Source organism: Lagenorhynchus albirostris, chromosome 13 (assembly GCF_949774975.1).
Source record: "Lagenorhynchus albirostris chromosome 13, mLagAlb1.1, whole genome shotgun sequence".
NCBI classification, from domain to species: domain Eukaryota; kingdom Metazoa; phylum Chordata; class Mammalia; order Artiodactyla; family Delphinidae; genus Lagenorhynchus; species Lagenorhynchus albirostris.
In genome coordinates this window covers 31,590,381-31,734,559 of record NC_083107.1, presented here as the reverse complement: position 1 = coordinate 31,734,559, position 144,179 = coordinate 31,590,381, and the positions used below count along the sequence as shown (strand labels likewise).

Here is a 144,179-nt window from a genome sequence, read left to right as displayed (position 1 = left end):
GAATTGGGAAGAGTTCAGAAGGACAAAAGCAAGGAATTGATGGGAAGGTGGGAAAAGATGAACTGGGAAAGATAGACTGGGGCCAGATGGTCCAAACCCTCAGGGTCACACCAGAGTGGTATCTTTTCTTCTGCTAACACACATGCCAGCAAGACTGCTAAGAACTGATCAAAAGCCCCAGCAATGTGTCTCATCACTGCTACCAACATGTGAGGTCAATATTTATTCCTGGTAAGATTTTTAATTCATTATTCAGAAGTTCAACCTATCAACTGAAAAAAGATGCACAACTAAAAGTTGAGAATTATATTTTATTCAGCAGACTTGCTGAGGACTTAAGCTTGGGACACAGCCTCTCAGATAGCTCTGAGGGAATGTTCCAAAGAGGTAATGGCCAGGATATATTGGAGGTTTTGCAACAAAAAACGGGTGGTCAGAACATCAAAAATTAATTACTGTTAATTAAAGAGAAAGCAGATATCTCAAAGTAATGAACTTAGCACTTTTCTCTGTATGGAAAGATGCGAGAGTCTGGGCTTATTGAAATCATTCCTTTGATATGCACCTTAACTACCTAGGACCACTGTCCTGCTTTTCTCCATCCTGAATCCCCTCAGGGTGGGTGCACAGTCGGGGCAGCTGCAGTGGTGGATAGTTTGACGGTTGCACCATCCTTTGTTTACTGATATGGCAGGTGACATTTTTCGTCCACAAACCCCAGGGATTAAGGTTGGCTTAAGGGAGACAGGGGAACAGGCAAAGCTTGTCCCAGTTCTTCATTTTGTTAAGTCTTCCTGTCCCTCCTAACCTAGGTCCCCAAGGCCACCTGGAAGCCTCTGCCTGTACAGGACACCCAATGCTATACTGCCAGAGGTTTCAGGCTCTCGCTTGTGCTCCCAGCTCCATGTCCTGCCATTCTTCTTCCCCCACCACTCATCAGAGCCCCGATTTCTGTCCAGGACGAGACTGAGAATGGGCCAAACAGATAAACCAGCCTCCACGGCAGCCCTGGTCCATGGCCATTCTTAGTAACACATTGTGCTAATCGCACAGGTCTCCCCAGAAACACCATGAACAGTTCTCCAACCTCAATTTCTGTTTGCTCCTAGATGTACATTTTTCCCAACCTCTCTTCCGCCCACCCCTGCCACAGTTAGAACAGATGCTCTCATCAGATAGAAGAACTTCTATCCACCACAAAATAAGGGTGCTCAAAAGAGGATTGCTCCAGAAAGTCTAAAGAGAGTGGCTGCTTCTTCGTTTCTCCTCAGGAAATAGAAGCAGCTTTGGGCTGGGCCTAAATCTGCTCTTTCCTTCTGCACCTAGAGTTTGGTCTCAACTTCTGCAACCCTATGAACCAAGAGATCTGAGCCCAGGGGCTCCAGCCTCCGCAGGACTGGAAATGGAAGGGTTTGACCCCTTGCTATGAACTGGGGCTTCAGCACACCGATTGCAGAGCTGAGTGGGTTTCTTTCAGCTTTTGTTTTGGCTGCCAAGAGCCCGGGGGCTCATGACCTGGGAGAAGCTCAAGAATGTCAGGGAGGAGGGGTGAGCCCAGCAAAGGCAAGGAGGCCTGGGGCTGAGGGCCATCCGCAGAGCTCAGGCTGAGAGGCCTCTGTGCTGCGGGGCCAGCCTCTTTAGTAACCTATTCTGGTAAGACACGAGGGATGGATAAAAATGAGCCATTATACACGAGACAGATCCGTTCCTCTGGTGGCAATATATTTTCCTCACATGCTTTTCTCTTCACAGCAAGTAAATGCATGTGAAGCCAGTGACTCTGAAGTCGGTCATATTGAATTTACTCAGTTTTCCTCAAGTCTTCAAGCGTGAAGTGTTACAAACCCTCATATGTACACTGGGGAAAGAAAGGATGAAAAAAAGCTCCAAGGCAAGGCCTAAGGAAAAGCCTGTGAAAGAAAACGGTAAGATAAAGCAACACAATTTCAAATCTTAATCTCTTGAAATGGTGCCTTGAAAGCCACACTTTCCACATTTCTGAGTGGAGCCTTCAAAACTCCGTGTCAAATCACGTTATAACCTTGCTTCTTATCTGTTTGTGAGAGATTTCAAGGGCCAGTAATTCCCCCAGATGTGGCAGAAAAGTTCACGGTAGAGATTTGCACACTTGACTAAGCTTCCTGCATTGCTTTTTGTGAGGACTGGTGAAGGAGAGAGATTTGTTCTCCCTTTCAGAACTAAATCATGCCACCGCCAAGGACACAGTCTCGAAGCCAACTCCCTTGGTCAGATACTCTCCAGGACAATGACTTAATACTATATACTCCCTGCTTTGGTCCAGCAAAACACGTAGCCTGGGAGAATGTCCCTGCATTTTTTTCTACCTCATTTTTTTCTTCTCAAGTAAAAGCTAAGAGACAAGACCCCTCCTATGAGGGACGCCTTTGGGTGCCCTCTCCCCAGACACTCTCCTGTGATACCCCATCCCATAACCAGTGATGGCCTGGATATTTGGGTGCTGGCTGGAGGCTGCGGTGATGACAGTGCAGGGGGGCTTAGGAGAGAAGAGTCACGGAAACACTAATAGCTGTGGAGAGAGGGTGTCACCTGCCATAGGAAGGGCAGGAGACAACTTATTTTGTCTTCTTCTCTACCCGCCTGGTGGCACTCTGACCGGCCTGAGGCTTCCACAGGAAGAGGCAGGCGTGATGAGCTCTCAACAGCATCCTCAGGACCAGGGGTCCCAACACAAGCGTCAACTGGGGTCAGGCAGGTAATGTCAGTGAGTGACTCACCTCAGTTGGTGAAGTGTAAGGCTGTAAAGATGGCTGGAGTCTAGAAGAGAAAAGAAAAAAAAGAAACATCTACTGTGTTATTTGTTTGTTTGTTAAAATAAAGATAACTTTCTGAAACAAAACCAAAATTAGTGCTTCTTGGCAAACTAATATACTTTCTTGTAGGCATGACATTCATCATTCCCTTTTCCTCTTGACTGTCCAGAGGCTCAAAGCTATATTTTGTGCTTCTCTTTGATTTTTTGATTTTCCCTTTGATTTTTTTCCCTCTCCTTCCCATCCTCTCCCATACACACACACACACACACACAAACACATACACACCTGCTTGGTAGTCTGTAAAGATGTGACATAGATAACATAGGAGTAATACTGGTTAAGTATTTCAGAGTTCTTAATTCCTTTTTATTAAGCATTAATATATGCCAAGGTCCTGTTTTTTATTTTCTTCTGTTTTATGTATTTTCATGTAAAACTCTCTCCTGAATGTCCAGACTCAATAGAAAAGACTGTTAGGTTAATTCTAAATTCTGGCTCTGCCAGTGAACTCCAAGGGATTCTAATTTTAAAAACATCCTGTTATCTTCATTTTCAGGACTTAAAGTATCTCCCTTTGGAAGCTTTTTCATTTTGTTGTGGTTTTTGTTGTTGTTGTTTTCTTTCACGCACTATCATCTCTGTCTGCAAGCCAAGGTCATGAATAGAGATAATATATTTTAGGGAGGGGCCGTAGATCAAAAATTAATCTCTACCAAAGTTAATTCCTGCATAAATTAAGCTGAATGTGTTTTTCAACACCATAAATCCTGTGTAATAGGTATAAATAAAACATGAACGTGGGTTTCCTTATTTATAACTTCGTATCTATGACACTCCAGTGCAGAAAGGGCAAATTTGTTTTTTCTTTTTTAGAGCTGTGGGGCTAGCCATCTCAAAGGTGGTAGCAGACAGTGTAAAATTAGATTTCCTCTCTATGGCTGAAACAGCTAATAATCAGAAGCTCACAGAAAAATTTCCTCTGTGTACTTGTGCAATACCTCATGACCCTCCTCTCGGAACCAGCAAACCAGTAGAACTGCCAGGGAGGATTTGAGAATGAGGTGGGAGAGAAACCAACATCTCTGGGGACTGGGAAGTTTGTTCTGCTCCATGAAGTCGGTGGCCAGGTTGTTGGCTTCAGGTTATTCTGGGACTGTAATTCAGTTCTTAGAGAATCTGTGAGGTAGGATGAAAATAGGGCGTCAGGATGACCCAGTTGATCATCCTGTGACCTGCAGGGGGCGCGCTAGTGCCTCATCCGCTTTACTTGGCCAGAATGCACACCCCACACCCCTCGACTGTCTGAATGTCCACTGCTAACAGTTTTTTAAAAAAATTTTTATAGAAATAGAGTTGATTTACAATGTTGTGCTAGTTTCAGATGTACGGCAAAGTGATTCAGTTATACATATATAAAAATATATATATTCTTTTTTTACATTCTATTCCATTATAAATTATTACAAGATATTGAGTATAGTTCCCTGTGCTATACAGTAGCTCCTTGTTAGTTACCTATTTTATATATAGCAGTGTGTATATTTTAATCCCAAACTCCTAATATATCCCTCTTCCCTTTCCCCCTTGGTAACCATACATTTGTTTTCTATAACGTCTTTACAAAACATAAATAGACTCACAGACATAGAAAGGATCTGTTGATTAAGAAGAGAAATGTAGAGTGAAAAGCACTGCTAACAGTTTTGCCTGGGAAATTATGCTCTACCTACCCTCCCACCAAAGCCAGGGCAGCCCATAGCCAATGAGAGCATAAGACGCTCACCCCTTCTCCTCAATTCTGATTTGACGTTTATACTCCAGGACTGCGTTGTCCAACAGTAGCCATGACTCTTATGTAACTATTTACATTTTAATTTAATTTAATTAAAAATTGTATGTCAGTTACACCAGCCATATTTCAAATGCTCGATGGTCTTATGTAGATAGTGGTAACTGTACTGGATTGTACCAATTACATAGAACATTCCCCTCAGTGCAGTAACTTCTACTGGACAGCACTGCTCCAGAGTCTACCCCTGTGGATCACACAAAGGCCTGTCCTGCTTCCATATCTGACTTCCCTGCTTCCCTTGTATTTTTTTACTTATTTTCTTCTTTTTAATAGTTCACAGATTTTATTCTAACAGCTGTAATTATAGTGCTTGTTTGTCGAAATGAAAACTGAAAACAAGTATACAAAACAGTGGATTATTCATTGTGTATTGAAAGCCGTAAGAGGTTCCATGACGCCAAATAAACCAGTTGGGAGGTTTTCCCCAAGACAAAGTTTAACAGCTCCAGCTTCTTCGGTGTTTATCCAAATACAAAAGAAAAAAGTAGAGGTTATCGTTTTCGATGGCAAATCTGACGCTTGCAGGCTGAGGGAGTGAAAGCACATGTAGACAGGGGCTCCGAGGGGCTGGGGCTCAAGGATGACCACCCGCGCCCCTGCTGGTGAGACCCCAGAGCCTGGAGCAGGCAAGCAAGGGGACTGCAGGGCTCCCGCTCAAACCAGAGCGTTCCAACCAAAGTGCCCATGCTGACCCAAGAAAAGGCTGGGGTTCCTCCAAGGGGTCTGAGAGTGGTGGATGCAGCCTCCAGCCCATCTCCTGGGAGGCCATGTAAGCACAGATACAAACACAAATGCTGCAGTGTATGGGATGACCCGAGACAGAGCAAATCACAGGGACTCTACTGTGACCATGCAGAATGGATCATGGCTGGTTCTGCCCCGTTTCACGTTCCCAATGGGAAGCAGACCACTGGTGGACTGGACTCAGGCCATTACTGCAGAACCTACACTAGGCACATTTCTCCCTTCTGTGTGTTCAAGTCTTCTCCTTATCTTGTATTTGTAACTGTTTTTAAAAATGCACTGTGGGCTTCCCTGGTGGCGCAGTGGTTGAGAGTCCGTCTGACGATACAGGGGACACGGGTTCGTGCCCCGGTCCGTGAGGATCCCACATGCCGCGGAGCGGCTGGGCCCGTGAGCCATGGCCGCTGAGCCGGCGCGTCCAGAGCCTGTGCTCCGCAACGGGAGAGGCCACAGCAGTGAGAGGCCCGCGTACCACACACACACAAAAGGAATACAGTTCAATTCAGAGTAGCCGCATTTTTTTTTAATCAACGTGTAGTTGACTCACAATGTTGTGTTAGTTTCAGGTGTACAACAAAGTGATTCAGTTATACATATATATATATCTTTTCTTCTTCTTCAGATTTTTTTCCCTTACAGGTTATTACAAAACATTAAGTATAGCTCCCCAGACGAGCCACTTTTCAAGTGCTTGCTGTCACCGTATTGGGTATTGCAGTTCCAACCATGGCCTTAGCTTAAAATCTGTCCATCTGTCAGTATATCAGGAATGAGTTCCATGAACAAGGACAAATAAGTTTGTCTTCTGGGGCCTCATGTACAACTACTTGATCTCTAAAAACCCCTCAAGCTCTAAAATTCTTAAGCTCTGTGATGTCTGTTTCCAAAGTTTCCTCCAGCTGATTTAACCAGTGTGACCTACTGCCTATCAAACCAGCAAGATTTGAGGTAGTGAGCTATCCATTCGTGTGTGTGTTTGGGCCTGTGTGCAAAAGCCGGCCCGTTTTCAGATGGCATAGGCTGTCTGCAACTGGGAAAGGAGACTGGCCTGTGAAAAGAGTACAGTTTGGTTCATGGCTTTTAAAGATAATTAAATTAATTTTTAAATCATTTTTTAATTTAGTTTAAAAGCAGTGAGCTTTACCCATCTGTGTGTAAAATTTAACTGTATATCCACACAACTATTAAGTAAATATATACATACACACAGGGATATTCATTGCAATAGTTTTTAATATAGCAAAATATTGGAAATTAATTTTGTCTACCCAAAGGTAGCTATTAAAAAATAATAATAAGAGGCAGTTCTACAAACTAGTGGTTACCAGTGGGGAGGTGGGGAGGGGTAATATAGGAGTGGGGCAGTAGGAGGTACAAACTATTGGGTGTAAGATAAGCTATAAGGATGTATTGGACAACACAGACGATAGCCAATATTTTGTAATAACTGTAAATGGAGTGCAACCTTTAAAAATTGTATTAAAAATTGAACATGCATGAAAGTAAAGCCATAAATCAATTAAAAAAAATGAGGCAGTTCTAGACTGAAGTGGAAAGATCCCCAAGAAATTTTATAAAGTGAAAAAAACTAGATGCAGTACAATGTATACTCTCACGTATAAGGGGAAAAGAAAATACATGCACATGTTGCAAGTGCATAGAACAGTTCTGGAAAGTTGCAAAATCAACTGGTAACAGTGAACAGGTGGATGTCTGTGAGGAGGGCAACTATATAGTTTCCTAAGGAATAGAAGAGGGGAGAGATTAACTCTTACTCTTGCTGTATACTTTTTCATACACCTAAACTTTGTGCATATATTATCTACACAAAATAAAGTGCAAATGATTAATTTTAAGTGAGATTAGAAACAAAATAATTTAGAACAAGTGTTTCCAAACAATTAAACGTGTCCACCTTACAGAGGATTTTAAGGTCAAATAATATTGCTCACGTGGATGCCCTGCACAGACTGCCATGGAGTAGGTGTGAAATAGATCATCAATAAGCGTGAATTAAAACAAGAAAAATTACAGCTACCCTCATTTACATTAAATAGTGAATTCCTTTAAAACCTATGGCTTTCCAACTGTCATGACACTATTTCTTTGGAAGGAGCGTGATGGGCTGGAAAAAAAGAAGCCGGTGGGATTAGGTGGGCTAGACTGGAATCCCACTCAGCCACTTCCTAGATGGGTCACTTCTGACAAGGTGTTTCACTTCCTTTAAGCTCCACTCCACATTTGGGAGTGAGGTGGGGAGGGGGGTGGGAAGTCTGCCAATTTGTAGATTAACCAATTCTGTGCATGGGTTTAAAAAGACAGAGCCACATACAGAAAATCTCACCCTCTCTTAGGAAAGCCAAATGGGACACACTTTAAATGTTCTCAACGTTGCCCAGATATATGCTGCATTCACTTCTCCCTCTTGCTTTCCCTTACTCTTCTCCAGTGGAGCTCCTTTGCCATCAATCAGGCATCCAGCCTGGGGATTTGTATCAGAACAGGACACTCCATCTGTATGATAACGGCTAGGTTTGTCCGTGGAAAGAAGGAAGAAGTAGATAAAGCAAGTGGGGTGAGACAAGGAGGGCAGTGTAGAACCACCAGTTATCTGGACAAGAGACTTCCTAGTCACCAGCCCAGGAGAAAAGAAATCTGGATAGGTGGATAGGACAGTAATGAACTCTCCTCCTACAGAAAAGCGTAAAGGAAAGCCTCTGGATTCTCTTTTGCAAAAACATTTCATCTGGTTCCGGAGTATCTCCCCTGGGATTTACGATGGCCCTGGGTGTGGCCCCAGGTATGAGAAGCAACCTCACTGCAGAGGCTCTGCCTGTAGACTGGTCCATAAGGTCATGCAAATAAACATATTCTTCAAAGACTGTGGTCTGAGACCACACAAAATGCAAGGTGTTCGCAAACTGGAAATAACAGGATAAACTTTAAACAGTCATATTAGTTACTTTTTTAAGAATCAGCTCAGTATGTTTTCAGGTGAAATATCTCTAAATTTAAAGCAATGGGCCCAATTTTTAAAAATCCGGGGCCCAATTTTGAAAAAATTGCAGTAAGACCTCCATTTTTAATGTGTTTCTCAGACTTGTGAACACCCTTTGGAATTTCTGGAATGTATTCACAGTAGTCCCCCACCTTATCCATGGTTTCTCTTTTTGAGGTTTCAGTTACCTCGGTCACCTGAGGTCTGGAAACGTTAAATGGAAAATCCCAGAAATAAACAATTCCTAAGTTTTAAATTGCATGCCATTCTGAGTAGCATGATGAAATCTCACACCATCCCTCCCCATCCTGCCCAGGGGTCCCCAACCACCAACATCATCTGCTCCTGATATGTAACCATCAACATCATCATGTCTTAATGATCCAGGATCACCCAAAGTCGATGATCCTCCTTCATGTATTTTTAAGTTTTGTTTTGTTTTGTTTTGTTTTTTTGCGGTACGCGGGCCTCTCACTGTTGTGGTCTCTCCCGTTGCGGAGCACAGGCTCCGGACGCGCAGGCTCAGCGGCCATGGCTCACAGGCCCAGACGCTCCGCGGCATGTGGGATCCTCACGGACCGGGGCACGAACCCGTGTCCCCTGCATCGGCAGGCAGACTCTCAACCACTGTGCCACCAGGGAAGCCCCCGTGATGTATTTTTAGAAGGTCAATAGTAGCCTAACGCTCTGTCACAATGCCTACATCATTCACCTCACTTTATCTCATCAAGTAAGCATTTTGTCATCTCACAACATCATGAAGTACAGTGAGTCCAGTACAATAAGATATTTTGAGAGACCACATTCACATAACTTTTATTACAGTATATTGTTATAATTGTCCTATTTTATTATTCGTTACTGTTTTAATCTCTAACTGTGCCTAATTTATAAATTAAACTTTATCATAGGTAGGCGTGTATGGGAAAAAACATGGTATAATATATATAGGGTTTGGTACTATCCACGGTCTCAAGCATCCACTAGATAAGGGGGGACTACTATATTACTTTTTTTTTTTTTTTAGAATTGTGTTGAATTGTCAGGACACCCAGCTGGTGTCTGGAGCATTGCTTGGTGGTGTGGAGGAAACCTCTTCTCATGTTGGAATCGGTAACAATCCTTTTAGTAAATTAACAGTAAGTTTATCCTATAATTCCCAACTTTGCAGATATCCTACTGAACCACTTGGTTAAAAATGCAGACTCCTGTGTCGACTCCAGACCTACTGCAAGCGCGTTTCTGGGAGGGTAAAAATTTGCATCAGTAGCTGTCCTTCTCTCCCAGGTGATTCTTACATATACCCAGGTCTGAGAAAAGGACCACTCTGGACGGGCTGCACAGGCTACTGCATAGCTGTCAGCTAAGACAGATTCTGAGGGCCGACCGCAGTCCATCACCTTTGATGGGCCTCACAGCAGAACGGGCCAAGAGCACCAGCTCTGAAGTCAGATATGCTGGCCTGAATCTTGGCTCTACTGAAACCACACAACTCAGATGGCATTCGAACGCAGCCAGAACTCAGATTGGGACTCAAACCCACTGTCTTTTAATTCAGCCCCCAAACTTTTTGGCACCAGGGATTGGTTTCGTGGAAGACAATTTTTCCACAGATGGGGGGGGTGGGTGGGTTGGGAATAATGCGAGTGGTAATGCGAGTGATGGTTCAGGCGGTAATGCAAGCGATGGGGAGCAATGGGGGCAGGCAGATGAAGCTTCGCTTGCTCGTCTGCCGCTCACCTCCCGCTGGGCGGCGGGATCCCTAACAGGACTTGGACCAGCACCTGTCCTCGGCCCTGGGGTTGGGGACCCCAGGTGTGTAATTGAAATCACACACCTGGTCTTAGGACTTAAGAAGTTCAGGTTCTTTCTGTCTCAGCGCAGAAAGAATTCAGCAAGAGGCAAAGTGATAGGTAAGAAGTAGATGTATTGAGAGATAAACAATCCATAGACAGAGTGTGGACCATCTCAAAAGGAGAGAGCGGCCCTGAAATAGGGGGTGGTTAGTTGTTTTATGGGCTGGGTAATTTCATGGACTAATAAGTGGGAGGATTATTCCAACTATTTTGGAGAAGGGGCAGAGATTTCCAGGAATTGGGCCACCGCCCACTTTTAGGCCTTTTATGGTCGGCCTCGGAACGTTCATAGCACCTGTTGATGGGGCATTTAACTAAGGTATTACAATGAGCATATAATGAAGCCAAAGGTCTATTGGAAGTCGAATCTTCTGCATCTTGGGCCTAATCAGTTCTAACCAGATTTTGTCGTGTTGTCAATGGCTATGTCATCCTTTTCAAGGTTGTGCCCTGCCCCCTTCCCTCCTGTCTCACTACAGTTAGTCCATTACATAAGAACCTTCAAGTTGCAAACTTTCAAAGATGCTAATGTGCATTCTCACGTCCAATCATGTAATTTAGTTCACGTATCTGGCGTACATTGTCACTTGTGTGCATCCTCTACAAGTGGGGTTGTGTTTTTGTGTACTTTCCTGTGCAGTACTATATAGAGTACAGTAGTACAGTGTCTTTATTTCAAGCCCAGGATGTTGGGAAACAAGCATAAAAGCACAAGTGATGTAGCTGGTACTGCTAAGAAGTGCTAGGTGTTGTACCACACTACTGTACTTTTTAAGGTACTGTACTGTAAGATTAAAAATGTTTTCTTTACTTTTTGTGTTTGTTTTTTATGTAGTATTTGTGTGAAAAGTATTATAAACCTATTACAGTACAGTACTACATAGCCGATTGTGTTTGTTGGGTACCTAGGCTAACATTGTTGGACATACGAACAAATTGGACTTATGAACTCGCTCTCGGAACAGAACTCGTTCGTATGTAGGGGACTTACTGTACCACTTTATAGCTGGGTGACCAAGAGCAAGCTACTTAAACCCTTAACCTTTGTTTCCTCATCTACCAAGTAGGGTTAATGATTGCACCTAACTCGTAGGGTTGTAAGGATGCCATCAAGGGAAGTGATGGTTAATTCTATGTGTCAACTTGACTGGGTGACAGGATGTCCAAATAGCTGGTAAAACGTTATTTCTGGATGTGTCTGTGAGACTGTTTCTGGAAGAATTGGTAGGCTGAGTAAAAAAGGTCATCCTCACCAGTGCAGGTGGGCACCACCCAATCTGTTGACAGCCTGAATAGAACCAAAGGGTGGAGGGAAGGTCAACTTGCTTTTTCTGCTTGAGCTGGGATGTCCATCTTCTCCTGCCTTTAGACGTCAGTGCTCTTGGCTATTGGGCCTTTGGACTCAGACTGGGACTTTCACCATTGTCTCCCCCCTTTCTCAGGCCTTCGGGTTGGGACTGGAACTACCGCACCAGCTCTTCTGGGCTTCCAGCTTGCAGAGGGTAGATGGTGGGATTATTCAGTCTCCATAATCATGTGACCCAACCCCTCATTCTAAATCTCTCTCTATCTCTATAGATCCTATTAGTTCTGTTCCTCTGGAGAACTCTGACTAATACAGACTTCAACATATCTTTTTTAGGGGGGCACAGATCAATCATTTATTACATGACACATGGCGACAGCCAGAGAAGATCAAAATCTGAGGAAGAGTTAGGAGCTGGAAGCCATGGACAGAGGACCAAATCAGGCATCAGGCATCAGGCCGTGGATCGTACTTCCTGAAGTTAAGGGTTTGAAGGAGAGTGAAGGCGGTTAGATATGAGCTGCTATTTCTGTCTGTCTCCAGCCGAGGAAGCCAACTGCAATTCCAAAGAACACAAAGGGAAGCGCTCTAAAATGTGCCGCAAAATGCCCAGTTCCTGAGCCAGACGCTGTACTGGAGCTAAAAAAAGAAGAAAGTGGGGGCAGAGGGTGGCTTTGTACTTATTTTCCTCCAGTCCCAAGGAAACAGACAGTTTTAGCTGGAGACTTTTACTGCCGAGATTCTAGCAAGGTTTTTCAGAATGCCCCAGTCATCGGCACATCCATTATTGCTTGGGAATCCCAATTTCTTAGGCATTTTCCACAACCCATTCAGACTCCGTCAGCAACCAAATCCTCCTACAGGGATGTCTCTTGATTTAATTTCATCAGACCTGAAAGACTTGGCTGGAGCCCTCAGGATGCTTCACTTAGACATTACGCATTCAGAGTGAACATCCAAAAACATTCTGACGCACAAGCCACATCTGCTGGGCATTAACACAAAGATTCTGGCCCTTCATACTTAGAATTGGCATCCATATACGTGCTTCTTGGCATCCATATACGTGCTTTTAAATGCTTTGTCGGACAAGCCTTGGCTATCGCTCATGCTGATGCTTGTGAAGAGGGCGTGGAGAGGAGAGGGTCTGGATGCTAGCATTAAAGCTGAGATGCACTGGGGTCCTAGAGGTGAAAATGAGTGGATTACACCCTGACACATGACCATCGATGAACCTGATTGCACACAGTGACCAGAGGGAGGGAATATCCAGAAATAAAAGTAATAATAATAATTGCTCCTTACATTTTCTGAGCATTTACTAAGTGCTCTACAAGTATTATATAAGCCTCTCAGAGATAGGAACTTATTGCCCCCATTGTAAGGGTGAGAATACTGAGGCTTGAAGGAGCTAAGTGATTTACCCAAGGTCATACAACCAGTTAAGTAGCGGTGGCAGGACTGAAACACAGGCAATCTGACTTTGAAGCCAGCCCTACTCTCACTATTTTTTATTTTGTTCTATAATAATTGATACTTACACACACACACACATATATATGGCACATATGTTACAAAGTGTAGTAGTAACGTAAATACTCATAAACCCACCATGCAACTTAAAAGATGTGTCATTACCAATATCTTTGAAGTGAGCCACATGTTTCCATATCTCCCATCTCCTGCCTACCCCCAGCAGAAACCACCATTCTGGGATTTTGTGTTTATCGCTCTCTTTGTGTTGTAAAGCAGCTTTTATCTAATAGGTATATATCCTTAAAATTAAGTTTAGTTTGGTTTTGAGCTTCAAAAATGGGGTTATATTATATACAATCTTCTGTGACTTGCCTTTTTTTTTACTCAACATTATGTTTCTAAATTTCATCCACATTGTACTGGTTAGCTGCCCTTTCATCATTTCCACTGTTGGGCTCCGTTTGTTTAAATAGACCACAATTTTTTTTTGGATGAATAAGTGTTTTATTCACATTTTAAATTATAATTCACATTTCATTGCATGGAGAAACAAGGATCTTATATTGAGAAAGATAATTCAGGATAACCTGCTTGAAACTAATTTACCAAGTTCAACCTATAATCTCTATGCAATTTCTTTTTTTATTGAAGTATAGTTGATTTACAATGTTACTGCTATACAGCAAAGTGACTCAATTATACACATATATACGTTCTTTTTTATATTCTTTTCCATTATGGTTTATGCCAGGATATTGAATATAGTTACCTGTGCTATACAGTAGGCTCTTGTTGTTTAGACCACAATTTATTTATACATTCTTCTATTAAGGAACATTTGCATTGTTTCCAGTTTTTGCTGTTATGAACAATTTTGAACTTGTAATCAGGTACACATGTACAAGGATTTCTCTAGATATTGCAGGGCCAAATTATTTTCCAAAATATTTGCATCAAAATACACTCTTCAGATGTGTATAGGAGTCCTTGTTTGTCCACATTTTCACCAGCGCTAGGTATCGTCAGTCTTCTTCTTAGTGTTTGCTAAGTTGGTGGGTGTGTAAAATGGTGTCTCATTTGGTTTCAATTTGCATTTGTATCTTATTATTATTATAAATCATATTCAGACAATGTTTGTTTACATTTACCTCAATTTAGCCTTCAGGTTTACTAGGTATTTTTGCTCATCACTCCTGCTTATATTTCTGACCTTGCTACTGAGATAAATGTTGCTTCTTCTTGAATTATATCCTTTAGAAGTTCATGTTGTTAAGAGCCATTGGTTGTAAATCCTCTCATTCTTTGCTACTCTGAAGATGCCTCTACTTATTCCTTGTTCTTAAAAAAAAAAAATTTGGAACACAATCCTATTTTGACAGTATGTTAACCAACTTGAAGATATTCTTCTATTGCTGTCTGTTTTCCTTTGTTATAATTGAGAAGTTTGCCATCAGCCAATTTGTCTTTACTTTGTGGGTGATCCTTTTTCTCTGGTTATTTTTGAGATCTTCTCTTGGGCTTTGGTATTTGGTAGAATCATACGGATATGTGTCTAGGTGTGGAAATTTTTATCCTGCTTGATACATGTTGGTCTAAACTCCACTTGATCATGGTGTATGATCCATTTAATGTGCTTTTGGATTCTGTTTGCTAGTATTTTGTTGAGGATTTTTGCACCTATGTTCATCAATGATATTGGCCTGTAGTTTTCTTTCTTTTTGACATCTTTGTCTGGTTTTGGTATCAGGGTGATGGTGGCCTCATAGAATGAGTTTGGGAGTGTTCCTCCCTCTGCTATATTTTGGAAGAGTTTGAGGAGGATAGGTATTAGCTCTTCTCTAAATTCGCCTGTGAAGCCTTCTGGTCCTGGGCTTTTGATTGTTGGAAGATTTTTAATCACTGTTTCAATTTCAGTGCTTCTGATTAGTCTGTTTATAATTTCTCTTTCTTCCTGGTTCAGTCTCGGAAGGTTGTGCTTTTCTAAGAATTTGTCCATTTCTTACAGGTTTTCCATTTTATTGGCATATAGTTTCCTGTGGTAATCTCTCATGATTCCTTGTATTTCTGCAGGGTCAGTTGTTACTTCTCCTTTTTCATTTTTAATTCTGTTGGTTTGAGCCTTCTCCCTTTTTTTTCTTGATGAGTCTGGCTAATGGTTTATCAATTTTGTTTATCTTCTCAAAGAACCAGGTTTAAGTTTTATTCATCTTTGCTACTGTTTCCTTCACTTCTTTTTCATTTATTTCTGATCTGATCTTTATATCTCTTTCCTTCTGCTAACTTTGGGATGTTTCTGTTCTTATTTCTCTAATTGCTTTAGGTGTAAGGATAGTTGTTTATTTGAGATTTTTCTTGTTTCTTGAGGTAGAATTGTATTGCTATAAACTTCCCTCTTAGAACTACTTTTACTGCATCCCATAGGTTTTGGGTCATCGTGTTTTCATTGTCATTTGTTTCTAGGTATTTTTTGATTTCCTCTTTCATTTCTTTGGTAATCTCTTGGTTATTTAGTAGTGTATTGTTTAGCCTCCAAGTGTTTGTATTTTTTACAGATTTTTTTCCTCTAATTGATATCTAGTGTCATAGTGTTGTTATTGGAAAAGATACTTGATACAATTTCAATTTTCTCAAATTTACCAAGGCTTGATTTGTGACCCAAGATATGATCTATCCTGGAAAACGTTCCATGAGAACTTGAGAAGAAACTGTATTCTGTTGTTTTTGGATGGAATGTCCTATAAATATCAATTAAGTCCATCTCGTTTAATGTGTCATTTAAAGTTTGTGTTTCCTTATTTATTTTCATTTTGGATGATCTGTCCATTGGTGAAAGTGGGGTGTTAAAGTCCCCTACTATTACTGTGTTACTGTCGATTTCACCGTTTATGGCTGTTAGCATTTGCCTTATGTATTGAGGAGCTCCTGTGTTGGGTGCATAAATATTTACAATTGTTATATCTTCTTCTTGGATCGATCCCTTGATCATTATGTAGTGTCCTTCTTTGTCTCTTCTAATAGTCTTTATTTTAAAGTCTATTTTTTCTGATATGAGAATCGCTACTCCAGCTTTCTTTTGAGTTCCATTTGCATGGAGTATCTTTTTCCATCCCCTCACTTTCATTCTGTATGTGTCCCTAGGTCTGAAGTGGGTCTCTTGTCGACAGCATATATATGGGTCTTGTTTTTGTATCCATTCAGTCAGTCTATGTCTTTTGAATGGAGCATTTAATCCATTTACATTTAAGGTAATTATCGACATGTATGTTCCTATTACCATTTTCTTAATTGTTTTGGCTTTGTTTTTGTAGGTCTTTTCCTTCTCCTGTTCTTCCTGCCTAGAGAAGTTCCTTTAGCATTTGTTGTAAAGCTGGTTTGGTGGTGCTGAATTCTCTTAACTTTTGCTTATCTGTAAAGATTTTAATTTCTCTGTCGAATCTGAATGAGATCCTTGCTGGGTAGAGTCATCCTGGTTGTAGGATTTTCCCTTTCATCACTTTAAATATGTCCTGCCAGTCCCTTCTGGCTTGCAGAGTTTCTGCTGAAAGATCAGCTGTTAACCTTATGGGGATTCCCTTGTATGTTATTTGCTGCTTTTCCCTTGTTGCTTTTAATATTTTTTCTTTGTATTTAATTTTGGATAGTTTGATTAATATGTGTTTCTCCATGGATTTTTCCTGTATGGGACTCTCTGTTTTCTGGAATTGATCGACTATTTCCTTTCTCATGTTAGGGAAGTTTTCAACTATAATCTCTTCAAATATTTTCTCAGACCCTTTCTTTTTCTCTTCTTCTTCTGGGACCCCTATAATTCAAATGTTGGTGCATTTAATGGTGTCCTAGGGATCTTTGAGACTGTCCTCAATTCTTTTCATTCTTTTTTCTTTATTCTGCTCTGTGGTAGTTATTTCCACTATTATCTTCCAGGTCACTTATCCGTTTTCTGCCTCAGTTATTCTGCTATTGATTCCTTCTAGAGAATTTTTAATTTCATTTATTGTGTTATCATTGTTTGTTTGCTCTTTAGTTCTTCTAGGTCCTTGTTAAACATTTCTTGTATTTTCTCCATTCTATTTCCAAGATTTTGGATCATCTTTACTATCATTACTCTGAATTATTTTTCAGGTAGACTGCCTATTTCCTCTTCATTTGTTAGGTCTGGTGGGTTTTTACCTTGCTCCTTCATCTACTGCATATTTCTCTGTCTTCTCATTTTGCTTAACTTACTGTGTTTGGGGTCTCCTTTTCACAAGTTGCAGGTTCATAGTTCCTGTTGTTTTTTGTGTCTGCCTCCAGTGGGTGAGGTTGGTCCAGTGGCTTGTGTAGGCTTCCTGGTGGAGGGGAATGGTGCCTGTGTTCTGGTGGGTGGGGCTGGATCTTGTCTTTCTGGTGGGCAGGGCCACGTCCAGTGGTGTGTTTTGGGGTGTCTGTGAACTTAGTATGATTTTAGGCAGCCTCTCTGCTAATGGGTGGGGTTATGTTCCTGTCTTGCTAGTTGATGGGCAAGGGGAGTCCAGCACTGGAGCTTGCTGGCCGTTGGGTGGAGCTGGGTCTTAGTGCTGAGATGGAGATCTCTGGGAGATCCTTTGCAGTTTGATATTACATGGGGCCGGGAGCTCTCTGGTGGTCTAACGTGCTGAACTCAGCTCTCCCACTTCAGAGGCTCAGGCCTGACACCAGGCCGGAGCACCAAGACCCTGTCAGCCAGGCAGCTCAGAAGACAACGGAGAAAAAAAGAAAGGAAAAAAAAATTTTTTTAATTATTAAAATAAAATAATAATAAAAAGAAGAGAGCAACCAAACCAATAAACAAATCCACCAATGATAACAAGTGCTAAAATCTATACTAAGATAAACATAAAATTCATAAATAAATCAGTCACAGACAGCAAACCCCAAGTCTACAGTTGCTCCCAAAGTCCACCACTTCAATATTGGGATGATTCGTTGTCTATTCAGGTATTCCACAGATGCAGGGTACATCAAGTTGATTGCGGGGATTTAATCCACTGCTTCTGAGGCTGCTGGGAGAAATATCCCTTTCTCTTCTTTGTTCGCACAGCTCCCGGGTTCAGCTTTGCATTGGGCCCCGCCTCTGCGTGTAGGTCGCAGGAGGGCGTCTGTTCTTCGCTCAGACAGGACGGGGTTAAAGGAGCCGCTGACTCGGGAGCTCTGGCTCACTCAGGCTGGGGGAGGGAGGGTGCGGAGCGGGCCTTAGGCGGCAGAGGCCGACGTGTCGTTGCACCAGCCTGAGGCGCGCTGTGCGTTCTCCCAGGGAAGTTGTCCCTGGATCCCGGGACCCTGGCAGTGGCGGGCTGCACAGGCTCCCCGGAAGGGGAGGTGTGGATAGTGACCTGTGCTCGCACACAGGCTTCTTGGTGGCGGCAGCAGCAGCCTTAGCGTCTCATGCCCGTCTCTGGGGTCCGCGCTTTTAGCCGCGGCTCGCGCCCGTCTCTGGAGCTCCTTTAAGCAGCGCTCTTAATCCCCTCTCCTCGCGCACCAGGAAACAAAGAGGGAAGAAAAAGTCTCTTGCCTCTTCGGCAGCTCCAGACTTTTCCCGGACTCCCTCCCAGCCAGCCGTGGCGCACTAACCCCCTGCAGGCTGTGTTCACGCCGCCAACCCCAGTCCTCTCCCGGCGCTCCGACCGAAGCCCAAGCCTCAGCTCCCAGCCCCGCCCGCCCCGGCGGCTGAGCAGACAAGCCTCTCGGCCTGGTGAGTGCCGGTCGGCCCTGATCCTCTGTGCGGGAATCTCTCCGCTTTGCTCTCCGCTTTGCCCTCCGCACCCCTGTTGCTGTGCTCTCCTCCGCGTCTCTGAAGCTCCCCCCTCTGCCACCCGCAGTCTCCCCCCGCGAAGAGGCTGCCTAGTGTGTGGAAAGCTTTCCTCCTTCACAGCTCCCTCCCACTGGTGCAGGTCCCATCCCTATCCTTTTGTCTCGGTTTATTCTTTTTTCTTTTGCCCTACCCAGGTACGTGGGGAGTTTCTTGCCTTTTGGGAGGTCTGAGGTCTTCTGCCAGCGTTCAGTAGTTGTTCCACATGTAGTTGTATTTATGATGTGTTTGTGGGGAGGAAGGTAATCTCCGCGTCCTACTCCTCCGCCATCTTGAAGGTCCTCTCTCCCAGCAAATGTTTTTAAAGAGAACAGGCATGCTCTTCATGCCCTTCCTTCCACCGTGACCTGGAGTGTGCATATCTGGAGCCCTAGCAGTTCTTAGATCATAAGAACAAGGGCCCTAACTGAGATCTCAGAGGATGCACGGACCGGCAGGAAGCAGGTCCCTGACAAATTTGTGTTAAACCTGCTCTGGATACCTGCTTCCTGACTTCTTTTACATAAAAACAAATAAAACCATGTATGTTTAAGTCACTATGACTTTGGATTCTCTGCCAGGTGTGGCTAAATTTTGTCCTAAGTGACATAATCATTGCATCTTGTTTCCTTGTGTGTTTGGTAATTTCTTATTTTGATCTTTTTTTGGTTTTACATAATCTGTGGGAATCCTGAAAGCCTGAATTAATGACACCTTCCTCCAAAAAGGATTTGCATTTACTTTTTCCTGGAGTCATGTGTCCTACCAACAGGGATTGGCTTTAAACTTCTTAATGAGGGCATGGGCCCTGGCAGCAGGCTCAGGGCTTAGCTTCCAATCCCTACGTTTGGGGCTGACACTGGCATTGATCCTCCAAGCCTTGCAGTTTGCTTCCCTCTCTTGATTCTAGTTTTAGCTCATTATGCATGTATGTGTATGTTCTATTATTTTGTTTTGTTGTCATTGGAAATTTCCCGCTGTTTCTTGTGAGAGTTCAATGTATTACAAAGCATGTTTCATCTGGATCTAACGCCATTGTAGCAGAATATTACATCAGGGCATCATTCTGCCAGCAGCATCCCAGTTTCACCCTTAAGATGTGCTGCAAAGGCTTCACATCTGCTTGGCCCACCCAACATTTGGGTGCAAATTTGGTCCAAGCAGAACTCTTCTGGAAGCTAGGTTAGTACCACTTTCTCTGACCACAGACTTGACTCTTTTATTTGTATCAGGAGTTCAGCTCAGTCATTAATTATGTTTTTTAGCATTTCTGACAGCTCTTTCAAATTACACAGGCTCATTTCTCTGTCTGCTAAGACTCTGATACATCTCCAGGAACATGTATAATAAAATGTTACTAATGGGATCATATACTTATTACAATATGTATAATATCCTGCGGCTTGCTTCTTGGTTTAAGAACATATCCTAGTCCATCTCAATACTTACAGTCGCCTCATGCTTCTTTCATAGATGCAATACTATTCCATCATATTACCACAGTGTTTGAACAATTGGATAATCGATGGACATTTAGGTTGTTTCCAATTTTCTTATATTATAAATAGTGCTGTGCTGTAATAAAGGTGTGTGTGCGTACGTATGTGAGAGTCATCTGTAGAAAGGATTTCTAAGAATAAAATTTTTGGTTCAAAGAGTATGAATATTTCACATTTTGAGGGATGTCACCAATTTGTCTCCCTCCAAAACTGTGCTAATGTAATGGTGCTTGGGACAGAAACTACTAATGCCAACGCAGTGTCCATTTCCCCCTAATTCCTTAGTAAGAGATTCCCTTTTTCGTTTCAGAGTGGTGTTTTGCCTAACTAAAAGCTGCATTTCACAGCCGCACTTTCGTTTAAGTGTGACCACGTGACTACCTTCTGGCCACGGAACTGTGAGTGCAAGTGTTTGTGTGGAACATTCTGGAATACTGCTTACTGGAAGTAATGCCGCTTTTGGCCCTTCTGCCTTTATTCCTCCTTCCAACATGCATGGTGGTTGGATGGCTAGCATCCCCCTAGCCATCTTGGACCATGAAGTGATGAGAATAGAAACCATGCACTAGGCATTGTGGAGAAGAAAGAAAGGAGGCAGAATCATGGAGCACCACCCTACAACCCTAGACTGCCTACATCTTGACTTCCATTGTATTGAGAATAAACCCAGGATCTTCTGGGTCTTTGTTACGTGCAACTGAATGCAATTCCTAAATGACACCTTTCCTTCCAAACATTTAACCAATAAGCCAGTCTTTACTGAGTACTTGCTATGACGAGCCCAGTCATGTGCTGTGGATTACTATCACAGTGCCCTTGCCCATCCCCAAATTGGGCTGTCATTCTTGGAGGGGTAAGTGCCACCAGGTGTGTGGCCTTGTACATTGACTCCCCATCCTTTCTCCCTCAAAGGTTATCTCAATCCACAGGACTAACTGAGCAAACTTGACATTCTCATCTTTGGCTCAGATCACCTAAGGAAACCAGTCTATGGATGTGCACACACAGACACATACACACAGACACACACACACCAGTGCATACAGAAAACCAAACAGCTTCTCGCAGGATCCACAAAACTTCCTTATCTTCCAGTCTCAGGAGTTTTCCAGAATAACCCTTCAGCATTCTTTAAGACAGGGGTCCCCAAGCCCCAGTACCGGTCCACGGCCTGTTAGGAACAGGGCCGCACAGCAGGAGGTGAGTGGCGGGCGAGCGAAGCTTCATCTGCCGCTCCCCCATCGCTTGCGTTACCGTTACCGTCTGAACAAACCCTACCCTCCCACCACACACCCCAGCCCGGTCCGTGGAAAGACTGTCTTCCACGAACCTGGTCCCTGGTGCCAAAAAATGTCGGGGACCGCTGCTTTAAGAGACGTCCTGCCTGATGACTGATGTGACACGTCTACGGAATAAAAATGTGCAGAGTTAATAATTCAAAACTACTATTACATCAATGCAATTCTTGTTGGTTTGTCAATATGGACTTTTTCAATTAGACAGTTTTATTACAGTGATGAATCTCAACAGCACAATCAAGAGACTACTGTCCTAACTTAAGGTTGGCTTTGCCTAACAATCCGTATTTGCTATTGAATAAATGTGGTGTCTGTGGCCTTCCAAAGACTGAGGGGCCTTTATCAGCAGCGGAGCCTCTCCTGTCCCTGGTGAGGATCTGGCAGGAGTGACCTTGCCGCCAGGATCCTTCCTGACCGTTGTAGTGGCCCATCACCTCCCCTCCCTCCCCGGGGTCTTCTCTACTCTACGTCAGGAGCCCCACCCTGCTGGCGACAGGTGTCACAGAGAGCGCCTGACAAGTAAGCTCTGAGTCCCAAACCAAATCTCGCTTTTCCCGGTAAATAAAGACAGCAAATAAAATTCCTTTTCAATCTCCATGGGGTCCTGTAGAACTTGTCAAATGGGAATCATGCATGGCAAAAGCTCAGTCAAACCAAGGGGATCTCTGTTCTGAGTAATCATTCATCGCCACCTGAGTCATTTTGCCTGTTTGTAGGGGAAGGAACAGAAGTCTGGGGACCGAAGCTCACTGGCCTGGCTGGGCCTGGGCTCTCCTGAGCTAATCGGGATGGTCAGAGAGAAGGAGTGCTTCCATCTCATGACCCAGGCTGATAAAAGAAATGCTCACATACTGAGGTCTGGGGAAGTCATTCTGGCTTGGCCATGAGTTAACTTGAATTTTATGTCAACTAAAACAGCCTGTTTGGGGCCTGTCAAGCATATGGTGTACATGTGCTTTAATTATTAAAGAAAAGGGCACACTGACCAGAAGTAAAGATGGTCCATGTTAAAAATAAAGATTAAATGCCTCCCTTCTGGGACACCAATGCTGGTACTCCTTCCGTGATAAGACTTCCTTTCCAGGTGCCAAGGCCATATGGACCCACTGTGTACGTGCTGATGTGGTTTTTCTTTTTTTGTTTCTGTTTTGTTCTGTCTTTTTGAAACCTTGAAGGAATATATCCCTGACTTGTTCAATGTTCTTTGTTCTGACAACATAGAAAACTGTGCTGGAAACCATGCCTCTCCAGAGCACTTCCTCAGTCATCTGAGAGTTTGTCTCCCAGGCTATTGTCCTCAATTGGCTCAAATAAAACTTTCTATTCCTATTATAGATTGTTTATTGATTATTTTCATCAACAAGGCCCAATCATAGGCCCACAGATTCTAAGCAACGTGAAGTTTGGGGTGGTTCCCACAGCAAAGTCAGGCTGCACCCTCAGAGAAGCAGGCCTGCGGCCGGGACCGCAGATGTGTGTAGAAGGCTGGGTCACAGTCTGCCCTGTGGACACTGAGCTCCGGCATCAGACCTGGGGGCGGCAGCCTTACAGAGACTGCTTAACCAGCTTCCACAAGCTGTATGGTCACATCCCTGAAACAAGCCCTAGTGACTTCGCTTCTCTGATTGAACACCAACTGATACCCACCCCCAATCCTCCTAATAGAGTCCTCTTTAATATAAGTTATCTAGAGTCTATTTCTGTTGCTTGCAGCCCCCAAATCCCAAACCATACACATTGCATAATGCATGTGAAAATGTTTTCAAATTATAAAGCACTACATACATGCATGTTCCTATTCCTTTTGCTAGTATAGACTGTGCTAGAAAGATGAAAACTCTAGGGTCAGACGGACAGATGCACATCTGAACTCTGCCAGGTAATACTTGGATGACTTTGGATAAAGATACTTACTCTTTCTGAGCCTGAGTTCCCCTTTGTAAGATGTGGGTGAAAGTCAGTAGTTAGCACGAGTATCCACGCATACAAGAAATTCCCAAGCTGTCTCTGGCTTAAAAAAGAAACAAGTTCATTTGTCTTCAGGCAGCAGTGAAAGTAAACAGGCTGGGGCAGGCCGTCGGCAGAGGGGGGTCTCCCCGGCCATCAGGCCCCAGGCTCCCCACATTCTAGGCTCTACCGTCTTCCTCAGGGTGCCCCCCTCCCCATGGTAGCCACATCTACCTGAAAGGGAGGCCGACAAGTGTAATCTTCATTATGTGTTGTAATAAAGACTGGGCTCCTGTTATTGAGGAAGGGGGAAATCGTGGGCACGGGCTGTCGTTAGGTGTGGTGGAAACCGGTGCCGGTGTACCCGTGAAGGGTAGTTTTCCTTCTCCCCTCCTGCCCTTACAGTGCTCCCACCAGAATCCCTCCCAAAGTCTCCCTTCACTCTGATAACAGTTTTTTGTTTTTTGGTTTTTTTTGGCGGTACACGGGCCTCTCGCTGTTGTGGCCTCTCCCGTTGAGGAGCACAGGCTCCAGACGTGCAGGCTCAGTGGCCATGGCTCACGGGCCCAGCCCCTCCGCTGCATGTGGCATCTTCCCGGACCAGGGTCCGAACCCATGTCTCCTGCATCGGCAGGCAGACTCTCAACCACTGCGCCACCAGGGAAGCCCTGATAACACTTTTTAACAGGACTTATATCCTTAAGTTAAAGTGGCAAAATTGATGGGAAAAAAAAAATGCACCAACAGCTTCCACCAATGTATCAAAGAGGTGAGGTTCAGAGTTTGGGTTCTAGAGATGGACAAACCATGTTTCCACTTCCTGCTTCCTGGCCGTGGGGCTTTGGGCAAACCTCCTAGCCTCTTGAAGACCGTCCCTCAATTGCCAATGTCCACAACGACAGTGCTGACCTCAGAGTTCTGTGGTGAGGACTGAAGAATCTAATGCAGAAGGGGAGACACTTAGTATAGTGCACAGTAAATATCACCTGCTATGACTGTCAATATTACTATCTTTATATATGTTATCTCGGTCAAGTCTCTCTAGAAGCAAGCTAATGGTTTTCCCTCCTCGTTCACCCTTTACGGGCTTCTTCAGTTTCAGTAGCCTGAACAGTGAGAAAGAGAATGAGGCTTCTGACGTTTCTCCTAAGAAGCTTTACTGAGCAGATCTGGGAAATCCAGAGCAAGCCTGATGGCCCTTTGCAGATGAGTAGGGACTGTGGCCGCGAGCACTCCCGAGACTTCTGGGTAGTCCTCTTAGCCTGTGACCGCCCCCCACAGGAGCTCAGCACCCCCTGGGCGGGTGTTAACATTTCCCCCATCTGTTGTTCCCGAGTCCGTCTCAGAGCCATTCCTGTGGCTGTGAGGACCAGGCCAGCTCCACTCTTACTGCAGGCACGGGCTTCCTCGAGTGTGAATGTTATCTGTCACCAGCTAACGGATGTGCTCAGCCCAGGTCAAACACTTGCTTATCTGCAGGCTGCTGAGCGCCAAGTCTCTGCTTCTGTTCCTCCAGGTCGTTTATTTGCTACCCTTATCGCCTCTGACCATGGTGTGGTTTGCACACCGGATCTCAGATTCTGGTTTGTGGCCTGAGAGGTGCCCTGCTTCTAGGGAACTGGAGTGTGGAGCGGCCTCCTCGGGCAGCGCAGGGAGAAGAGCCCTGGGCCAGGGGTCAGGACACGCAGCACCCAGTCTGTCTCTAAATGATCGGATTGGGCTCAGCGGTCTCTGATGCTTCTTCCAGAGCCAATATCCTGATTTCCTACAAAAGGCCCAGCGTGAGCATTCTTAGGGCCTGTGGATGAGAAGTGTCGCCTGCCGTATCAGTAAACAACGGATGTTGCAGCCATCAAGCCCTCAGCCACCGCAGCTACCCAGACTGTGCACTCTGAGGGGATTCAGGATGGAGAAGGGCAGAATACTGGCCCTAGATACTTAAGGTGCGTGTCAAAGCAATGAGTTCAATAAGCCCAGACTCTTGCACCTTCCCATACAAAAAAAAAGTGCTAACTTCATTAATTTGAGATGTCTGGTTTTCTTGAATTAACAGTAGCCTTTTTTTTTTTTTTGCGGTACGCGGGCCTCTCACTGTTGTGGCCTCTCCCGTTGCGGAGCACAGGCTCCGGACGCGCAGGCTCAGCGGCCATGGCTCACGGGCCCAGCCGCTCCGCGGCATGTGGGACCTTCCCGGACCGGGGCACGAACCCGCGTCCCCTGCATCGGCAGGCGGACTCTCAACCACTGCGCCACCAGGAAAGCCCAACAGTAGCCTTTTGATGCTCCAACAACTGGTCTTTGTTGCAGAACTCCTGTGTATCCTGGCTACTTCCTTACCTCTCGGGGCAGAGTCCCTCAGAGCACGTGAGAGGCTGCCTCCTGGGCTTGAGTCCTCAGAAAGTCCGCCAAATAAAGCATCATTCTCCAATTTTAGGTGGTGGGCTTTCTTTCAGTCAACAGGCCAAAGAAGAAAAGTTGAAGAAGATTTAAAATGAGGAGCAGGAAGTGGGAGTGTCTTCAGCCTCCTAGTGAGGGAAAACCGTGAGTTCTTCTTGACCGCACTGTGGATTTGATGTTGCTTGTTTTAGCTCGTGTGGTCCACGGCGCCGAAAGTGGGCAGGTGGAGGCCTCCCGCTCATCGACTTGTTCATTCGGAAATAGCTTGCAGGGAAATTCCCTGGCGGTCCAGTGGTTAGGATTTGGCGCTTTCACTGCCGTGAGCCCGGGTTCAATCCCTGGTTGGGGAACTAAGATCCTGTAAGCCACAAGATGTGGCAAAAAAAAAAAAAGAAAAGAAAGAAATAGCTTGTAAAAACAATGACTATATCCCATGCAGATCCCAAACAAGGTGGGGGAAAATTCTAGAACGACTGCAGGAAGTTAAGTAATGGCATAAAGAACTCCTTACTTTAAGAAATACTTCACGTTACAAACAACTTACAGAATGAACTGGTGGGGGGGGGGTGGAGGCATATACTATTTATTTACTTTATAAGATGATTCCTCACTTTATAAAAAGCCAGATGTCTCCTCTTGGAAGTCAGCTCTCATGGTGCACTAAAAGTACGGTTGACACTATAATAAAGCTAATTAGACAACTTTTGAGTAATAAACCCATTGTGTAAAACAAACATAGCCATGTTATGCAGTGTTATACACGAAGTGTTTTGGGGTTTTTTGTAATAAACACACTCACATTTGGGGGATAAATTTTCTGTTAAGATAATATCTTTCTCAAGGTCCAATGTGACTTGTGTGCCTACTGTGAATTGAACAGTGAAGATTTTTCAGGTGCATGTGAAGGCAAAATCCATTTTCTTCTGTGATGAAAGGTCTGCAATGCCCACCTTTTTCCACAAGGCGGAAGCGTGCCACAGGGTAGTTAGTTACAGCAAAGGCCTGGGGTTGGGAATGCACAGCCTTGGGCGAGAGTGCCTCCTTCCCCGGGGAAGACAATTCACTAAAAGTTGAGCAGAGGCAGATCTGATGCTGCCTTGGCAAACCGAAAGCCCAAAGTACAATATTTGCCAGGAAACTTTTGGCTGTTCTCCTGCAGAGAAAGGATGAAATCATTTTGTGTGATGGACATTCCTTAGACAGAAACAAATTATTTTTCCTATATAAATACAAAATTTGTCCATCTAAGTCATCAACAAATGTGATTTTAGGTAGATACCAATACACACTGAATCATAAACATATTGTTTTCCCTTCAAGTTTCTTTTGTGAATTTATAGAAATGCATGAGTTAAAATAATTCATTCATGTTCTAGCGCTTATGTCTTTGGACAAGCCCTGGATGGAAAGAGCACTTAAGACTTGAAGTAAATTGTTAGTAAAAATAAATTCCCAAGAAAAGAAATTTAGGGTAGAAAATTAGAATTTGACTCTTTGGTTTTTTTTTAGGGGGAATTTCCCTTTCATATTTTTGTACTGGGCTGTACTTCCATCGAATGTATGTAAAGGATAATAAAATGATTCAACAGGTCAGGAAAACAAGTGATTCTACTGTATCTTGTCTATACCAGCTGAAGGAGAAACCAAAGGGCCTATTAGGTGCCAAGACCCAGATCTGGCCTAAAGCAACATGAATTGATCACTCCATAGTTTTCACTTCATGGGAGAACTTAGCCGGGGGGACTTTATGCTTGACTATGTGGCAGAATCCACTTATGTCTCCTAATGCCCATTTCCCTGTCTTCCTCGGTACCAGAGCTCCCAGCTGTCAGCTGAGTATATCACTGCAGAGAATAAAGTCTATGTTTCTCAGACTTACTCTGTAGGTGTAACCAAGCCGTGGCCAGTGGGATGAAAGCAGAAGTGGTTCTTTAAAGTGGCAGGGCATTACTTTCCTGATGGTTGAAATGTGGATGTGATGGTTGGAGCCGGAGCAGCCACACTGGGTGTTGAGGAGAAAGGTGGATCATGAGGAGGGTGGAAAAACAAGAAGGAGAAACCCAGGTCTCTCATCATTATGGAGCCATCATAGCAGCCTGGACTGCCTACCTAGATTTTTATAAAAAAGAAAAATACAAATATTTTGTGTTCTTAGTCACCTGTAGCTGAACCTCTACATCAATAGAGGTATTTTGAGAAAACAGGTCAGAGGTAAGATGGAATTTTTACTCATTTTGTCATTATTTCATAATTTTCATCACCAATCAATGCTTAATTGAACATTGTGTGAAGGACCACGCTGGGTGACCTGGTGTTATCCTTAAGGATGGAGGTGGATCAGGACACCATAAGCAAAGGTCAGTTGCTAAAAAAAAATCCTTCAAGAAAATTGCTCCAGCACTACTGTATAAATGCCGCTATATGTGGTCACAGCCATAGCTGTGTTTTCCCTGGGAGCAGAGGTTGTGTTTATCCTGACTTTCTCTTTGTGATTTAAGAACACGAAGTCAGAAGCCTGTTCCTCCCTTCAAGGCTGATGTTTGATGCAAAACATGCAAAACCCATGCATACTGCATTAATAGCTGTGGCACTGTGAGGCCAAGATGCATCTGCTCCCTCTGTGCTGCTCTGATTAAGAACCCTTTTCTGGTTCTAGGTTGAGGACGGGCAGGTTATTTTCCCTCTAGATCCCTAAACAGTGTCACAGATTCTAAATAAATGAGTTCTCGTGCTGTCCCTTGTCCACGCTAGCCCCACAGGGAAGATGGAGTGGGGAGTCCACGGGCCAAAGGATTTCTCACCACTCCAGGGGTGTGAGGTCAAGTGGGGCAGGGGACATCTTCTAGCAGCCTTGAGTCCTTAGCAGGCTGGGTGAGGGACAGGACTTCTGTCAGCAAGTCCCAACAGATCTGAGAGAGGCATGTGCCCAATGCCCAGGCGCTCTGAGGAGCAGGGTCAGGCCCTTATAGGGACTTATTATACGACTTAGAGGGCCTGCTGGGTCCAGCCTAGCTCTAAGGGAGAGCTCCGTGCAAACAGGGGCCTAGCAGCCGCATCTCATCCAGAGTAACACGGTGGGGCTGCACAACACGATGACATCCCAGGAGGAGGCTTCCTGGGCAGAAAGCAGCAACCAGTCCCTTTTAGACAGAGCTAAAAGCCAATGGCCCACTTATTTTCCAAACTAGCCATAGCATCTGGATGCAGATGGTGGTATTATACTCACGTTGCACAAGCCAGCTTTATAAAATCCAAAGCCTACACGCTTCACCTACTTCAGGGGACAATCTGGTGACCAAAGGAGAAACGTTTCTCCATGAAGCAGCCCTTGCCTGGAAGGGCCTAGGCCCCATGGTGAGAATTATTCCTGGGGTTCCTTACCAAAACATTCCATAATTTACCACCCCACCTAGCAAAGTGCCACATGTTAACACAAAAGAAGAGTGGAGACAAACTTGCAGTAAGAATATGCCCGATGTCCAAGGGACTCCCTGAAGACAACAGAGAAGCATGTTTTAAAGAAGTGTTCCATCACCAACAATTTGACAATATTATAAGAAAAAACACAAACATTAATGACTCAACTCAAAAATTTCTTCCTCTGAGTAGGAAGAAACTTGAGGAATACCATACGCAATTTATTTTGTATATATTTTCCTTTTAAAGGACGTACAATATAATGAAAAACACCCACATCTAAATAAGTTTAAAAGAACATTCAATGAATATTAAAGAAATGCTAAGCGATAAGAAAGCATTGTATCAGTTTCATTGGCAGTATTTTTCTCAGTGGTATAAGATAACCTCACAATCAATGACATCTTAGATTTAATGAAATTCAAGTGTTTATTGTTTTTGACTTAAGCTTCTCTACTTATATCACCAACTATAAGTGTTCTAAAAGAATTTCACAAATTTTTCATTTTTTATTTGAAAATTAAAAACAAAACCCATCAGGGATAGGCTTTTTTAAAGTTCAATTTAATTTTTACTTTCATAATTATGTCCATAGTATTGCTCTATAAACACTTTGGGAATTTCTTTTAAAGTTTAATTTTCTGAATTTAATATTCCAAACAAGTGACTTTCCAAGAATCCCCGAAATCACATGAATTTTATGAATGTTTTAGGTGATTCTGTCTCTTGAAAGGGGGGCGGTGCTTAATTAAAGGGTGATGAATTCAATTCCTCTGAGCTTAGCTACAGACATGGTGGGCACTGGAGAAACAAACTGACTTAAGAGGTACCAATTACGCATTTATAAAGCAAAAAAAGGGACTGTGTTGGCTTTATTATTCCTGTTAAAAGAATCAAAACTTCTAGGGCTTCCCTGGTGGCGCAGTGGTTAAGAATCCACCTGCCAATGCAGGGGACACAGGTTTAATCCCTAGTCCGGGAAGATCCCACACGCCACGGAGCCACTAAGCCCATGAGCCACAACGGCTGAGCCTGCGCTCTAGAGCCCATGCTCTACAACAAGAGAAGACACGGCAACGAGAAGCCTGTGCACTGCAACAAAGAGCAGCCCCCGCTCTCCGCAACTAGAGATAGCCCGCGTGTAGCAACGAAGACCCAACACAGCCAAAAATAAATAAATAAATTTATATATAAAAAAAAAGAATCAAAACTTCTACAGATTTCAAAAACAAAATTTATTCACAAAATATATTAGAAAGTTTGACAAAAAAACAAGGCTACAAAATCCCCACAGTCTTATACATCTCAAACAACATAACCACAATCAACAACCAGAAAGTCTCAGGAATTCAACTCCTGTTTTTTAAGTTAAAAAAGAGGTCTCTGTCAATCACAGTATTTCATTTTATGAGTTAAATGGTCGAAAACAATGGCCTAAATCTTGGCTGATCATGTCATTTTGGTATTTTATAAAGTAATGTTCTTTACAGAGATTTACTGACACTGAAATGTCTCAAAGTGTATTTATTTATGAAGGTTAATTCACAATAGTCTTACCAAGGCAAACTATTTTAAACCAAATTAAGTCACTGCTACAAAACTGTAAACTCTAAAATGCAACACAAGTATTATTATAGAATATGGAACTTTGGGGATGCAAAATGAATTTAAAATAATTAAATATAGAAAACTTTCAACTTTTTACTAGAAATAGAGGGGAGAGGAACAGAGTTGGTGCTGGAGACTCTGGTGCCCCCATGTGCAACAGCAAACCACCATCCAGTCCGGTCGCTGGACACACCATGTGGCCTTCACCCGGAGGGATGCTGGCCCAGAGGTTTGCATCTGGGTCCTTTTTTCATCAGTCAAATCCCACTTTGTTCAATGAGAATCAGAGGATCCCAGAACGTAGTCTAAATTCTCTGAGTGTTGCTTTGGAAGGTTTCAAGTCCAAAGTCTTCAGATCAAATTTTGTTGAGTTTTGTAACAATCAGTACTCTTACCATTTGATCAAATGAACTACAGATGCACAGACCCCTCTTATCTGGACTCCAGTCCAAACTTGAAATGGGCTGGGTAGACAATGTAACATTCTGCAGAAGGCTGACCGAACCTGCAACTCCCATCTCTACACCCTCGGAATCTTTCTTTGACCGCTGAATTGGGTATTCGCTGAAAACAAGATCAAAGTGTTAAGAGGAGATAAGTCTTAGCATTCGTCATTTTATTCTTATACATATACTCCAATAACTATTTTTATTTCTCACTTGACTACTGGAACTGATAAATACTTAAGGCATCTTTCTAATATTGAGTTGTATGGAAATAAGGAGACAATATTTCAACCTCAATCCCAACCCCCCAAAGTCTCATAAAGAAGCATTCGATCTACTAAAAACGTTTAAACATCATTTCTGTTCAGCATGAGTAGGTATCTTTTCTTTTACTATGAAAGTTCTAGGTTGATCTAGCATTCTTTAATAAATTGACTTGGTGCTCTAGACATCATTGCCTCAAAAAAGAAAACAGTGACTCCTAGAACATTTGATTTTCTATCAGCTGAAAATATAAATTTATAAAATGATAAGGGCTGAAGGTTAACAGCTCATAACTATGACTTGGTCTAGATTTGAGAGAGGGAAAAATGGAACACCCCTCCCTCATGGAGGGATACAGGGGTATTCCTCCTCAGAAGGTCTTTTAAAGCCTGTTAGGTATCAACTATGATACTACCTTTATTTCAAAAGTGCTAATAAAGACCAAGACTTTAAAAGGCATGAAGCAACTCAGAAGCAGAACAGAAACAGAAGTAGTGATAAGCAGATAACATTCTATTCTTTCTTCCTCACAGACCCTACACCTTCTTTTGATTTTTTTTTTTTTTTTTTTGCGGTACGCGGGCCTCTCACTGTTGTGGCCTCTCCCGTTGCGGAGCACAGGCTCCGGACGCGCAGGCTCAGCGGCCATGGCTCACGGGCCCAGCCGCTCCGCGGCATGTGGGATCTTCCCGGACCGGGGCACGAACCCGTGTCCCCTGCATCGGCAGGCGGACTCTCAACCACTGCGCCACCAGGGAAGCCCCTTTTGATTTTTTAAAAGGAATAAAACATTCAGATGGATAAACAGGTTACAGAACATTTTTCATGTCTCTTGGCAGAGGCTGCAGTTATTTAGTATTTAGAAGATAACATCAAGATTTTTTTTCTAATCCTCCATATCATCTATTAAAGTTTTAAGAGCTCACTGAAAACTAACTGGAAACTGGCAGAAGGGCTCCTGTACAACCAGGGCTGCAAGAGAGATACACAGGTAAGTGGGAAGGGAAGAAAAGCGATCAGGTCAGGACCTGTGCCCCTGGGAGGGGACTTAGGAAAAGGGAGAATACACAGGCGGACGCCCGCCCTGGGGAGTGACTGATGAGAGCTACAGATTGGGCGCCCCCAGTCCCCAGATCCTACGTTGGGGAGACCAGCCCCCTTGGCTGGTTGGAGGGCCGCTGGGACCAACAGGAAGGCTGTCAGAAGCCTAGGCTCTGTTCGTGAGGAGTGTCCACATGCTGGCTTGCCCCCAAGGCAGGGCGGAAAGGTCTGCCCTAGTGGCTGCTGGATTTCCCACAACTGCCTTGGCGTGTGCCCCAGCCCAAGACAAGCGAACACGCCAGCCCCACTGACTCCACGGCACAGCACGGCACAGGATCTGGGGCAGCTATGATCAGGGAAAAGACTCGATCTTGGAACTCAGAGGCGAGCGGCCCCAGGGCGGAGCCGGTGGGGCAGCAGTGCCTCTTGCTGGCTCTTCACTCAAGCAGCACACCAGAAGCGGCCTGTACCTCTGAAGGCGGCCGCTGCCCCACACAGCTCACCCCTCCCGACACAGGCCAAGAGTCTACACAGGCCCCTGCCGCCCTGCAGTGTGGCTCCACAACAGCGTGGGGCAGAGGGGGCTGGGGACAGTGCTCAGCTGTGAGGGACGAAGGGGACTTGCACCCGTGGATACATCTGAACAGAGCAAGGGAAAACAACTGTGGGCGCCTACACAGGCAGCGCATTAGAGACAGCTTGGACCTTGGTGCGTGGCCAACACAAGCCGAGAGCCCGCACGGGCCGCACCTGCTTCAGCACCTTCCCACTCCAGGGCAAGGGTGCCGGTGGAGGAAAAAACACACTAAGAGAATAAAGCTAGCTTGGGCCGACCCTCCTGGCTTCTGTTCCAGCAACTTGGGATCAGATCCCTACCCTGATAGGGCAATAATGGCCACTGAACAGAGGGGACATCCCACCTCATACGCGGCTCCAGCTCTAGCCCCTCCATCTCCAGCTACATCTCCGACCAGGGTGATAGCTGCCAGCACACCCCAAAGATGTAACTTGTGTCCACGTCAAATCCAGCTCTCTCACCAAAGAGCCTCCCATATGAGAACACCCCTTTAAGACTTAAATAAGTAACTATTTCAACTAAATTCATAGAGGCAGAGAAAGTTAAGCAAAATGAAAAGGCGGAGGAACTGCACTCAACTGAAAAGGCAAGAGAAAACCCCTGAAAAAATAAATAATGAAACAAATAATTTACCAGATAAAGAATTCAAAGCACTAGTAATAAAAATGTTAACTGAATTAGGGAAAAGAATAGATGTACACGTGAAAATTTTAACAAAGAACTAGAAAACATAAAAAGACCCAATCGGGGACTTCCCTGGTGGCCCAGTGGTTAAGAATCCACCTGCCAATGCAGGGGACACGGGTTTGATCCCTGGTCTAGGAAGATCCCACATGCCATGCAGCAACTAAGCCCGTGAGCCACAACTACTGAACCTGCACTCTAGAGCCCGTGCTCCGCAACAAGAGAAGCCATCGCAACGAGAAGCCTGTGCGCAGCAACAAAGGCACAATGCAGCAAAAAAAAAAAAAAAAAAAAAAGACCCAATCAGAAATTAAGAACTCAATAGGTAAAAAAAAAAAAATACAAAAAGGAATGAATAGCAGTAAGTGATACAAAAGAACACATAAATGATCTGGAAAATAGGATAATGAAAATCACCCAATTAGAAGAGCAAAAAGAAAAACAAATCTTAAAAAATGAAAACAGTGACTTCCCTGGTGGCACAGTGGTTAAGAATCCGCTTGCCAATGCAGGGGACACGGGTTCACGCCCTGGTCTGGGAAGATCCCACATGCCGCGGAGCAACTAAGCCCATGCGCCACAACTACTAAGCCTGTGCTCTAGAGCCCATGAGCCACAACTACTGAAGCCCGCATGCCTAGAGCCCATGCTCCGCAACAAGAGAAGCCACCGCAATGAGAAGCCCGCGCACCGCAACAAAGAGTAGCCCCCGCTCACCACAACTAGAGAAAGCCCACGTGCAGCAGTGAAGACCCAATGCAGCCAAAAATAAATAAATAAAATAAATAAATTTATTTAAAATAAATGAAAACAGTTTAAGAGATCTCTGGGATAACATTAAGTATACAAACATTCTAAAGGCAGCAAGAGAAAAACAAAAAGCCATATACAAGGGAATCCCCATAAGGCTATCAGCTAATTTTTCTGCAGAAACTTTGCAGGTCAGAAGGGAGTGGCATGATATATTCAAAGTTCTGCAAGGGAAAATTCTGCAACCTAGGATACTCTACCCAGCAAGATTATCATTTAGAATAGAAGGAGAGATAAAAAAACTTCTCACACAAGGAAAAACTAAAAGAGTTCAATACTAAATCTACCTTAAAAGAAATGTTAAAGGGTCTTTTCTAAGTGGAAAAGAAGAAAGAATCTACAGGAAAGAGAAAAGCCCACTGGAAAAGGCAAATATATAGTAAGGGCTGACGCTCAAACGCAATGACAAGGCTTTTCCTGGAGACCAATCAGGGTCCTCATGCTCTGTGTCCATTCTATCATAGTGATGTTACCTGAACTTGGGCAAGTCAATTATCAGGAACCGAAAATAAGAATTTCAACCCTCTTCCTTTCTTCTAGAGGTACTGCTCTAATGGCTGAATTATAATATTTCACAAAAGCCTTTGGTCAAAGTTTTCCTATTTTTTAAAAAAACTAGCAAAAAGCATGATTTCAAATCTATGAAAAGAATTGTTCATGAGCTACTCTAATATATGGGAGATGTCACTAAAATACATATTTGGTGTGTCAAAAGAATGTTAATATTTACAAAGTATAAAATAAGTATATGAGTAAAAAAAAGGCTTAGAGAGTAATGCTTATGTAATACCATGAAATTTAAAATCATATCAAAATGAACCAAGTCAAAGGAGGAAAAACAGACAAAAAGTTTAATCGAATCCTACTTTACACCCACAAGTAACTTAAAAAGGAGCACTGTGCACTGGTAGGAACTTACTACTTCCAGAGGTGCAGGCTGCCGGCGCCTCCCGCTGTCAGGAAGAGCTCTCTGTTCTGTGGTAGGTGCCGGACCTGCCACACAGTCGATTTATGAGCCTGAACAGAATGAGAGGCACACAAGTGGTTTATAAGTTTATATGATAAAGAAAGACTATCCTACACAGAGAACAGATTTGTGGTTGCCAAGGGAGAAGAGGGGTGAGGGGGGGATGGATTGGGAGTTTGGGATTAGCAGATGCAAACTATTATATACAGGATGGTAAACAACAAGGTCCTACTTGTATTGCGCAGGGAAATATATTCAATATCCTGTGATAAACCATAATGGAAAAGAATGTGAAAAATAATGTATACATGTTAACTGAATCACCTTGCTGTACAGCAGAAATTAACACAACATTGTAAATCAACCACACTTCAATAAAATAGAGGAAAAAAAGACCGTCCTAGAAGAGAAACCTGTAAAAAAAAAAGATTTTTACCTCTATCACTTCAACAACAATTTCAACAGCTTCTATCACCTCAATTATAGTTACTATTATAAAAGTTAACTATTTTCTGGCACTTCTCTTTATAATGGCTACAGAGAGTTACAGGGGCTCATCAGGAATTAGGAAAAGAACCATTCCTCTTTACTGCTTTACAAAACAAAGTTCTGCTGGATTAAAAAAAAAGATTATCAGATTAAAAGTCTTAACATTTAACCTTATAGTATCATAGAAATTACACAAATAATTTAAATATCTCTAGCTCACTCTAAGGAGGAAAAAAGCCTCAAAATACAAAGAAATACTTCTTCCTAAAGGGAAAGAAAGGATAGATTGAACTTCTTTTTAATAGACTTTATTTTTTTAGAGCAGTTTTATGTTCACAGCAAAACTGAGTGGAAAGTACTGAGAGTTCCCATAAACAGAATGAATTTTAATGTAAAGCTCTCAGAGTCTTATCTTCAATTTACACTATTTGACTTGTCTAGTCTTCAAAATAAGTACCGGGAGGACTTATAGACGGTGTTTATGGTTATAATAAGCCCAGGCCTTTATCAGTCATATTAAACAAAAGGATAGAAATGGCAACTGGATGAAGGTTAACAGCTTGTAAATCAATCCTAATAATGCTACATTCACTGTGGAGAATTTAACAAGACAGGCAGAGGGAGAGAGAGAGAGGGAGGGAGGGAGGAAGGAAAGACTTCTGCTTTACAGAAGCAATGAGACCAGCCAACTTGAGCTAAGCCACACATAAGACACTTTGCATTTTAGTTGATGATCAGTCTTGACATTTGATTTTAATAGTCTTTTAAGAGAATAACCATTAGCAGAGAAAAACACATATCTCAAAATGCACACTTTAAGTGTGTGAGAGTCCTCAAGTGATTAGGTTCAAGCTGTTAAACCTTAATTTGTTTTGTAGCTTAAACTTCTCTTTTTCTCCTGGAAGTTGACAAAAAGCAAAAAGAGGGGAAATGACTTGTTAAAATATACCAGTCATGTATTTGACAGATTTAGCAATTACTGGATTAACTAAACGTAACAAAAAAATTTTGGAGACACACTATAATTTCCCGTTAATGAGAAATGTGTTGCACTTGTATTTGGAACAATTTAGTAAGTGCTTTATGTTGCGGACAGATACTTCTGAAATGACAAAGGCAAACAATATTATAGTGTATAGTTAGTTATCTTAAGAATATAGTTCATCAGGCAGTAACAGTAACTTACATGCAATAATAATTATTTTAATAATGAAATAAGACAAAATAGGAAGGTCTGGGAAGTACTACTGACTCCACGACATAGGGAAAGGGAGCAAGGGAGTGAATTTTTATTTCCTGAGCAACTTACATATTTTAATATTATGGAAACTACAAATCTGTAACTGATTTTTCTTTATTTTTATATTCAAGAAAGCTCAGAGTGACATTTCCAACCCATCTCTTGCAAATGACAGGATGTTTCAGCACGAATTTTATGCAATGCCCTTACTCCAGACATCAACTTCAGTTTTTTAAACCAGTGTTTTCCATTTGTGCAGCTTTCTTCATCAATTTTTCTAATGTTGTAATACCACATGTTTCCCTCTAAGCTACCTAAAATACTATTGGGAACAAGGCAAAGTATGCATATATGTATGTATGAATAAATAAATTTATATTTACATTGCTACTATGTACCAATCACAGTGATTAGCACTTTAAATAATCTCATTTAATATATCAAACTGGAATATAAAAATAAAATGTGATGAAATGACATAATGTATATATGTTGATATACTTTGCAAAGTATATAATTAGTATTGAATACATATTGGCATATACCTAAAAGTATATAATTAGGTATTAATACAAATATATATTTATTAGGAAACACCAGGCTAGGTTTTGTTGACCAAATTCCTAAACCAGCTAGTTTTCTTGCGATTGCTCCTAAACTACAAAATAAGAGTCATTACCCACTGAGGCCTTTATTATAATCAAGAAGTCTAGCAGAGAGTGGCACAACACTGTAAATCAACTACACTTCAATAATAATAAAAAAAAAGTCTAAAATTGACAAACTTTAGAAAAGTACTCTTTGCACAGAAAAACTTGTCAAGATCCTGCAATATATTAAAAATAGCTCCCTTCATATAAAAACCTGGAAGGAACTTGGTGACGCATTCTATTTATCAGTCTAAAACAAGCTATAGCGAATATTCCTCTTCATAGAAAGACATTTCCCTCGTATTTACCTTTTCTGAAACAGAAGCAAAACCTTTGGTTGGATGCTGTGTTCTCATGTCAAAAACATGAAACTTTCCTTCCAGAGACGTAGCTACTAACTTATTCATACTTATGTCTTTTCTGTCAAACTCCAAGCTACATACCTGAAAATAGAGAATATTTATTAGTGATCATTCATTTAATAATGATTAATTCAAGAGGTTCTTTCAAACTAAGTAAAACAACTTTAACATTATCAGTTCATGTGAAAGCATTTTAAACAATCACTTTATCTTTGAATCCATATATCAAATACTTGTAACTATAAAAATTTCTTCTTGGTTAATAAGATCCACAAAATCATCTAGGGTACCCTGTTCTCGTGGGTACATTTGAAAAGCCATAATTTAGCTTTTTACTGTTATTATGTAATTATTTTATAAAGTTAAGTCAAGGCTGACTAGAGAAAACAGGAGGGAACCACATTCTTCACTAAAGATGTACAACCTGGGAACCAAAAACCTGAAAGTACTTGGGAGGCTATTACAAGTTCAAGCTTCCTGATGTTAGCAGAAGGCCTCTTACTAGGTCATTTTAACACCACACTGCATAGTCCACAGGAGTCCACAGATGGGCCACAGGCGTAGTGACTCACCTGGTACATCACACCACATCTGGGTGTGTGTTCACTTTCTGATGAGAGCATCCCTGATTTTTATCAGACCCTCCAAGGTTAAGCCCCAAAAGGTTAAAACCATACATGCACAGAGGGGTTTTACTGAAATGAGTTATTAGAGGAGCTTTCCTTTTGTAGTAGTTCAGGGTGGGTAAAAACACATTCAGAGAATCTGGAAAGAATCCAAATGTACATTACCCCATTTTTTATATTTGCCTCCCACCGTAAAGACATATTTCTGAGATCAAACAGCTTGATATCTCCGTTGTCATAGCCAGCACACACTACACGTTCCTCTTGATTGTAAGCACTGCCTGGAAATCAAAACACAACATTTCAGACCTTCATAAATGCTCATATGAAGACTGCTAAAAAAAAACTTACGAAACTACACAGATAACTTGTATCAAATCAGGTGAAGAAATCACATTAGGTAGAATCTCATTTTATTAACCCTGACAGGACATCAAGATTATTAATTTGGTATCTAATATTGTTTACAAGAAAAAGCTCATTCATTGAGATTGTATACTCAAGGGATATATAAAAGTGTTTATTGGATTTCAAATTCTCTCTATTCTCTATTTGCAAAGACTAACAGTTCAAATGGTAGTAGGATTTGGTAGAATAAATACAGCTAGGCTTCCATTGCTTTCTTTGGCAGTAACTATATTTGAATGCCAATAGAAACTACTTTAAACTTATTTATATTTTGCAAAATGTTGTTCTGGTGTTATCTCGTCTTTGCAAGGAAACCTCAGATAAGCTGTGGTGTACTGTGATGTATTTTTAGTTGTATGGATGACTGCACCCAAAGTAAATCTATAATCTGCAGTGAAACACATCCTGCTCAGATCCAGGGATTTTTTTTTCCAGAGTACCTCTTGCTGAGGAAAATGTGTTAGGTGAGAGGGAAGCCCCTGTTAACTGTGCCAGGCTCTGTGGGCATCTTAACCCAATGCCTTTGTTCTCTGCTGCTTGCAACTCCCTTTTTCTTATAAACTCCAGCCCTGCATTTCCACCGTAGGCTCCACCGAGATGACACGACAGCATCTGAAACTCATGATGTCTAAAACTGACCTCACCATCTTCCTTTACAAACCATCATATCCTCTGTGGCACTTCTTCAATTAATAACATCATTCACCCTACATTCAGCCTCAAAATTCAGTCACCTCGGAAATAATCCTTCCCCTTGTTCTTCATCTCAAAAAACCTGCCAAATTTTATTTCTTTTGCCACAATATTATCTTCTGAATCGACCCGCTCTGCTCCCTTCTTATTGCATCTAACCTACGCGTTTCCTGGAATATTGCAAAGAGCTTCGGAACTCATATTCCCTCTGCCACTCACCTCTCTCCCCTACATGACACCAATTCAGTTTTCCTAAAGCTCTGATCACATCTCATCCTTGCAAAAGCCTCCAAAGGTTTACCACTACCTCCATCCAGACCATCGAAACACCTCTGGCCATGGCCCTGTGCCATCTTTAAGGCTATTCCTATCACCATTCCTTCTCTGTACTTTCCTCCCAATGCTTGCAATCCCCTCCCAATTTCAGTGGTTCAAATGCTACATATCCTTGGTCTGAGGTTAGTATGTTCTTCCTCTCCAGTTATCACTCCCTTGGGATTCCTTCTGCATTTTTCCATGCTTCTGTGACCTTTTATCACTCCTACCTCATACTATAATTAATGTAGATAGCATGCCCTCTTTATTAAAATTACAAGCTTCTTGAGGCAAGAATATGAGTCTGTTTCACCTTTGTATGACCACAGCTATGCACATACTTGGCATTTACAAAAACAAACAAACAAAAAATGGTCAAATCAATGGATAAATGTTCTTTCTTTAAATTTAATGTCCTACATTTAAAATGGCACTTATGTCCCTTAGATCAATGATAAAAAGCCTTTAATGGACCCAAAGTTAATTACTTTTTAATTATTACATATATTTTTATATGATGATTCTAAACACTAACTCTGAAATTTCTGCACAAGTGTGCATGTCTTCAGTTTATATTATTGCTTGTAATATATATACACACAGAGTAATTTTAATATACACACACAATGAAATCTCCTCTCAATTTCAATGGTAATTTATTTTTAAAATCGGAAATCTAAAACTTTCCTCTGATTAAATAACAATTCAATTTAAAAATAACATAAAAAGCTAAACAGTTCACATATATAATTTAATCTCACTTTTATGTCTGTTAACTACACTGGATTATACAAGAAAATAAAGGTTTAAAATGAAATATGGCCCATATCCTTTCTTCCTTTTTTTTAATTTTTTTTTTTAAATCTTTGGTTGCACTGTGTGGCATGTAGGATCTTAGTTCATGGACCAGGGGATCAAACCTGTGCCCCCTGCACTGGGAGGGCAGAGTCTTAACCACGGGACCACCAGAGAAGTCCCGGCCCATATCCTTTAGTAGCAAAAATGATTGTAATTTTGGTGCTCAGTAAGAGATACAAGGGCAAACATCAATTAGTCCTACAAGATCAATATTCATTTTAAGTATATTACTAGAGGAACATGGTTAACAACTTTATAAGAAATAATTCTGTAATGGCATAACTATTTTCTAGAAAATAAACATACTCTGTACATAGCAAAATGTAGGATTTGTTAGGTTACCATTCGCATCTGAGGCTCTACTTAGTTTCACTAATGGCATTTGGTTCTAAACTAGGTCAATATTATCAAGTTAAACAGAAGTACACAATAACAGCAAATATTTTTGAGCACTTAATATCTAAGCACTTTACATGTACTAACTGAATCCTCACAACAACACTATTATTTGTTACTTCCATTTTATAAATGAAGCAAGCAAAAAACAGAGAAGCTTGATAACCTGCCCCAGGACACACAACCAATAAATAGCACAGTGAGGATTCAAACCTAGGCCCCAGAGGCTGCCATTAAACACCATGTCTATTTGCCTCAATAAACTGTCATATAATCCACAAAACAGACTATAAAGAGACTATTAGGACTTTCTTGAAGCACTGTCCTTTTTACCATCTGATACTTCAAATGCAAGGGTACTTTAGTAAGTTACCAAATGCCACCGTCCAACAGTCTCTCTTGTTTTCTCCTTGTACAGGTTCCATATTAGCAACAGGGTCATCTTTCTGCCTTGGGTCCCACACCTTCACGGTTCCTGACATTAAAAAAAGTGAGTTGGCAAAATTCAATAGTGAATGATGACATTTCCTTCTGCATTCTCTTCATACGGCTTCCTACGTACATGAAGATATTATAGATGTTATAGTATCTGAAAAATATTCACATTCTTCTGACTTCCAATTGGGCAAGTTGCACTTAATATCAGAGATATAACCCACATGTTACTGCCTGATTTGGTTTCCGATTACTAGATACACACAAAAGCCAACAACTGTTCCTAAGTCATCATCAACAAGATATGATTGACAAGGCAAACACAAATGTTATGTAATTCAAATCATGTCTTACTTTCTTGGTTTAAGACTAAAACAAATGTAGTATTTATTTAGAATAAAGCCGGCGTCATTTTAATGCTTTTTCCTTACTACTCATATAATCATTGCCATTTTTCTTATGCAGATGAATAAAGTAATTTTTACGTCTACGATTTCTTATTTGGAGTTTTAGAATACCATTTCATATACAATTAAGTTTAATTTCCCCGTGGCAATAAAGAAGAAAGAAGGAGTTAATAAAAGTAACAAATAATTCTTCTCAATTTAATTTCAACTCCCTCATTTTAATGCAAATTACACGATAACTAACTAGCTAGTGTCACTAACTTTGAGAAACACAAAGACATAATAAAGTGGCTAAAAGGCCTAAGTGAGAACAGGAAAAGGGTAAAAAAATTATTAAAAAAGGATACTAAATCCAGGAAAAGGGAAGATATTCCACTAGACTTATCAGGGATAAAATAAAGTTGGTCATTAAAAAGGCTGCTTCAAGGAGAAATAAATTTCCTACAAATGTGATGAGTTACATCATTTTACAGGGTTCATACAAATTGATAACATTTATATTAAGTCTGTAACAGTTAAATGAGAAAAGAACACAAATAGACAATTCACAAAGCAAAATTAACTAATAAACAAATATAGAAAGAAGTTAACACAAGTCGGAATGGAATACCATTTTATCTCTAAAATTAGGGGAGAAAAAAGGAAATCAATGCTGGTAGGGTAGACTGGAAATCTACCTCATCTACTGTAGCTGATAAGGTAAACAGGTACTTTGGAAAGTTTGACAATTTTTTTAAATCATAAAGTATGATTATTCCAAAAGAGCTATATACATGATAATCTTTTCTTCATTATTTTAAAGTCACTCTCCCAAAATAAACAAAAACTTAAAGCAAATCGAATGCTCATTAACAGGGGCATGGCTAAGGACACTGTGACACATCCACAGGATGGAATATTATGAAGTCATTAAAATGATAATTATGAAAACCACATGGAAACAGCAATATTTACCTAAGGACAAAACATTAAATAAATAAGATACAAAATCGTATTTACACTGATAATACATGTAAAACTGTATCTATGACTGGAAAGGAAAACAAATCTAATAGTTATGCTGGTGTAGCAGACTGTTATTTTTCCTTCTATATTCCACACTGTTTCTATGATTGGAAAAAAAATACCTGATTTCTAAAACACAGCTGCTCTTGAGAAACTATTAGAAAATTAAATTCCACTTTTCTTTGGAAACAATTTCCTCATGGTCTTGAGCAGCCACTAAAAAACTAGCTGAACCAACTAAGGTACCAAATCACTTACATATCCCTTGTGAAGCAACAAAAATTCTGACTCTGTTACATTCAGAACAGCTCAGGACACCGAAAGACCTTCCCTTGTTCGTCACTGCAGGCGGGAAAAGCAGAGTTGGAGCTCTTGGAGCTTTCTACAATGCTCAGCGGAAAGACCACAGAACTGCAGTGTTCAAGCAGCTGTCAATATGACCATTTTCACAAGTACTAATTCTGCTTTGCAAAGAAAGAAAAAAGCTGCCACCCACAGTATATCATCAGCTGCCTCAAAAACCTGTAGAGACATTTTAAATCCTCAAGGTTCAGAGGAAACTATGGTTGTTAATAGTTGAACTAGCTCAAAACTAAAATAGTAAGTGCTATGCCTCTAACTTGAAATACCCCCGAAGTCTGAAACAACTGAGGGATATGCAATCAAACCTGCCTGTCAAAAAAGTAGAATGTTAGGTTTAGGGGATCAAGGATTGAGGAAGATTTCCACATAGAATATACTGTTGCACAGAGACTTACCTAAAAATAAAAAAAGTAAAATACACAGCATATTCTGACTTACCGTCTCGGCTGCCGGTCACAATTTCAGGTGCCCCTTCCCCGATTCCGAGTCCACCTACACCATCTATAGTATTTATAATTTCTTTATGGCCCTGTACAGAATATACTGGGATCTCTGGAGCTTCCAAATTCCTAAACAACAGAACACAGCTTCTTACTTACACATGCCCCAAATGTTTAGTATACTACTCAAATTTAAGAATGCATGCCATATTGAGATTTTTGTTTAAAAATAAGGGTTTTGCAGTTAAGGTAATTTACACACTTACGTCCACATTTTCCTCTCCACTTTAGCTTCTGTCAAGGCCTCAATGAGAGTTGTCATCATTCAACTTGGAATTCTAAATCCTGAGCCCACTTTCCTCAGTGGTCCTCAAAGATGATCGATCTAGGACCTCTGCACATGAATTACCACGTATGCTCGTTAATAAATGCAGATTCACGGGCTCCTCCCCAGACATAATGAATAAGTATCTCTGGGATGGGGCCCCAAATCTGCTGACTTTCTGGTACACTGAGGTCTGATAATCACTGCTTTAAATACAGAGTAAATGCAAAGTGATTTAGAATATTTCCAAAGTAGTCTTGGTAGTTTGATCTTGGGATCTTTTGAGAGATTAAAATATGAGCAGTGTTTACTTTGTATACCTTTCTTCCTTAGTAATATATTATTTTCTCACTGAGTTCCACACTGATTTTCAACTAGTTATATTTTTCAGTTTATCATCATGCTGGTCACAATAAATATTATAGTCAAACTGGATGAAGTTTGTCTAATTCTAGGTTAGTTAAGTGAAGGGAATGCAGGAAAGTACCCACTCCTATGTGTGTCTGAAGACTACACTACAGGGCTGGGTGAGTGGCTGAAGTAGGTTATGCTAATACACCCTTCTCTTGCCTCCCAGCCCTTGCCCCCCTCTTCTGCTTTTCTACTGGAGCTTCCTTCCACATTTCTTTTTAACAAGTCAGTTTTTAACAACTTATATTTCTTCTTTTTTAATGAACGTAGCTCTTCATGACACGTAATCCCAATTTATTACTGGGCCCAGATTTATCAGTAAAATCTTGCAAATCAAAATTTGAGAAGTTCAACCTAGTTTAGAGATGATGTTTATCTTTGTGGCGTAATTGTGAAAGCATCAAGAGACTAGACAGGACTGAGGTTCTATTTAAAAGAACTGTTTTACTGTTTCCACAGACTTTGAAATATCACTTCTTTTAACATGAAATTATGACTCACCAATGAAAATAAAGCAGTAATACGTGCACTATACTAGGAAGCTCTATTAGGGAGATAGTCACCCGTTATATTTGTTGCATATTCTTGTGTTGAAATATATTTATTTTAAAAAATAATACTCAGACTGGTCTCTCTCCCAAGTTCTTTGAAAGTTTATGACACAGCAGGTAAAAACTAATGCATTCTAATAAATGCTAACTTAATTAAGTAGTTAAAGCAAGGGGAATTAAAATAGCTTCATTCTATGTTATATTATGACTCTAAGACAGATAAATATATCAATGTAATTTAATTACAAATAGCAAATTCTAAGTTAGAATCAAGAAAGGACACAATAGAAAACATAATGTAGGGAAGACAGTTCCTCTAGAACATTACTGTATACTTTACATGATTAAGAGATATTGCTGAAAAGTAATTACAGAGGAATTTCAATTCATTCAACTCTAATTTAAATATGAGGAAATAACTCTAGGTAAAACACGAAAATTAAAAGCACTTGGGGGATTTCCCTGGTTGCACAGTGGTTGAGAATCCACCTGCCAATGCAGGGGACACGGGTTCGAGCCCTGGTCTGGGAAGATCCCACATGCCGCAGAGCAACTAAGCCCGAGTGCCGCAACTACTGAGCCTGCGCACCTAGAGCCAGTGCTCCGCAACGAGAGAAGCCACCGCAATGAGAAGCCAACTTAATGAGAAGCCCGTGCACCGCAACGAAGAGCAGCCCCCCATCTGCCTCAACTAGAGAAAGCCTGCGCACAGCAACAAACACCCAATGCAGCCAAAAATAAATACATTTATTAAAAAAAGAACATTATAAAAGCATTTGGCACACTTGTGATTTTGCTCATTTGAAACAGGTTTATCTTGATTTACTCAACAGATGTGTTCCTAAAAACTTGTACTCAGCTAAAGCATTAAAAGAAAAAGTTTTAATGAATTGAGAGTTCTATGTTAAAAAATTAAAACATACACAAGTACAGTGTTTCATTCTGTAATGCCAAGTATCTTTTTAAAATGTAAATGATATCTAATGTTTTAGTGTTATACACGAGCATTTTTATATACTGTATCCTTCATGGTGGAGGGGAAGAGCCCTTTATTTACAAATATGGATATTAAATGCTAGCACCAAACAGCACGTGTGGAAATAAATATTAAAAACATTATTTGACATAGCTAAAGAAAAATAGGTTAGTATTTTAAAATGGATATTGAACATGAAATCTAAAAATATATATGAGGTAACTGTCATAGTCTTATAAATAGTTAAAATTTAACAAAAAACATTTCAAAGTTAGAATTCTTTCAGAGGAAGAGTAACACAACTATCAAAAAAATTGCTTATCTCATGTCTTAACACTGATGAGATAATCTTACCATATATGAAGGTTTCCAGCAAAATCTCCAGTAGCTAAGTATCTCTGCTGTAAAGACGTGGCACCAAATGTTCCACATTTAATGGGTTTGGCCTTTTCAATCTTGATGTAAGGGAAAGAGAGAGGATACATTATTCATGTAAGCAGCTATCCATAATCCACGATATTTATGGCTCTATTATGGGAATTAAATAAGGCACACAATAAAAAAGGCAATTAAAACGTTTTCTGATTTAAAAAAATGATCATGCTTTTCCTTTAGTCATTTTTGTATAGTTTAAAAGTACAGGCAGACCTCAGAGATATTGCAAGTTCGGTTCCAGAACACCACAATGAAGCAAATGTTGCAATAAAGCAGGTCACATGACTTTTTAAGTTTCTCAGTGCATGTAAAAGTTATGTTTATTCTATACTGTAGCCGTGCAACAGCATTATGTCTAAAAAGACAATGTACATACCTTAAATAAAAAATACTTTATTGCTAAAAAATGCTAACCACTTTCTTTGCTCATCCATTAAGAAGCAACTCCTTATCCATTAATGTTCTCTCATAAGATTGCAGCAATTCAGTCACATCTTCAGGCTCCATTTCTAATTCTAGTTCTCTTGCTATTTCCACCGCAACTGCAATTACTTCCTCCACTGAAGTCCTGAACCCCTCAAGGTCATCCATGAGGGTTGGAATCAACTTCTTTCAAACTCCTGTTCATGTTGAAATTCTGACCTCCTTCCATGAATCACTAACGTTCTTAATGGCATTTAGAATGGTGAATCCTTTCCAGAAGGTTTTCAATTTACTTTGTCCAGATCCATCAGATGAATCATTAGCTATGGCAGCTATAGCCTTACGAAACGTATTTCTTAAATAATAAGACTTGAAAGTTGGAATTACTCCTTAATCCATGGGCTGCAAAATGGATGTTGTGCTAGCAGGCATGAAAATAATGTTAACCTCATGGGTACATCTCTATCAGAGCTCTTGGGTGACCAGGTGAATTGTCAATGAGCAGTAGTATTTTGAAAGGCATTTTTTTCCTGAGCAGTAGGTCTCAACAGTGGGCTTAAAATACTCAGTAAAATATGTTGTAAACAGATGTGCTGTTATCCAGGCTTTATTATCCCATTTATAAAGCACAGCCAGAATAGATTTAGCATAATTCTTAAAGGCACTAGGATTTTCAGAATGGTCAATGAGCACTGGCTTAAAATTAGAGTCACCAGCTGTATTAGCCCCTAACAAGAAAGTCAGCTTGTCCTCTGAAGCCAGGCATTGCCTTCTTCTTTCTAGCTATGCAAGTCCTACTTGGCACCTTTTCCCAATAGAATGCTGCTTCATCTGCACTGAAAATCTGTTGTTTAGTGTGCCCTCCCTCATGAATTATCTCAGCTAGACCTTCTGGACAACTTGCTGTAGATTCTACATCAGCACTAGCTGCTTCATCTTGTACTTTTATGTTATGGAGACATTCGTGTGTTCACTGGAGAACTTTTAACTTCCTTCGAGGACTTTTCCTCTGCGTTCACAACTTGGCTAACTGTTTGGTGAAAGAGGCCCAGCTTCTGGCCTATTTCGGCTTTCAACATGCCTTCCTCCCTGAGCTTAAACATTCTTAGTTTTTGATTTAAAGTGAGAGACCTATGACTCTTCCTTTCACCTGAACACTTAGAGGCCGTTGAGGGGCTAATTTCAATATTGTTGTGTCTCAGGAAATAAGGAGCCCAAGGAGAGGGAGAGGGACGGGGAAAGGCCAGTCAGTGGAGCAGTCAGAACACATACAACATTTACCAATTAAGTTTGCAGTCTTGTCGGGGTGTGATTCGTGGCACCCCAAAACAATTACAACAGTAACATCAAAGATCACTGATCACAGATCACCAGAACAAATATATTGTGAGAATTACCAAAATGTGACACAGACACAAAGTGAGCAAGTGCTATTGGAAAAATGGCGTCGATAGACTTGGTCAACACAGGGTTACCAAAACCCCGCAATTTGTAAAAAATGCAGTATCTGCGAATGCAATAAAGAGAAGTGCAATAAAAGGAGGTATGCCTGTATGTCCAAAGGATGAGTTTTGCCTTTCCTCTCACCTCGCTAATGAGACATTCAAATGCTGGCACCTCTAACATCTTCACTGGTTTGCAAATATGCAGATTTCAGCATTTAATGTGGTATTCTTCTTTAAGATCCCCAAAGAACAAGGACAAAATGAAGGTATTATTCTTTCCAAGTGACTAAAGAAACAAAAATGCTTATGCGTCTCTTATAGTTTTCCCTGCAAAACCCTATAAACTGAGAATGGTTATGTCCTCTGAGACCCCTTCAGCACACAGAGATTTGTATACCTGTGTGCACCAAAGGCACTGCTATCAGCATGGATTAGCCAATCTTTTGAGGTTTCTTTAATTTGAAAGGCTATTGGGAGTTCCCTGGCAGTCCAGGGGTTAGGACTCTGTGCTTTCACTGCCGAGGGCCCGGGTCCAAACCCTGGTGGAGGAAGTAAGATTCTACAAGCCACACAGTGCGACCAAAAAACAAAAACAAAACTATTGCTCCAAGTATTATATATAACAGTTGACCCTTGAACAGCACAGGAGTTAATCTACATATAACTTATAGTCAGCCCTCTGTATCTGAGGTTCCTCTGCAACCGTGGATTCAACCAGCCTTGAACTGTGTAGTACTGTAGTATTTACTCTTAAAAAATACCTGAGTATAAGTGACCCATGCAATTCAAACCCATACTGTACAAGGATCAACTGTAATCACATCATTAAAACAACCACATGCAAACTCCACCTGCCCAAGTCACTGAATCAGTCTCTCTTGGAGTCTACCTGTCTGGCTGCCTTGGTCCCCGGAAACTCTAGGCAATATGGAATTGAGGGCTGCCCCACACCACACTCTAGATGTATAATAGCACCTTCCACTTACTGTCAGCCTCAACAGGGCAAAACAATTTCTCTTATTTAGTTTCTTACAATCTTTTTTTTAAATTTTTTAAATTAATTTATTTTAATTTTTTTATTCCTAACATTCACAAAAGTAATACGTGTTCCCTACAGAAATTCAAACAAAACTGTGGAATCTAGAAAAATGGTACAGATGAACCGGTTTGCAAGGCAGAAATAGAGACACAGATGTAGAGAACAAACATATGGACACCAAGGGGGGAAAGCGAGCAGGGGGGAAATGGGAGATTGGGATTGACATATATACACTACTATGTATAAAATAGATAACTGATAAGAACCTGGTATATAAAATAAATAAATAAATAAAATTTAAAAAAATTCAAACAAAACCAAAGACTGAAGGATGAAAAGTAAGTTTCCCTTCGACATGCCTCAGAAGTAATTCCCATTCTTCTAGACCCTTTTCTACACATTGACAACCACATATAGATTTGTTTTAATATGCAGAGGGTCATAATATATTGTTCGTTAACTTGATGTTTTTTCACTTAGCAGTATATCCGGATGAACTTTTTTCCCCTCCACAGATGTCCCCAGTTTCTAGGGCACCTCCTCTTGTAACCCTTCAGTTGCTGAGCCAATCTTCAACCCCCCACCCCACCAGGGTGGGTCCGATTCACATATTTTGTGAAAATAATTTCCCGCCACTTTCAATGTTTGGTTGGGCATTTCCACATAGGATATACATAGCAATTTTCAAAGAAGAAAATAAAATTCACGTAACACAAACTATAACTGAACTTTTCCTTAATGATTCAAAAGCCATCAACATATGCTCCAGGGCTTTGGAAACTCCCACCTTGCTGAGCTTTATCACTGTTTGGGATCTGGATAAATTAGCAGTTACTATGTAGCCTGGTCTATAATAAAGCATTCACAGCCTCCTTGGAATTGTCTGGTAAACTTTGATTAAATTGGGTTTAATCAGTCGCCTATAATAACACGGTTGTAAAAGACCGTATTGATGAGAAGCACAAAACCACAGAATGTTATTTTTCTCCTTTTTAATATAGGTGGTCCAGGAGAGCATCAGTTATTCACTACACCAGAAAACTGATATTCATTTATTTCAGCTATTTTTCCAATTTTATGAAAAACCTATCTCACAATGGGGCAGCATGGAGATCAAAATCTTGTCAATTTAACAAAGCAGACAGTTTCCAACTCCAAATCACTTATGTTCTCCTCACCATCCCCTCCCCCAAATAAAAGTACCTGAAATAACATATTAATAGTGATATAGCGGACTTCCCTAGTGGCGCAGTGGTTAAGAATCTGCCTGCCAATGCAGGGGACACAGGTTTGATCCCTAGTCCGGGAAGATCCCACATGCCGCAGAGCAACTAAGCCTGTGCGCCACAACTACTGAGCCTGCGCTCTACAGCCCGTGAGCCACAACTACTGAGCCCACGTGCCACAACTACTGAAGCCCATTGCCTAGAGCCCGTGCTCCGCCACAAGAGAAGCCACCGCAATGAGAAGCCCACGCACCGCAATAAAGAGTAGCCCCCGCTCGCCGCAACTAGAGAAAGCCAGCACGTAACAACGAAGAGCCAACACAGCCAAAAATAATTTTTTTAAAAAAAGGAAAGCTTTGCTTAAAAAAAAAAAAAAGTAGTGATATAGCTAATCATCCTTAATTAACTAATTAATCACTGTAGCTAATCACCTAATCACACTATTAGAACACACTTTTTTTTGGCTAAACTAATTCAGACTTCCAACTGAGGCCAACTGATAAAATAGCTACCCACCCCTTCCTCCCATTTGTCTCCCCCAGCACCAAGTCACTGATAATGGCTCCCATGATCTAAGGCAGAGGGTGAAGACAGGCCTCTCAGGCAAGAAACAGGCGGGCCCTGATGGACAGGAATATGCTTCCAGGGATTCGGGTATTAAGAGCTGCAGGAGGGCTTGCACCATACACTGATATAACTCTCTGGGAAAATTCTTCCCCAAGTAGCCCTGGGAAGACTGGTCACCCATTTTCTTCTCTTCCACCAGCTAGAGCATTCTGCTTCCTGTAATTCCACTGCTATCCCCGGGAGCCTCTGGTCGGATCTCTATTCTTCTTAGGCCATGGAAGAGATAAAAGCTGACCCCTACTTTTCAGTCCCTACAGTAAGCACACAGTTCTAAGAGTTTACTGCTGCTAATAAAAAATTGGGAAGCAAAAGCTTTCCTGTTATGGCTTTACCTAACTTTTGCCTTTAGGCCCTTTGGAATAGAGAAACCATGCAACTGGAACCACTGATCTTCCAGTACCAACATAAATTCTCTTTCTCTCTCTCTCTCTCTCACACACACACAGCTAATGGATATGTTTTACTCAAATTTAGGTTTTCTTCAGTAATTTTTTTAGCTTGTCTATTAGGAAATACTAGCTAATAAAAACCAATAAGAAAACCTGGAAATGAGGATTAAAAATTTTATGTATGGTTACTTCTTGTGACCTAAAGATCAGAGTATGTATAATATAGTCAGATTTTTCTGCTGGGAAAACCCTTCCTTGTGTAGAGATGGAACTGATTATTGCAATATTTCATGGTGTTCTAAAAACAGCACCATAATGTCCAGATGTTCTGACACCTGAACACATCTGAGAATTCCTACCTTAGGAGAAACCAAACTGGGAACCATTCCATTACATCATGGGCCCTATACTAGTTTCACATTTGTCATCGCAGATTCTAAAAGTGGGTTTTATTGCAAATACAATGAATGAAATGAAACAACATGTATCTACATTTAGAGGCACAGACTCACAAGAGTAGTACAAAGGCCTGTGGTATATAAAATGTACAAAGCCCTTTGAAGTCTGACCTTGCCTGTCTCTTTGACCTCATTTCCTGTTTCTCCCCTTCCACACTCCAGCCACACCTGCGGCTTTTTGTTCTTCAGATTCACTGAAGTCACTTCTACCTCAGGGAATTTGCATTTACTGTTCCCACTGCCCCGATTGCCCTTCCCTCAGGTCATCATGTCCTCTCCCAACTCAGATTTCAGTTTAAATGTTACCACCTCTAAGAGGCCTTCCCTACCCTTCCAAATCTGAAGTGAAACCCCCAAATCACTATCACTTGCCCTCTTTAATCTTCATTTCACTTATCAACAAAATTCTTGTATTCATTCAATTACCTATCTCCTCCCTTTCTAGAATGAGTACCAGGGGAATGGGGCCGTGCCCAACTTGCTCAACATGTAGATGGTGCTCAACATTTGTTAAAAGAAAGTATAAATGAACATGGATTAATCGCTCAGTCCTAGCGCTGGGGAGAGAGAAACCACTGCCAGAGGTCATGTTCCTATTTCTCCCACCATGTTTTCACCTGACAGACTGTACAGTTTCCGGTGTTGTTTATATGCAATAATGAAAATGGCACCCATACATGGAACACTAATGTATCAGACACTATTCTGGATGCTCTTCTGTACTAGACCATCCTTTCTCTTTCTAACACATGCAACTGCAAACTAAGTGTTTGAGACACCCCTTTCCAGATGAGGGACAGGCTCGGAGGACTAAGTGACTTGCCCAAGGTCCCCAGAGCCAAGTAGATTCCAAGCTCCTTCCACTAAACTACGTTGTCTCCAGGCCTGTATGTAAATCAATTAAATAAACATTTTCTTATGTAGCCCCCATTCTGTCAACCTGAGTCATCAGAAGTACCAAAGAAATGTTCCAATCCTGAACTAGACTGGTGAAGTAAATGAGGCCTGAATTAAACCTACTTTCAGATTTGTGTCCTTTGGTTTTACCTTCATTCATGTCTTTATTTTTTTTTTTTTACATCTTTATTGGAGTATAATTGCTTTACAATGGTGTGTTAGTTTCTGCTTTATAACAAAGTGAATCAGTTATACATATACATATGTTCCCATATCTCTTCCCTCTTGCGTCTCCCTCCCTCTCACCCTCCCTATGCCACCCCTCCAGGCGGTCACAAAGCACCGAGCTGATCTCCCTGTGCTCTGCGGCTGCTTCCCACTAGCTATCTACCTTACGTTTGGTAGTGTATACATGTCTTTATAAAATACAAATATATGGTATTCATGCTTCCCTGATTCATCCTTAAATCAAATCTCTTTTATCCTTGTATACTTATATCAAAGATTTATAGGTACTAGTGGTCTGTTCTGCAAGAATCAAATTAAACTCAAAATATAGAAACCTACTGAAAAATAAACTCAAATGTATAAGCAACTTGTCATCTGCACTGCAGCGAGGGCTGCACTTTGCTCAGAAAGGCTGAGCTATGCTGGCAAGTGGACTTAAAAAAGCAGAGGTGTTTGCTCTTTCCTTAGACATTCATGGAAATCATAATAGTAGCTAAATTAAGAGGACACTGGAATGAAGCTAATTTTTTTTATAGCTCATAAAAGGGCCCCCTCCCTGTCCCTGTTAAATCTTTTACCTTTGGAAAAGGAAAGATGCAAAGAATTCAGCAAACACTTAAAACTTTTCTTGTTGGAAAACTGGGTAAAAAAAATAAAGATCTATTTTGCGAAATTTGTCCCACAAAGAAAATTAGTATATATTAACTTTTGCCATATGATACTGAAAATGACCATCAGTGATGAGCATATTTGACCTAGCTGTTGGTTCTCTTTGCTCTAATAAGTTAACCTGACTAAGGAAGCCCAGGATCCATAATTCCCAGCAGAGCTATTTTTGTTCTGTCTGTGGGTGGGTCTAGTACAGCTTGTCAGTGTCTCCTCCGCCACATCCTGGCACCACTTAATTAACGTTAAAAGGTTTAGTCACCCAAATGTTAACAAGCAGTGAACTCTGCTGCACAGGGGCTAAAAAAGCAGAACTTTATTAGCCTATTACTAATTTTTAAAGTGTAACCAACCCCAACTGTGATTCCACTTTGCAGGGCCACCCCTAGTCCTTTGGGCCAATTAGAAAAACAGGTGCCCGCTATGGGCTGAGGGAAGTCTCACACACGCAAGGCTTGATGAGAGACAGAGATGGATTACAGCTCTCTCTTGAACCCTTGGCCAGACACCTGTGTGCATTTCAACAAACTGCTTAACCATATATAAAGGCCCTGCCTTCACTCCCTATCTATCTGCTTAGTAACAAGATAAGGAGGCACCAACAAATACCCATTTGCTTCCTTCATTTTATCTTGGACAAGACTTGAATTCTACAAGGATATAATCAAGTATGGTTCCTAATATTTTAGCAAATAATTCATCTAGCCCAATGATAGTCAACCCTAGTACTTATTAGAATCACCTGGTGGAAGTTTAAAAAATACCGATGTAAAAAAAACAAAACAAAAAACCGATGTCCAGGACTCACTCTAGTCTAGAGGCGAGAGTCCCAGTGCATCAGAATTTCTAGGGGTGGGACCAAGGCACGAATATTTTAAAACACACAGAAACACAGACACACAGACAGACACAGACACACACACACACACACACACACACACACACACCACAATAGCAGCAATACACATTCGGGTGATCCTGATGCACAGTAAGAGTTGAGAATCACTGAGATTGTATTTAACCTATATTCTTTCCACTGCATCATCACAGGTAAATACAATGTAAGCTCTCAAATTTGTTTGTGCATTTGTTTTATCCTCTCTTTAGACAGTAGGTTCTTTAGGAGGAGGGACTCACCTTTCAAATATCTTTGGTTCTTCTTTAGCGTAGTACCTTGAAATGACAGGTTCTCAATGGACAGTTTATGGTAGAAAAAGAGAAGAGCCAAAGGATATAGGCAAAAATATAAAAAGTGGTTACTCCTAGTGTTGAGATGGGTGACATTACTTTTCTCCTTTTTCCTATCTATATTTTTGGTATATTCTATCATGAACACACATTACTTTCATTAAAAAGCAAAGTTATTAAAAAAAAAAACCTGCTAGAATCTTCCAGAATCTCTAGAATAGACAAAGAGCACTGTTTCTCTTTACATAACAAGTGTATTCCTGAAATGTACCCAAGTCATACAGCCTTATAAAAAGAAGTCAGGAGTCTATAGATACTCTCTGGTTAAGCTTTGACTAGTATTTGTTCCTAATAATTCACTTTTCTTTCTGCAATTCCAATGTTTCCTATTTGTTCCAACTCCTGACCCCAAGTGATTAATGATCATCAATAAACCAATATTTAAATGTCCCAAGTTATATTTTTTTACAGACATAAATTTACTCATTCTTTTAACAAGTAATTTATTGAGCGGCTGCTTCTTACATAACACATTAAAGAAAGAACTACTGTCCTTACTCTCCGGGAGCTTACAATCTAATTAGAGATACATGGGACAGAATGAGCTATTTCTGGCACAGATAATAAGTACCATAGGAATGCAATGTAAAGAAAAGTTACTTTGTGTTGACTGGGGACTAAGTGATGAACAACATAAGGAAAGGTAGAAAAGAACAAGCCATGTTTAGGAGTAGAGTGCCTGGCTAGAGAAGACAAACTGAACAAGAAAAGTGGCATTCATAGAAATTTAAAGTGGGATGAGCCTTATGTACCTTCGAATGTAATCCTTCCTATTGCAAGTGTATTCACCCTTTACCTACCAGTTTAAGCCCTAAAAGCCGTAACTCCTCCAAGCAGATTCTCTCCATAGCTTTTGGTCCCTGGAGTTACAGACTTCCCTGCAGTCTATTAGGACTCTAAACATCTGAGTATGACTGATCTTTTTTTTTTTCAGGCAACCCAAATAAAGACATTTAAAAAACTGTAAACAGGTATAAAAGTGTTATTTAGTATAGTTATTCTCCAATTCTTTCACTAGTAATCTTTTACAAAACTTGTAAACCTGATCGTGCCACACCCTGCTTAAAGCCCTTCAGTGATGTCCCATTTTTCTTACAAAGAAAGGCATAAATCTTTTAAATGACCTACAGCTCTTGCAATGTCTGGTCCCTGCTTACTACTCTTTTTGTTTCTGAAGGAGATAAATGTGTCACCTATCGCTGAGCTGCTTCCTCTGGAGCTATCCTCTACTCCTAATTTGGCCTAGTTAGCTTCTACTCAACCCAAATCTGTTTTTTTGTTTTTGCTTACTCTCAAAGAACCGTGTTCCTTTAGGTTAGAGAATTCATCTCGGTTTGTGTTTTATGTATCATTGGTTTGATTCTTTAACTGATTCTCTCTCTCACTAGAAAATAAAGTCCATGATATCGGGGACGTTGTTATTTACATGCCTGGGAATACCAAGCAATCAGCTGATACTTGTTGAATGAATAATTGTTGTTAGATTGTCTCCTCCGATTACATAGCAGGCAGTCCAGTGCCTGCTTTGGCTCTGCTTGTCTGAAAAAGCATTTTACTAACTTGTACCTATTAACAGACTCTCGACAAACAACTGCGCGCTGCCCAGAAAGGCCTCGAATTTAAACAGGAAGTCGTTACGTCACTTCCACGGGCCTCGCGCTAAACTGGGCGAGTGGCTCTGGGGTGGCTGGAGGAAGGGACCCGCGGCGCGCGGATGAACTAGCCCGACGAGAATTCAAGTCTCCAACCAAAGCGTTTTGCCTCTGAAGTATTCCTCAATCTCGGTCAGCTTAGCTTCTCCCGCGCAGCTCGAGCGGAGCTCTGGGGGGACGCTGAGCAAACGCTTTGGCCAAAAGGAATACAGACTCCCCCCCCCGACCCCCAAGATCCGCACTCTCCCCCCAACGGCAGTCCCAGATCTTGGAACTGGGCAGTCTCGAGCCGGCACCTACCTCCCGAAGCAGCTTTAGGTCCCCCTGCTGGATCTCATACAGCTGAATGACGCCGGTGCCGCGTGCGAAGTTGCCCATGGTCACAAATTTGGCGCTGCAGGGCACCCACTTACAGTCAAACACCGTGTAATTGAGGCCCTTCTGGATATGGGTGATGATCTGAGGCTTCTCGAAGGCCGACATGGTCCAGCCGATTGATTTCGCTTCCGCCAACAGGCACACTGCCGACAAACCCTGACAAAACACTAACCTGGAAACCAGACTCCAAACGTCAAGAATAGTTTGTCCCTCCCGCTTGCCGTACGCGCCCGCAGACGCCCTAGCAAGTTGGTTTTAGGTGTTTCAGATAATGCCGGATGCTCTACTGAAGGCACAGAAGATTTTTCTTCACCAACAACACAGACTTGTTTATGCCTTTACCTTTTACCTTTAGTACATATACAGGTTAGAGATTACAAAAGTTTTGGCTGCGAGCGGCGGGGCAGAGGGCGACCATAAGAATCAGTCATATTTTAGGACAGCCCTTCCCCCTCCCCAACAAACACACACAAACTCCTGCTCCAGGTCCCCTGCACGGGACTTCTTAGGAAAGGGGGAGGAGCCCTAGGGCTGGTTGGCGAAGGCTGGGTCCTGCGAGGCGCGCCTGCGCTGTGCAGCCCAGCACGTGTTCGAGCAGCAAGCTTCCGCTGGAGTTTCTTGAGGATGCAAACCGAGATGGAGGCACAGAGTCCCTTGGCCGAGGCCGGCTTCACCCAGGTCACCCGAAAAGGTGGCCGGCGGGCGAAGAAACGGCAGGCTGAGCAGCTGTCCGCAGCGGAGGAGGGCGGGGACGCGTCCCGCATGGACACCGAGGAGGCCCGGCCTGCCAAGAGGCCCGTCTTCCCGCCCCTCTCCGGGGACGGGTTTCTGGTACTGGCGGGGACCGAGGGACAGGAACGGGGCAGGGGCCAGAGGCGGGTCAGGACGGTGGCCTCTGGGTGATGTTGAAGCTTCTTCTGGCATGAAGCTCTTAGAGAGGTGACTCTCCTGATGTTTAATTCGTCCAGTTAAAGGGGTCTTTTTGATAATCAGCTGTTGTTTCATATCTCCACCCACCCCCTATTCCTCCAGACAACTCCTGAGTTGTGTTTTCTTGTATCATAGGGTGGGAAAGAAGAAACCAGAAAAATTCCAGTCCCAGCTAACAGATATACTCCCTTAAAAGAGAACTGGATGAAGATATTTACACCTATTGTGGAGCATTTGGGACTTCAGATACGCTTTAACTTGAAATCGAGGAATATAGAAATCAGGGTGAGGATAATGTTAACTATTTTCAAATATACTGCGGTTTCTCTTTTCTACGGGGATGAAAAGGTATGAATAGACTTTCCTTAATGAGGCTTATTTTGAATGATTTTCTTCCAGTTTTCTAATATATTTTAGTGTTTGAACCTCTCAAATGCCTTCAAAATTTGCATACAACACAATTATTAGTTGAACTCATAAGTTCGGTCTGAAATCATACTAAAATACCAGCTGTGTCTTAGAAGACTTTTAATAATGTTCTGTTTTAATTGAGAAAAGGCTTAGTAAAGAGGTTGTCATGTTTCAGAAGTATTTAAATAAGCAACCAAAGTATTTGCTGCAGTACAGGTGCTATATATTTTAGTGGTATTTTTTTGAAAAAAAAAAGTATTAAGTGTAAATTATGTATGTGTGTTTATTTACTTTTTCATTTGTTCATTCCATGATGTCAGTCTAGGAGTTAGACAAATAAAAGTAGTAAACTTTGGGGTATTTGGTTTTTTGTTTTTAATTATTTATTTATTTATTTTTGGCTGTGTTGGGTCTTCGTTGCTGCATGCAGACTTTCTCTAGTTGCAACGAGCGGGGACTACTCTTCGTTGCAGTGCGCGGGCTTGTCACTGTGGTGGCTTCTCTTGTTGGGGAGCACGGGCTGTAGGCACGCCGGCTTCAGTAGTTGTGGTGCATGGGCTCAGTAGTTGTGGCACACAGGCTTAGTTGCTGCGCGGCATGTGGGATCTTCCCAGACCAGGGCTCGAACCTGTGTCCCCTGCACTGGCAGGCAGATTCCTAACCACTGTGCCATCAGGGAAGCCGGGGGGGGGGTTCAGGGTGCCAATTTTGTATCAAAATCAGTGACCAAAAGTAATTATATCTTTCTTTTTAACGATTCATTATCAGGACTGGTATAGACTCATCTCTGTTGAAGGACTAGAATAATGGAATAAAGCAGGGAGGCACTGGTCTAAATAGTTGGCAAAGTTTAAAATACAGAACTTGACAGTAGAATTCCTCTTTGTTCCCATTGGCACTTTCATTCAGGTTTGTATGGCTTTCTGCCAAAACCTCTTGTTTGCTTATAAGTGTCCTTTACCTCATTGCTTTAAACCTCCTTTCACCACTCCATCCTCTATGCCAGAGCCAGATTAATTTTCTCAGACCACACTGGTTTTATTGATATCTTGGTATCTTCAGTAATTCTGAAAGATAAAAGTTTTTGACTGAATTTGCCTTTCAAGTAGAAGTCTCATTCCCAAGTTCTCTCACCATCTCTTTGAACATTTTTCTGTCCGTCATTATGGATGGATTTGCTCTCTGAAGGCCCTCTCCTCCCTACTCCCTTTTTCTTCCTCAGTTTCATCATCTTTCAGGGTCTAGCTCAAGTTCTTTCTCCTTTACCGTCAGTCCATTTTTCAGTCTTGTCTTCAGGGCCTAAACGTTTATTGTGCTTAACTGTCTTATGAATTGCAGCACCATCAATTTGGATTCCACTGACATTTGTTGATACTGCTTTGTGCCAGACACATAGCAGTGGTTTGGCAGGCACTACGTCATTTTGGTCTTCAGGACAGCCCTATGAGGTAGATGACATACCCCATCTAACAGATGTGAGGAAACTTGCCAAGGAGTTTCTTGGCCAAGGTCATCAGTGCTAGTAGGGACTCTTCCATTCCAACCTCCTTATTTTACAAATGAGAAAACTTAAGACCTAGAGCATTCATGGGACTTGCCTAAAGTCACATATAGAATTGCAACTGGGATCTAGTTTTATATGTGCCATTACACAACCCTGTATGGTTTCAAATTTGTCAAATATGTGGTCTCCTCAACTCAATTGTGAGTCTGTGTGGGCGAGGAGAAATGATGGTTTTGGAATCAGATCTGTGTTCAAATCTTATTTTTTTACTTTTTGGTACTTGAGTTTCCTCAAATACAAAAGTATTTATCTTACTTAAATTTAGGTTGACACGAAGATTAGAGCTATAGTGTGTCAAGCACCTTTGTAGTACACATCATTTACAGGGATGCGCATTTTATGAATAGCACCTGTATCTGTGATTATGGAATAAACTCTTTGAGGGCAGGATCCCCTGCTTAAACCATTCTTGGTAATTAGTACTAGAGTTGTGGCTTTGGGAAAGAAAAATCAGCACAGGAATGATGGTTGAAGTCGGGAGATTAGATCAGGACTCCCAGGGAGACTGCACTGAAGGAGAAGAGAAGAGGACCAGCTTGGGTGGGATGGGCCGAGGATGGAGGTCCTTCAGAATGGGAGCCATTGGAGGAATCTTGCTGGTAACTCCAGAGTCAGATCAGCCTTGGAGTACAGTAAGTCATTTGACAGTCTTTGGGGGGCACTGCCCAGTTCTGGAGTTAGCAAAGTTTTGTTTTGAAAATTAAACACGGTACTTACCAAAAACTGGGTCATAGAGAATATATTGGGGAAGGGTGGTAGCGAAGGAAATTATAATAATTGGAAAGGTCAGTCCTAGTAGTTCGTTAGAATATTATCTTTTTCATTCCGAGCTATAATTTGTGCTCCGTAGCCACACCTTTTTTTTTTTTTTTTTTTTTAAACAGACTTGTAAAGAAACCAAAGATGTTAGCGCTCTGACAAAAGCAGCTGATTTTGTGAAAGCCTTTCTTCTTGGGTTTCAGGTAGAGGTGAGTGATTTCATGATATCTGAAATGGGGGCTTGGAAAATATGCCATATGACTGTTTTGATGGATTTGGGCTTTTTTTTGTTTTGTTTTTTAATTTGAGTGTTGTAGTTCTACAATTTATGAGAGTTAGCTTAACACTCATTCGCAGGTGCCTGAATGGAAGAGCTTCACAGTGTGTATTTCTGTATTGTAGGACGCACTTGCCCTCATTAGGTTGGATGACCTCTTCCTAGAGTCTTTTGAAATTACAGATGGTGAGTGTATGGTGGTCTTTTCATATGAACTACTGGATGGTACTTTTCTGTTGCTTTGTCTTGTACCTGAGTCTCAGCTTTCCAGTCACATCAGTTGAGTTGTGTTATTAGCAGCTTTTCAAAAATGTGTTTTATGTCTTTCAGTAGGGAAATTTGGCTAATGATTAAACTTCCCATGGAAGTGGGTGATGCTGGGATGGCTTCCCTCCTGAGGTCTTGCTTTTCTCATTTAGTTAAGCCCTTAAAGGGAGACCACCTGTCGAGGGCAATAGGAAGAATCGCTGGCAAAGGAGGAAAAACCAAATTCACCATCGAGAACGTGACACGGACGCGGATAGTTCTGGCTGATGTGTAAGTATGTGATCTTGAGAAAATTATTGTCATAATTTATAGTTGATCGTTTGCTGGTTTCAAGAAGTGATAAAGATTGTATTTTAGGTATAACGTAGCCACTAAATCTTTGTCAGGATATGGTTCTGGATGAATAGTTACCTACTTTGAAAATAGATTTCGTTGAGAAAGTCTTAGATATTATAGCCTTTTTCTCAATTAGTAATGAAGGAAATGTTTAGAATCACTGTTAAAAGAAATTATATGACAGGTGAAGATTGAAATAGTATCTCAGGAGAATCTATTAAATCAGTAGAGGAGAGCAAGGAGTAGGTGTGTTGAATGCCATCGTGAGACTTTCCTTTAAAAAAGAAAAACATAAATGTATATACACACACATGCACGTATATATAAAGGCCTTTCATAAAAGGAAGGTGACCATTGCACATTGTGGGAAAAACTAGAGAGCAGTTATATGTGAACATCAATAAGATGATACAGGCTTAAAATAAGGGTGCAGGAAGTCAAGCTGGGATTACCCTTCCCTGCCGGAGGTTGAAGCCGCTCTGTTGCCAGTTTGGGGTTACTGGCAGATGGCGCAGAGATTATATAATGCCATGAAGTTGGGAAACGAAGCAGTTGACTGAGAGGAGGAGGGACCTGCCTACTGCTAAATCCAGAAATAATTTTATTTAAAATCATCTCATCTTTGCTCTGAACCAAAGTACTCACCATTATTTTCGAATCTGAATTTTAGACTATTTTTTATACTGTAAATAGAAAACTGTTAACACTATATTGGTGGCCCTGTTTACCTGAAGACAGGTGTGTTATAATTTTGACCTTTTATGACTTAAGCCTGGAGTTGGGACCACGGAGCCATGGGAAAAACTCTTTTGAACTAGAAATTTCAAAAATTGAAATGTTTACCACACTTTAAAATATCATAAACAGCCCTAAAAGTTTTTGTTAATTTAGAAATGTTAAAATGTAACTGATTTGCTAGTCCAATTATGGTTAATGCATCATATTAAGTTTATAATTTATAAATGTATCAGTGTATTTCTAAGGGTTAACTTAAAATTTACTCATTGAACTAATTTTTTAAACAGCTGTATTACAGTGTGGTTTACATACAATTAAAGTCACCTGTTTTAGGTATATAATTCAATGGGTTTTTGGCAAATACTCTGCAGTCCTGTGATCCCACTGTGCTCATTTCCATCAACCCAAAAGTTCCTTGTGCATCTTTGCAGCCCCTCCCAATTCCCAGGCAATCACTCATCTCCTTTCTGTCACTATGGTTTTGCCTTTTCTCGAAATTCATATGGGTGGAAATACACAATATGTAGTCTTTGATATATGGCTTCTTTTAATTAGCATGTTGTTTCAAGTTTCTCCATTTTGTTGGGGGTTAGTAGTAGGTTTTTTTTCAGTGCCAACTACTGGCAAAGAAATGTACTGTCTTGCAGTTTTTGCTGTAAATAGGCTAATTGGAATCCACATGTTCAACAATTTATATTAGTTGTGATACAGCCATAAGATGGACTGTTATGTACCCATAAATGTTATTTTTGATGAGTTGCTGAAAACCTGGCAGAGATCACAGTAGGATGTGAACAAAATATAAAACTGAAAACCATTTGTTCCAGATACATTCAGGATATCAAATGGGAAAGAATGTGACCTATATGTCCTGGGACCTGTATGCCATTCCAACCACTGCCCCATTGCTTTGGTTGTTTTAGCAGCAAAACTACTCACACTGTATGTATCCTTGCTTCTGTATCTCCTCATCTTTCATGCTGTACTTCACAGAATTTTGTTTTTATCGAAGTTACACATACACATACTTTAAAATAATTCCTCCTGTCTGCTTCCATTTCCCCCTCCTCTGAGGGAGGAAATTTCAAGTCTTCAAGTTCAGCTAGCTGACCTGTAAAAATTATTTTTCCTCTGTATTTCCAAATATCTTTGTATAGCAGCTTAATTTTTCCCCCTCAGATTCACTGTTGCTTTTCTCCTGTGAAAGATGAAGATTCCTCTTTTGGACTTCCCCACTTCCGCCCACATGCTCAACCTTTCCAGCGCTCCCGTTTGCTTGCCCCTCCCTTTACACTGTGGGTTTGGTTCGACTCAAGCTCAGTATTACCTGAGCATGAAATCGGTGCTCAGGGTATTAACAGCTGAGCCAGGTGGTGTACTGTGGTTACTTTATCTGTCCTCTGCAACTTTGTTGTCACATGAAGAAATAATTCTTATGTTTCTGTGTGCTTTCTCAATATTTCAGTGTACTAATTGAATAGAAAGCCATACATTGTCTGTATCTCCGCTTGGTGGACTCAGATGCATCAGACATTTTAGAAATCTCTCCTGGAGCCTTCTGTTCCAGAAGCACTGCTACCCTCTGCCTGGCACACAGTTGCCATCCCGGCTCCTTCTTTCACCATTGCCCCTTTGGTGTTTGAATCCCTTGGTTCTTGGATTCTTTGTCCTGCGTCCTCCTTGTTTTGGTGGTAGGTAGTCCTGGAGCTCGCTTAGCACAGGAAGGACATTTTGTGAGACCTGGTTGGGAAGATGTCTTCTATTCTGGCCGAGTATACAAATCTGTTGTAAATCATTCTCATTCAGAATTCCTTCCTGCAACTTCATCTTCTAATCCTTCTATTCAGTTTTCTTAACATCCTGTTGTCAATTCATGAGTGCCTGAAAATTGCTTTTCTAATCTCACTGGTTTGGGGGTTTATTTTGGTTTGTTTTTCTTCTTTTCTCCCTAGAGTTTCTGTTTCTGTACTGCTTTATTCCGCTTGCTGGTTGTGCCTTCTACTCTTTTGCACTGGGTGCTTTCCTCGGATTCTGGTTCCTCAGTGTGGGCGTCATATGTTAAGGGTGGGGCCGTAAGGAGCAGACTAGAAACCTGGGCTCGGGATGCCTGTGGGTGGGCTAGGGGCGGGGGGCTGGTGGCCTGTAGGCTTCACTTAGGATGATTGCCAGCCTGTTTCTTTGGGGAAGCCCTGATGTCAGTATCTTTAGTCTTTCCCAATGAGCAGGCCAGGCTCCCCAGAGAAGTATTCTCCAGTCTCTCTGCTGACAGACTCTGGGAGCCCAGTCACGAAGACAGTTGGAAGTCTCGCGGCTCATCGTGCAGACGTTTGCTTGACATTGCCCCTGTTTTCGTCATGGTGCTCCTACTTCCACTGTGCCTGGTGCCCCTGGTCCAGCCCCCAGGGCTTTCACCTTCTGCAGTGAGCAGCCCCACCCCTTAATTTTACCAGAGTTACAGAGGGGTAGTAAGGTGGTTGCCTGGTTGCCCGGAGTGGGGAAGGAAACCTGGGGATCATCCTGAACAGACTTAACTGATTCTCTTGTTTTTAGCCTCGTTTTTACCCCAATTTCAGAAATGCCTGAGCCTTTGGAAGGGAGAGGGTTCTGTTTGACGTCCCCCCTGAAGATTTTGGTGTCAGTTTACTAAGTTTACTGATATTTTGGAAGATGGGCTCAGAAAAGCAAAATGCTATGTTCTCAGTCTAATTCGAACTATTTGGCAAGGAATGCCCAGTAAAAAGGTCTGGATGATCTCCAGAGAGTAGTGAAGAAATTTAGAGAATCTTAAATCTTTTTTCTTTCTTTTAATTTATTTTTATTTATTTATATTTGGCTGTGTTGGGTCTTCGTTGCCGCGTGCAGGCTTTCTCTAGTTGCAGCAAACGGGCTTCTCATTGCGGTGGCTTCTCTTGTTGTGGAGCACGGGCTCTAGGCACATGGGCTTAGTAGTTGTGGCTCGCGGGCTCTAGAGCGCAGGAGTTGTGGCGCACAGGCTTAGTTGCTCTGCAGCATGTGGGATCCTCCCGGAGCAGGGCTCGAACCCACGTTCCCTGCAGTGGCAGGCGAATTCTTAACCACTGCGCCACCAGGGAAGTCCCTAAATAATCTTCAGAAAGCTTTGCAGTTAAAATACAAACATGTTTTAACTAAGTACAGTATTACCTGCATCTGGGTACTTTAATATTCCCAGCTCTGCCAGTGCGTCATCTCGGACAGGTGTTTTGATTTCTCACTAACTTGTTTCCTCGTATGTAAAGTGGGAATAGCTTCTGCCTGATGAAGCTCATGCGAGGATTAAATGAGAACATGTATGTAAAGCCCTAGCGTATTGGAGAGCACTCAGTGGATAGGAGCCATTATTCACCAAGGGTCTTAAAGAACTGAGTTGTTTTTTAATTTTTTATGTCTTTCCCTCATAATTTTTTACTGGGATGTCATGCACTTATCATTCCCCTTCAGAGTGGTTTTCGGTATACTTACAGAGTTGTGCGGCCATCACCACCACCTTTATTTAGGCATCTGTATCTATCATGAGTTTCCAGAGTTTCTGGATCATGGGACTTCGTTAAGGAAATGCTTTTTGTTGCTAACCTGTCTCACTTTATCTCTTGCAGGAAAGTTCACATCCTTGGTTCTTTCCAAAACATCAAGATGGCAAGAACTGCTATCTGCAACCTCATCCTGGGTAACAGCAGTTTCTTCCTATGTTGTCTTCTCTGAAGGAAAAGAACAGGGAATTTAGGAACTCAGATCCCATTTGCAGGTCACTTTAGGGTCAGGGTGATGATAAAGGTAGCAAGCAGAAACTCTTGGGGGCTGGCAAATGTGGGCCCAGAGAGAAAGCAGGAATCTTTTTGCTTGGATTCCATGTGCAAACCCGAGAGAAAGGGTTTATTGGATTACATTGCTTACATCGTCGCCGCCTCCCCTGATGAGGTGCGCTAGGGAGCCCTTCCAGAATAGCAGGCAGCATTGTTTTAGGTTCAGCCAAAGGGGAGCTGCTGAGCAGCATCAGTCAGTCATCTTAATCGATTGACTTAGTCCCATTTTCAAACCACACTTGCGGTCAGAGCCATGGGTTGTAGCGCGTGCTCGAGAAATGTGTGGGATCCACCGCGGTGCCCAGGTCAGTTGTGCCCAGGTCTGACTGGCTGCTTTTCGAAACGTTTTGACAACTCGGAGTCTTTGGCTGTTAGGATTTAAAATGTGCTTTGGAGAATATTTATGTGGTTTCCTTTATGGTTCTTTTGTCGATTTAAGGTAGATCCAGCGGAAAATGTCCCTGTCCTTTGTAGAGTTGCAGACCATTTTCCATGTAGCATCTATATGTATACGTGTGGATAATCTTTTTTATTTTCTCCTGCAGGAAATCCTCCATCAAAGGTTTATGGCAATATCCGTGCTGTGGCTAGCAGAGCGGCAGACCGATTCTGATTTCAAATCAGAGACTTTTTACCTTGTCTTTGAATTCTAGAGAAAATGCCTTTCCCCTCTACAAGTGGTCACCAGACACCATGTGAAGAACTTTTCAGTCGTGGATACCATTATTTATACTAGCACATTAAGTATAATTTATTTTTTCCGTTTTAAATCACATATCGATTTGCATAGTTTATAATCCTCTCATTTGGAGGGAAACTTATTTAAAAAAACAGTTCTATATTAGCTTCCAAGTTTTTTGTTTATAAATTTATAAAAAGTTATTTCTTCTCTATGAGTTGTAATTAAAAGAATTATCTCAGAAAACCTCTCTTGACTTGTGACCCTTAATACTGGATGGTGTGTGAATATTTTAGACCCAGGTCATAGCAGCAGTTTGGATATACTCTGTGGACCAAGGAAGGCTAATATTTGTACCTATTTTTGCAGTTTGTAAAATTAAAGATTACATCACAAGGTTGATGTGAGGAAGGAGTTTTATTTTTTAAATAAGTGTTTAATGAAAGCAGTCAGACCTTACCAGTGTTTGGGTGTACTTCTTCTAAGTAGTAAAGGTGAAATATGATAAAAGAATATTTTTACCCCTAAGAAAACTACTATATTCTGCAAATGTAATAGATTGTTTTAACAGGTGTCTGCCTAAATGTTCTGATTTATATTATGCATTTTTTTAATGAAAGGAACCTACTTCATTAAACTGATGTTATTCTCTTGTACATTTCTGCAACCCTTGACCAAAACTTTAATGATAGGAGTATTAGAAAGTACATGTAAGAACTAGAAAAAGTGTTGTTTTAAAGTATTGCTATTAAGCTTTCTATTAGTTACATGTGCCACTATCCCAAACTATTTTGTACATTGCATTGGGATTAGATATACTTAATATTACAGTGGGAATCCAGTGGGAAATTGCTGGAAATGTCCCAGCAGTAATTTTTTTATCCTTTGGCAACACAACAGCATGGAGAGTGTATGTGTATGTGGATATCATTTTACTCACATCCTTTTGAAAAGGAATTTGTTGGGACTGCCTTATTCTGGAGCCTGCAAAGGCTTCAGGAGGTACTTGCCTACCCGCCACGCTTTGTCCGGGAAGTTATATGCAAAATTGTGAGTGCTTAGGGTGTACTTTTCTAAGGAATGGGTCCACAGTTTTAATCAGGTTTCCAAAGCGCTTGGCTGAGATGAACCATCGCTACGTAACCATAAACATTTTGTGCTGATTCTTAAAGAGCATCATTTTGATTGGAAAAACACGGGTTTTCTATGTTAAAGTGAAGTAATCTTCTGGTATTTACTTCCTTTTGAAGATTTCTTACGTAGTTAGAACTATCAGTAATATAAGAGCAAATATATTTCTTGGGCAGTTGCTAAAATTTGGGATACTGAACTTTTACCGTCTTGAGTTTTGGGCCTCTCCCTGGGCAAACATCCCCAACCCCCAGGGAATCAGCACTGCTTGGGGCTTGAAAGGGAAACAAAATGTTAGAGGAAACCCAGCTAATTCCTGGAATGGAATAATGAAGAAAAAATAGAGGTAATAAATCTGACTATATCACAGTGGTAGTTGCAGTGGGAGTTGATCTTGACCTGGATCAAATCACTTCTTCAAATTCTTCTCTAAGGCCTGGACATGAAATCTAATAACCAAAAACCTCAGCGATGCTTATCCGTATTTCTGTGGCGTCTGTCATGCTAACCTGTGATTATTTTAGTGTCTGCCTCCCACCCTAAAGCCTCCGATCTTTAGATTCTCAGTATCTAGTACAATTTCGGACACATCATGTAACAGTTTATTAACATATTAATTGCTACTTGGCTGGGGAATGAGCATGAAAGAGGAGTATTTTCTTAGATATTCAGTGGCCGGTAAGGGAAGAGAACTTGTTTCCTCCTAGTCGTTCCAGAAGATTTGGACTCCAATTCTCATCCTATCTAGAGAAGAAAGCTCATGTTCATTGAGCATCTGGGAAAGAGACCTGATTTTCCTGATTCCAGAACCATGGGACAGCATGCTTAATGTTAGATTATTGAGTACACGGTGACAGTGTACATAACTATCCTACAGCTTGCAAAATGCTTGGATTATACAAATGTTAATTACTCATTTGGTGAAAGAAATCATTCAGAGACACCAGTAATCTGAAGGAGGTTTGGGAGAGCAAGGACTCGCTAATTTGATCTGGCTAGCTGATAAATTTATAATGCCCAAGGTTAGTAAAAGGTGGAAGTGGCAGTGGACTTTAGCTTAAAATGTGAGCTAATTTAATGAGCGATTTTTGAGCATGTGGGAATTTCTGAAGACTAAGAATTGTTTGAAGAACTTCCCTGGTGGTGCAGTGGTTAAGAATCCGCCTGCCAATGCAGGGGACACCGGTTCGAGCCCTGGTCCAGGAAGAGCCCACATGCCGCACAGCAACTAAGCCAGTGCGCCACAGCCACTGAGCCTGTGCTGTAGAGCCCGTGCACCACAACTACTGAAGCCCGCACGCCTAGAACCCATGCTCTGCAGTAAGAGAAGCCTGCACACCGCAGCTAGAGAGAGCCCACGTGCAGCAGCAAAGACCCAATGCAGACAAAACAAAAATCCATTCTATAAAACAAAAATTGTTTCAAGACATGTATGAGCTTGAACAGCATTTCTTTCTAAGTCCTGGAAAGTATCCAGAAAGATTTCTACCATCTTGTCTACTCTTTCTTTTAAACTGTGGTAAAATAGACATGATTCACCATTCTAGCCATTTCGAACTGTACAGCTCAGTGACACTAAGTACGTTCTCATGCAACCATCATCCACCATTTCCAGAACTTTTATCTTCCCCATCTGACAGTGTACCCATTCAACACTAACTCTACCTCCCCCTCCTCCTGGCCCTTGGGAACCACCATTCTACTTTCTGTCTCTATGAGCTTGACAACTCCAGGAACTTATATAAAAAACACAGTATTGGGCTTCCCTGGTGGCACAGTGGTTGAGAGTCCGCCTGCCCATGCAGGGGACACGGGTTCGTGCCCCGGTCCGGGAAGATCCCACATGCCGCGGAGCTGGGCCCGTGAGCCGTGGCCGCTGAGCCTGCGCGTCTGGAGCCTGTGTTCCGCAACGGGAAAGGCCACAACAGTGAGGCCTGCGGACCGCAAAAACCCCCCCAAAAAACAGTATTTGTTCTTTTGTGACCGGCTCTTTTTTCTTAGCATGTCTTCAAAGTTTATGTGTGTTACAGCATGTGTCAAAATTTCCTTTTATGGCTGAGTAACATCCCATTGTATGTATATACCACATTTTGATTATCCATCTGTCATGGATGTTTTGGTTGCTTTCAAGTTTTGGCTACTGTGAATAATGCCGCTATGAACACGGGTGTGCCAACACTTCTAGTCCCTACTGTCACTTCTCTTGGGCAAGTATCCAGAAGTGGAATTTCTGGGTCATATGGTAAATCTGTGTTTAATTTGAGGAACCATTATACCATTTTTCCACAATGACTACACCATTTGATATCCACACCAGCAATGCACAACAAGCCTTCCAGCTGCTTCATATCCTTACCAACACTTTTATTTGGCTGATGGCAGTGCTGACGGGCCTGAAGTGGTATCTTGTTTTAGTTTGCATCTCCATAATGACTAGTGATACTGAGCATCTTTTCACGTGGTGGTGGCAATTTGTGTATCCTTCTGGAGAAATATCTCTTCACGTCCTTTTGCCCACTTTTTAATCAGGTGGTTTTTGAGTCGTAGTCTTGACATATTCTAGATAGCAATCTCTTAGCAGATACACGATTTACAAATGTTTTCTCCCATTCTGTGCATTGCTGTTTCACTTCGTCATCTTTTCTACTCTTAAGACCATTAGAACTAGGTAAAGAAAGGGAGACCTAGGGTTTAAAATGTTAACTATTGGTTTAGGCCTAACTAACCTATACTCCTAGTTCAAAGAGCCAAGGAATCCAGTGCACAGTATCTCATAACTAGTGCATGCCTGACACTATGGGTGTTCTGGGTATAAAACACCGAGAGCCCATAATTCACGTGGGCCAGGTACATCATTTCCCGTCACAAGAACCTCAAGTGCTTATTACAGTGCAGGCATGGCGTGGGAACCCTCCAGAGTTGCTGAATGAATAAAAGTCTCAAAATTATACTAATGCTTACCTTTTATGAAGTGAGAAAATAGTGGATAGAATTTAACATCACAACCTGTAGAAACAAGGTGTCTCCTATTACCTAATTCATTGATTACGTATTCATTAAACACTAAGAACTAGGCAGAATCTAGACAACCAGGTCTATCAGTGAACAAGGGACAGAAATCCCTGCCCTTCGGGAGCTTTCATTCGTGTCATTTCCATAACCGGGGAAGACAAATACAAAATGCTTAAGTGAATCATGTCAGAAGAGGTTAAATGCTATGGAAGAAAACAGTGGGGTAAAGGAGAATCAGGTGTATTAGTGTGTTTAAATGGTGGCCAGGAGAGTTCCTGTTGAACCAGGACACGGCTGAAACCCTTGGAAGCATTCCCTGTGGGTAGCCTGGGGGGTGAAGAGACGGTGCACAGGCCTACAGAGGAAGCACGCCAAAGGCTTGGGGAAGCACGGAGGCAAAGGAGGCTGGAAGCAGAGGGAGGGTGACACACCGGGTTCTGCAGGTCACTGTGATGACTTGTGTTTTCACCCAGTGACAGAGCAGACTTACTTATGGCTCATAGTCAAAGATCAAATGTCAACTTACTAGAGTTTTTAAAAAATGTGAAAGAGTGAAAAACGACTATCCAACGGCCGGGAAAGCCTGAAGACCACTGTGAATACACTCAATCAAGTTTCAAATATTTTATTTTCTTATTCATACAGTATGAAGTTTTCTAAAGATCCCACAACATGATGTTTCATGCAGAAGAAAAACTAAACATTCAACATAAACCATCCCTCCCCACCCACCCACGCACGCTAAAAAAAAAAAAAAAAGAAAAAGAAAAAGAAAAAACCCTCAGTCCCCAGTAAGGAAATAATGTTTGCACTATTTTTCTGTAATGCCAGCCAAGATATGCACAAGCAAGAGAAATAGAAAGCATTTGCTAAAATATTTGTAACAAATACTTATGTACAAAAAATTCACAAAAGACTAGTTCCCCCCCTTGAAGCAGAGCACATGGCAGTTGACACTGGAACAGATCAAACCACTGGCTGGGATTATAAGCCACGTACTGATCCAGAGGAAGAAAGTTACATGTAGTGGAGATTTTCAGTTTGAACATTAACATTTCCAAAGTTTGGCAACATTATGTTTTTAAATTATGCAAATTATGTAAACAAGAGGTACATACTTTAAATCGATCTACATGCAAAACTCCATGTCATGCAAGGACACCAAGCACCGGGATTTCTCTCACAGACAGAGCCCATGGCGTGCAGCACTCAGCTGAAGGAACAGCGATGGCAGGCGGGTGTGCCCAAATTAAGATTCTTTCCTCTTGATTCAACCTGCCTTTTCCCACTCATGATTATAAAACCAGTTTTCTAGAAAAACTATATAGGGAAAGACTACAGTCCTACAAAGCTAACCAGAATGTCTTCTTCCAGCCAATAGTACCTTTGCAGAAAAGGGAAGGGATAATATCAAGTGGTGGAACATGGTAAACTACTTTTATATCACACAAATTTATTAAGTTACCTGTTACGTATGTGGGCAAATCAAGAACACCATTATGCACTCTCTATGCCTTGTGGTAAAGAAATTTAAGAGGTATAAGTTTGGATATAATTTTGCTCTTCTGTGGCATATAGATTAGTAAGGTTTCTCCCATGTAAGTCATAAATAAGTATATGTGGGTGTAGAGATACACACATGCACATTAAATATCACCAGTTTTAGATTAGCTGCAAGTCTTTTGAAACAGAGAAAGGAAATTTATGGTTTAAACGTAAGCTTAATGACAATTTACCACCCATGTGATGAAACAAATAAACGGATATCCTAAGCAGTTACATGATTATTTCAGGAACTCTTCAATAAGTCATGTCCGAGATAAATCAGGATTGCCTCAGATAGCTTCTGTCCTTTGCGAATAAAATCACAACAAACTGACACTTACTCAGGGACATCTAGTGAATGTAATGGCTCCTAGTTATGAAGTAACAGAATGAGGTGGCCATAAGCTCTGTGCTGTTGCTATATGAACACAAGAGCAGCAGCGCTGAACTATACTTTCTGCTCAAGCAGAGACGTCGTCAAAGCTGCGCAGCAATGAGACACAGCCCCTGGAAATATATCACAGGTATAAATAAAGTTACAAACTCCTTTGTTACAAAAATGTAATCAAGGTAAATAATAAGATGTTAACAAATGCTTTGTCAATCTCTCAAAAGAGAAAGGGCAGGACAAGGAAAATAGCTGGCCTAACACCTGGCTCAAATTGTACAATCTTCAATCTATATATAAAACTGTGTGAAATAAAAGTAAGGATGTTGAATATTCTGCTTGGCACTTTTGTACTCTATCATTTTGCTTCTGAATCAAGTATATTAAATTAAAGCCAACCTACTACACATATAGAAAGCTACATATATCTATATATAAATATTTACATATGTATATATAGATACTTTCTTGTTATAAAAGATGAAGAAAAATAAATTAAAAAGCCAACCCCTTCCCTTTCTTCACCACATTGATATGCTCTTTTCATGCTGCTGTCCTTCAGCTTTAAAGTGCTACACTGAGTTATTGAGAGAATAAGAGTTCAATAACACTTAGTTGGCTTCATGAGGCTCATGTTGGAAAATGTGGCTTCACAGAGAAAAATACTTCCATTTAAATACACAGAGAGCATTGCTGGACGTCTTGAGCAGATCTTCAGAGATGGAGAAGAAAGCAAAAGTGTTGGGTGGTACTCTTTACAGAAGAGTCACACGTCTACCACCATCTTTTTGTGAATATCGAGGCCGCCTACAACCTGCAACAGAGAGAACAAATCAAACTTGACCAGGTTCGACGGACTCCCTTGTACTAGTCTAACCACCTTACCAAAACTACAGCTTAAAAAACATACTACTTTAGCCATTTCCAGAAGCTGTTGTTTTTAAAAACCTGCATTGCCTTTTGTTAGAACTTACGTGGCTTCCTTCTCCTAGGATAACATTTTCTTGTGTTCTAGCACTAGGGCTGGCAAATTTTTCTGTAAAGGGCTAGGCAGTAAATATTTCAAGCTCTGTAGGCCATGTATAGTTTCTCTTGAATTCTCTTCTCCCATTTTTTTTTTTAAACACCACTTTAAAATGAAAAAACTTTTTTAGTTCAAAAACATACAAAACAGGCCACATGCAGGACTTGGCCCACTCTTTGGTCTGTCGTTTCGACATGGCCTTTAGTAGTTTAATATTAAATGATAACCAGATGTTACCATAAAAACTGTCAGAAACCAAATGCAGGCTTCACTGTCAGTCTGTTCTACAATATATCAAAAAGTAATAAATGAATAAAATTTTCTGCACATTACTTTCCCATGGAGTCAAATACTTGTAAAGTTGTTACAGACACCTCAGTGAATACTGACATGGCCATGTGAAGTGCAATTACCTGTATTATTATTTGGGGCATAAGTTTTATTAAGTATAACCTATATAAAGAAAGTAAACCATAAATGTTCACAGCCTGATGAATTTTCAGAGCGAACACCCAAGTAAACAGCAGCCAGGGAGGGCATCACTGGGGCTCTTCCGTGGCCCCCTTCCCGCACTGGCCACCTCCCTCCTCCCAAGCCACCGCCCGCCAGAGGTGGTCACTATCATGATTTAACACCATAGGTTACTCTGGTCTGCTTTTATACATTTTATAAATGAAATCTTTTGTGTCTGGCTTGTTTCACTCAGTGTTGTTTGTGAGATTCATCCATGTTGTTCTGCATAGCTACATCTGTATTATTTTTAAACCTTAAAAATTTTTTTTTGAAAAAGAAAGCTTAAACAGCCAGCTAGTTCTACAACTTCTGTTATGAAAACAGCAGTTTGCTATCCTGCCCTCAAATTTCTTTTTACTTAGAGGCAATCATTTAGAATTTTCAGCTGATTCTCAGTATTTACCTATAGGTGTCCAAATAACACCCCTACATTGCTTTTTCTTGGATTCAAAGTTTTAGGCATCATCCACTGACTTCCCACCACAGAAGATGAAGATTATACTTTCACACACACCTCTCCCTTCTGTCTCCTACCACATATACTTCCCACCTCTCCCACGCTTCAAATAATTGTATCTTTTTTTTGATTAGGCAGAAATTCAGCATTTTATTTATGACTATATAGAATACTACTTACAGCAGAAGAGAATTGTGTACTATAGTTACTTTTTCTTTCCTGCACATTTGTTTTGCTACAGTTAATAACTGATCTTTTTCCTTGCCAGGTGTTCTATGTATTTATCATTAATTCAACCCTAAACTTTGTTCTAAACGCACTTAAATATATTATGTAATTCTATCAATTTTACTGTCTTGAAATCACTCCCAGAGCTTTCCAACCTGCTCCCATCCAGGCCTGTCATCTATGGATCCTCCTTCACCATCATCCTAGAGATTTCCTTCTTTCATGTTGGACCTTCTGCTTCCTGGATCCCACATTGTCTTCTTTTTTTGATTTATAACCTTTTTATAGTGGGAGCACATCCTCTAGTAGTTTCCCAGAAAGGGAGGCCTTGCATACCTAAAATGTCTTTATTTCCACCACCTAGTTTGAGTTTACTGAGAGTTCTCACTTGAAAATAACTGTCCCTCAAAATTGTGAAGGCAATGCTTCCATTGCCTTCCAGTTGCCAACTCTGCTGAGAAATTTGCCACCATTATGATTCTTTGTATGACACCCTTCCCCTACCCCTCTACTTTAGCTCTTTGGAAGTTTGTAGAACCATCTGTTTGTTTTAAAATTTCATGACAATGTGCCTAGGCCCACATTTTTATATACTATGCTGGGTACTCAGTAAGTCTTTTTGGTCAAAGAAGCTCATTACTTTTGATTCTGACATATTTTCTTGATTCATTTTTGACATTTCCTTCCCTGCATTTTCTTTCTGGACCCCTAGCATCTGGGTGTTAGACCTCCTAGAATCTACTTCAAAGTTTAAATGTCCGAGAGCTCTTTTATATATTCTCCAATTTTTGTTTCAAAAATCCAATATATTATATCCCTGAGGATAACCATGACAGATTTTTGTTCTACTTTGAAAGTTGTCACTGGCCTTGCATAGCCTGCTTCTCCAAGCTTCTTTTTCAGGTGTTATCTCATCTCTATAATCCATTTTAGAGGCTTTTCCTTGAATGTCTGGTGATCCATGGCTCTCTGCTCCTGTGGAAAGGGCACTAGAGCCTCCACATACAAAGTGGGGCTGTTGACTGTGGCCTGCGCTTTGAGTGATCAGTTAAGACCATTTCTGGAGATCAGATTTCCCAAAGAGGGCTGTCCCACCTCTTGCCTGGAGGGTACAAGTCTAGCTGCCAGGGAATCAGGTTAGGGAACTGAGCCTTTCAGGGATTCCACCTTATAAACCAAGTTGCTTCTCAGCTTTCCAAGTTTCTACCTTAGAATTTTTACTCCTGTCTGCTAAACCAATTAACCATTCAACTTTATAAGTTGCCAAATCTAGTTAACTATCCTCTCTGCTATTCACTTGGTCCTTGTGGGTTTATAACCTTTTGTTTTTAACCCATTTAATTTCAGTGGAGGTTTGAGAGGAAGCAAAAGTAAATAGATGTGTTCAGTCCACCAACTTTAATCCTGTCACTAATCATTTATAGTATTTGTGCATGGTAAAGTATTCTGAAAATGTTAAAGTAGGTATGTAGTATGTGATCTTATTTAAAATAACTTCCTTGGGACTTCCCTGGTGGCTCAGTGGTTAAGAATCCGCCTGCCAATGCAGGGGACACAAATTCAAGCCCTGGTCCGGGAAGATCCCACATGCCATGGAGCAATTAAGCCCATGCACCACAACTACTGAGCCTGCGCTCTAGAGCCCATGAGCCACAACTACTGAGCCTATGCACCACAACTACTGAAGCCCATGCGCCTAGAACCCATGCTCCGCAACAAGAGAAGCCACTGCAATGAGAAGCCCATGCACCATAACGAAGAGTAGACCCCGCTCGTCGCAACTAAAGAAAGCCCATGGACAGCAATGAAGACCCAATGCAGCCATACATACATACATACATACATAAACTGTCTTTCTCTTTCACTGTTATAGCTTAAGAAATCAGAATAAAGAAAAATCAATGAAGCCAAAGTTAAGAGCTTGATAAATGTTCCAAAAAGTTGGCTTAATACACAAAACATTTTTCTTCATTCCTGAACTATGCCCTCCAAAAATACAAGTAAAGGCAATTTATCACAAAATGCTGAAAAACAAACTCAAAGCTTAGCTTATGTCTTCAGTGTAAACAGTACCATTTCTATACCTAGGGATGTATTTTAATTTCCTTTCACTGGTAAGTGATTTACATGCAAGTTTTAGTTTATATTTACTAAATGCAAGTAGTCTTCACTTATATACATCCTTTCCATTAACACTCCAGTCAAGAGTTTCCCTTTTTTGTTTTGTTCCCTCAAGTCTTGGAATTATTTTTTTTTCCTTCTTTCGAAAACTGGCTGCTACCTATGATGCCACTACCAGCATGGTCTCAGGTCGCACACAATGCGATGTCCGTCCACGGGAGTCCTTCAGCAAGTACTGGCAACAGTGAAGGAGGAAGGACTTCCCTGGTGGCGCAGTGGTTAAGAATCCACCTGCTAATGCAGGGGACACGGGTTAGAGTCCTGGTCTGGGAAGATCCCATATGCCGCGGAGCAACTAAGCCCATGCACCACAACTACTCAGCCTTCGCTCTAGAGCCCATGAGGCACAACTACTGAGCCCATAGGCCACAACTACTGAAGCCCAAGTGCCTAGAGTCTGCACTCGGCAACAAGAGAAGTCAACGCAATGAGAAGCTCATGCACTGCAACAAAGAGTAGCCCCCGCTCGCTGCATCTAGAGAAAGCCCGTGCACAGCAACAAAAACTCAACGCAGCCAAAAATAAATTAATTAATTTATAAAAAAACAGTGAGGGAGGAGACACAACGGAGGGACAGGACACAGAGCAGTACCACCTGGCACGGGTTCCAAATCTCAAGGCTCAAGCCTATCTAATCTCTTCCAAAAAGACCTCGAGTGTTCTTTAAACTAGAGCACCACCCTACTTTTTGAAACAAAATGCAAAGATAGTATTCCCTTGAGATGAAGAAAGATCCTTAAAGGATCACATGAACTTCTACTTAAATGCTGAAGTAGATACTTAAGTCCTTATATAACACACAAAGTAATTTGTTTTCCCTGGTGTCATCTAAGTAAAAAATGAGAAGAAGAGGAAAGTCTTTTATAGAAAGATTTCCCAGTCATGATTGAAATTTTTCAAAACTTTTTCTTTGTTATCTTTGTCTTTCCTTTGCATTGCTCAGTATCTCTAGCTTACAGTTAAAACTGCTTTTAACACATCAAAAAGTTAGTATCTTTGCTTTAGGAGCAGGAGTAAAGAAGAGAAGTAGTAAACTGGAAGCTAAGCCGTTGCCCCAGTTTCCACCTAGAGCTAGTTGTCGAGGCCTTCCCACAACTGTAGCCCCTGCCTCTGTGGAGCCCTTGCCCCAGCGTACAAGGACTACCCATCAGTAGCTTAGAAAAATAAAATCACCCTTTTACAAGGCCTAGCTGCTGAGTTTAAGACGGACAGGGACTCCATTTCTGTTGTCCTCATGAAACCAAGCCTCTGGATTCCTAGCTGAAACTCATGAACTCATATTTCCCACAAAAGTATTTTCAAACAACCTAGCTGTTCATTTGGGAGGCTACCAATAATAAGTAAAAGTTACTAGTACCATTCTTGTGGCATTTTATCAGACAATCACTGAGAATAAAATCAGTAACACTTACAACAAAGAACATTTCAAAACCTTGAATATGGAGCAATTAGGCAAAATCAAAAGTAGAAATGTCTAGGGCAAAATAAAGGAATTCTCTATTAAGTGGTATTAAAAATGTTTTCATGAAGTGTAACTAATGAATGTACTTACAGCACAGAATTCTTCAAAGGATATTCTTCCATCTCCATCCTTATCTGCATTTATTATGGTTTTGTCCACGATTTGCTGTAACTGTGTATCTTTCAGATTGTTCCCCACCATCATCTTCAGCACCTGGAAGAGTTCCCCATTGGAAATATAGCCATCTTTATCCATGTCATAGATACGGAAAGCAACTAAAAAGAGAGTAAGGAGAATCAATGGCAAAATCAAAGGCAATCACAAACGAATACTTTCAATGAGAGAGAGAACAATAAGCTGCCAAACAATTAGAATTCTACTCTGAGGACAGCTCCTTCCTACACAGAGATGTCTCTAGGTGAAAATGGTTAAGAGTATATGGGCTATGGGACTTCCCTGGTGGTCCAGTGGTTAAGACTTCACCTTCCAATGCAGGCGGTGGGTTTGATCCCTGGTCAGGGAGCTAAGATCTCACATGCCTCATGGCCAAAAAACCAAAACATAAAACAGAAGCAACAAATTCAATAAAGACTTTAAAAATGGTCCACATTGGGCTTCCCTGAATCCGCCTGCCAGTGCAGGAGACACGGGTTCGAGCCCTGGTCCTGGAAGATCCCACATGCCGTGGAGCAGCTAAGCTCGTGCACCACAACTACTGAGCCTGCGTTCTACAGCCCGCGAGCCACAACTACTGAGCCTGTGTGTCACAACTACTGAAGCCTGCGTGCTAGAGCCTGTGCTCCGCAACAAGAGAAGCCACCACAACGAGAAGCCCATGCAGTGCAACAAAGAGTAGCCCCCGCTCGCCGCAACTAGAGAAAGCCCACGCACAGCAACGAAGACCCAATGCAGCCAAAAAATCAAAAAAAAAAGAAAAAAAAGAAAGGTCTACATTGAAAAAATCTTAAAAAAAAAAAAGTGTATATGAGCCATGGAATCAAGACTGCTTTGGCCAATTAGTGTAGCCTAGTGGTAAGTTATTTACCCTTCCTAAGCTTCATTTTCTGCACATATTTAATTGGGGCTAATAACAGTTCTAACCTCTCAGGTTCTTTACAGTACCGAATGAGATAATATACAATCAAAGACAGCAAATGCTATTACTATTATTCTCATTTGTATCAAAAAGAGTTCGTTTGCAAAGGATGTTTGCATATAGCCTGCACCTCAGAGAACTGTTATAAATACAACATCTCTCTAGTTAAGAGCTGAATGTTTTAAAAAGATATCAGATGTTCCCTATGATAGAGGCAGCCTATGTAAACCAAAATAGTGGACTTCTGGCTAAATAATTCTGAATACAACGAGTGTAAATAAAGTTAACCTAATCATATTAGAGCATTTCTTCTCACTTTCATGCCAACATTTTATAATAACTATAAATGGAATATAATCTTTAAAACTGTGAATCACTATATTGTACACTTGTAACTTATAAAACACTGTACATCAACTATACTTCAATTTAAAAAAAATCTCTTATCTAAGACATGTAATTCATATGGCTGTAGAAGGAAATTCTATTTTCCTTCTATCCAACTAAAAGCAACAATGACACATCATTAAAAAATGCAAACTGCAAATGTCCAGAAAGGATTTTCTCCAGAATGTACAATTTTTGTTATGTTTACTAAGGATCTAGAATAAAAGACATCTTTTAGAATATTTTAAAAGGAGGTTATAATGCAGTATGGGGTAGTGGTCTTAAGAGGGAGAATGAACTCAGTGAAGAGAAATACTTACACCTCAACTTCTGTTCCTTATCTCCTTTGACACTGAACTGAGAGACTCCCTCAATGAACTCTGAATAAGAATAAAATATGTTTACAAATCAGAAGTTTCCATTTTTTACAAAGAAAAACAACACATACCCACACACACACACACACACACACACACACACACACACACACAAACCCCTACGTGCTGACAAAAAGATATTTTCTTGCTGCAAAAGAAAATATTACTAGCTGTGTTTAAAACTGAAAAAGCCAAATTTGAAACTTCGTAACAAACGAGGTTCTATATATATACATTTTAATCTGAACCTGGAGTTCTCTAAAGTCAAATCAATTTAAACAAATATTTACTTACACTACAGAGCATAACACTCAAAAAAAAACCCATATTCTTTAAGCTATTTAACTCTTTTTTCTTAGAATATGACAAAAGGAGGCTTTAAAAAAATTTACATTGTTTGGCAGAAAAAAAAAAATTTTGGATTTCTGGCTCCAAAATTCAGAATCATTTAAATAAACTGTTGGATGTTTCATTAACAAATGGTCATTTTTCTTCACTGCCTGCTAAACACTAAATCATAACCAGTTTTAAAGCCCTTTACTTATAATCCAATTCCTCAAACTAAAATAACAAAATCTGTTGATTCCCTGGTGAAATGAAATGTTTATTTACTTTAAAGTGTAGAATCAAATGGTTAATATTAGCAAAAGCGCTACTGTCTTCGTAAAATCTTAGATTAACTAAATTAATCCTTTCTATGATAATACTCATATCCTTATTACTTCAGCTTACTTTTTATTGCTGACTTAGTATTAAGTCTCATTCTTTTATAAAAGGTTTTAAAAATGTAGCTTCTAATATTGTAAGTTTCCCTAAAGTGAGACTAATTTTCGAACAACAAAAGAAATTCTAAATCCCATTTTTCAGATTACCTTAAAGGGCAATTTGATCATTTATGACCCCAAAAGTAAAAGATCTTATTAGCCCATTAAGGTTCATATATCACAGACTTTGAGGTTTTAATGTAATCTATCTTTATAAGAAAACCAGTAATACACATTCAAGAAAAACTAAATTTTTCAGACATTTTTGTACACAGAGCTGTAAGACGCTATTCACAGATTATCTAACTGGTAGTTTAAAAAAAACTACTTCCTTACCTTTAAAGTCTACTTCTCCATTCCCATCTGTGTCAAATATATCTATTACTCGCTGTACTAAGGGATTCTGTTGTAACTCAGGCAGAGACATGAACTCTTCCACACTCAAAGAACCAGAATTGTCCAAATCGAGCTTCTTAAATCTCTTTCCTAGCCTTTTAATTTCATCAGCATCAACTAAAAGCAAACAAAAAGAGGCAGCAAGATTTAACAAACGATTTTGTGATAATTATAGAAAAAAAATTCACCACTTATCCAAGAGTTTAATTTCCAACTTAAAGAGTTGCATATACGATTGACTAATTTCTTATAACAAAGAAAATATATCATAAAATTTTTTTTGTTACCCTTTTGTTTGTCTGCACCTGCCATAACATACAACCAACTGTATGCTGAGTAAGATATTACAAGATTAACAATGCTAAGCTGATCATGGAAGTCACGTGGTTTTACCAGGCAGACTAAATCAATCTCTATGTACCAGGCACTCTAATTTTCACTTATCTTGTAAAATTTTAATTTAGTTTATTTCTAGCAGTTCGTGGTTCAAAATTTGAACATGGTTTGAACACAGTTCAATATTCAAAGCCTCCCTCCAACGTTGCCAGCTTCTTGAATATTCTTCTAAAGATATTCTTTGCAAATATGAGCAAAGAAAACCCAGCATTTTTAGATTTTAATCCTTTAATTAAATTTTTAAGAAAAAATTTTATAAAGGTTAAATTTTTAAAGGTTACTATCCGTTTACAGTTATTACCAATATCCTAAAAATCAGGCCCAGATCTTTAAAACAGATCAAACCCGCCTTGGCAGCACCATCAAGTGCTTCAGCTTTGCACTTCGTACAAGCTAAATATAAAGAATTCCAACTTTTGGCACCAACTTTCATCAAAGATTTTTTTCTGCTACTTGGGATCATACTCCCTTAAAACAGACGAACAAGGAAAAACAAACAAACCTCACCCTTTTGACTCATCTTGTGACTCAGAGATACTGTTTTTCATATGTTTTGCCAAGCTGAAACTCATGTTATTTTTCCACTTTTTGTAAGGATACCTTTGGGAGGATTATCTTTTTTAGTAGTTGGAAGTGCCTACATATTCAATTTACATTATATTATACAAAGTATTGTAAGAGTTAATCTTATAGTCATACATATATGTATGTCTCTAAAATTTAAGATATTAAAAACTTAGATATTTTAGTCTGAGTTTATAATATAGGTATATATTATAATAATATAGGTATTACTATGGAATGTTTACATGGAAAACAGCAAATTAAATTGTTGAGACCATACCCAGATCACTGCACCCTTGAATATACTCAGGAATAAATGTGAAATCTAGATGGTTTCCTATTTTAACAAGTGATTTCAAGAATCTTATTACCACATAAAATAATTAAGAAGTTGCCTTTAGAGAGCTCATGTTGCTACAGTAAGTTTAAATAAATATTTCCAACTGGACATATTAACGCTAGAGAGTATATAATATTAATAGAGATAGAAAGGTTGCTTATTCATTCATCATCTTCTCAGATGAAGAAACATTAACCACCTCTCTTTATTATACATATATTTTTTATCATTTAGAAAAAAAGAATGTAAGAGATTCCCAACAGTAGCAAAGAGATGCAGGCCTCTGGCTCTTCAAGCACTGTTATTACTATACACACACACCAAGCTGCTACTCCACTGTTAGGTGATTTTGAGGTTTCTCAGAATGAAAAAGAAAAGGAATAAGCAGAATGGTAGAAAAATAAATTTTCCTCAAATTTTAGCCAATTCTCCAAATTTGTAAAACAGTAATAAGTAGCAACAAGACTACTCCTTCAGGAAATTCTTTTAATAGCCACTTTATAAATAATTTATTACCTATTAGTCCATAAACAATTTAAAACAAAATAAAGCAAGTCTTATCAAATCCTCCTAGTGATAATAGTATCTTCAAAGAAACAACTAAATGCAATGTGGGATCCTGAATAGAATTCTGGAAAAGAAAAACTTTCCAGTGTCACAATTTCTTTTTTCACTAAAATATACAGTTTAACAGTACTGTAAAAATGTTAATTTCTTGATTTTGATAATGATAATTGCACTTTAAGTCTGTGAGATGTTACCATCAGAGTAAGCTTGGGTGAGTGATATTTGGGAACTCTATGATTTTTGCAACATTTTTGTAATTTTTCCTTAAGCCTCCTCCTATTTGTAACAACTCTTAATTTTTCTCCTTGTGTTTCATGACTTTGAAACTTCTGATCCAGTATTTTGTAAAATATCCCTCAGAGTGAGTTGCTGATGTTTTTTTCATGATTAGAATGCTTTGGGGCAAGAATACCATAGAAATGATATGTCCTTCGCAGTGCATCATTATCAAGGGGTTCATGTCAACATGTCTTTTCACTAGTGATGCTAATTTTGATCACTTGGCTAAGGTGGTTTCTGCCAGATTTCTCCACTATAAATCTACAATCTTTCCCTCTGTATTAAAATATATTGGGAGGGGGCTTCCCTGGTGGCGCAGTGGTTGAGAGTCCGCCTGCTGATGCAGGGGACACGGGTTCGTGCCCCGGTCCGGGAAGATCCCACGTGCCGGGGAGTGGCTGGGCCCGTGAGCCATGGCCGCTGAGCCTGCGTGTCCAGAGCCTGTGCTCCACAACGGGAGAGGCCGCAACAGTGAAAGGCCCGTGTACCGCAAAAAAAAAAAAAAAAAAAAAATATTGGTGGGGGAATACTCTGAGACTATTCAAATATCCTACTTTCTCCTCAAACTCTGATCTAATTGGAGCATCATCTAGGTAGGTCTTGTTTGCAAAATTTTATTACTGTGGTATTGCCTAATAATGATTTTCTTTTTCCCTCATTATTAACTGGACTATTCCTGTCAAAAAACAAAACAAAACAAACCTGTCCCCTTTCCCTATTTGTTTCTTTATTCAATTATTCGTATCAGCATGGATTCATGGGTACTTATTTTATCCTATGGGTTAAAATCCAATGTCACATTACCTGTTAACCAAATTATTCCAGCTTTCTTCTTTAGGTACTACCTCAAGCTGGCTCCTGTGTGACTTTTCAACAATCCCCAATTTGAGCATTTCCTTATTTCCTGGCACCATAAAATGTTCCATTCTCATCCTGACTATGTATTTAAGAAGATATGCCCCAATCTCGTTTGTATGGCAGGATATTTAGAACTATGCTATAGAATGAAAACTATAGATCCCTAATAAGGGATCTTAGAGGTACTGTGGAAAGAGCCCTCAGATATGATAAAATTACCTATGGAGAAACATGTGTTTTTTTTTAAAATTTATTTTTATTTCTGGCTGCTTTGGGTCTTCGTTGCTGCACGTGTGGGCTTTCTCTAGTTGTGGCGAGCGGGGGCTACTCTTGTTGCGGTGCGCAGGCTTCCCATTGCGGTGGCTTCTCTTGTTGCGGAGCACAGGCTCTAGGTGCGCGGGCTTCAGCATTTGTGGTGTGTGGGCTTCAGCATTTGTGGTGCGTGGGCTCAGTAATTGTGGCTCGTGGGCTCTAGAGCGCAAGCTCAGTAGTTGTGGCACACGGGCTTAGCTGCTGCACGGCATGTGGGATCTTCCCAGACCAGGGCTCGAACCCGTATCCCCTGCATTGGCAGGAGGATTCTTAACCACTGTACCACCAGAAGCCCCGAGAAACATGTACTGAATAACCTTGTAAAGACTAGCACAAGAATGAAGCCTTATAGTGTTGTCAATAGAAGCTATTGGGTAGTTTTTCAACATAAAGATTAATTTAAAAGTTTTAAAGTCTTCTGTAAAATTCATCTTCTACAAAAGTAATGACTGTATTTCCAATGTTATCCCAAATAAGAAATCAAAACCACTAGGGGGCGCAGATAAAACCTTCATAAGCAGCTCCAAAAAACTGCCTAATTTTATAACAGCCTTGTGATTACACTAGCAGTCTAATATTTATATTCTACACAGAATACTTTAACAGAACAAAGCAAAGAAAGCTCCCTATTAATACTGAAAGAGAATCAAAAGGGCATATTATGAAAAATGGACATTTGTGCTGTGTCTTTTCCTTACAAATGAAAAACTTTCATCCACTTTAAAAGGTCTAGGTTCTAGAGGTATATCATAATTTTCTAATGCAAGAGGCAACACATGCTCTTGGTGTTTCTAGATTAAAATTATGACACACTTAAAAATTATTAATTATCAAATATACAAGAGCTACACATCAGCACCAACAAAAGAATTATCAAGTTGTAATCAAAACGCTAAAAAGAAATTTTAAACCAACTTTGGGAAATAACTGATATTCCAAAAACGCATTATTAAATATACAATTCTACAGGTTTTGACAAACATATACACCTACGTAAGCAGCACTGCAATCAAGACAGAAGCACATTTCTATCATCCCAAAATGTTTCCTAAGGTCCTTTCCAGTCAATCACAAACACACCGCACCCCCTCCCCACCACAACCCTAGGCAACCACTGTCCTGCTTTCTGTAACTAAATTCTGTCTAGAATTTCACATAAATGGGATCATAGATACGTACTCTTGTGTCCATCTTCCTTTTCTCGTTAAGTTTTTGACACTAATCCAAGTTGTTTCATATGTCAGTAGCTTCTTCCTTTTTATGGCACAGTAGTATATATATAGTCCATTGTACGGATATACTACAATCAGTTTATGCATTCATCTGTTAACAGACATTCCTATTGTTTCGTTTGGGACTATTAGGAATAAAGATTCTAAGAATATTATACTTAAGTCTTTTTGTAAACAAATGTTTTCCTGGAATTGCTGGGTCATAGGGTAAGCATACATTTGACTTTCAGAAACTGTTAAAAAGTTTTCCAAAGTGGTGTATACCATTTTACACTCCCACTGGCAATATCTGAGAATTCCAGGAGCTCTACACCTCCTTGCCAACTCGTGAAATCGTGAGTCTTTCTAAGTTTAGCCACTCTGCTGGGTGGCAGCACTATGCAATTATAGTTTCAGCCTGCGTTCCTCTGAGGATTAATTATCTTGAGCATCTTTTTCATGTGATTATTGGCAGCTGATATATCTTCATTTAAGTGACTTCAAATATTTTACCCTTTTAAAAGGTGGGCTGTCTTTAAAAAGTTGTCTGATTCTCTCTTTATACTGATTAGTGCAAGTCCTTTGTCAGGTGTAGGCATTTCAAGTATCTTCTCCCAGCTTATAAGCTGCCTTTAAGGAGCAAAAACCTTCAATTTTGATGAAAACCATTTTTTTCTTTTATGATTCATGTTTTACAAATAAACTAAAAATCCTTGCCTATGGTGGTCGTGAAGATTTTCTCTGATGTTTTCTTCTAGAAGTTCCATAGTTGTGGCTTTTATGTTTAAATTTTTGACCCATGTTTTTTGTACAAGTAAGGGTAAACTTTTATTCCAGTTATTTTGTTCAAAAGGCTCCCCTTACACTGGTACCTTTGATGTTTTTGTCAAAAATCAGTTAACTGTATAAAGTAACATGTTGTACACCTTAAATTTACACAATGTTACATGTCAAATATCCAATTAAAAAAGATTTTTTTAATCAATCAATGGACTGCCCTGGTGGCGCAGTGGTTAAGAATCCACCTGCCAATGCAGGCGACACGGGTTCAAGCCCTGGTCCGGGAAGATCCCACATGCTGTGGAGCAACTAAGTCCATGTGCCATAGCTAGTGAGCCTGCGCTCTAGAGCCCGTGTGCCACAGCTACTGAAGCCTGCACGCCTAGAGCCCGTGCTCCACAACAAGAGAAGCCACCGCAATGAGAAACCTGTGCACTGCAACGAAGAGTAGCCCCCGCTCGCAACAACAAAGACCCAACACAGCCAAAAATAAATAAATGATTAATTAAAAAAATGTTTTTATCGAGTATAGCTGAATAAAAGACTAGAGTTATTTAAAAAAAAATCAATCGAATACACACACATGGGTTTATACCCTCTACTCGGTTCTACTGATTTATTTATCTTATGCTAATACCACAGTTTTATGTTTCAGTCTTTAAATCAGGGAACACTGTCCTCACACTTCGTTGTTCTTTTTCAAAATTGTGCCAGCTCTTCTAAGACCTGGGTGTTCCCATATAGAATTAACAATTATTTGGTAATTTTTACTAAAACCCTGCTGAAAATGATTGGGATTGTCTTGAATCTACAGATCAATCTGAGTAGAACTGATACCTTAACAGTATCAAAGTCTTCCAATCTATGAATATGGTACCTCCCTCCATTTACTTAGGTCTTTTAAAGTTTCTCTCAGTGACGTTGCATAGTCCGGTGTATAGATCTTACATATATTTGGTTAAATTTACACTTGAATATCCCAATGTTTTTATTCTATTATAAATGGTATCTTTGTCAATTTCTTTTTTTTTTTCAATTGTTCACTGCTGTTATAGAGAGATTCCACTGCTTTTTGTATATTGCCCTTGTATCCTACAATCTTGCTAATAAGTTCACTTCTTATTTCTAGGAACAGGATTTACTACATACACAACCATGTCATCTGAGAATAAAGACAGCTTTACTTCTTCCTTTCCAATCTGAACGTATTACGTTTCTTCTACTGGACTTAATGTACTGGCTAGAACTTCTAGTACAGTTTTGACTACTATTGGTCAGAGTGAAAAACTACTTTTTTCCCCATGGAAAGCATTCAGTCTTTCATCATTAAATAAGTATGATGTTAGCTATAGGTTTTTGGTAGGTGCCCTTTATCAGGTTGATATAGTTCCCTTCTGTCCCTAATTTGCCAAAACTATTAATCATGAGTGGCTACTGAACTCTGTCAAACAAATGCTTTGCTACAACTATTAAGAAGATGTTTTTTCTCTTTTATTACATCAATATAGTGAATTACATTAATTGATATTTCTAGATAAAATCGTACTCCTGGGATAAACTCCACTTGACCATGCTTTACTGTCCTTTTTACATATTGTTGGATTTGACTTACAAATATTTAAGGATTTTTACACATATGTTCATGGTGAATACTGGTCTACAGTTTTCTATAATGTCTTCGGTACTGCTATTGGTATAACGCTAGCTTCTATTTTCTTAAGGATTCTTTATTTTTTTCCATTAAATGTTTGCTAGAATTTACCAGTAAAGCCATCTGGGCCCTAGAGTTTTCTTTGTGGGAAAGAATTCAATTTTATTAATAGATATAATGCTATTAAGATTTTCTATTTCCTTTTGTGTCAGTTTTAGGAACAGGCATACCTTGAAGATATCGCAGGTTTGGTTCTAGACCACTGCAAAATAGCAAGTCACATGAATTTTTTGGTTTCCCAATGTGTATAAAAGTTATGTTTACACTATACTGTAGTCTATTACGTATGCAACAGCATTGTCTAAAAAAAAATGTACATACCTTAATTTAAAGGTAAATTAAATTATGCTAAGTTTAATTAATAAATTATGCTAAAAAAGCTAACCACCATCTGAGCCTTCAGCAAGTCGTAACAGAAACATCAAAGGGGCTTCTCTGGTGGCGCAGTGGTTGAGAGTCCGCCTGCCGATGCAGGGGACACGGGTTCGTGCCCTGGTCCGGGAAGATCCCACATGCCGCGGAGCGGCTGCGCCCGTGAGCCATGGCCGCTGAGCCTGCGCGTCCGGAGCCTGTGCTCCGCATCAGGAGAGGCCACAACAGTGAGAGGCCCGCGTACCGCAAAAAAAAAAAAAAGAAACATCAAAGATCACTGATCACAGATCACCATAACAAATATGATAACAATAGTGAAAAAGTTTGAAATATCGCGAGAATTACCAAAATGTGACAAACAGACGCAAAGTGAGCAAGTGCTGCTGAACAATGGTATCAATACACTTGCTTTATACAGGGTTGCCACAAACCTCCAGTTTGTTTAAAAATTTTTAAAAAGCCAAAAAACAGTATCTGTGAAGCATGATAAAGTGAAGTACAATGAAAAGAGGTCTGCCTGTATTTGTTTTTTCAAGGAATTTGTCTTGTTTCATCCAACGTGTAGAACTTATTGGAATAAAACTGTTCATAAAATTCCCTAGTTATTCTTTTAACATCTGTAGGTATGTAAGTGATGTCAGTTGTTTTGTTACTAATATTGTTAACTGTGTTTTCTTTCTTTCTTCTAGAATGCTTCTTCAAAATGTGAATGCTATGTACCACTAACTTCCTCCTACCTTAGGTAAAAGATACAGTCAAAAATGATTCACCACCTCAAAACTCACAAAGGCAAATGAATACTGTCCAAAGATGTCACAAAAGAAGCTACACACTTAATCCTAAAAATACCTTCTTAGAACTGTCTTCAAAGCTCACTGAGTTTCGGGAGAAAATCTGTAATAGAAAAGCCATGTAATGTAAAAAGTTGGAAGAAACCTTGGAGATGAAAAACTCCAGATGAGGATAAAGACCCAGAGAGTTAAGTAAGTTGCTCAGTCTGTAAAGCTTGATGGCAAAAGCTGGGCGACGGGATTTCTTGAAATACTTTCCGATCTAATTTCTTTCCTTGTTAGTTACATCAGAAGAGTTAACATAGAAGGTTAGGCTAAGAGATACTAAACACTGCTGTTCCTCAACCTGCACTCTTGGGCCAAGTATGGAGAAAAGGGAATAATAAGAATATTTCCACTTCAGGTAGATAAAAATCAAACAACATATTTTTAAGATGTTCTCCTACTGGTTTTCCTGCTGAAGGTGTTTGTATTACTGTTGTTCTTCTCTTTTCGGTTTATTTACATTGTGGTTCAAATGAGAATATGCAATAAGCATATATTTATAAGATCATAAAAGCACATCTTCAAGTTTTCTCACTAAGTTATTAATAACCCTGGCTTGAAAGTCACACACTTTTTTTCTTTTAACCTAAGTATACCGTGTAGGTCAGTAACATATCTTAATCAAAAGATATGGCTCTCAAAGAGTTCCACTGTTTTTGTACGTCAAATCCAACCCTAACCCATTATATCACATTCTCCAAGCTTTTCTTTTATCTTTTCCTATGATATGCTGCAGTTAAACATATTAGTTGCACTTTTCTTTAGCTTTGTTATCAGTCCCCACCACCAACTCCCCCCAAAATATGGTATTTTCACAAAAGCATGCATATTCAAGAGTCTTCTTTTACTTTCAGCCCCATTTAGTCAAAAGACTTATTTATGGCTGCTCGAGAGCTCAATCTGGTTTATCGCCAAGAATGTAATACTGCATCCCCAGTCTCTGCTTTTTTCCCTTGCTGCCTTGCCTTTTACCTTAACATTAAGAAATTCCAGCATACAATTTATATAATGACTTTTACTTTCTTCTTGATGACATCTTCCACAGACAATTCTGGCTTCTTGCTCTAATTTGAACCACCTGCTTTCCAGGTCCCTGGCATAGTTGTTATCCCGGGATCTTCACTGGTGTCTTAAGAGATTTAGTTTCTTGGATCTTGTTTCATCTTTTTTCTCTAACTGCTCCTTCATTTTTCTGGGTACATATTCAAGAAGGTATGAAAGGTAAATTTCCCAAGTCCTTACATTTCTGGAAATGTCTTTAATTTGGCCTCTCACCTGAGTAATCATTTGGTTGCTATCAAATTCTAGATTTAGGAACTCAGAACGAACTTTGAGTTAACTGCCCTATTGCTTTCTAATATCTATTGCTGCTGCTAAGAAATCCAATGCCAGTAGACTCTTATTCTTTTTGAGGCCAACCTTTTCCCTGTCTAGCAGCTCTTAGGATTTTCTTTTTGCTCTTGGACTTTTAGAACTACAAAAGAGGTTGACACCAAATGGAGATCTTTTTTCATCTAAACTTCCCGATTATCAGAATGCTCTTTCAATCAGAAAATACGATTTTTTAGGTGAAGAAAATTTTCTCCTACTATTTCACTGATTATTTTTGCTTTTATTTCATGTAATATAACTTTTGAGATGTCTTTTAGACAGATGCTATTACATTCTGTATTTGTTCTCCAAGTTCCTCTTTTCTTGCGTATTTTTCCATCTCTTTTGCTCTAACATTCTGAGGGACAAGAATTTATACTTTTGCTAAATGGCTAGCTAGGCTTTCTTAAACCAGCTAAAGTAACTGTCTTCTACATACCAGCTACAAAATTACTCAATTTTGTGGTAGACTATGAAATTACTACATGCCACGGACTTCACTGCTGAAACTACCAATTTGTTAAGTGCTACCATGATGCCAAAATTTGACAGTATGGATAAAGAAAACAGAGCTAGCACTTCACTTTTCTTAAGACTACTCATCTAAAAACCTGAAATTTTTAGAATACAGTAAACAATCCAGGCATTGTTTTTTAAAAAGGTACTGTGATGGCAAAACAAGGTAGCAACTTCAAGCCTAGGCGTTCAAGTTCGTGCACTATACTTCATTACTCAGCAATAAAGCTTTACTGAAAGAAAACAGAATATAAGTAATTCTCAGTGGACTAGGTGAAATAAATTAGAGTTCAGGATCACTAATTACTAAGTAAATGATAAATCATGGCTGGTAGATTAAGCAGCATGAATTATTTGATACATTTATGAAGATTTAAACCTAAAGTAACAAGTGTACAAGTCAATTTCAAAGTTAGTGACATAAAATTTTTATGGATATTAAAAGTTTCCTCCAAAGATTTCTGAGATGATAAATAAAGATTTGGGAGTAAACCAGAAATTACTCTTTAGAACACACATCACTGAAAAATTCAAGTGAACTAGAGGGCACAAGGCGCTGGCGGGACGTGGGCCTGCAAAACCATGAGCGAAGCGGGTTCGAGCCCTCGACGGTGGGCGCGAGTGTCCCGCCTGCTCTCCTTTAGCGCAACCCATCGGCTCCACAGGAGGCAATTATGAAGCCCCTTGATCATAAGAAGCTGGATCTGGATGTGCCATATTTTGTAGATGTCGTAAGACGACAGAAAATGTAGCTGTTTATATCTGGGAAGACCTTCAGAAATTTCTTCCTGCAGGAGTTCTTCATAAAGTAAAAGTATATGAGGGCTTCCCTGGCGGCGCAGTGGTTGAGAGTCCGCCTGCCGACGCAGGGGACACGGGTTCGTGCCCCGGTCCGGGAAGATCCCACTTGCCGCGGAGCGGCTGGGCCCGTGAGCCATGGCCGCTGAGCCTGCACATCCGGAGCCTGTGGTCCGCAACAGGAGAGGCCACAACAATGAGAGGCCCGCATACAGCAAAAAAAAAAAGCATATGAAACTGACAATAATATTGTAGTCTATAAAGGAGAATAACTCTTAGAGGTTAGTACTATAGAATGATTTAATTTCTTTCCATATTTGAAGAAGATCAGATCGTCCCCTTGGACAATTAAGAAGTCATCACATAATTGTGACATCTCCGAATTGTGTTCTGGAGCACTTGATTTACCGGAATCATTGTGAGTAAGACCTGTTTTAAACTCAAATCTATCTTAAAACCAAATTGTAATGTATTCTGAGTATCATTTAAAGAGTGTTTCACCTATAGATTAAAATCATTTCAGCAACAAAAGAAAAAAATTAAAGTGAGTTAAGCTGGTACATATAAGAAAGAAAACATAAAAGAATGCAGAAAAAAATAAATGTAAAATATTTAAAGCAAACTCAAAAAAAAAGAATGCAGAAATGAAGGAGGAAATCAAATTAACTTTAGATTAACCTTTTCAGTGAAAAAGTTTTGTTTTCAAAACAAAGAAAAACCCTAGTCTAAGTAAAGAATATGAACATGTAAACCTCGCTGAGACAACTGACTGTGAGCAGAAATTAACAGCACAAATTGAAGTCAATATCTCTATGTTTTCAAGTCACTTGTAAGTATTTAAACCAGAAACAAAACTGATTGAATGAGACTGTTTACTCAAAATGAGAGCAGTGTCCTAATGGCTAAAGGTGTCTTCAAGGTTTCTACAGATAGTTCATTATGCAAAGGGAAACGTTCCTTCAGAGGCTGCCAAGCTCCTCTTGGTTCACCTTCTAACGAAAGAAAATTGAGAAAGCTCTTCAGATAAAAGACTGTTTTAGTCTTTCATCTACATTCAATCTACAAAATAGTCCCTCTGTTCACCAACTTTATCAAAATTATTCAGAATTATACTGGTTTTATCAACAGTAAAAAAATATTAGTTGAATCTGACTTTCCACTCATACTTCCTCCCGTGCTCCAATCTAGCCCTCTGCTGAACTATCTAACCTAGTATCTTGCACTCAGCCACTTTTCCAAATTATCATGCCAAGTTACAACCACAGTCTCAACTTTGAGCAAATCACCCCAACAGAGTATACATTTCCTACTCCAGACAGGCTAGCCAACAGACAGAAACAAAGTCACAATGGCCTAAAATAATTTAACTCAACAAAAAGCAAACACTCAATTAAGAGACAAAAAAAAAATCAGAGAATACCTAACTATGTCTTAGACAAGTCCAGTTTTGCCTAAAATCATTCATGTAGACAAACATAACATTAAACTTGTAAGAGTTACTATAAGAGAGGCTGTACAGTATTGTTATTAAAAATATAACTCTAGAGCACGACTGCTTGAGATTAAATCATGGTTTTGTTACTCTACCTGCTGCTGTGTGGTCTCAGGCCAGTTATTGATGCCTGTTTTCTCATCTATACAATGGGGAAAGTAACAATACCTCTTTCATGAGGCTACTGTGAGGATTAAGAAGGTAAATAAATGTATGTGAAATGCTTAGAACAGTGCCTGGCATGTGTTAATGCCATGTAAGTACTTGTTATTATTTATGAAAACAAGTGGGGTGATTGGTAACTACTGGGTTTTTCTAAAGATACAGCCTTTAAAATTATCCAACTAGCTGTCTCTACAGTCCAGCTCTGAGCTCTTACTAGCTTATTCAGTCAACAGATACTTACTCAGTATCTGCTCTATGCCAGGCATCGCACTTCCACTTCCACTGTCAATACCTCAAATCTTTTACGGGTGAAAATGAGTTCAACCGCCTCTTATTATTAAGGCTTGCTGTACTGCATGCCATACTTAACTATAATTAAATAATTACTTCTCCTTGATATTACTCTTAGTTATTTCCCGCCTCCTTTTTCCACTCATTAAAAAAAAAAAAACAACTTTATAAAGGAAACTTTCAAACACGTACAAAGGTTGAGAGACTCATAAAATGAATCCCACATATCTATCACCCAGTTTCAACCACTGACACATTAGAATCTTATTTATACACCCACTTCAATTATTTTAGAGCAAATCCCAGACATACCATGTCCTTATAACTGTTCAGTATTTATCATCTATCTCTAAGGTATTCTTTTACACCACAATATTATTACAACTAAAACATTAATTATTAATAATTAATTCCTTGATATTAAATAATCAGTGCTCAAATTTTCCCAAATAGCACAAATGATTTTACAGGTCTTTCCACTCCATCAGATTTAGCAATTAGGCAATGTGTCAATAAAATGAAGGTGACCATGGGAATTCCCTGGCGGTCCAGTAGTGAGGACTCTGTGTTCTCACTGCCAAGGGCCCAGGTTCGATCCCTGGTCGGTAAACTAAGATCCCACAAGTCACACGGTGTGGCCCCCCCAAAAAATAAATAAATAAAACAAAATAAATAAATACAAGGAAGGTGACCTTAATAACAACAGTGTCAGCAAAGTAGTAGGAGATGAAAGCCAGATTTGAGCAGGCAGAAATAAGGAAATGGAGATCACTGTATATGCTCATGCAAAGCTCAAATATGAGAAAGAAAGGAGAAGAACGGGGAGGCATGCGCAGGATCAGGATCAAAGGGGAGTTGATTATGTTTGTAACGTGAAGAAAAATGAAGACGCGGAGACACAGGTAAAAACAAAGAGAAACTAAAAACATAAGGTCCTAGAGATGAGAGGGGATGAGATCAAAAGCACAAGTGCCAAGGCTGACCTTGAATAAGAGAGGTATAACCTAAACTCTGATATTGAAAGGAAGGAGCTATTAAGCATGAGTACGAAAATGGGAAAATTTCCGTGTGTGGCAGGCAGGGGGTGATGGGGTGAGGAGGTAATGAGGTTAACACTTAAAAATGTTCTCGGTTTTCTTAAGCATTCGGAGATGAAAATCACTGATTAAAGGTAGGGTACTGGAAAGAATTATGCAGGGGGTTTAGATAAAATATTGAAGATCTGGATGGAATTTAAGGAAACTGAAAGGGACAAATGACCAGACAGGTGAAAGAATTAATCAGCATTCAAATCTTATGTAGATTTCAAAAAACAATTTCAAACATCACCCCTTCCATGAAGCTTTTCTTAATTTTCTTAACCAAAGGTAATTTTCCCTCCTTGGAACCTTTGCTTCTATTGCTCATAATGGTTTGTTTCCACTGTAAAAATTGATGCATTTCTTCTCTTTATCCCAGTAGCTAGACTGTAAGCATTCTGTGGGTACTTATCTGTGTGTCACAGGGTTAAAAACAGTACTTTACAGCATACAATTTAGAATCTTACTACCGTTTTAAAAAAGAGCATAATTTAAATACTAAAAGAACATATGAGACAGTAACTACTAAGGTGAGAGGACTACTGAAGGCCTCACAGAGAACACAGACCTGAGCTAGGTCTGGAAAGGAAGAGAAAGCACAACTTGAACAGGGGAAGTGTAAAAAGTAAAGTGCCTCAAGGATTGGTTTTAACATTTTATACATGGTAACAGCTGTTTACAAATAACACTAAGCTCTCCCATTAATAAAGAAGTTTTGCAAATGAGCAAAACAAGACTTACTACAATGTGTGGGTGGGGAAAAAAGTGGTGGTTTTAATGTGAATACGTTCAAATTCATCCAAATCATGTATAAAATATATTCTAGTAAACCAATTAGAAAATAGAGGAAAACTACATTTTTACTGGATGACAGAAGAATTCAGACAGATTCATATCTAGTTGAACAATCACTGACAAGTACAGATCTTTAGTGACAAGGCTCAAATTTCATCAAAGCACAGATGAAGTCCTAAGAAAGAAGACTTACTAAGTTCTAAAGATAAAACGGAAAGAGATAGCTTTTAACACTGTATGAAATCTATTTCAAATACTTACTATTTAAAAAAACTTGGCTTTCACCATCCTGGATGTAGCGAGGGGAACATCCATCTTGCCTTTTGCCCTGGTACATTTTTCTTTGCAATCAGGTAAATGACCCTCAGTCCCAGATCTTAAAGGAGTGCAGAAGGTAAGAACCTGGGACATCTTGCCCCCTTAGGACCTCTGTTCCCTGACCAAGAAACAAAAACTAACCTCCTAGTACCTCATACTTTTCAGAGCTGTACTCCCAACAGCCTACCCCAACTCTATTTGCAGCCTGAATCCTAGCTAATTACAGGCTTCTACACCTCCTTCTTGCCCACTAGCAACAGGAGGAAAACACCACAGGCTCAAGCTGAACAGTAAGTGGCAAGGCACAATTCTGAGCAGAACTCTTTCAATTCTAAAGAAACTATACAACTGACATGTCAATTATGGCACAGACAAGAATTATAGATCTAGATTAACACTCGGAGCACTAGTCTGTAAGTACTCTATCTTGACCACATTTCAGAGGTCAAACAAAAACAGCCATAGACAATGTGAGCAAATGGGCATGGTTGTGTTCCAATAAAACTTTATTAAAAAAACTGTAGGTAAGGCAGTAGTTTACCAACCTCTGGTCTAGAGAGTCATAATTAGGTTTGGTTTTGGTCAGTTCTAACAATACACTGGATACAACATTTTATCTTCATGTTTAAAACAGAAATACACACCTACATATGATCAAAATTATATAAGAAATTCATAAAGGAAAGCCTGGGAGGAAACAGTAAAATAAAATGTAAATAGTAGTACGGATGGCCAAACTATGGGTCATTGGTCATAGAGTATCACCATAAAAAAAAGTTTAAGAAACTGTAGAAATTATAAAATGGAAAATAAAATGGATTAATAAACAAGTAATTTAAGCTTATGGTAACTGTTCTAAAGAAAATAAACAGGGTACTGCCCATGTTAGAGAGAATCTGAAGAGAGCATAGAAAGAGAAAACATCTCCGAAGAGGGGACATTTTATAGGAGACATTTATGCTGAGATCTGAAAGACGATGAAGTTGCTCAAGAAAAGAGCTGATGGAAGAGCATTTATCCAGAGCTCATAAGCAAGCAAAGGTGTTGATGAGAATGAAAGAAACTGACAAGTGTTCTGGGAAAATAAAGGAGACTAATGAAACAATGAGCAATGGGGAAATGGTTTTAATAAGACAAAAAAGAAGAGACATCTCATTGCAAAGTAAGATGTCTCCAAACAAGGCAGGACCAGCTTCATCAAACAGGGATGGCAGAAAGGGCAAGGAAGGTTCAGAAGACTTTGGGAATTCTGGGACCTCAGGACGGTATCTAAACTTACCAGCGTCCCCATTCCAATTCTCATGATCTCCCTCTTCCTCAATCATTGTACTTTCACACAAGAGACCTTTTGATTTTTATTTAAGCTCCCTGGTCCTCTGATCCTTGAATCAAGAATTTCTAAGATTGTCATTTTCTTTCTTTATGTTCTCCAGTATAGTCAGAACAGCCAGCCCACCCACACTTCTTATACTCCTCCTCCCCAGAAACGTCTTGTACGATAGCTCCTTAGTCTCTCAGTTTTGCCTTCAATAAGCACTTCATTTTACATAACCACAAGTTAAGTAAGTTAACTGTTTACTTGCAGCTTTGTTAATCTGAAAAACTTCAGTTGGGTTAAGCCACTGAGATTTGAGGGTCAGTTTGTAATTACAACATAGTGCAGACACTAATAATAAAGAGGTCTATAAAAAAATCTTTCCCTATTCTGGTAACTCAGAAACGCTCTAAGTCAAATTCACTGCCATTTAAAATGGTTAAGGGCTAACTTCGCTATATAAATTTATAGAGGCGTAAGATTTACATACATACATATATAGAATGTGAAAATAAAAGAAGTTCTTGATAAGAATATTTGACTTACAGTGTGAGCACATTTCCAAAGGATAACTTGCCTCATTTCCCTGGAGGAAAAAAAAAAAAAAATTAGTCATAAAATTGGCACAAATGTCTTTAAAAGATTGAACTTAAATATTCTGAGTCACAAAACATCGGGAAATAAGCCATAAACGAAATGTGTCTAGATCTATAAATATTTTTGATGAAAAAATTATACAGTATGATAGAAAGAGCTCTTGCATTAAACAGGCCTGAGTTGTGGCCCTGTCACTTAAGATTTATGCAAAGATTTGATTAAAATTTATTTTAAATATTTTTAACACCCTAAACATACTGTATATCAAATTTTAACACACTACAGACTGTCAGTGCACTAAGCTGTCTTGCTGGATGAACTCATTTTTGGGTAGAGCTCAGAATAAAGCTTCTCCAGCCATTTCTATTTAATTGAAGAGTTTACTGAGACTGCAAAGCTGTTAAGAAAACAAAAATCCTTTTATACCTGCATTGAAACAGAATGTTCTGTACGCTATGCAACAAAAATAAGAAAAATACTAATAGGAAGGTAGGTCCAATGTAAGACAGCCAGCCACTTGAACTCCAAATTTTTCTTTTCATGAGAAGTCTTATCTCATGGATAAACTCTAATTCGCCTGAACTCCTAATTTACAAAAAGTTTACTTAAAAGTGCTCTAGAAAAACTACAGACCTGACCCAATGCCTACATTTAAAATTCTTGATGACTGGGTCCAGGGAGGTCAAGTAAGCTGGTGAAAGATCACACCATTTGATTAGCAATGGAACCAGAAGTAGTTCTAAATCTAAAACTGTAAAAATTCCAAGTATAACAGACTCACACAAAGTAAAAATCATGAAGAAAATCTTTTTAAAAGTCTACAGAATTTAAAGTAATACAAATTGAATTTTTAAAGTTCAACAACAGATTGAGTATACCATGCATCCTATATCCCATCTATCTAATCTTGACCCTGTCTAGCAGCAAGTGTACAATGGGATTAACATTTAAATATTGATATTTGAATATACCTATGTATCCTAAGAAGTTATTAAGTGCCACCTGAAATAAGAAGTACCATTTTAGTGTGGCTGGCTAGCTTTTAAACTCTTAAAAGTATCTCTTATTCTGAGTAAACTTAAGATCTGAGAAAAGTTTATCAGTAAATTAGCATCTTTAACTCCTATCTTGCTGACAATAATTAGTCTTTTCCTTGAAAATTATAGCAGATAATTTAACTGGTTAATCTAGTTTTAGGTCACTTTAAACATCAAATATATATTAAAACAGAGACAGGAGTAGCAAACATTAATAAAAATGACATTATTAATTAGCAGAGATGGAGTTCTACTTATTTTGCACCTTACTTAATTGACCTTAAGATTCTTACCATGATTCCTATCTTTTACTGTCTCACATATTCTTTCATGTCTAAATTTTTTAAATACGCTTTAAAAAATATTATTCCAGGACTTCCCTGGTAGCTCCCTGGTTGAGAGTCCGCCTGCCGATGCAGGGGACAAGGGTTCGTGCCCCGATCCGGGAAGATCCCACGTGCCCCGGAGCGGCTGGGCCTGTGAGCCATGGCTGCTGGGCCTGCACGTCCGGAGCCTGTGCTCCGCAACGAGAGAGGCCACAACAGTGAGAGGCCCACGTACCGCAAAAAAAAAAAAAAAAATTAATCATAAAAATACTCAATCCAAAGAAAGTCAGATAAATAGGAAGGATCAAAAATCAAATGAGGAAAAAAATACAAAGTAACTAGCAAGATGGTAGATTTAAATCCAAGCATTTTGAGAATTATATTAATTACATTCAACGTAAATGGTCTAATAACTCCAATTCAAAGAAGATACAACTATATACTATCTAAACGAAGTCTACTTTACAGATAGGCTGAAACTAAAAAGACAGGAGGAGATATACCACACAAGTAATAATCAAAAGAAAGATACAGTGGCTAAGAATACTGGACAATGTAGAATTCAGAACAAGGAATATTACCAGGGATAAAGAGGACTATTTCATAACCTTAAAAGAGTCAATTCATTAGGAAGATGTAACAATCCTAAATATATTGTGATATATAATGAGAAATATCCTTGGGTCCTCATTCATTTCTAGCACAAGAGCTCCTTAGAATGTCTCAAGTGTGGAGAGCTATAAAGATTTCTTTTGTTATGTTAATGAGGTGACTATAGGAAAGGACTAAAGGTAGGGGTTGGTGGCCAGGAGAACCAATCGTGTGATTAGAGGTTGGACCTTCCAGTCCCACCTTCCAATCTCTAGGGAAGAGAGATAGGCTGGGGGTTAAACCATTCGCCAATGATTTAAGCTGGGCTGGAGACTGAGCTCAATCACCACTGATAGTGATTTAATCAATCATGCCTATCTAATGAAGCCTCCAGAAAAACCAAAAGGATGGGTTGGAGAGCTTCTTGGTTGGGGGGCATGTGGAGATGGAGGGAGACTGGAGCACCTGGAGAGGGCATGGAAGCTCCACACCCCTTCCATGCACCTTGCCCTAGACATCTCTTCCATCTGGCTGTTCCTGAGTTACATCCTCTTATAGTATGTCAGTGATCTAGGCAGTAAAATGTTTCTCTGAGTTCTGAGTGGCACTAGCAAATTACTCAAACTCAAGGTGGGGGTTGTTGGAACCTCCAATCTATAACCGGTTGGTCAGAACTTCAGGTAACAACCTGGACTTGCAATTCGCATCTAAAGGAGCGGGGGAGGGGGCAGTTTGTAGGACTGAGCCCTTAACCTGCGGAAGCTGATGCTATCTCTAGATAGTGTCAGAATTGAGTTGAATTGCAGGACACCCAGCTGCTATCTGAGAATTCTGTGGATGTGTAGGGAAAAATACGTTGTAACTGGGTCCCAGAACCCTTTCATATATAGTTATCCCTCAGTATCTACAGGGAATGGGTTCCAGGACCCTGGCAGATACCCAAATCCATGCATTCACTTGGATCATGTAGTATCGATGCTACAGTATTTATTGAAAAAAATCCCTGCATTAGTGGACTCACACAGTTCAAACATCTGTTGCTCAAGGGCCAACTGTATATACTTAATAACAGGGCTTCAAAATACAGAGAACTGAAAGTTAAACAGACAGTCATATTTGGAGATTTTAACATTTCTCTCACAGTAAATAACAGAAAATAAGTAGACCAAAGGAAAAAATAAGTTGTGGAAGATCAGAACAACACACTATCAACCAAGATGTCCTAAAACAACAAAATATTCTTTTCTACTGCACACGAACATTCACGAAGACAGACATTATTCTGAGCCTAAAAAAAAGTCTCAATAAACTTTAAAGGTTTGAAACCATACAGAATATATTTTTTCATTACAATGGAATTAAGCAAGAGAGGTATTTAGAAACATCCAAATATTTGAAAATGAACAACACAATTCTAAATAACCCATGAGTCACAGAAGAAATGATGAGAGAAATCAGAAAATATTCTGAACAGAGTAAAAACGGAAGCTATCAGAATTTAAAGGATGCAGGTTAAGCAGTCTTTTGAGGAAAATGCTATTACAAGGGAAGTCCAAAACCCAGTGATCTGTTCCCACCTTGAAAAGCTAGAAAAAGAATAAATTAAACCCAAGGCAAGGGGAAAAAGAGAAAAAAAAGCAGAAATTAATGAACTAGAAAATGGACAAACAGAAAGAAAAATCAGTAAAACCAAAACTCATTTTTTGGAAAAGGTCAATAACTAACACCCCAGGCAATCACTAGAGATTTTACAGACATTAAAAGAAAAATAAATGGATATTCAAAAAAAGTATGAAAATAAAATTTATAACTTAGATGAAATGGACAAGTTTCTTGAAAAATAAAATCTACCAAAACTGACTCAAGAAAAAAATAAAGTTGAACAGCTCTATTGCTATTAAAATAAACTGAACTGGAGTTTAAAAAGAACACACAAAACCTTCTTAACAAAGAAAACTAAAGACTTTGATGGCTTCACTGGTTCAATTCTATCATATATTCAAAGTCTGAAAAACATACCAATCCTATACAAATTCATTCAGAAAGCAGAAGGGGAAGGAATAGTTCTAACTCATTTTATGAGGCCAGCTTACCCTGACAGCAAAATCAGACAGTGCCATTACAAAAAAGAAAACTCTACTCCAATATTTCTTCATGACCATGGATGGAAAAATCCTTAACAATATTTGATGAAATTAAATCCAGAAAAATATTTTAAAGAATAAAAATCATGACCAACTGAGGATTATCCCAGTAATGCAAGGTTGGTTTAATATTCAAAATTAACACGGTTCATCATACTAACAGAATAAAAAATGCCATACCTATGGTCATCTCAACAGATAGAATAAAAACATCTGACAAATTTAAATACCCCTTCGCAACAAAACAAGAACTCAGTAAACTAAGAATCTTCCTCAGTCTATAAAGGCTATCTACAAAAAGCCTACAGCTAACATCATACTTAATATCGTGAAGGAATGCCTTCTCCCCAAGATCAGGAACAACATAAAGTTATCTGCACCAGTGCAATAAGGCAAGACAAAAGAAATAAAAGACATACAGATTGGAAAGAGGAAGTTAAACTGCCTTTACTTGCAAATGACATCATTGTACATGTAGACAAATCCTAGACAAACTACAAAAAAGCTATCAGAACTAATAAATGAAACAAGGTCACAGGATACAAGGTCAATATATAAAATCGAATGTACTTCTACATTCTGCAAGCAATGAAAAATGAAATTAGGATCCCGTTCACTTAGAAAATCATCAAAAATACAAAATATTTAGTAAAATATGTGCAAAGATTGTACAATGAAGACCATGAAACATAACTGAGAGAAATTCAAGATGATCTAAAAAAACAGAAAGCTATATCATGTGCATAGATCAGAAGACTCATTAAGATGGCAATTCTTCCCATACTGATTAACAAATAAAAAACAATCCCAATTAAAATCCCAGTAAAATATTTTATAGAAGTCAATACACTGATTCTAAAATGTATATGGAAATGCAAAGGATATAAACAGCAAACAAGCTGAAAAAGAAGAACAATGTTGAAGGACTTAAAACTTGAAGAATTATTATAAATCTAAAGTCATCAACAGAGTAACAGTGGTACAAGAGTAGACATAAAGTTCAATGGAGCAGAATAAAATGAAAAAAAAAATACATAAACACCCAGAGTCAAGTGATATCTAACAAAGATGTCCAGGTAATTCAGTGAGGGAAAACCTCTGCAACAAGTGATGCTAAAACAAATGGATAGCAGTATACAAAAGAAAAAAAAAGAAAAACTCCCCCAAAGATCTGAATAGATATTTTACAACAAAAGATATATACATAACAAATAAGCACACGAAAAGATGTTTCACACCATTAGATATTAGAGAAATGAAAATTTAAACTACAATGTGATACCACTACATGTGCAACTAGTGTGTGTTTGTGTGTGGCTAAAACTTAAAAACAGAGATACCAAGTGTTACTGAAAATGTAGAACAAATGGTTGTGTGCTGCGCAGAATCCCAGGATGTCCTGAAATTTCCAGCCTCTGGTATATAAACATCTCCCAGTTATTCAAACACTAATCTAGGTACCGCTGCAAAGTGATTTTGTATATGTAATTAAGGTTCCAAAACAATGATCTTAGGATAAGATTATTCAGGTTGATCTGTTCTAGTCATAAGAGCCTTTTAAAAAGAGAGAGGGGAAGTCAGAGATTCAAAGCCAAAGAATTCAACACCAGGGAGATGGAGTGAGTCTCTAAGAGCTGAGAGTGGCCTCCAGCTGACAGTGAGCAAGGAAACAAAGATCTCAATCCTACAACGGCAAAGAACTGAATTCTGCCAATAACGTAAATAAGCTTGGAAACAGAATCTTCCTCAAAACCCCCAGATAAGAACTCAGTCTGGATGTCAGCCCTGTGATCCCTGAAGACCCCATGCTAAATTTCTGACCTACAGAACTATGAAACAATAAATAGGTGCTGTTTTAAGCTACTAGGTTTTTGGTAATTTGTTACTCAGCAATAGAAAACTAGCACCCAGACATACAGTACATGTAGCTAAAAGGAAAATGTTGACATATCAAGTGTCAACTAAAAATGAAACTCTTATACATTGCTGGTGGGAACTAAAATGAAAACATGGCCACACAAAGATTTGTACTCATATGTCCATAGAAGCTTTATTGTTAATAGCCTAAACAAGACACAACCTAAATGTCCATCAGCTGTCAAATAGATAATACTGTGGTGTATCCAAACAACGCAGTGCTACTCACTAATGAATAGGCAAAGACTACTGATACACATAACATAGATAATTCTCAAAAGTTACGTTAAAAGAACGCAGATACAAAAGGTTACATGCAGCATGATTCCATTTATAAATCCTAGTACCTAGTATAGTTACTGAAAGATCAGGGGTTGCCACGGATCGGAGGGTGAATGCAATGGGGTACCAAGTAACATCTGAGGGTAACAGAAATGTTCTACATCTTGATTGTGGTGATGCTTAAAAAACTATATACATTTATCAGGACACATTAACTGTACACATGAAATTGGTAAACTTTATTATATGGCAAGTTATACCTCAATAAAGGTGATTTTTATAACTTAATAAGGAGTCCCAGGTATAATGGAATTGTTTCAGAACACATAAATTTAAGTCTCTAGTTAAGATAAAAATCTTATCACTTCTTAAAAAATAATAATATAGTTTCCAGTCATGCTATTATTCCAAAACCATATGGGATCTTTAGTTTCATAAGACACATATGCATTTCAAGATAACAAATTATATATTTTTCAGATTATCTTGTAGTATCATGAGGAACCAGAAACTATTTATTAGTAATCTTGACCCTTATAATTTTTTTCATCTGTTATTTAGTCCCTTTCTCAGATTATAAAGTCCAGGATGGCAACAATCTCTTATTATCTTTTTATATCCCTAGCCAGATTTAACATTATCCTAAATTTACTGAAGGAAGAGTTTTACAGGTGCATGTAAAAATCTACATAGCCTTAAAAAACTTGGTTTAAGTGGAATTTTAAGCATCAATGTGTTGAACAGTGAGCCTGTCACTTTGAGGAAAATAACTGACACATGAAACATGAAATATAGAAAACCTTAGCAAAGAAATAAAAGATATAAAAAAGAACCAAATAGCAATTTTAGAACTGAAAAACAATAATTGATACAGTAACGCAGTAAGTAAACTCAACAGAATAGAGCTGACAGAGGAAACAGTCAGTAAACTGGCAGATGGAGGAAAACAAATTACCCAGTCTGAACAACAGAAAGAAAAAAGACTGAAAAAAATAATCTACAGAGCCTCAGGGAACTGTGCGACTATAAAAAAGATTTAACACTTGTCTTCTACTTCTGAGAATAAAGAATATCTGTTTTAAAAGTTACTAAGACGGTCTGATTTTATCCTAGAAAAAAAACTGATTTGTGGTAATTGGCAAACTTTGTCTTTCAGCAAATAGAGACATTTGGATTGATTCTAACTTTTTCCTCAAGTCCATATTATTCAGCATTTTAAAAATAAATTTATTATGCTTATCAATTTTGGTATACAAAAAAATCAGTAAGAATATGAAAATATGTTCTAAAGAAATTTTCTGGCAAAGAAATGAAAAAAATATTTTTGGATCTTTTTATCTCATTTTGTTTAGAGTTTCTTTGATCTTAAAGTGTCAAGATGTGAGAAAACCAAAATAAATTTTATAGATGCATACTGTAAAGTTTAGAATATTTTCAAAGGGCATGCTGTCCGAATATTTAGACATTCATCTTTATCTAGCAGACTTTAAGAAGTGACAGCATTGTCTTATTTGGTTATAGACTCTCCTTGTGAAGTATAAATATTATTTCAGTAATAAGAGTAACTGCTTGCTTATCTGAAGTGCATATAAATGCTTAAAAGATAAAAGTGAGCATCAAGGAAAGTAAAAATCTAAAGTTTTTTAATAACTGAAATTTTAAGAATTTGATTCTCCCAATACACCATTAAGGATAAGGTAGGTTTTTATAAATGTTCCTTATCTGAGTTAGCTCCTCCTAAGTATCTTTTTCCTAAATTTTTTTTTTTCAAATTATGAATGGGTCCTGAATTTTATCAAATGCTTTTTCTTCATCAACTGATATGATCATGTAATTTTTCTTCTTTAGCATGTTAATATGGTGTATTAGTTGATTTTCAAATAGTGAAGCAGCCCTGCTCCATCCCTGCCTCCAATGAGCCATAAATTCTATTTGCTTATATTTTGTTAAGGACTTTTGCATCTACATTGATATAGTAATACTGACCTACAGTTTTCTTCTTGGGATTTTTTTTTTTTTTTTGGTATCAAGGCAATAGGGCTAAACTACCTAATTCATATTGGGTGAGATGTGGTGGTCTGTATTTTTCAAGAAACTGGTCCATACATCAAAGTTGTCAAATTTATGTTTGTAGGGCTTCCCTGGTGGTGCAGTGGTTGAGAGTCCACCTGCCGATGCAGGGGACATGCGTTCGTGTCCTGGTCTGGGAAGATTCCACATGCAGTGGAGCGGCTAAGCCCGTGAGCCATGGCCGCTGAGCCTGTGTGTCTGGAGCCTGTGCTCCGCAACGGGAGAGGCCACAACAGTGAGAGGCCCGCGTACCGGGGGGAAAAAAAAAAAAAAAAAGATTTTTAAAATTTATGTTTGTAGAGTTGTTCATAGTATTCCCTTTATTATCTTTTTCATATCTGCAGGGTCTATGGTGATACCTTTCTCTTTTTTAAAAATTTATTTATTATTATTACTTTTTGGCTGCATTGGGTCTTGCTGCGCGCAGGCTTTCCCTAGCTGTGGCGAGCAGGGGCTACTCTTCACTGCAGTGCATGGGCTTCTCATGGTGGTGGCTTCTCTAGTTGCAGAGCACAGGGTCTAGGCACACAGGCTTCAGTAGTTGGGGCTCGCGGGCTCTAGAGCACAGGCTCAGTAGTTGTGAAGCACAGGTTTAGTGCTCCGCGGCATGTGGGATCTTCCCGGACCAGGGCTCAAACCCATGTCACCTGCACTGGCAGGCGGAATCTTAACCACTGCGACACCAGGTAAGTCCAATACCTTCTATTTCATTCCTGATACTGATAACTTCGTTTTTTCTTTAATTTCTCTCAGTCTTGCTAAAAGTTTGTCAATTTATTGATCTTTTTGAAGAACCAGCTCTTTCATTGATTTCCTTTACTGTTCTTCTGTTTTCAATTTCACTTTTCTTTATTCCCTTCCTTTGGGTAGATTTTTCTTTCTTTTTGGTTCTTGAGATAGAAGCCCTCTTTCTTCCTCTCTCAGGAATCCAATGAGACAAGTGTTAAATCTTTTTTATAGTCCCACAGTTCCCTGAGGCTCTGTAGATTATTTTTATCAGTCTGTTTTCTTTCTGCTGTTCAGACTGGGTAATTTCTTTTCCTCTATCTGCCAGTTTACTGATTCTTTCCTCTGTCTGTTGAGTTTACACACTGCATCAGTTTACACACTGCATCACTGTATCAATTATTGTTTTTCAGTTCTAAATTGCCATTTGGTTGTTCTTTATATCTTCTATTTCTTTGCTGAGGTCTTCTTTATTTCATGTGTCAGTTATTTTCCTTGAAATGACAGCCTCACTATTCATTTTTGAGAACGTGTCTGTCAAATACTCAAGTGTGAAGGACCAGATTTTGTCAGTTGTTTTCAAGCAATTTTGGTGTTCTATGAAAAAGATAGCTACTTCAGCTTAAAAATCACATAAGTGCTTGTTTTCCCTTAAAACAACCACCATAAATTACATACGCAGAAGTGATGATTTATACATATCATTTCGTCATACAGGGTATTAAAGATACATGTAGTGGTTAGATTTGATAAAATTAATACTTTTTACTGCTTTACCAAGGATATTGTGAAACTGGTATTTTTTAAAACTGCAATTGCATGGCAGTGAATACAATGATTACTGGTACAGTACAGTGTCACTGTTCTGATTCATGCTAAGGTATCAGCAGTTTTACCAGCCAGTGCTTTTGCACCATCAGTGCAAATGTAAACAGAGTGGATTAAACAAATATTATTTTTGTGTTATAATGAAAACATTTTGACCTCATGGACCCCCTGAAAGAGCCTTGGGGATTTCCCGGGTATACATGGACCACTCTGAAAACTACTGATCCAATCCAAAGATCATATTTAAATTTTGCAAATTGAGAGTATTAGCATTTGAAGAGAAATTCACCAGTGAAAAAGAAAGCAATCCAATACAGCAACAAAACCAGTAGACTATGGATCTATTTTCTATTTGTTCTAATACTTTATTATGGTTCCATAATAATATTCTATATCATTCTACAATACATATGTCCCAATAGCATTCTTTATAGAAAAAAGAAATATTGGATCATGTATTGTATTCAATAGTCATGTCTCTCTTTAGCATACTTTAAGTCGGAACAATTCTTCAGTCTGTTTATATCTTTCATGACTTGTGTCCACCGCATCGGCAGGCAGACTCTCAACCACTGCGCCACCAGGGAAGCCCCCTTCAACATTTTTTACTTTGCTTCCTCCTGCAGGGAAAGATTTCTTTTTCCTTCCTATCTATATGTACTTAGGTATTTCAGTATGGACTTAATGGATTTTATTTCAATGGGTTATAATCTTTTATCATTATCTAATTTGATGTTTAAATTGTCCCACATTTGGCCAGTGGGAACCTTCCCCTTCAGGCTGGTTCCTGTGTCCTTTTAATATATTCCCATCATTCTACGGGCCTTCCTAACCTTCTGGCACAAGACGTTGCAAGCATACATTGTACTTTCCCTGCCCCAGTCCTGAAATCAGCTATTTCTCCAAGGAGCCCAAGATTCTTTTAGTGGAGAATGGTTAATGGTACCACTTGACGAAGAAAAGTTCTTAATTTTAATGCAGTCTAACTTATTTATCTCTTATTTTACACTATGACTAATTCATAACACACCAGATTATTCTTTTACTGAGCTGCCTGAATATAAATATAGCTTTACTATATGAATTTATAACTGTTTATATTGCTTTATTAATATTCTGAAATATTTTCCTGCACGTAAAGAGCCTGCTATTTATACCCTTTAACAGAACAATTAGTGAGGAGAGGGGGAAATGCCCATCCATGTGTCATACAACATGCTAGGCACGATCAAAGTATAAACACAGCAGATTCTCAAGTCCCCCAAACATACAATTTTGAAACTGTAAAGGGGCTACGGACATGCAGGTAGATATATCCAGCAAGTACAGAACCTGGGCTCAGGGGCCAGACCGTGACTAGAGATACGATTTTGGAAATATCAGCATACAGATAATAGCCTTCACCACTAAAAGGAGAGTCCATTAAAAAAGGGAAAATGAAATAAAAAATAGGAAAATACTAACACTTAAAAAATTATATGAGAAATTCACTAAGAATAAAGCAAATTATTAAATACAGAAAGAGAATCAGTAGAATACGGATCTATTTTAATAGTTTAATATTCCGTCATGGCTTTATCATAATCTATATTATTCCATAATGTTTTCTTAGACTATAATAGAGCATATATAGTATTTTGTTTCTATTATGGATCATATTCTTATATTGTTCTAGAAAGCATACAAGGAAAAATTTTAAGAGGGAGTTAAGAGTCATAAAGGAGACAAATAACAATTATTCCCATTTTGGGGTGTAGGTTCAGACTTTATAAAGTCATACTATTAAAAGCAAGGTGTAGGACTTCCCTGGTGGCACGGTGGTTAAGAATCCGCCTGCCAATGAACCCCAGGGGACACGGGTTCAAGCCCTGGTCCGGGAAGATCCCACATGCCATGGAACAACTAAGCCCATGTACCACAACTACTGAAGCCCACATGCCTGGAGTGCACGCTACGCAACGAGAAGCCACTGCCGTGAAAAGCCCGCGCACCGCAACGAAGAGCAGCCGCTGCTCGCTGCAACTAGAGAAAGCTCGTGCGCAGCAACGAAGACCCAACACAGTCATAAATAAATAAATAAATTTTTTTTTTTTAAAGGCAAGGTGTAACCTTAATTTGCTCAGTAACAACTCTTAGTTATGCAGATTGCTACACAAAGCAATCTGCAACATCTTACCAACACTAGCCCTACAAAACTATCTCTAAAATGATCTTAATTGAGGGCTCTTTTCATCTGGTTTTATTCTAACAATGAAATTACTTTTCTTCAAATTAAGACAATTTACATGAAGTTCTAAAATCCTTCAGCTACTTTAAATGTACCAATCTAAATTTCAGTAACTACTTTAGCTCAAACTAAACATGCAATTGGGATTTTTTTTTAACTTTAGTTCTTTTAAAATTATTTATTATTTATTTATTATTTACTTATTTATGGCTGCACTGGGTCTTCGTTGCTGTGCATGGGTTTTCTCTAGTTGTGGCGAGAAGGGGCTACTCTTCATTGCGGTGCACGGGCTTCTCATTGCAGTGGCTTCTCTTGTTGCGGAGCATGGGCTCTAGATGTGCAGGCTTCAGTAGTTGTGGCACACGGGCTCAGTAGTTGTGGCTCGCAGGCTCTGGAGTGCAGGCTCAGTAGTTGTGGCACACGGGCTTAGCTGCTCCATGGCATGTGGGATCTTCCTGGACCAGGGCTCAAACCCATGTCCCCTGCACTGGCAGGCAGATTTTTAATTTCCTTTAGAATTATTTTATTAAATCATAAACGTACAACTGCTTCTTAACTCTACACACATACAAAGTTTTTCAAGGAATAACATTCTATCCTATTGCACTATGATCCTGGCTAATATTGTTTCAAAACTTTGAGAAAAACTGTTAAAAGTATTTCACATGTTACCACTTACACATTTAACATTATCTAAGAAGGAATGCTCCTGCTGCAACAAAAAATAGAAATGAGGTTTTTCCTCTCCTGGTAACAAGGAAAATAAAGGGAAGAGTGAACAGGCTAGGGAAGCAGCCTGAAAGAGTTAATCAATCCTAGTTATCTTGTAACTGTTACTAGTCTGTATTATCTGTAACTAGATTTGTCCTTCACAAAGCTAACCTCTAACACTCTGACTCTGTGTGAATTACATCCTGCACCTAACTGCGGGCAGATTCTTAACCACTGCACCACCAGGGAGGTCCCTGCAATTGGGATTGACATGTACACACTGCTGATAAAATGCCTTTCCATGAAAACAAACAAACAAACTAAAAATGCAATACAATAAATGTTGTTACTCTGTCGAGTTCTAATAGATTTTTTTAAAGGTAAAAACTGATGGATCTAGAAAACAATCTTTAAAAGTTAGCTTTGTGAACATAAACATGGATGGAAAAAGGAAAGTTAACATCACAGAATACAAAAAAAAAGTATTATGTGCTGGGTACTCTGTTAGAGACTTTATATACCTTCTCATTTATCCTCCCAACAATCTTCTGGGTAAATGGGATGTCAAGGTTAAACAGTTTGCACAAGGTCACACGGTTGGTAGTGGCAGAGATCAAATTTGAACTCAAGCTAATATAATTCCCATAGTATTCTTACCAATATATCATAAAGCCACACGCTTTCTGTATTATACAAGAGAAGAAGTAAGTTAGTGAAACTGTTTTCATCCCAACTTAGAACACTTAAATTCAAGTGGCTTGTTGCTGACAACTCACACAAAGCCATTTAAAAATGTGTTGTTCATATATCTAACACAGTAGTAACAATCACAGAAACATGACAATGAGAGGGTGTGAGATAGGTGGAGACAGCTGAGAAGAGGAGGAGTAAAGGGATGGAATACTTTACATGGAAACAAACTGTCCAACAACTTCTTGTAGAGAACAATACTAATTTGGTACTATATTTTAATTTAAAAACACACACAATCCCAAAACAAAACTCTAAAGTCATAGCATTTTCAGTAATTATAATTGAGAAATAATCTCAAAACAGGAAATAAAGTCCTAGCTGTGGAAGAGTTCTGGATTATGGTAAGAGACCACCCTGCCTATGGCCATAGGATATAGTTTTAGTAGAGAGAAAGTATATGGGGTTACGGAGGTTAATGTTGCTAAAGCAAGGGTGTACATGAAGACAAAGTGATAGTGGAACCTAGAGGGACAATATGACACAGGTACTTAAATTCTGAATGAAAAACTGTAGTATCCAGAAAGATGTCAGATGATAACAATGAGAAGAAATTAAGGAAGGTTCAGTCAGAAGAAATGACTTTGCAGGAGAAATTAGAAGTAATAATCTGTTAGGTAGCCAAATCAGGCCTACCACCTCAAGTATTTTTTTTTAACTGAGATATAAGTAATTGACATATAACATTATATTAGTTTCAGGTGTATAACACAATGACTCGATATTTGTATATGTTGCAAAATGATCACCACAATAAGTCTAGTTAACACCCAACACCATATACAGTTAATAATTTTTTTTTCTTATAATGGGAACTTTTAAGATCTACTCTCCCAGCAACTTTTAAATATGCAACACAGTATTAACTATAGTTGCCATGCTGTACATTACATCCCCATGAGTTGTTTATTTTATACCTGGAAGTTTGTACCTTTTGACACCTTTACCCATTTCCCCCACCCACCACCCCTTGCCTCTGGCAAACACCAACTCTTACCTGTTACGGGTAAGTTTGGTTTTGGGGTTTTGTTTCTGTTTCTGAGATTCCACATATAAGTGAGATAAGGTATTTGTTTTTCTCTGACTTATTTTAGCAAAATGCCCTCAGGGTCTGTCCATAATATTGCAAATGGCAAGACTTCCTTCTTTTTTATGGCTAATATTCCATTGCATATACAAATAGATATACCACAATTTCTTCATCCATCCATCCATGGACACTTAGATTGCTTCCATGTCTTGACTACTGTAAATGCTACAATGGATGGGGATGCATATATCTTTTTGAGTTAGTTTTTTCATTTCTTTTGAGTAAATACACAGAAGTGGGATTGCTGGATCATACAGTAGTTCTATTTTTAATTTATTAAGGAAACTCCATACTGTTTTCCATAGTGGCTGTCACAATTTACATTCCTACCAACAGTGCACAAGGGTCCCTTTTTCTCCATATCCTTGTCAACACTTGGTATCTCTTGTCTTTTTGCTAACAGTCATTCTAACAGGTGTAAGGTAATATCTCATTATGGTTTTGATTTGCATTTCCCTGATGATTAGTGATGTTGAGCACATTTTCATGTACCTGTTGGCTATCTGTATGTCTTCTTTGGGAAAATGTCTATTTAGATTCTCTGCCCATTTTTCAATCAGACTTTTTATGCTATTGAGCTGTATGAGTTCTTTATATATTTTGGATATTAACTCCTTATTGGATACATAATTTGCAAATACTTTCTCTCATTTGGTAGGTCTCCTTCATTTTGTTGACGGTTCCCTTTGCTGTGCAGAAGCTTTTTAGTAGTCCCACTTGTTTATTTTTGTTTTTGTTGCCTTTGCTTTTGGTGTCATATCCAAAAAAATCACGGCCAAGACTGATGTCAAGGAGCTTATTGCCTATGTTTTCTTCTAGGAATTTTATGGTTTCAGGCTTTATGTTTAAGTCTTTAAACAATTTTGAGTTGATTTTTGTGTATGGTGTAAGATAGTGGTCCAGTTTTCCCAACACCATTTATTGAAGAGACTGTCCTTTCCCCCATTTTATATTCTTGGTTCCTCTGCCATAAATTTATTGACCATGGATGCATAGGTTTATTTCTGGGCTCTCTATTCTGTTCCATTGATCTATGTGTCTGTTTTTATGCCAACACCATACTGTTTTGATTACTACAGATTTGTAAGGGTTTTTTTTTTACATAATAGCTTTATTGAGATATAATTCATATACCATACAATTCAACCATCTAAAGTGTACAATTCAGTGGTTTTTAGTACATTGACAGAGCTCTGCAGCCATTACCACAATTAAATTTAGAGCATTTTCATCTCCCCCAAAACAAAGTCCATATCCACTGGCAGTCACTCCCATTTCCCAGCTTCACCCCAGCCATAGACAATCACTAATCTAACTTTCTGTCTCTTCTACATATTTGCCTATTTTGGATATTATATATTAATGGAATCATACAATATGTGTTCTCTTGTAACTGGTTTCTTTTACTCAGCAGAATATTTTCAAGATTCATCCATGTTGAAGCAAAAATCAATACATTTCTTTTTACGGCCAAATAATGCTTCGTTATATGGATATACCACATTTTATTTATCCATTCATCAGTTAATGGACATTTGAACTGTTCCCATTTTGGGGGCTATTCTGGAACATTTGTGTACGTGTTTTTCATTTTATGTCTTATGAGTATATACTTAGGAATGGAATTACCAGGTCTTATGGCAACTCCATATTTAACATTTTGAGGAACTGTTTTCTAAAGCAGCTACAACCATTTACATTCCCACCAGCAATGTTATGAGGGTTCCAATTTCTCCACATCTTCAACAGTTACCTGGTCTTTTTGATTACAGCCATGCTAGTGGGGTGTTAAGTGGTATCTCACTGTGGTTTTGATTTGTATTTCCCTAATGACTAATGATGTTGCCCATCTTTTCATGTGTTTACTGGACATTTGTTTGTCTTCTCTGGAGAAATGTCTATTCAAATCCTTTACCCATTTTTTAGTTGGGCTGTCTTTTTATTGTTTAGTTTTAAGAATTTGTTATATATTCTGGGCAAAAGTATCTTATCAGATCTACAATTTTGGTTATGGTAAACTTGGTACAGAAAATATTTGTGTTAACGAGGCTGACAACACGGGGTGGCAGCTATGTATTGGTGAGGGAAGAGGTACAGTATAACATCAGAAGCCAGATATAATTCTCACTGCCAATGTTCCCATCAAAAATCTGGGACTTTTGTTCCAAGTACCAAATAAAATATTGATGAGGCTGTTTTTAGTACTATAAGGCCTATCCTCTGGTGATGTAAAGTAAGCTAGCCAGCTAATAAAAACTCAGCTGCCTGAATAAGGAATTTGGTCTTTTTTGTGGTATGCAAGAAACATGAAAAACACAACGAGACCTAAGAAAGAACTTGCTATGAGACTTGCAAGAAAGTTTTTCCTTTCTAATAAAGAGAACTTGAGGAAGTGTCCCCTGCTCTTCCTCAGCCAGATGGTAGTGTCAAATTATGACAGCCCTCTCCTGACACGCAGAGCTGTAAAGTACACTGGACTTATGTCTCTGATGAAACTGATGAACTGCTAAACTACCCTGTAACTGTCTGGCTCTGGGCTTCTTATTCTGTGAAATAATACATTCCTTATTATTTAGGCCACTTTTAGATGGGAGGATACTGTTACTCGTAATCCAAAACATTCTGATACATTTTCTACTTTGTCAATAAGCACATTACTGGATGGACAGAGCTATACAGAAATTAGAATGAAGTGATTATGAAAGCTAGATCTGCCTAGAACACTACATACTAGTTTTCAGTAGTTTGATTTTTAAAAATGTAAACAGTATTTTGCACTTTATCAAACATCTTAGGTACTAACTTACCCAATACCCACCAGAACTCTAAATCAGGCAGTCTGTGGCTATTTTACAGATATATATATATATATAAAATCCTCCAGTATAGGTCTTCCAATTCTATATCCCATGTGTGTTCTACCACATCATAGTATGTCTCTTAGTATCAAATACAATGCATTAAAAGCAATATAATCAATAAACCATAATGGAAAAGAATATAAAAATAGTATGTCTATATGAGTAGTATAACTGAGTCACTTTGTTGTGCAGCAGAGAGTGGCACAACACTGTAAATCAACTGCACTTCAAAAAAAAGCACCATAATCAACAACAAAATGATTGCAGTATTCTTTCAGCACTTAAATAACTGCTTGACATTATACAACTCTATGAGATGAGTAATGTGACTAAAATGAATAATAAAATGTCCAAAGAGCTGCTATATGTTAAGTTTAAACTGGGCAAGCAGAGTGACCAGAAGAAATCTAGCACCTTCTAATAGCTCTACTGAAGCACTTACAGTGTATTAAAAATTTTCCCTCTACATGCCTGACTCAATCTATGCTGTGAGGTCTCTGGGGCTATTTATTTTTTCCTGACATCTCTGCACCTAACACTATGTTTGACATATGTAGTATGTTTGCTAAATTAAGAAATCAAAGATTTAGAGTCTCAGCCCCCCTTTACCAGCTGTTCTAGAATACATCTAGAAAATGTTAAGATAAATCAGTTTAAGTAAACAAAATTAAACGTTCTTTATAAATTTTGAGTGTTATTTATGAAAAAGTTTGCTTACCATTTAACAAATGAAAGTAACACTCACATATAACTGACGCTTTACTCAGATATGTAAAAAGAATCTTAAAGCATAAAAGAGTCCTATAACTTTTAGAATCAACAGCAATTTCCTTTTTGGTAGCTTTTCCCGTTGTGCCTCACACACTTGTGCTTTCTAACTGTTTATTCACAGGACTTTCAAAGACCTCCCTATCCCTAGACGACAGATATAACTAATTCAGTTGCACCTCAGCTTCCCAAGCCACCAGGACAAGTGCCTACCTACCCATCCTGCATTAGCATTTACATGCCATGAGAGATACTGCACAGGGAACTGGCTTTACCAAGATGAATAAAAATGCATGCTCTGCCCATGGCTTGGCAGAGGAGGCAATGACACACAATGAAATATGGGGTGTACTATAACGACAGTTACTTACAAATGGCCACTGATTGCCTGGAGGAGCTGGGAAATGCAACTGGGACAGGATCTTGATGTTTGCCAGACAGAGAAAGCAAGCGGAAGGACATTCAGATGGAAAAAAAAGTACATACAAAGGCACCAATAAGTAAAAAATGATGAGGCACTTGAGAACCAAGTAGTTTGACTTGGTTATAGCATAAGCCTGGCTAGAAATAAGGATCAGAACATGAGTGCCATGAAGAGGAGTTTAAATGTTTAATTCTGAAGATATGTCACTGACTTTTAAATAAGGTAGTGACACTAGATTTCCTTTTCAGAAGAAAACCTAGTGGCAGTATGGAAGACAGAATGAAGAAGAACTTGGGAGGTAAAAAGAGCAAAGCCTCAAGTAGGCTATAGAAATAGTCCAGGTGAGAAATAAATGAAACTGCAATGATGCCAGTGGCAGCGGGGATAAAGAAGAATTTGACTCAAGAGATATTTGGGGATCTAAATGACAGGACACACTTACCATAACATGATACTTATGTTCCTGAAAAATCTCCATGTTCTTAAAACTACACATTAAAACAAACAGTCGCACATTAAAAATAATAACATGGCTTAAGGAAAAGAGCTGGAAGCAAGACACTCAAAACCTGTGCAACTCTGTAACCAGAGTATTAACAAAACCAACAAGAATCCTAATAAGCATATTAACATAGTTAAAGATGTGCTAAGTAACTAATAAGCCTGGCACTTTCTAAAGGCACAGCTCAAACAAAGTACAGCTGTCCCTCAGTATTCACAGGGATTGCTTCCAGGACCTGCCACAGACACCAAAGTCCGCAGATGCTCCAGCCCCATAGTCGGCCCTCGGTATCCACGGTTCGCATCTGCAGGTTCAACCAACCCCCACGCTCACAGTACTGTAGTTATTGAAAACAATTCACGTGTTAAGTAAGTAGACACACGCAGTTCAAACCCACGTTGTTTGAGGATCAAATGTAATAGAAAAAAGTGTAAAGGGTATTTGAAGCTAAGTTACAGAAACAAAGAAAAAATGCACAAACATCTGGGGGAAATGTGCAATAAATTCTTTCAGCACAGATAAATGGCCAAAATCAGTCAAGAGGAAGAATGTGGTATTATATTATCAAACATCTTAGGTACTAACTTACCAGAACTCTGTCAGAGTTCTTACCAGAACTCTTACACAGAACTCTGTCCTTCAGCAGCTCGCTGCTGTCACCTGTGTTGGTGTACTTTAGATTCAGCTGCCACTGCTTACGGCAGCAGCATTGATATGCTGGGAACGCTGTTAAGTACATTTTCCTCTTTATGGACAGTATGTGAGCCAGACTGGAATGCCTCAAAAGCCCCTCGAGTGAGTGACTAAGCCTCCCACCTCCAAACCAGGTCAGGAGGTGTTCTGTGTCATACTTTTAGTACAGACTGTAACTGATGATTGCTTTAGGTACTAGTGAAGGGGAGTAAAACATATACACCAGGTTTCCAGATAGGAGTGAATGGACAGATACTGTTTCCATTAAGAAAAATTAGGGAATAATGAAGCATGAATATGAAGATAATATAATGCATGTGGTTTTTGTTATGCTGAGTTTGAGGCGTCTTACAGACTCCTTATTTAGATAAATATCAAGTAAGCAGTTAGAACTCTGGACTAGAGAAGAAGAGAATGATGTGGGCTGAAACTATGAATCATCAGTACACAGGAGATGATGAAACTTTGAGAATAAACAAAGAATTCATGCATTTACTCAATTCACTCATTCAATAAATATTTATATAATATATACGAGCCTACACTGGCAGTTAGGGGGGTATAAGAGGGAAGAAGACAGCCATGATGCCCACTCCCACAGAACTCACATTATATCATGAGGAGACAGAAAACAGCCAAACACCCATAGAGCTAATTAATCATGTGCTACAAAGACATAAAAGGTACTAAAAGAGTATAACACAGGAACATGGCCTGACCTGGCATGGGGGTGGGAGGCTCAGTCACTTGAGGCACTTTGGAGGCATTCCAAACATAGTCCATGCAAAAGGCTCTGAGAGTAGAATAAACAGATGGAAAAACAAACATAGCATAAAATACTGAATAAACGTAAGGTTTAAGTGGCTATAGTATAGAGAAAGCAGAACATGGTGGAAGAAGCTGAAGTAAACAGCAAGTAGAACGAATGAAGTCTACAGGCTATGCTAAGGATTTAGTCTCTACAATGTATGAGATTTTAAATGGGAAAGTGATACAATCATATTTAAGAGGGCCCTGGACCAAAGCCAGATGAGAGGCAAGCAACAAAGATCAAAAATGGTCAGAGAGGTAGAGGAGCCACTAGCAGAAAACGTTACAAAAGCCAGAAGAGGAGAGAATTTTAAGAGTTCCCTACAAGGCCCAACATAACAAAGAAGTCAAGTAAGAAGAATGAAGAACCAAATACATTTAATGAGTGATTTCCAGACACTCTCTATTGTCACCACTATCTCAGGTGCTGTGATTCCCATTTTACACATGTACTAAACAAGGTCTAGAGTTTATAGCATTTGTTCAAGGTCACTTAGCTAGAAAATGGCAGAACCAGAATCTAACGTCAAATCTTCCCAACTCCCAACCTCATGCTGATAATTAGAAGAGTACTGCCAACATACTAAGTTTCAGTAAAATGCAGATGCGTTATCATTCTAGACCAGTGCTGTCTAACAGACATTCATGCAATGCTGGAAATCTTCTATATCTGCGCTAATGCAGTAACTACTAGCCATAAGCAGCTACTGAGCACTTGAAACGCAGATATTGTGAAGAACTGAATTCACAATTTTATTTCATTTTAATTAAAGTTTAAATAGCCACATGTAGCTAGCAGCTACTGAACTGGACATCACAGATCTAGACTGTAGAAGACTGAAAAACAGAAAATAAGCAAATACAGATGAGTCAAAAGTATGATGGTAAAGAAAGAATGACAGCTAGACAGGAAGGCAGAGCTGAAGTATACCTGTTCATTCATAAATTCACTATTTGAGAAAGATTACTATGAGCTAGTTTATAATTCATGAAATTCTATTTATTAGGAAAACAGTTGCAACGTGAGCACACATAAAATCACAGATTTCCTTTATTTACCTATTAGCACTTGTTTTTCCTGACATTCTAATTTTTATTAAAGATTACCTTATAAGCAAATAATTAAAGACTGCCTTACAATCTGGCATGCGATAAGCTGGATGCCAGCTTACTGCATGCCTATAATAGGAGGTTGCTTGTGGCACTGCACTCAGGAGCATATGAAAGAAAACCATCCCTGAAACTAGATAAAGTATAAATAAATAAAAGTGCTAACAGACAGCTCTAACAATGCCAATGGTAAAGGTTTGACTCTTTTTGTAGGTGGCTGTGCTTCACACTCTCATCCCTAGGTTTTAAACTGCATACCTAATTCTTTTTTTTTAATTAATAAATGTATGTATGTATGTGTGTATGTATGTATACATGTTTGGCTGCATTGGGCCTTCGCTGTTGCATGCGGGCTTTCGCTAGCTACGGCGAGTGGGGGCTACTCTTCGTTGCGGTGCGCGGGTTCTAGGTGCACGGGCTTCAGTAGTTGTGGCATGCAGCCTCAGTAGTTGTGGCTCGTGGGCTCTAGAGCACAGGCTCAGTAGTTGTGGTGCATGGGCTTAGTTGCTCCGTGGCATGTGGGATCTTCCTGGACCAGGGCTTGAACCTGCGTCCCCTGCATTGGCAGGCGGATTCTTAACCACTGCATCACCAGGGAAGTCCTGCATACCTAATTCTAACATACAAGTAAAAATGAATTCTCTGTATTGTTCACAAAAGTCAAGAGAGACCTGGCTAGAGCACAGTTGAATTTAATAATGCTCCCAGAACACAAGTCAAAGTGCTATCTCATTTACAGAAATGTTTTCTGGGATAGCAATGGGGCTACCACGTGGCCCTCCTGATGATACTGGTAAGAAAGGGCTTTAACTAACAAAACAAAACTCTGAGAAAGTAACCTATAAGAACCTATGATTTGCTGAATTACCTGTACTAAACTTTAAAGGATTTCCTATAGAAATCTTCAAATGTTTTAAATATTTTTATAGTACAAGACTATAAAAACCAAAGACAAACCCAGAAACATTAATTAGTCACATTTCATTTCAAAATTTCATTCCTGCACCAGATCTATACATTAGCTATAATTACTGTCAACCCATGACCACAAAGTGGATATGGGAGTCCAAGGAAAAATCAGGAAAGGGAGAAAGTGAATATGGACTGTTGAATAAAAAGTTTATTTGGAAGGGCAAAAGTGAGGAAGAAATTTTAATCTGGCAAGCTTGAAATAAAATAGATGCTTTCTCCACTACACTTCAGAGATCATTTTCTCTTTTTAATTTAAAAAATTGTTATCCATGTTGTTAATAAGGTGCTAAGTGGAAAAGTAAGTACAAAAAATGTTCTAGTAAAATAGTATTTTCCCTAGAGTAATTTCATAAGAATATTGACATAGTTCAGACCCTAGCTGAAGTACCAACCTCAACCATTATGAAATTGCTAACTAATTTAAAAAATTATGCTGAGTTGTTTTTGACTCAATGCTTACCTTGGAATAAAACTGCCTGTAATCTGTAAACTACAGCATGACATCATTAAAAATCTCTTTAAGTCTGACCTTTTTAATCTTAATAAAAGCTAAATTATAAAAGATTAATAAATCCACACACTGGCATAGCTTAAAAAAAAAGGATGGGGGGAACACAGCAAAATAAACTTCTTGTAAGAATATATAAGAAACCTAACAATGATCAACACAAGGAGAATGGATGGCCAGGAAAGACTTTCCACTGTATACCTTTCAGTGTGGTATTATTTTTTAAGCAAATGTATTGTGTGCTTAGAACTTTAAAAAAGTTTTAAGAGTATTAACCTTCAACTAGATGTTCCCCTTACCATAAAACCTGAACTCAGAAAACAGTTCCTTTTAGAACTGTAATTTGATCAGAAATTACTAATGCAAAGACTGACAAAGTATTAAGCTATTTTCTTGTTAAAATTCCTGTTTCCTAGATTAATTTCCTAAGTCCTGGGTCCACCTACTATTTAATAAGGTTTACTTAATACCCTGTTAACTGCCTATCAAATCTTTCAAAATCTATACTGTAATCGTTTGTTTTCCATACTCCTCACCCTCAACCTCACCCCATTCACCTCAGCCTCATTCTCAACTTCAGCAGATGATCTTGCCTCAAACTATCCCCAGTTGCTGAGGTGATTTTAGGTCACCTAGTTTGAACTCCATTATTAAAACATACCTGTCATCATGGCCTACTCTCCTCACCTTGTTTTTTTCCCTCTTTTTTGATGTCCCTCCTTTCCTTTTACCCATCTTCTTTCTACCACTTCTAGGGCTCATTCCACTAATCATCCTCTTCCTCACAGATCCCTCTCCCTGCTTCTCTTCTAACTCTAAAGAATACTGACATTGGGACTTTCCTGGTGGCTCAGTGGTTAAGAATCCGCCTGCCAATGCAGGGGACACGGGTTCGAGCCCTGGTCCGGGAAGATTCCACATGCCACGGAGCAACAAAGCCCGTGTGCCACAACTACTGAGCCTGCGCTCTAGAGCCCGCAAGCCACAACTACTGAGCTTGTGTGCCACAGCTACTGAAGCCCATGTGCCTAGAGCCCGTGCTCTGCAACAAGAGAAGCCACCACAATGAGAAGCCTGTGCACCGCAATGAAGAGTAGCCCTCACTCACCACAACTAGAGAAGGCCCATACGCAGCAACGAAGACCGAACGCAGCCAAAAAATAAAAATAAAAATAAAAATACTGACATCTCCTATCCTGCAAAGAATTACCTCAACTGTAAACGACTAGAGTTAACTTTTCTTTGTCCATTTTTCCATAAATGTCTCAAAACTGACGCTCACTGCCTCCACTGTCTCATCAGCACTTACTCCTTTATTCTACTTATTTGTCCACATGTTCCTTCTTCAAACGCTACTTAATTGTATCTATCATATATCAAGTATTTGGAATATAACAATGAAAAGACAAAGACAAGGCCTCTGCATTCTCAGTTTACATTTCTTTGCAATTTTATTTTGATTACCTAGGGCTTAATTGAAGTTGCTGTCTCAAAGATTATAACCTCTATAATAGTTTTCATTTTTATCTCCTTCTCTCCCATGTTAATGGATGAGAAAAATCTCTCTTCTTGTCTAAGGAGACTCATTATACCCTCCTACCTCCCTGGGGCCCTCAAACTATTAAGAATTCCATCTTTCCTCTTTGAGTCTTCAACTGCTCCCTCCTTCCTGGCTTGTTCTCTTAACCCCCAAAATAAATTCTTCCTCAAACCTAAATTTTCTAAATTTCATCATCTCTCCGTAAGTCAAAGCATTAAAGAACAGTCTATACTCAATCTCTGGCCACCCATTTATTACTCAACTCACAGCATCCTGGCTTTCCTTGCTACCAGTACAAAATGGTGTTTTTCTGTACTATTGCCAAAGTCACCAGAACTCTTCTGATCCCTCCAAAAGACACTTTTTTTTTTAAAAAAAAAGGGAACCCTAGTACACTGTTAGCGGGAATGTAAATTGGTACAGTCACTATTTATTTATTTATTTGGTGGCATTGGGTCTTTGTTGCTGCGCGTGGGCTTTCTCTAGTTGCAGAGAGCGGGGGCTACTCTTTGTTGCGGTGCGTGGGCTTCTCGTTGCCGTGTCTTCTCTTGTTGCAGAGCACGGGCTCTAGATGCGCGGGCTCTGTAGTTGTGGCGCACGGGCTTAGTTGCTCTGCAGCATGTGGGATCTTCCTGGACCAGGGCTCGAATCCATGTCCCTTGCATTGGCAGGCGGATTCTTAACCACTGCGCCACCGGGGAAGTCCCCAAAAGACACTTTTAAGTTCTTTCCTGATCTCTGCAAAATCTAGACACTGCTGACTCCTTCAAATATGACATCACTCTGCTAATTTTCCAACTACCTATTTATTCTCAGACAACACTGACAGGTTCCTCATCTCCTACCTGCCTCTTAAATGCAGTGTTCTTTAGGGTTTGTCCTCTTCTCTTATCGTTTTATATTCTTTCTCTATGGGATTTCATTCAGCTTCATGACTTCAATTACTACCTAGAACAAATACACACAACACTCAAATCTTTAATATAAGCCCAGATTTCTCTTCCAGATCCAGATATAGCCAATTACCTGTTGGTCATATCCACCTAGGTGACCCATGACTACTTTATTTATTTATTTTATATAAATTTTTTTATTTTTATTTTCGGCTGCGTTGGGTCTCCATTGGTGCACGCGGGCTCTCTCCAGCTGTGGCAAGCGGGGGCCACTCCTCGCCGCGGTGCACGGGCCTCCCACCGCCGCGGCCTCTCCTGCTGCGGAGCACGGGCTCCAGGCGCGCGGGCCTCAGCAGTCATGCCGCACGGGCCTAGCCGCTCCACCGCACGTGGGGCCCTCCCGGACCAGGGCCTGAACCCTTGTCCCCCGCATTGGCAGGTGGACTCCCAATCACTGCGCAACCAGGGAAGTCCCCCCATGACTACTTTAAATTCACCATGTCCAAGGTAGAAATCATCACCACTCCTCCAAATCTACTTCTCCTGTATCTCCTAGACAGAGAATGTGCATTTCTAACAAGGTTCCAGATGATGCTGATGCTGCCAGTTCAGGATCCACATTCTGAGAATCACTGCTCAAACATGCTGCCCCTTCCTACCTCCAGGCCGTCAGGTTCCCACATTCTGAGAATCACTGCTCAAACATGCTGCCCCTTCCTACCTCCAGGCCGTCAGGATCCACATTCTGAGAATCACTGCTCAAACATGCTGCCCCTTCCTACCTCCAGGCCGTCAGGATCCACATTCTGAGAATCACTGCTCAAACATGCTGCCCCTTCCTACCTCCAGGCCGTCAGGATCCACATTCTGAGAATCACTGCTCAAACATGCTGCCCCTTCCTACCTCCAGGCCGTCAGGATCCACATTCTGAGAATCACTGCTCAAACATGCTGCCCCTTCCTACCTCCAGGCCGTCAGGTTCCCACATTCTGAGAATCACTGCTCAAACATGCTGCCCCTTCCTACCTCCAGGCCGTCAGGATCCACATTCTGAGAATCACTGCTCAAACATGCTGCCCCTTCCTACCTCCAGGCCGTCAGGATCCACATTCTGAGAATCACTGCTCAAACATGCTGCCCCTTCCTACCTCCAGGCCGTCAGGATCCACATTCTGAGAATCACTGCTCAAACATGCTGCCCCTTCCTACCTCCAGGCCGTCAGGATCCACATTCTGAGAATCACTGCTCAAACATGCTGCCCCTTCCTACCTCCAGGCCGTCAGGATCCACATTCTGAGAATCACTGCTCAAACATGCTGCCCCTTCCTACCTCCAGGCCGTCAGGATCCACATTCTGAGAATCACTGCTCAAACATGCTGCCCCTTCCTACCTCCAGGCCGTCAGGATCCACATTCTGAGAATCACTGCTCAAACATGCTGCCCCTTCCTACCTCCAGGCCGTCAGGATCCACATTCTGAGAATCACTGCTCAAACATGCTGCCCCTTCCTACCTCCAGGCCGTCAGGTCCCTTCTGCTAGCTCCTAGACCATGGTATCTATGCAGCAGGCACTGTTACTATTTCACAACACTCTATCTTATTGAACTTAGACTCGTGCAACATAGCATTCTAAGCAGTAATCACCAAATGATGAGAGAAGACTAGAGATGAAACAACAGTCAACCTAGAAAGCTGGATGTTTCTTGAGGGCGGAATAGCATTCTAGGGTATCCCTCGAATCAAATCTTACCCAAGTACATAGGCTCTTGATAAATATTTGCTGAGTGGATGGCAGTATTATCTATCCAGTCACCCAAGCCAGAAGCCACAGCAAGATTCACCCCTTCCTTCCCCATAATCCAAGTCACCAAGTCCTATCTTCTGCCTCCTAAATGTGTCTCATACCTGGTCCCTCCTCTCCATCTGCACTGTAATTATGTTCTTTCAGGTCCTTAATATCTCACTTTACAGTAATAATTTTTTAATTGGTCCCCATGTCTACATTCAGCTACCCTATTTTATCCACATGACCATAAGATTGATCCCTCTAAAACAGTAAATGAGACGATGTCATTCTCCTGCTTAAAAACAATAACTTCCCACAGGCTTTAAGGAAAAAAATATTAATTCCCTCATGTGATATGCAAACCCTTCTAGGATCCTGCATCAATCTACCTGACCACTCTGTCTCTCCATTCCACCCTACCCCCCTACCCTCCAGCCATGCTGAACTGGCTTATATATTCATTCCTCAGTGGCTTTAAACATAAAGCTTTCTACCTAGAGTGTCTTTCCCACTGGCTAAATATTCATCCTTTTAAGCCTCAGCTCAGGCACCATCTCTTCCATGAAGCTTTCTTTGAGTGACATTCATTCATCTCTCCATCCAATCCCCACCTCAGTTTGGATTACACCTCTCCCCTGCCATGTGCTCTTACAGCACCCCATGTTTAGTTTGTTAATAGCACATATCACACTGCATAATAATTGTCTTGTTCACCTAGTTGATTAAGTTCCTTGGAAACTATAATTATGTCTTCTGTTTGTATAGTCAATGCTAGGTATATTAACAGACACTCAACTAAAATTTAAATAAATACATTCCATGCTATTCTCTAAACAGTGGCTCTCAAAATTTAGCATAGATCAGAGCTACCCAGAGGTATATAAACCTAGACTGCTTGGCCTCAGCCCCGGAGTTATAGATTCAGCTGGTTCAGGGTGGGACGTAACAGGTTCCCAGATGATGCTGATGCTGTCCAGGAATCACATTTTGAGTGTCAGTGCTCCAAATCTATGTTCTCTCTTCCTAGCTCCAGGATTTAGAGTCTTTTCCTAGCTACCTCCAACTCTGCCTACTGCAATGCTAATCTTTTTAGACCCAGCTCAATTGTCACCTCCTTCATAAAACTTCCCCTAATCCCCAAAGAAACTGATTTTGCTCTTTCCTCAATTTCTGTCCAGCTTTGTGTATATTATTCATATGGTAACATGCTAACTTTCTTTCACACCTATGGCACTTGTCTCATGTTCTCTACTTAAATGAAGGCAGGAAACCTGCCTTAATCATTTTGATATCCTCCACAGCCTGGCAGAGTAACCAGTGAAATGCAGACGAAACCTACAAGTATTTGTTCATCTGAACGAATCCCTGCAGACTGCCCCGACTCTGGGCCCACGGTCTGTCTGACTGGCTTAATCCTCCTGGCCCAAGCTGACTTCTTACACTGCCTTGTACTTTTGCTTGCCTTACAACCTATGACAGATGCCTGATCCTCGCACACTTGTCTGTCCCTCTCTCATTGCTGACTGATCCTTAGTCAGCTTCTTTGCCTTGTACTCTGAACGCTTTTATTTTCTTAACCACTACGGGACATAGTAAATGGAGAAATTTTCTCTTTATGATTGATCTGAATTTTAATTCTGCTGGCCATAAGACAGGTTGCTTGCTTTTTTCTGAAGTAGCCTTTCTTGGTCAGAGAATTCAAACTAAAATATGCTGTGTACAACTCCAAGTGCAGTTATTGTAGACAGCAATAAATGTGTTTTAGGTTCTATTTACAGATGGTGGAGATAATTGTAATACAAAGTTTAAAAACACAAAAACATAAAGAAGGTCACTTATGATATGTAAGGTTGGCCTAAGAAACAAAACTTAAAAGAATAGCTAATTATTTATGCACTATGTTCATATATGCATCCAAAACAAAATTTGTATTACCTATTCCAACGAAAAAAAGATACCAAAACACCTGGTCATATTTCTGAGTTACACTAATGACACAGTAAAAACTACATCTGATACATAAAAAGTTAACTGTTTCTAAAAATGCCCCTGCAAGATTTACTCCTTCAAAAATTACTGAGAGACTGTTTTCAATCACACCGATCTAAACATTCTACTTGATTATTTTATTCTTATTTTACCTCTGTGTGTAACACTTAAGTACTCTATCTAAATCTATACATACCTACCTAGAGAAAATATTGTGATGATATATTTATTTCAATAAATAAACATCCATTTATTTAATCATAGACAACTGACCAGTAATGGTTCAAGAAAAATTCTTTGGAGCTCAGTACTCACATTTTTATATGCATATGCATAATTTTCAGCCCATCTGCTCAACAGTTTAATATGACCCAAATAGAGATGAAGGGATATAACAGGAAAAAAAGAAGTAGGCTACTTTTAAGGTAGCAAGTAAAATTAATACCTGTCAAAAAAGATTCTTGATAGGCTCAATTCAATCTCTAAGCCTTTTTACTTTCCCCTTACTTGAATTAATCACTGATATTCATAAATTAAAATCTGCTGACAAAAATGTATGTCCATAACACTCAGTAAAAGTTATAAAGATTTTCCAAAGGGAATGAAAGTTTTCAGAACTGTATGCCCAATTAACAAGATAAATGAACCAGATCACTCCAAAGTCCAATTTATTTGAATTAATCAATATTCCATATGGCAGAGTTGAGCTACAGTCCTGACACTTTCGAACCAGTGCTATATTCAGCAGACCAACATAATCCTAAAAGTTGAGGGGCCACTGTCACAACAAATTATGTCCTGAAATGTTATTGAGAGGACGACAGGAAAAAAAGCCAAGAGTGAATCAGAAAATAAATACTAAAAAGGAAACTGTAAAGAAGAGAGAAATAATGACCTGGAAGAAAAAAATCTCATACGGTGATTTTAAAATATTTTTGAAAAATAAGGAAACACTGAGTATCAGGAAGATAAATTTAAGACCTAAAAGAGAATTTTCAAAATTCAGCGTGTTGTTCAAGAAAAAAAAACTATTTGGAAAGCAGATCATTCTGCTATACACTGCATAAACAACAAGACTAGGTCACTGTTCCTCAAAACGTATCATTTATAAATAAAGGTAAAAACACTGGACAAAGATCTTCAAGATCTGGACCTTCAGGTAAAATACATGTATAGAGAAGTTGTATTAAAGCACTAAAGTTCAATTCATAACTCCAAAAGATTATGCAAAAAAAAAAAAAAAAAAGGCTGCACTATGAATGGCTCCGCTCTAACTTGTTTTCTGTAAGTCTCGAAAAGCCTAAGTTTTGACTCGGAAGGCCAAAATCGTCTCTGAGCTGCCTCCGAAGTTGGCAGGGTAAAACTTCCTCTACATATCAAAACCACTAATCATTTATTAAGTCTGCTCCTAATCTGAATTTTAAGGACACTAATAGGTGCGCTTAATCATTTGTCCTGTTTTAAATAAAAGCTGACTTACTTGACTAATGTCACTTTCTTCCCCCCCAATCACACAAATTGATCCCAAGTTGCAGTCCACAGAATTTCTCTCTTCACTCACCCACCGCTCTATTTTGAAATGCTTAATATCTACATACAAGGTGAAATAAATGCAATTACAAGGTGCAAGACATTACGCCAAGCAATCCGTCGAAAAATCTTCGGACAACTGTTCAAAGACTTGTAGAAAAAGCCTAACGACCAAATCACCTGTTCGGATATCTGATATAGATGAAAAAGCACTGCAAACTTTTTCTACTATGCATGCAATTCTTGATTACAAAGAGGAAACTGCACCGGCTAGCCGGAGCGAGAAAACCGGTAGGGTAACAGGCTAAAAGGGCGTCGTTGATTTCTTGGCTACAGTGACAGAGGCGGGAGACACACCCCTAGCGTCGGTCGGAAACACTACAGCAGTGAATTCTACCTAGGGATTAATGTGAGGCTAAGGAAAGACAAATTTAAATCGCCATGATTCAAAAACAATCAGCACAGGAGAGACTTACGAAGGTAACAAAGAAAACGAAAAACCCTTGGCAGTAAGTAAGCACTAAAAAATAAGTATCTCCGTTTATCACAAACCGAATTTAGACTTGTTTTCATGAATCTACACCTTAGACCTCTCCGGTTCGCCACTGCAGAGTAAAGCAGCAGCGAAAAACAACCAAAAAACAAAAAACCTCGTACGTTTGCAAACAGCAGTGAAATAAACACGAACTGGAGAGGGGGAAGTAAGGCAGAATTCCTTCCAAGGCTCGTTGCTTGAAAACAGAGTATGAGTGGGAGAAAGAGCAGCCCTGGAGAGAAAGTGGGTCTTATATAAAGGGCCATTTGCCACACATGATTTCCACAGGATTCCGGAATCTCCCCGAACTTGAGAGAGTGAGTCTGGGGGTGAGGGGGGGGCTCCACGTGGAAGAGGGTCCGGAGAAAGGGAAGGCAGGCCGATCTGAGGGCTGTCCGGAGCGGACGGCCCGGGCAGCGGGGTGTCGAGGCCGGGGCGGAATCCCGGGGGCGCGGGGGGGTGGTGGTGCGGAGGGGCGCCCCGCGGAGGCCCGGGGGCGGGCGGCGGGGCCCCGCCGTTCTGTCAATAGGCCGCCCGCCGCCCCCGGGCCGCTGGGGCTCTCTCGGGTCTCTCGAATTTTCCACCGGGGGAAGCCGCCCCGGGGCGTCCGGACTCGCCCCCGCCCCTGGAAGCGGCGGGCGGGGAGCGATGGTGCGTGGGGAAGCCAAAGGCTCACCATTTTGCTGGGCGGTCGGCGGCTCGCTCGCGCGGAGGAGTGTCGGCGCTCAGACTGGCTCCCGCAGGAAGCTGCGGCGGCGGCGGCGGCGGCGGCGGCCCAACTACGGTCGGCTGGGGCGGCTGCGGCCCTCGGGACGCCCGCGGGGGAGGGGGTGCGGGCTGGGGGAGGGGAGGCGGCGCCGCGGAGACCGCGCCGGCCGGGTGACTGGGCACACGCGGGATCGGGCAAGGAAAAGAGAAATTAAGGTCGAGATTCAGAGAAGGAGAGCGCGGGAGGAGAGACGGCGAGAAGGGGGAGAGACAGAAACTGGGGGGAAAGGGGGCCAGGAGGCTCGGGGGCTGCAGCCTCGCGCTCGTGCTCGCGCCCGCGCAGGAGCCGTAACGGACTCACTGCAGTGGCTCGCGCTGACCCGCAACCTCAAGGCACGAAAAAGGGGGAGGGCGGGACAGGGAGGGGAAAGCGGAGCGCAGCGGCGCTCTGGGCGGAGGGCGGGGGCGCGCGCGGAGCCGGCAGCGGGGGCGGGGCTTCTGCGAGCGCCGCACATCCGGGAACCCGCGCGCCGGCTCGGCGGCGGCCGCCGTGGCGGCGCTCTGGCGAGCTCTGGTTGGGGAGCTCGGAGCGCGCCGACCACGTTCGCCCCTCCGCCGGTCGCCCCCTGCGTGCGGGGCGGGGGGAGCGCGGGGGCGGGGGCGCGGACGTTGGTGACGTCGTGTGGCGGAGCCCTTCCTGTCATGTGGCTGCAGGCGGGCGGGGTGGGAGGGTGAAGGGGGGAGAGGCAGGGCCGGGAGCAGAAAGAGGAAATACGAGGGTGCCCGGGGAGGGAGGAAATGCAAGGGGTGCGCGAGCATCGGGCGAAGGGAGCCCTGGACCCTGGAGTGGGAGCCTCGTTGGGGAGGAGGAGCAGATGAGCGGCCTTAAGGTCGGAACCACCCAGGTTCCTCACCAAAAAAAAAAAAAGGCAATCCCGGTCCTGGGGCTAGAGGGAATCAGTTTGCACTCGAAGACAGGTATCTTTGCACCAATGTGATGGCTTGGACCCCCTACAGAATGCATGTCGCATCTAGACAGTTGTCACCCCGGTGCAGCACCCGCAGGCCCACACTCCAATATGGGTTGGCAGTCAGGAGCCGGGTTGGAAAGACAGGAGAAGAGCCAGAGTTGGCCGCAGCTTGAGGCGCGGGGAGTCACAGGACAACCGAGTAGAGGGGCTGCTTCCCACTGCCGCAAAGCCCTTGTCACTCAGCTCTGGATTTTCCTTAAACCCTCCAGGCTACCTTTTGACACGGGGAGGCAGTGTTTGTTTTGGAAAAACGCTATAAAACAGATTGACCACTTGTCCCTTTAGTCATGCTGTATCCACTGTGGTGGCAATTAGCATTCCCGGAAAATTCAGACAGCGGTGGGAAATGGAGTACAGAAAAGCATAAGGAGGAAAGTTATGAAAAAGCTGCCAGGAGAGGTGTGATAAACATAATGAAGAAAACATTTTGCAACAGTTTTAACCACTTCTTTTCAAGTCTGGATAATCTCCTGCGTGTGTGTGTGTGTGTGTGTGTGTGTGTGCGCGCGTGTGTGTGAGTGAAATAGAGCAAGAGATGTTTACTGAGTGGTCAGAAACTCCTTATCGACAAATCCTTTTGAGTAGTTTTATCAAAAGCTATAGTGTTTTTAAAGGCAGTCTGTTAAAGCTCCTTACGTGAGAGTTTTATTCTTATGCGCTGTGATAAGCACTCATCTTTTGTAACAGAAGCTCAGTGATGTGCGCTAGGTCTCCCCACCCCACCCCCGTTTCTTTAAGAACTACTTTGTTTCCGTGTCAGAATAAATAAGCAAAAGTAACTTTGATGACAAGCTGTATCACACAGTGAATGTATCAAGGAAAGGCCAAGAAATGACCCTGTTTCTTCCACCGTTTAAGAGTCTTGACTTAGATATATTGTTATTTAGATTCTAAAATGTATTCCAAAACGGGGAAATCCCTAAGGCAAATTGTCATTTACGTTTTCTAGGTATATTATTTTTCATTAGTTTTTCATCATATAATTAAGACAGGCTCATTTTTTTTAAAGTGCAATATTTTAAGCATTCCTCCCCCTCAGCTCCACATCTCAGAGATAATATAATCACTGTAACTGCGTTTGTGTGTCCCTCAGACATATTTAATGAAAATCAAATTTATCATTTTGACTGAGGATTAAATACTAAGAAGGAATTTGAGCTATATGGGATGCAGTAGGTTTAGAGTAACCCATAATTTTGTCATGATTTGAGCCAATTCAGAGTATAATCATTTAACAGATATCTATTGTGAACCTAAATCAGGAATTCAGGAGCTCAGCACTGTGAAAGGTTGGTTAGCCTCTGTGACTGATGAAAGCAAGAGACACAAGGCCAGTTCACTTGTTTCTTCCCATCCTGCAAAGGTACCAGAGTTCACCACTTACATTCTCCCAGCTTTGTGTATACTGCATAAAATACAGACACATAGCAGGTAACATCTCTGACACTGAAACAAATTATTCGGAATCCATTAAGAGAGGTAAATCCAAAATGCACCTTTAATACCCTTGTTTTTCCCCTGAGGTCAAAAAAGAAAGTATGATAAATAATCACTCTCCTTTTGTCATTTTCCACTAAGGCAACAGGTACCAAATAGCCCTGCCAAAAACGCACATGTTTTTAAATAATTAGAAAAGTGAAGAGGCAAAGGACGTATCTAATAAGTGGATTGTTATTCCTAGAAAACTTAGCAACCAAAAGATGATTCTTGGGAAGCATTATGGAGGTGAGTTGGAAGGAGAGACACTTAAGATAGAGTTACCAGTTACAAGAATGGTAACAGCTAGGCATGCAGTAATGAGACGTACCAATGGTGGACAAAGGAAGGGGTCAACAGGAAAGACATGGAGTAAAAATGGACTGACTATGCAACTTAGCAGGTGTAGGGAACAAGAAGAGGGAGAAATATAAGATGACTAGTTTTAGTTTGGATGACAGAAAATAGTGTTACCGTTGAGAAAAATAAAGAAATCAGGAGAAGTTTGATTGCTGAGTGAAAGAGATGAGATTGGATTTTAAAATGCTAAATCTGTGTTGCTGGTGAGATATCTTTGTGGAAGCACCCAAGTAGAAAGAAGCCGGAGGTGCAGGGTAGAAAGGGAGAGAGATGTGGGAATCAACTGAAAAATAGAGATTGTAATTGAAATCTTCAAATGTCCCCTCACTTAGTGATAAGAAAAAGAAAGGACCCCAAGATCGTAATAAAGTTGCTAAGTAGAAAAAAAATTTTTTTAAGTTTTAAGGGAGAGAGAGAGTAATGTTTACAGTCATATTTGACCACAGCAGCTTTAGGCTTCAGTATCTCCATGGTTATCTTTAAGAAGTTAGATATGTCACAGGTAATTTTATCCAGATCGTTGTGATATCCAGAAATCTGCCTAATAATAAAGGTCTGATTGCTGTTATTTACTTATATATCATATATAAGAGTGGCAGAGGAGCTAAATTACCACTTCTGTAGTTATTTAAGACATTCCAGTGCAGTATTACCCTAAAATACCCACTTTCATTCATGATTATATTGACTAATGTCAACGAGAAACCACATTTAATTTTATACACGTACATGGGAAGAAAATGCCAATTGAAAAAGAGACTCAATTAAAACAACTTATCAGTAATGTCTGTTCCTTTTTAGTACACATAACATACATGTTAACATACATTTAGAGGAAACGTCTACCTCTCCTCCTAGATAAAATATATATGTCCCAGCTCAAGAAGCCAAGATTTAAGAATATTTTGTACCCTTCTGCCACCTAGTTTCACACACAATTCTCTTTGCTGTGGGCACCAAGGTTGCATGGGGAAGAAATCACCTTCCTTCCCAGAATCCCTTTTTATACTGAGAAGAAAGCAGGGATGCCAGCTAGCCCCCTGCTCCAAGGTGTGGTTGAGCAAAGGTTCCTTGGCACCTGAGATGGCAGGGAAGTGGCTAGCTCCCCTCTTGCTAAGCAGCAGAGGTTTGAGCCAAGGATTCTGAGTTCCATCTGGGAAACTCATTTCTCCATAGAAACCATTTCACAGAGAGTTCTATAAACAATGGCCTTCTTAACAAAAGCCTACTTAAATTATAATGTAGCTGAAACTCTGTATTTGCTATTAAAAACACAATGATAGAAAACAGTGCTGTTAAAAATATATAGCTTTATGAATTAATGAGTTTAAGGGAAATGTATACCAAGTGCTGGATGGAATTTTTTTTTTTTAATTTTAAGCATAACTACTTTTTAAATTATGGAGCATATGCAACTTTAAAGAGAATTAATAATATTGAATCTGTTCAAAATAAAATCTTCTCTATCATTTACTTTTCAGATGAAATCCAGATTAGAAATATTTCTTAATTAGGAAAAGTTTCCAAAAATTATGTGGTAAATTGGCTGTATAAGTTATTCCTGTATTATATACTGGACAAAAAAGGAAAGGGGGTGAAGGAGCTTCCAGAGATTGATTCCTGAACCTCTTAAATCCACATCTAATTCCATGTGCTGAACAAAGAATCCACAGTGTTTTTAAAGGCAATATGTTAACACCTTTTACATGATGCACTTTATTATATTTCTATACTGATTATTTTTCTATATGATAAGTACATTACAATTGAGTAATTATATGCATAAAGATGACAGTTGAAACCATGAGAAAGAGGACAGAAATCAGAAAGCATAGAAGCAATAGGGCCAGACCAAGGGCAGAACCAAAGATAACATCTACATTTAAGTGGCTGAAAGAGAAAGAAGTGACAGAAAAGAAAATGGACTAGGCAGAAGGGCAGGAGACCCAGCAAGGATGCTCAGGAAGCCGAAGGAGAGGGGTTCGAGAGAAAGGGGTGGTCCAGCAGTGTTGTCAAAGAGGACCAAGACAGATGGAGTAGCGCAGGGAATTGGTTTACATTCATACATATCCATTGAGATGTCCTAGAGTGTGTCTTGAAATAGTTTTTCTGAATTAGAATTCTCACTTATTTCTTTGCTCTCTTACACATAAAAATGAGGACCAAGAAAAAGCCATTTATTTGGACTCTGATAGTATTTCCATTTTACTAGTTTACGAAGAGTATTTACCTTATAGCATTTACCTAAACAGTATTTACCTACACATAACAGAAAATATGATTTAAATGAAAAACAGATATAACACTAGAGAAAACCTGTTTGTCATACTTGTTAACTCTCATATATACTTGCACACTCACATTATCCCCACATGCTCCACACAAGACAATGTGTAGCACTAGAGTGAGACCCTACTTCTGATCCCACCTCTGGCTCCAGTCCACTTCTGAATGAATTATGAATTTTCCGTTTATGAATTTTGGATAGTTGTTTAAATCTAAGTCTGTGTTGTGTAGTGTGGTAGCCTCCAGCCACTTGTGGCTGTTTACATTTAAGTTAATTAAAATTGAATAAAATTCAGTTCTTCTGTCTCATTAGCTACATTTCAAGTTCTTGATAGCTGTATATCTAATGGGTATCATACTGGCCATCACAAAAAGTCCTATCGAACAGCACTCATCGAAGTCCTTTACCTGAAAATATTCATCACCAACCAGTAAATAATGTTTGTTTATTAGGAGGGTAAGCAAATTTCAAATACAAGTTAATTGAAACTAGCTTAGGTGCCCTTGGCATTTGAACAAACATGTAATAGACACACACACACACACACACACACACACACACACACACACACACACACACACACAAAACAGAAAAGTATATCTGAACAAATGAAAATGTACTAATCTCAGGAAAAAACTGCAATGTGGATATATTAGAGAGAGAGAGAGAGACTGAAAAATTAAAAATTTAAAGATTATTGTCAGTACTTTTACTGACAAAAATGCATATATTCTATATTAAAATGTTTAACATAGCTTTTTCAACATCTAACTGTATTGCAACAAACATAATAAAAAATTTAAAGTTATAAAAATATTTTTAGCAACTGCATAGAATTAATAGTTAATTTACTTTGTTTTCATTAAAGACATTTTTAAAAATTTATTTTTTTTGGCTGAGTTGGGTCTAAGTTGCTGCGTGTGGGCTTTATCTAGTTGTGGCAAGTGGGGCTACTCTTCATTGCGATGCGCGGGCTTCTTATTGCGGTGCGCGGGCTTCTCATTGCGGTGGCTTCTCTTGTTGCAGAGCACGGGCTCTAGGCACGCGGGCTTCAGTAGTTTTGGCTCATGGGCTCAGTAGTTGTGGCTCATGGGCTCAGTAGTTGTGGCTCACGGGCTCTAGAGCGCAGGCTCAGTGGTTGTGGTGCATGAGCTTAGTTGCTCCGTGGCACGTGGGATCTTCCCGGACCAGGGCTTGAACCCGCGTCTCCAGCACTGACAGGCGGATTCTTAACCACTGCGCCACCAGGGAAGCCCAAAAGAGTTTTATTTTTTACTGTAATCTGATCTCCATATTTTACCCACAGCATTAATACAGATTTCAGGTAGCAATCAGGACACTATAGAGAAGTTTTAAAATGCAAAGCGAATGTATAAGGGATAAAGTATGAAACCTGTCATCTCACAGAGATTCCTAAGAGATCTTTAGTAAATAAGGGATCAGGGTTTCAGTTTTATAGTCCATCTAAAAATAACATTCCTTAGTGCTGAATCAGGACTTTGAGCATACAGCATACTGCATCCTCTTCTTTCAATGACCGGGGTTTTTCTCAGGGAATTTTCAAGGTAGGCCTTGGCTTCCAAAGGAAAGGAAAGGAGTAAGCTGGCAAAACAAGATTGGTTTGGCATAGAATATCCATTCACTGACTTAACCCAGCTGATATATGAAAAGGTAGGCACACAAGGATCAGGCTAAGCCCTAGAAAAGGGAACAGTGTTTTGCAGATTATAACCCACAGGTACTAGGGATTACTCATTTTAGATGGCAGATCTCAGAAGTGCCCCCAGACTTCTCCTGGGAGTGAGGAGGCAATGCAATGCCATTGCAGTGCCATTAAGGGAAAACCGTGCCCTTACGGTATGGTAAACCATACCTGGGGCATAGCTTAGGATGGCATTTCCTAGACGGATGCGTGGAGAGTGGGGAACTCTGAAGCTCAATACGAGGCATTAGTAACCTGTCCTTTACCTCCATTGTTTCCACTAGAGGCAACTACTCTGAACGGTCCACTTTTGAGCAAGCCTGGTTCTCGCTTTTGCGTGCCACTGGACCCTGGGTAATTGTTTAGTGACATAAATGGAAGAGCTTAATTCGAAAGGGCCCCTGGGGGAAAACCATTGGATCAATAACATGGTTATTATGGAAAACGTTTTACATACAGAAAATTACAAAAAAGAAAAATCATCTGTAATCATGTTAGCAGGAGATATCATTATTTATATTTGGACGTGTATCCAATCTTTTTTCTATGTATATACACAGGAAAAAAATTATGTATGTATAATATATAAATGTATATGATATATAAGTATATTATATATATGTTAAAAATTGGGACCTACTGTCATATTTTTCTACTTACTATTTTGGAAATGTTTCCCACACCTATACATATTCTTCAAGAATGTGGTTAATTTTTATATATTCATTAATGTTAATGTATGCCATAATTTATTTAATGACTCCAAAACTTAATTTTGATTTTGGTTGTTTTCAGTTTTTCCTATTACAGACAACAGTATATTAAACATTTTTGTAAATCTTTGTGCACATCTCTGATTGGTTTTTTAGGATACGTTCATAGTAGTGGAATTATAGAACGAAAGGGTGTAAACATTTTAAAGGTTTTGTATCATATATATATAGAGAGAGAGACAGAGAGACAGAGTCTCAGATTACTCTCAAGAAAGTTTGTACCCATTGTAGACTCCCACCAGCAGTGCACATTTCCCAACAACTGTACAAACTATGTATTGAGATTTCTTTTTTTTTTTTTTTGCGGTACGCGGGCCTCTCACTGTTGTGGCCTCTCCCGTTGCGGAGCACAGGCTCCAGACGCACAGGCTCAGCGGCCATGGCTCATGGGCCTAGTCACTCCGTGGCATATGGGATCTTCCCGGACCGGGGCACGAACCCGCGTCCCCTGCATCGGCAGGCGGACTCTCAACCACTGCGCCACCAGGGAAGCCCTGAGATTTCTTTTAAATGTAGGTTTTTAAAAAACTGGCACCTCATCATAATTTGCATTTCTTAGTTTACTGGTAATATTGAACATTTTTCTTAAGTTTTGATCTTTTAACTCAACTGCTGAGAATATATTCCTGTGACATACCTGTTCATTGCTCACTTTTCTTGGGGAAATTTGTCATTTTTAGTGATTTATAAAAACTTTTTGTATATGAAGGATATGATCCCCTTATCATGTGTTAGGATGATTTCCCCCAAGCTTGTAGTTTGACTTTTGATTCTATTTGTGGCATTTTTAAAGATTATTTTTCCATTCTGCATATGAGGGGGAAATAACATATGGATGACAATTAAAATGTTCATACCTTTAATATATAAATATCCTTCTAGTTAAGAACTTTTTTCATATAATTAATCTATCTTTCCTATGCTGAACATTATAGAATATATATTCAATGGTTAAACTGGAAGGTAGACTATCTAGTAAATTACCAACCACTATTTACTTACAGAGTATGTGTTAATTAAGGCTGACTTGACAGTGGCTACTTACTCTGTTTTCTATGGAATAGCGAATCCAATTCATTCAAAACTTCATTTGACCTTAAGGAGAAGCAAAACTGATCTGTCAATCATATTCTTCAATGAAGAGGAAAGTAACGTATGAAAACGTTGCATCAAAGCTACGTAATGAACTATACATGCAACCAAAAATTAAATCTTCAGAGACTGAAAATAGCTGAAGATACCTTCTGAAATTGTCAATGACCTAGGGTCAACTGTGTGCATTATTTTGTCATAATTTTGTATCAGTTGCACACATAGCCTATACAATGTATATGGTTATAAAATGGTATGTGGGATACACATTACTTTATGTTTTTTCTCTATCAAGTACATACACTACTCAAAAAATTACACAAAATTGTATATCGTATTTTTCTTTCTCTCCATGGTATCCTAAGTAAGGTAAATTACAGAAAATTAAACCAGCCTATTATTTGTACATAAATGTAACTGCAACATAGTTCCTCTACATTTACATTTTATGAATACATGAAAACAATCTGCTTCAACAAAAGTAACATCATAACTAAATATAGTCATAAGCCCAAGATCCATTCTGGGTAGTTAATTCGCATTCTGTTTTTCTGCTGGAATGGGTTCTTCCTTGTGCAATATTTTAAATTAGAAATATCTTTGGGGGACTTCCCTGGTGGTCCAGTGGTTAAGAATCCTCCTTCCAATGCAGGGACATGGGTTCGATCCCTGGTCGGGGAACTAAGATTCCACATACCGCGGTGCAACTAATCTCTAAAGCCCATGCACCACAACTAGAGAGAAGCCCACGCGCCCCAATGAAAGATCCCGCGTGCCACAACTAAGACCCAATGCAGGCAAATAAATAAATAAAATTTTTTTAAAGAAATATCCTTTTTATAAAAAAAGAATTGACTAGTTATATCAGTTTTCCTTGTAATGATTAATTTATCATAGAAATTCGCTTTTTCAGGACAAACTGGTTGGAACAAAAATTTGAATTTTTCACTAGCATATTCTCTATAATGCTGTTCTTCCAGAAAATGTAAGAGTAAACAAAAAGGCATATTTCATTTTTAAATTTTTTTGCGTTACGCGGGCCTCTCACTGTTGCGGCCTCTCCCCTTGCGGAGCACAGGCTCCGGATGCGCAAGCTCAGTGGCCATGGCTCACGGGCCTAGTCGCTCCGCGGCATGTGGGATCCTCCCGGACCGGGCCACGAACACGTGTCCCCTGCATCGGCAGGCGGACTCTCAACCACTGCGCCACCAGGGAAGCCCAAAAAAAAGCATATTTTAAAGAAATAAAAATATACAATGTAATGTTGTAAATTAAGAATATTCAGTAAATGAACCATGCCTGCATATTCAAGACTGTATCATTAAAATTGAGTATGCTTTTTAAAAGTAATTTCCTCTTTTGAAAAGAATTTATGAACATATATGAGATACAAAAAATTTATAATACTATAAAATAGAACTTGTTCCATAAAATTGGCAAATTAAACTAGTGTTAAAATTCTCAAGGTCATAGCTTGAAATTGCAGTGTAGATATATTTTATGCATTTTGTCAGATTGGGGAAGTTGACTGTATTTCTAGGAAAGTGTTTTAATTAAAAAGTTGTATATTTTTGAGTAAGGCTGAAATGTTTGGTAAATAAGTTTCGTCCAGTGAATTCTGTTTTCCGTGATTTTAAAGAGCATCTTCAGGTCTTCATGAAATCAGATAACATTCTCTTAACCACTCTGAGTGACAAATCAAAAAGAAGAGAGATGTTAACATACAAGCAGATCACCTTTGCCCAGAAGCAATTGAGTTTCAGGACCCATTCCACCCTAGACACAAATTTTGTCAATGATGATTGTGCTTAGTCTCAATTAGCTTTTTCCATTTTTTTTTCTTAAATAGCTGCTCATATTAGTTCCAAGACACTACTATAATCATTAATTACTTCTTCTCAGCAGACAAGACTCTCTCTTTCACTATCAAAGCATTTACAATTAGCAGGATCTTTGTCCTCTCCCAGCGTCAGCATCAGTAGCCTTAGAAGCACAGTTTGCCAAGAAACAAAAGGACTCTGCAAAAGGCAGTGGGGAACAGTGAAGAGTAATAAGAAGGAGGAAACAGTAGAGCCTCCGGTCCAGCATAACAACTGCATCCAGGTCCACCCAGAAATCCAGATTCTAACTGTACTCTTCCTGTTCACCACCTCCTCCTTTCTCGCCCCTACGCTCATCTCAAGCTCTGAGCTTTGATATCCTCAACTTACACTCTCTTCCAACCCACAGTCAGTCCCTGGGTCTCCCTGTTTCCTTGTTTCCTTTTATGGGATTCTATAAAACACTAAAATTAGCAATTAGAATGTATCCACCCAAGAGCCAAAGGATGGTTTTATTTGCAGAAAGCAGGTTACAGAAATTTCTTTAAAATTGATTGCGATGTCTAAATGCCGGGGAAATACTTGGCTATGACTGAACAGAACCTGTCCGTCATGCAGTTGAATAAATTGCAAAGTAAGAGCACAACCCATCATGATATATTTTAATCTGCTATTCACTACAAAACAATCTTGATGCTATAGAAGAAAGACTTTCTTCTAACAGAGAAGGCTGAAACCCTATGGTCCTTTTAAACTGTGACTATATCTCTCATTTTTACCTTTTCTAAGTTATGCAGCAAAACAGGAAACTCTTCTTAATGATATAGGATAAAGAAGGGTTTGATAAAATGAAAACTTTTTGCATAATAGTAGTCATTTTAAGTTAACTAAATATGTCAAGATCTGATTAGTAATGGATATTTTCAGTGTAGAATAAAACCTCATTAATCGGGACACCAGAGATGTTGAAATTCATCATTTGCCTTTAGTAGATGCCTTGAGGAAAAGACTGGTCTTTGGAGGACGAAGACAAAGTGGTCCTGGTGCTCAAAGGGTGTGTGTTTAAGAGTAAGGACTTAGAGGGTTGGGATCAGGAAAGGGGGCTCAGCAGACTCAAATCAACTAGTGGCTGAAGTGCGCATGTTCCTGTCATAGAATGAATAGGCGTTGGACAGGCAGGGTCTGCAGGATGTTTACACAGTGGTGGGTGGAAGAATTAGGCCCTATAAAGACTGAGTTTAAGAACTGTGAACCTCAAAAGAGTGCTCCAGTACCAAGCGCTGGTGAAGCAAGGAGGGATCTGAGCTTGGCTGTTTAGCAGGGTATAGAGAATCATAGGTGTTACTGGAAGGGCATGGGAATGAGTATGAACAATTTGTAAAGATACAAACTTAAGCACTTTGAAACTCGTACCATATTTTTAATCTTTTTAGTAGACTGAAAATAATTTTGTGGGTCTAAGAAGAGTGGAGGTTAAGTTCTGGGCCTGGAAGTAGAACTCAGGTCTGTGTGACGCCAAAACTCAAGCTTTTCACCACTATGTTATACTGCTGTTTGGTGCATAACCATGGTGTATGCCTGTGTGAGTGTGTGTGTGTGTGTGTGTGTGTGTGTGTGTATGCACACATTCACCATTTTTATGTGTTTGATTTTCCTTTTAAAATAAAATAATAACTAGGCTTCCCTAGTGGCACAGTGGTTAAGAATCCACCTGCCAATGCAGGAGACACGGGTTTGATCCCTGGTCCGGGA

General features: G+C 39.9%; 3 protein-coding genes across 4 annotated transcripts; 1 reads left to right on the top strand and 2 right to left on the bottom strand.

Moving 5' to 3' along the window:
• Positions 1-30,611: 30,611 nt before the first annotated feature.
• On the bottom strand, positions 30,612-58,052 carry DNAAF10 (dynein axonemal assembly factor 10). Its single transcript, XM_060170054.1, has 8 exons — positions 57,772-58,052; positions 47,093-47,193; positions 44,474-44,604; positions 42,199-42,300; positions 39,321-39,436; positions 38,476-38,610; positions 35,741-35,838; positions 30,612-31,563 (listed from the first exon to the last, which is right to left on the bottom strand). The coding sequence occupies exons 1-8, from the start codon at positions 57,952-57,954 to the stop codon at positions 31,356-31,358; spliced, it is 1,074 nt and encodes a 357-aa protein (XP_060026037.1). The 5' UTR covers positions 57,955-58,052; the 3' UTR covers positions 30,612-31,355.
• Positions 58,053-58,430: 378 nt separating this feature from the next.
• On the top strand, positions 58,431-68,245 carry PNO1 (partner of NOB1 homolog). Of its 2 annotated transcripts, none has more exons than XM_060170055.1 (7): positions 58,431-58,680; positions 58,915-59,127; positions 61,639-61,722; positions 61,916-61,976; positions 62,210-62,327; positions 66,746-66,816; positions 67,498-68,245. In XM_060170055.1, the coding sequence occupies exons 1-7, from the start codon at positions 58,474-58,476 to the stop codon at positions 67,563-67,565; spliced, it is 822 nt and encodes a 273-aa protein (XP_060026038.1). In that variant the 5' UTR covers positions 58,431-58,473; the 3' UTR covers positions 67,566-68,245. The 2 variants fall into 2 exon arrangements, with proteins under 2 accessions (XP_060026038.1, XP_060026039.1); XM_060170056.1 differs by having other exon boundaries at positions 58,915-59,064; positions 67,498-68,242.
• A 4,138-nt stretch (positions 68,246-72,383) lies between these two features.
• PPP3R1 (protein phosphatase 3 regulatory subunit B, alpha) lies at positions 72,384-132,357 on the bottom strand. Its single transcript, XM_060170058.1, has 6 exons — positions 131,855-132,357; positions 99,505-99,544; positions 82,533-82,709; positions 81,376-81,435; positions 79,663-79,847; positions 72,384-74,521 (listed from the first exon to the last, which is right to left on the bottom strand). Exons 1-6 carry the CDS (start codon positions 131,855-131,857, stop codon positions 74,474-74,476), a joined length of 513 nt encoding a protein of 170 aa, XP_060026041.1. The 5' UTR covers positions 131,858-132,357; the 3' UTR covers positions 72,384-74,473.
• Between the last annotated feature and the right edge of the window lie 11,822 nt (positions 132,358-144,179).

What these genes read in the sequence shown, in the direction of transcription:
- DNAAF10 (XM_060170054.1), bottom strand. Translation starts at nt 57,954, where the DNA reads ATGTCGGCCTTCGAGAAGCCTCAGATCATCACCCATATCCAGAAGGGC. An exon ending in TGTGACCGGCAGCCGAGACG is followed by an intron (nt 42,301 to 44,473) that starts GTAAGTCAGAAT and finishes TTTTAATGTCAG; the next exon opens with GAACCGTGAAGGTGTGGGAC. An exon ending in AGGCAAATATAAAAAATGGG is followed by an intron (nt 38,611 to 39,320) that starts GTAATGTACATT and finishes CTCTATTTTCAG; the next exon opens with GTATGTAGCTTGGAGTTTGA.
- PNO1 (XM_060170055.1), top strand. Translation starts at nt 58,474, where the DNA reads ATGCAAACCGAGATGGAGGCACAGAGTCCCTTGGCCGAGGCCGGCTTC. An exon ending in TCTCCGGGGACGGGTTTCTG is followed by an intron (nt 58,681 to 58,914) that starts GTACTGGCGGGG and finishes CTTGTATCATAG; the next exon opens with GGTGGGAAAGAAGAAACCAG. An exon ending in TTCTTGGGTTTCAGGTAGAG is followed by an intron (nt 61,723 to 61,915) that starts GTGAGTGATTTC and finishes TCTGTATTGTAG; the next exon opens with GACGCACTTGCCCTCATTAG.
- PPP3R1 (XM_060170058.1), bottom strand. An exon ending in TTTGGAAATGTGCTCACACT is followed by an intron (nt 82,710 to 99,504) that starts GTAAGTCAAATA and finishes GTTTGCTTTTAG; the next exon opens with TTGATGCTGATGAAATTAAA. An exon ending in TAAGGAACAGAAGTTGAGGT is followed by an intron (nt 79,848 to 81,375) that starts GTAAGTATTTCT and finishes CTCTCTTTTTAG; the next exon opens with TTGCTTTCCGTATCTATGAC.